We start from the raw sequence: 144,179 nt of genomic DNA on the forward strand, positions 1-144,179 counted from the left end.
TTCAGCATTTACCGTTGGAGGCACGCATAAGTCTCATTTTAATTTGAACACAGGAACCACTTTCAATTTGTAAGCCATGCTCACAGGATCGTGTTCTCCCACAGCATAAGGTACAACCACTATTAGTCATTTTTGTGGGAGGGCAGAGTTTCTCAAGGAAATTAGTTCAACTTGAGGAACACATGAGTAGTGGCTTGTCCTCCCTCCAGCAATTCATTTCAAAATACTGTGGACAGAAATACCGGTAAATGGAGTGACAATCCAGGGAAGCATTTGCAACGAGATGAAAATGAAAATCAGAATCTCATAACATCGGGGAGGAGGATCCGGTTATTCAGAATGCTGCAGCCACAAAAAAAACAAATACTCTCAGTCTTCTTCATTTAATATCCGGTGGGCTGCTGTTGTTGTATGTATACATATATATATATATATATATATACATACATACATATATATATATATATACATATTGGCATATATATATATATATATATATATATATATATATATATATATATATACATTGGCATATATGTATATGTACATATATGTGTCTATATATATATACATACATATATATATATATATATATATATATATATATATATATATATATATATATATATACATATACATATATATATATATATAGATGTATATGTATATATATATATATATATGTATACATACATATGTATATGTATATATATGTATGTATATATATATATATATATATATACATATGTATATATATATATATATATATACACACATCAAGCGTTACTAATAATTTGGATTCACACCATCCATGTATGCAGGTAAGAGTTTGAACACTCGCACGCTTGCAGCAGCCCAGTGAGATGTTTTCTTCTCACAAAGCTCTGTTGTCAGTCACATTACCAGGAAAACATGTTTTTTTGTTCACAAATACACTTTTAGCATTCCTTCCTCCTGGAAGATGAGTGGGACGAAAATAAGACTGGAGTGAATAGGGCAGTGATCACAAGACTGGAGAAATCACAAGATAAAAAGGCAGATCTGGCAGGATGTGTTCTAACCAGACATTTAAAGATAAGAGCGATGAAGGAGCAGGAGATTGGATTCAACACAGGCATCGTTGCAGAAGTTTAAGAGCAGAGGCATCTGCAAGTCTAAACAAGCTGGGATGGGCCAGAACTCACTTTGTGCCGCGACGAGCACAATAAATAAAACTGATGAGAGAAGCACGTTGGACTTACTGGCTTTAGGTGGGATCATGGGATTTTCACATGAGCAATAATATTATGGTAAGTGGGCAACAACGTCATTTAAACGGAAATAAAGGCTTCTTTCTGAGCTAATATTACCTTAATACCCCCCCAACACTGATGTAATGGCACAGATGGTGCGGATGATAAGACTTTAAAACTGAAAAAGGAGTAAACCTTGAGCTCCTGACGTAAATGAACACCTGCCCTACCGGTTACAGCGGGCAGAGAAAAGACATGAATTGAATTGGCGAGGACTGAAGCAGTGAAGGGAACTGCAGGCGGAGAAAAGATGAATTGACAAAAATACATTGGGACTTGTCTCAGGAAGTGCAGTGGGACATTTTTTCGCCCCAGCTTATGATCACACTGTCCTTTTGCACACTTTACTGTTCCAAAGAAGGCCATTGTCTTGATTTAATTGAAAGAAATGAAATTGGAAGTAAAGCATAGTAAAGCAAAATACACTTGGTATTTATATGGAAACGCACTTGGATACACTGCATACACTTCAGGCTTGAGTTAAGTTGTACACAGCTTTGTTTCTGTTGATTGGATTGGCAACAAAAACTGAAAGAGACTCTGCAAGTCTGCTGTTCGTGTCCCCTATCAAATCCACTGTCTGCTCTCAGACTACCCAGATTTGCATTTTTGAAACTGTTTGTCTTATCGCAACACAAATACCAGCCATAACTGGTTGTTTTTTGTTTTTCTTAAGGAAATCTACATTTCCAGTCAATGCTTTGATGAGGTCCCGTCCTTTCACTTCCAGTGCGGGTGCATTCTTTGCCGACCCGCACGACTCCGCCAATCTATCGTCGCCCTGCTGTACAGTGGCTTGAAAACAAGGGATGGCAGAGGAGAGGGGGCCGGAAGGAAGGATGACAGAAGAGCGAGAGCTCAGAGTTTTCTTCCAGGGTGATGAAGGCTGTCCGCACCTCTCCGGTACAACAGTCATCAAAAACCAGTCGGACTCGCTGTTCAGCCTTGCGGTTCAGAAACCTTTCTGGTTCACACTTTGAAAAGGCCTGATTTCTCACAGTAGCTTGTTTTTCTTAGGTCGCCTCCACCTGGCGATCCTGTTCATCCATCATCCATAAAGATCAGGCGCAACTGAATGGGCCGCACCCCGCTTGTCCTCACTCAAACTCACTGTCCGACTTGTTTAAAACAAATGGAGCTTTGCAGCTTTGCCTCGGGATGAATGCGGAAATCAATAAGAAATACTTGGTCATTTAATAAGCGTGTTACACAATTTATCAACTCGGTGTCAACTCAAGCTCATGAATATATAAAAAAACTCATAACTTGTGTATAAACTTCAGAGAACGACACAAGAGGCACATTTGTAAGTGTAATTTGTATTTGATATCAAAGAAGAAAAAAATGCACTTTGCAGCTTTTTTGCATTTTCATCCTTTTTTTTCATTCATTTTCCATACCCGCTTAGTCCCGAGCTCAGGGTCACGGGGGTCTGCTGGAGCCTCTCCCAGCTGTCTTAGGGCCACATAGAGACAAACAACCATTCACACTCACATGCACACCTACAGACAATTTAGATTGTTGAATTGACCTCACATGCATGTTTTGTGGACTTTGGGAAGAACCCGGAGAGAACCCACGCAGACACAGGGAGAGCATGCAAACTCCACACAGAAAGGTCCCAGGCCCGGAATCGAACCCACAACCTTCTTGCTGTGAGGTAGCAGCGCTAACCACTGTGCCACCGTGTTGCCCTTTTTTTTTTTTTTGCATTTTATTTGGAATAAAATTGTTCAGCAAGCACTTATAAAGTAGCCAAGATTATAGTTTATTTATTTGATTATTTATTTATGCATTTAATAAATGCACCATCTTTATCTAGTGAATCACTTGAATGCATAAAATATCAGCCAATGATATAGATATCCCATAACATCATGAAGCTGCTCCAGCTTGGTTGAACCAAGGTAGCCAAAGGCTCTAGAACCAGTATGAGCAGGCGACGTTGAACTTGATTATTATGAACTGGTTGGGCTCACCAGTCAGGGGACACTGACCGCTCTGTGTAAATACTGTTCCACACTTGTGCTTTTGTTTGCCTTGCCTACCGATGTTTGTTTGTAGGTGCCAAAGAAAGGAAGTTGAGGCTTGTTACAACAGGTGCACCAGGTTACCTTGGAATTCCCTTACCTGTTTACATCTTCACCAAAACCAACTGTCTGTGGCGTAATCAAACCTTTACAGGACAGGGTGACCAAATGTACCGTCTTCACCGCCTGCACTGGTTGTCCTGGTTTTTTATTCATGAAGTGATATAAATGTCATTGTCATTGTCATTGAAACAAGTAATATCTTTAATTAAAAAAATTACATTAAAAACTTTGTGAGAGCCATTTTGTTAATGTTGTATTAATGGATATATCATAGGTATTATTTAAAATATTATTTCATACTATTTGTGTATATTGTATTAAAGCCTAAACTTTTTGTCACTGCAAGGACCTGTGCGCTTACAGCAAATCAGATGGCTTCAGTTCTCATTTGAAGCGCCGCCAGGCATCGCAGTCGAGTGCAGTTTTATCATGCTGATAGCTTGGACTCTAAAAATAAAGTTGCATTTACTTCAAGTTACACTTCAAGGTGCATCCGCGCGCTATCAGCTCTTCTGGTCAAGTGAGGAAGTGACAGCCAAAGTAGGAAAAACACATTGGGAGGCCCGAGCGAAGAAAAGATAAAGAGTTTAATACATTGTACTGCCTACAGCAATACATCTCCCGGGAGAGGATAGCACTGACAACAAGACATAAAGACAGAGAGAGGGGGGGGGGGGGAGAGAGAGAGAGAGAGAGAGAGAGATAGATAGAGAGATGATGCTGGAGACAAAGTGAGAGGAAGGAGTGGGGAAAGCAAGCACCTGCATGAGAGGAAAGAAGATGAGAGCTTAGATTCAGTCACTTCACATTAGTGCATAATCACTATGCTCTGCACTGCATGCAAAGCAACCTCACGCAACCCTTTTTTTTTTTTTTTTTTTTTTCTTTAGACGAAGCAACCGCGGGAAATATGGGTGTGGCTTTCATGTTTTGCTCCAGTAAAGTTCACTTTACATCAGAAGTGTCAATTTTATCGCCTACATCCAGAAAGGCCAACCCTAAATTTCAGCCGCCGTAATTTTTAGACTGACCTACTATGAACACGTCCATAAGGATTTCGGGATTGCGTCGGGAGCTTGTAGGTCATAAGAGAATATGCGTTGGCCCCATTAACATTTTTTTCTCTTTTTACATCTGCTTGCGTCTCGTTTAAGGCGAACGGACCCAAAACAGACAGTCCAATCGGCTCCATTTGTCATTCCATGTCTGAGATGAGTTCCATCAAACTGAAATGTGTCCCAGCGGTGCCTCTGCAACTCGCAAAAAAGAAAAACGCAGGCGGCCTCCGACTTTAGTTCCCCTCTCAGAATGTTGACAGGTGCTCGCAGATTGACGCTGACTGACTGACGACGCCTCTGGGAGTCTGGCGTAGGGCGTGCACCGCTAAACGTCGGCACGGATGACTGTAAGCGTCTGAGCGCGCTACTTTGCGGTGACAAAAGAACGGACGGCTATCAGATTAATGGAGCATTCCTGTCCGTCAAGGTCGGGCTCTGGCTTTTTAATCTGTGAAAGCAGGTCACGGCAGCTGATCCCACAGTGTCGCGTTCAAATGCGTGGGCGCCCGCAAACGTGACCGGCAATAATGCCGATGTGTTCAGGCGAAGCTTCTTCTGCATGTCTTGCAGTGGCATTCCTAAGGGCCAGCTGTGTAGCTCATTGACTCCACGGCGTTGTGCAATACTGTACATTGACGACTGAATGTGACGTAAATAGTCTTGGCTGTTGGGGGAACGAATTATCTTGTTATCCTGTCGCTACACAGCACAAGCAGGTGGGTGGCTGATGGTTTGGAGTGGTTGAAAAGTTTGACTTCTGTGATTTGATTGTTTGTTTTCCATTCAGAAAATATTCAACATTAGCTACGGGGATGGATACAAAGACATTGTTTTAACCGCATCAAATATGCGTCATACAATTTGACATTTCAGAAATGTAGTGCAGCGAAGCTCACACTGTGTTTCTTGGTTGAGGGCATTGTTGGAATCCAGTTGAAATGTTTGACTTCTCCAGTAGTAAGAGGAGGAAGTGGCAGTGTTCATGTTTGTGTAGGATTTCCTGCAGACAGCGCACCAAGGTTGTGCGTATGGAGAATACACAAGGAGACGAGCATCCCACTGGGAATGCCAATGCACGACACGCACACAAACACCTGGCGCTAGTGCACCTGCACTGCTCTGAGGAGCGCCATCTCACGGCGCAAGATCAGCAAGATTCCACCTGATGTCCAATTACGGCATACCCGTGATTTTATTTGCCTTTGTGGCAAGCGAAGATCCACCCTGATCGCGAGAAGTAAGGACAGGTCTTGGTGATACAAAAAAAAAAAGCCAGCAGATATGAATCAAAAAGAATAACAAAGGCTGGGAGGGGTTGTAAATGACCTCAAGGTTTTATGATCCCAGCGGGCCAAATTTACCAAATGGAAGTTCTTGCAGAAGGACACGTCGTCTGTGAAATTGCTTCCCCTGGGATGTGACGCCTGTAAAGTCGCCGCCTTCGCATCTCCGAGCAGCGGGTGGGGGGGTGGGGGTGTGTGCCTCTGGTGAGGGGGTGGAAGGGGGGTCAAATCCAGGAGGAGATGACCTCTTCCTGCGCCGCGTCTGCTTGTTGATCCCATCCCTCCTCCCCCTCCGCAGCTTCATCCCAGCTTGTTTCCCTCCCGCGCTGGCCGACATCTCGGCCACCTCCACTGCCACCTCCACTGCCACCTCCCTCTCCCCGCTGCTGCCGCTGCTTTTAAAGCTACTCATTCCCACTCTGCCCTCTTTGTCCCTGTTACCATGGCTACTGTCTCTTTTTTTTGGAATAAGATTTGGGAGGCAGGAGAAGTGATGGGAGATACACTGGCCTGCGATGCTCTCACCATTCATCACTGTCCTTGTTCCCTCTTAAATCTTTATCTCTTTGCAGTCTGCAATTAACCGCTGCCAGGGGAAAGTCACGCTGAACAAGTGGTGGAGGCGCACGGTCTCTCGCTCTTGTTTTCTCCAGAAACCTCGGCTCGGAGCCGTGGAGAGAGCTGCCGAGTTTAGTTGAATGGGGAAAGAGAAAGAGATTCTACGTCGACTCGTGTCGGTGGCAGGAATCATTATAAATTCACCCCCACCACCTCCACCCCCCATTTTAATAATGTATCGAGCAAACAACCGAGAGTTGCGGCTACACCTGCGTGACGCTATTTAGCACCAGGGAGGAGGAGGCGAGCGTTAGGAAACCGGCAGGAACCGAGACTTGAAAAGCGGCGTGAAGGGAGAGCACCGGGGATCAGCGATGGAGGAGGAAGAAAAGGGGACAGAGATGTTCGCGTCTGTGATGCAGATCAAAGTCTAGCCGATGCCCAGGGAGGGAAGTGAAGGAAGAAAGGAAGGGAAAACACACCGACAGTATGTGTGCGTGTGTGTGTGTGTGTGTGTGTGTGTGTGTGCGTGTGAAGCCAAAGAAGGAGTGAGGTGTGTAAAAAGAAAGGGCAGTGATCAAAGAGGAGATGAGACGCTGGAGGAAGCTGGGGGGAGACGAGGAAGAGTGGGAGGTACAGTCAAAGACCACAAAGCCCCTGTGCATGTTGCAACTTTATTGTTTTTGTGGGCATTTTTTTTTCCTTGTGTTTTTTTTCTTTTTTTTCACTTTCATGATGCTACCCTTCCACTCCCCCACTACCATAACCCTCCGCCTCTTTCTACGCCCCCACCCACCCCCCACCCCAACCCATTTGGCAGTTGCACACATCCACCCACACGTTAACAGTCAACTCCGCATCTGCCAGGCAAAAGGAAGCACGGCCATAAAAAAGGTGGTCACACAGTGTCACGCTACTTTTTGATTCGGCGCTGTACATATCACGCAGCCTACATGTTTTGCTGTATCTGCTCAGCTTGGTTACCCTAATTAACAGGCACCACGTCGCAGAAGAAGCGAAGGGAAAGCTGGAGAAAAAAAAAAATAAAACACACGTGTCTGCTGCCTGACAGCAAAGGAAGTTATTTACGTAATACCGCTCTGATTGTCCATCTGCTAACGCTTTTATTGGTTGGTCTGGGTGAGGTGGGAGAGGCAGAAACAACACGAGCCAGTTTCTGATTTCCTGTGCAGTGGCGTGATGGCTAATGAGATACTACTCTGACTACTCTTAAACTCTGACTTTCATGGCCTTGGGGTGCACAGATCAAAGGGAGATTTGTTTTCTTAAAGTGGAGTGCGTGAAATTTATCTTATTTCCCGCAATTTGGGAGCTTGGGGGTTTATTAATTATTTACTTTGAACAAATTTACATTCAGACGGGGGCAGCACGGGAAGCCTTTGACACCCCCCCCCCGCCCCATCCCCCTTTTCAAACTGATGCCAGCACAGGCATATTGCAGGTCAGTAGGCACGAGTCCTAGTTTTAAATAGGTTCTAATCGTGATTCACTGGTGAATAAGCAGCATACAACACAGAAAAAGAACACTTATCATATTTCTGGATGTCAAACAAGGCTTTGTTTTTGTTTTTTTTCAAAGTCATCATTGTATAACAAGTCACAATTGAAGAATGCTTGCATTTCTAAAAGTACTTCCCTGTATATTCACTGTTGGTGTGCAAGATAAGCACTGAGTCACGACTGACCTTAACGTAGGATTACTGATAAAAAGGTGTCAGGCGTGTCGGCGCTTGTGTGGCTAAGTTTAAAGTAACACAATGTGGTTTCTTACCTTAAAATGTTTGTGAGCAAAGTTGCTTTGAGAGTCATTTCTATGATTCATTGGCTTTGTATTGGGAGAATGGCAGTCCTGACCTGGAATAAGACCCTAAGAATCATGTTGGTTGCCTGCAACAAAGTCAATTGCTTGAATATAAGAAGTAAACCAGCCTCTGTGTGTTCATAATAGTTCATAAAGAGACAAAAGGAAGCAAGAGAAGAAGAGTGTTGGGGTTCTGTTCTGCCCATTACAGAAGTGATTTATTCATTCACTTTCTGTTGCTGGGGTCACAGAAGAGTTAACGTGAGAAGCCCAGCAGCAGTATATCTGAGGCTCACTCCAAAATCTGACCGGTGGGTACTTTCTCATTTATTGGTGTTTTCTGTTAGCTGATGTTGCAGTCAAAAGGGGAGCCGTGACCTGAGTGTTTACCACTGTGCCGGATGTACAATGCATCGCCACTTAAATGTAGTATCCACTGTAACTTCAATTACCTCCGCAGCACTTGTGTTTTCAGCGAACCTGCATTCACAGCTCTAAGTGCTATTTGTGGCGTTCTTGGATTTTCTTCCTGGCTGATGATGAAAAACAAGAGATTTCCAAAACGCAGGGGACCACAGACACCGAGACCAGCCAATTTGTAACATGACAAACACAGAGGAACACCAACAACAGAGTGATCAGTCAAAAAAAAAAAAAAAAACAAACAAATACACCTTCGGGATCGTGTTCGGCAGTGAGAAATGAGCTTCATGAGTTTCAGGCCGGCACCTGAGAAAGAAGGTAGCATGTGGTCGGTGACACCTGCCAGTCTGCTCACTCGTTTTGGCTGTTGCAAGTATTTTGTCAAAAGGAGGGCCTGGACTTCCTCTTCCTTTCCTTCTTGCTGTTCCCTTCAGAGCTCACTACAGAAAATAAGATTGAGTGGCAGATTTGTTTGGCCGAGGTTTGTGTCAGGTTGCCCTTCCTGACACAAACCTTTGCACAAGGAGGAAATTTGTTTGTGCCTCCCTGAGGTTGCATTGTTGGCGTGACGTGGATCAAACTCTGGGTCTCCCATGGTCTCACCTGCCAACGGTTTCTACAATTCTAACTTAGATAGATGCCTGTTGACACCCCAAGTTTAGCAGTTCTTTTGGACAGTGCCACATTACTTTATAGTGTGATTTCTAGTGTTCGGAACATAGACCCAGCCACGGTATTAGCAAGGAAGATTTCACACAACTAGGAAAAAAAAACCTACGAGCTCATTATTTACAGCTTGTCATAAGAGTCATTACCACAACAAAGCAGTCAACACTTCTACCCAGCAACTTTTGCAGACAGGCAGGCGAGAACGGAACTCGCACAGGGCACCGAGGGGCCAGCCTTGGCCTGGAGGTGAGACCGTCCCGCAGTTGCCAAGCTTCTCTTTACACCCCTTATGAATGATGCATGGCTGGCTGCAGCTCGCTGCACTGCGAGGAGGAATAGGGAGTATGTGGGTGGGTGAGCGACAGCAGCCATAGAAGCAAATGAGCATTGATCAAGGCCACTACAATTACACTGACCTCAGCTAGTTCCTTCTGACGGCCCCAGGAGTCGGTCGGGGAAATAGCCTGTGTGTGTGTGTGTCAACTATGGGAAAGCCCTTTGCTTATATTAAGGAATTTTCCTTTTTGGCTCAATTTAATCTTTTTGGTCTGCAGAACAGAAGTGAGGCATTAAACAATAGCAGATGAAAGGGAGACTTAGGGAAGTGGGAAGTGCCACTCTTGCAAAGGAACACGCCGGCGGTATATGTGCGTGACATCTCTGTTCAGTGGCAAAAACATGTTATGATAATGGCTACGATGGCACTCTGAGTAGGTGACAGGGATGAAGCCGGATAAGGAGGGGGCGTCTGGCGGCACTGAGTGAGGTGTGAGATAAAAGGGAAGGATGGGAGGAATGTGAGCGGGGAGAGGAAAGGTGATACGGCGGGCTGTGGAGTCGACAGATTGATGGATAGCTTGGCCGCAGACGGATACTGAGCAGAAACAGAGGAACACGCTTAAGCCGACACACACGCACCAAAAAAATGACACTCACACACGCAACTTTGAAAAGCAATCACGTCACATGGTCACGTACGCCAATCGGCTGCGAAAATCAAAACCACTTAACATGACGTCAGACACTCTCATGCATTTCTGCAGTGAAAGCTTTTGCAGTCTCATCTTATCTTCTTTTTATTGATAAAATTAATAACTAAAACCACACGACAACAAAGTGTGGACATTTTTGGTGAAAACTTGCGCTGTTTCCATCCTCCCTAACAGTTTCTGTACCATTAACACTTGATTGCACAGTTTCCCAATTTGGGATAAATAAAGTATATCCATCTATCTATCTATCTATCTATCTATCTATCTATTTAAAAACAGCCCAGTGCTCCCAGTAGAATATTACACGGTTAGCGAGAGACTCTTTTTTTTTTGTTATTTAGGATGGCTGCAAATGGTTTTAATGTCTTGGCTGATTGGTGTAAACAGACACTCAAATTTATCTGCAGCACTCAAGTGCACACGTTCTGCTTTAAAACACTCCATCTCGCCCCTTGCCTGACATCGAGACATACTGTATTAATTTGGATTATGCAGCACGGGGCGGCGCGCTGACTATAAGCTGTAAACAAATATCACCATGGGGGCCCATCACGCACCACATTAATGGTTATTGCCATAATCACTCTGACTGAAATGATTTTGAGCCCGTTGCTTGGGTTCGCTTTGCAGCACTCGCAAAAGGAAATCGGAATCGCACCGGATCCTCTCGGCTTCACTCATTTCCATCCGAAGCACATCTGCTCCGGAGGTGGCGGCACCGGGTGTCTTAGGGCGCCCCGCCCGTCAGAAAAATAAATAATTCTTCACTTGAAATATATGTTACAGGCAACGACTAACGACCAGGCATCTGCTGATGTTCGGCAGGGTGCAGCGATCGCGACGGTGCAAGCTGGGGTGCACGCAGGGGGGCACGCAGGGGTGCGAGAGTTTGCGGAGGCGGATCTCTCGTCGGGAATGGGAAGAACCGTCCAAAGAAAAATAAGCAGTTGTGAAGCTGCACTCGTACCTCAATGATTTTATGATCAGTCAGAATATTTTAGACGCAAAAATTAATGTGGCAGAGTCCAAGATTGCTGGGCACTTGTGGGGATTTGTGCTGGGATTAGCTCTCCCTTTGAAAGCTTTGTCTCTTTGTCCACCAGTAAGAAAATGAAAAAAAAAAGTTGCATTTTTTCAAAGGTCAAATGGAGTCAGTAGCTTTTCACTTTGCAGTCCCACAAATACTGAGGCTGTGGGTCAAAGAGAGGAGGAAAACATGATTTGTGTTTTCTAAGTTTTTCTTCCATTTTTCTTTTTTTTTTTTAAAAAAAATAAAAAAAATATCCTCATTGGTTCTGCCAATGCTTCTTTTCAGTTTTATTTTTGTCCTTGGACTAAAAGGGCAGACTTCATTTCTTTTATCACTCTGCGCAGCGCTGCTCCTGCACAACCCGGCCACATCAATACCTGATGCTTTTGGATGATGTGCTGAGCTGCAAGGGGTTTGAGTGCCATAGGCATGTCCGTGATCCTGGAAGCTTTTGACCGTCACCAATGTCAAACGTGACCAGAAACGTTCCAAAAAACCATTTTCAACAGACTAAAATCATCAGCAAGTGAGGGGAGGTGCGGTGCGGGCGAGGGCCGATGAGACGATAAAAGACATACAGTATGTTTGCTTGGCAAAGATTTGGATATTTTATTTACTGTGGAGGAGATAATGGGCACGGCTTCAATCACGCAACATGACCTCAACAACCACTACTGAAGCTGCGGCTAAACTGGGATTTTATTTGAACCCCTGTTTTTAATCTTCTCAAACAAAGACAGGCATGATTCATTAATTCTTGTTTACATTCTGATTGGGTCCTATCAGCGCAAAACGTCCTTCCCAGCTGACACTCTCATTATGTGTGTGGGAGGAGGTGGGTGAGCGGAGGGGGTTTGAAACAAACAGCAAACATACATGTGAATCAAATCACTGGCCTCCTGATGGTTGCTTTTAATGGGATTACGCATGTTAGCATTGATAACTAATGGTTCCAATCTAGCAGCCGGGACCAATGTTGAGTTCCAAAGCTCCAAAGTTTCTCAGCTCACAGACCAAATTAACCAGGGGGTGTAAATCACCTTGTGCAACAGTACCAATCTGTGACTTACCTCAGAGAAACCAGGAAGGCACAAAGGAACTCAGGTGCACGGACTACTACACGGCACTATTATGACTGGAAACACACTTTGACAATCTCTGCATATACTGGCAGAGCCAACCTAGCTTATATAGACTGGGGAGACAACGAGAACCAGGTGTAACACATTGGGCAGCTAACTGATAAAAGGAAGAAAAGACAAAGACAATGCAAAGGACAACAATATCTTCAAAATGAAACAGCAAGTCATTGTAACAGCTAGCTGACCCTGACTAGTAAAAGTAAAGTGAACCAATATGTTTTTGACTTGGACGGAAGGTGAGGACTCAACTTTTTATACATGTGGCTCGATCCGTTTTCCAGGGAATTACATGTATGTCTTGAGTGAATGGGCTTCTGTCTGTCACTGAGCTCAGGTTATTGTGCTCCTAAGTAAAAACCCAGGGCTGAATTTCATTGTTTTTCCAAAGGCAGGTATTCTTTTCCTGGCTTCTGCAAACAAATTGCAACGGGAATCCATTACTGGCGCCAACATGCTGCAAAGTTAATGGGGTTCAGGAAGGCACTAAAGGAGGGTAACACGTTGCCGCAGTTGCCCTGGGGATTAAATAAAAGCACAGTCAGGCCTTTTTCAAGATGAAATTAGAATATATATATAAAAAAGTGTAATGCAAAAGACAGACGAAAGCACCATGATATGCTGAATATTTAATGAAATAGCGTCACATTATCTTCAATGTTTCTGGTTTGAAATAAAGAGGAAATAAGGGAAGTTTTACTTGCGCTTTAGCGCAGCAGACTTGTTATTAATACCATTTTGTCATTTTTGGCCCTTCAGTACAAACAATAACAGAAGGGCCAAATCCTAAAGGAAGACTGGCAGATTTTTTGTATGACTTGCAACACAGAGTCTGTGTTCATGGCTAACAAACCTGCAGATACTGATACATCCCTGAGAGAACACTAATGAGTAAAAAAGAAAGACAAAAAAGAGCAGTTTAACCTGCTACTAAAAGTAAACCTCACGTCCTGCCTGGAGGGCACAACACTCACAGTGACACCAAATTCAGATGATATCAATTACAGACACAACAAGTTCTGCAAACACTGTCACCAACAAGTAATCCATGAAAAGTCAAACAGAAAGTTGACACTTTTTTTTCCCCATAGTTTCCATAGTTGCGTAATTTCTACTTAAATGCATACCAAGATTGTAGAGCAGCAAAATTTGTTATCAAGGTGTCAACGTTTGCAGTTTTCTTATAATCGGCTCTATTAATAAACTCAATTTGTGTGCAATGTTTTTAGTTGAGATACATGGTGCAAGAAGTTTGCTAACCTTCTGTCCACCTATATAAACTAGCCAAAGGATAATTGACTAAAAAGTTCTAATTTCGATAAAACTTTTTTTCTTGAACAACTTATTGACGCTTTAGAGACAAAACTTGCAGTTTTCTCCCCAAGAACACACCACAAGTGGCTCGAGGCACTCCTCATGGATTGTCAGCCCACGACATTAATAAAGTGTTCTTCTCAGTGTTTACTAATACGCATACTTTGGTGCTGCTTGACGGATCATGGAGGCTCAGATGGAAAACTCATTCTCAAAAAGTAATTAAGGAATACAACGGCGGACGATTAACAGGAATTATGGGAATTGTTGCATGGAGACGCGTCTCACGCTAATTCTGCATATAGATGCCATCCAATTAGACGGGCGAGGCACAAACAGGGCAGGACCTTCACAGGGCTGTTATGCATTTATTATCTTCCCGTTTTCGTTCGCCCAGTTTTGCTTTCCTGGAGCGAAAACGTCGCAGTGTGCCACGAGGCTGTTAATGTGCAGACAGAACGCGGCACTTTTACGCTCCCGCTGGACTCACTGCATGGGCCGAGCCATAAACTAGTTTGGCTTTGTGTATCTTGTGGTTCTGTTATTCCCCGTGTTCCCCGTTCCAAGGAAACAAAGGAAATGAAAGATTTCCCATGGACGCAAGCGGCACACATGACCATAGAAACCCGATATAATAATAGTGCGAAACAATACAATGAAGTCGCTGGACGACGTTCATCCGCATAAATCCTGCAAGTCATTTGTTTGACTTGAGGCGCACGGGATGCTTGTGTGCAGAAGGGAAAGCCCATTCATGAAAACAATCAGGAGGACAAAATGCCACACTGAGCGCTGACCAATCAGATTTTTTTTTAACTGACTGCCAACAGCCAGAAAGTAGAAATATCTGATGGAACCTGCTTCTTATATTGCATTTCACTGGCGTTGCAGCTCCCCTTCGCTTTGCTCTCATTCTCTCCTCCTCATTTAGTGTTAATTTAAAACAGTAATAACACCAGAGGCTGTGCCCATCTTGGGTAATAAATGTTTTTTTTTTCTCTCTCTCTTATTGACACAGAGCAAAATTAATCCCTCTCTTAACAAGAGAAATACTATTCAAATAGTTTTGATTGTGAATAAAAGTGCCACTGTGATTTATTCGAGTGCTTTTCAAAGAGGTTTTTAAAAGTGACTCATTTCAATGATTCAGATACTCAAAGTAAAGTAATGCATGTTATTTGTTAATAATTATCAGATTCCTTAATTTCAGAAGTATGAGAGGGAAGGATCATTATGCAAGCGTACATCATTTTTAAGGCCTTTGATGTCAGCATCTCATATTATGCCACTGTAGCACTGAGCTGCATCCTTTAGAAATATGTATAAAACATTTAATATATATATATATATATATTTTAGGGAAACTATTACGAAATCTGAAATTTAAGAATAACTGCATTAATAACCAGAACACAAAGGCAAGCGTTGGCGGTCCAATCCACAAGACAGGAACATAATAACTGCAATTCTGTTCCCAGTTTTCTAACCATCTTCCAATTTGCTTCAAACACCGATGACATCACAGCATGAAAAAGGCCAGAACGTGGGGAAAAAAGGAAATGTACTCAGCTGGGGAAACAAGAACCAAAACAAGCCAAAAAAAAAAACAAGAACCAAAACAGAACCGTATCCTTTGTTGCACCAAGAATAAATTGCCAAGAAAACTTGTGATTATGGAACACTCTCTCTGCTGGGAACCAATTACAACAATGCCCTGCAAACTTTCAAAGCACATAGAGGAATGGACTGCAAGAGGGTTAATAGCAAAGATGTATTTTATTTTATTTTTTTCATTCCTGGTTTTGGATGTGGAGTCTTTGTGTGTGTGTGTCCGTGCACAAGTGGCAAGATGTGCTCCCTATGTCATGACACGAGTCTATGTACAATCCATCTGCATCTTCTACCTCCATCCAACCCTCCGCACCTTCTTCTCTCACATCAGCTAACTTCATGTCTTCTTTCACGGCATCCATGAACCTCCTCCAGGTCTCCCGCCTGCCAGTTCCAACCTCAGCATCCTTCTCCCAGTAGATTCACCATCTGCATCTCTCTGGCTTTATCTCCAAAAACATCGGACTTGCTCCAGATGGCCCTCTGATGTTCTTCCTGATCTTGTCCATCCTGGTCACTCCCAAAGAGAAACTCATCATTTTGCTCTCTGCTGCCTCCATCTCTGCCTGCTAGATTACTCCTCACACTTTTCTTCATCCGTTCCAGCGCTGCTTGAAGCTTCTCGTATGGTCCATTCAAGCTGTGCAGGGTCGCTGCCTGTTTTTTTTTTGTTGTTTTTTTTCATGAAAGCTCATACATGCATGTGTTTCATGCTCCACTGTAAGAGACGCACACAACTGTGTGCGCACTTCTTCACCCGTTTGTTTGAGTGATCACCCAGCAGCCTCTCGGCACCCACACCCCGACACAACAAACACACACACACACACACATAGCCGGGCCATATGAAGGGGAGAAAGAGGCCCGGCTAAAGGCGTATTAGCCACCTGTGGGCGAGCCAAGTGTTGTGTAAATAGCCGGGGGAGAAAGGGGATGAGCCGTGGCGCCCTGTCAGCCCTAATCTCGGAAGACACCCAATCTCTACAGTCCCCCTGCTCCTCCCCTGCACACACACACACACACACACACACACACCCAGCCTTCTGGAGCATTCCCTTATGAATAAGAAAAGGAGGTGAAGGAACACCATGGAAGAATCACTGCAAGGGGATCCAGCAAACAAAGGAGACCACAGGCATCAAAAAATAAAGATACGTGGATCAATTAGACGCTGCTGCCATTGTGCTCTTACATCTTTTTGCACTGATGCGGAGGGTCTGATTTCATTTTCATCCTTTAATCATATCTACCATGAGAAAACTTTCACAACAAAAAAATGTTTCGCTTTTTTGCTTCTGCTGGCATTCAGCTACATTGTTCAGTGTTTTACACTGAATATATACATATATATATATATATATATGTATATATATATATATATATATATTTTTTTTTTGTCTGCCTTTGTTCTTCCAAAACTTAATTTAGATAATGAAGCAGCTTCTGATTTCCTTTTACATCACTGATATCAGTATAAATGGGGAGAGGTGTAACTTTACAACCACAAGGGGTATTGCATTTCTTGCCAAGAAAATAATGAGGTTCTACATTTTAAAGTAAAATTAAAAGTAAAACAGTTTCTTAAAGCTCAACCTAAACTTGTAAGGTGTTATGTATAAACAGTTCCTTTTCTGGACGAGACCCTCATTCTTAAACCTCTTAACAGACAAAATCAAAATTCTCGCTTGACTTCTATTCAGTCTATAACATAGGCAAGGAGTGGGATGGAGCTTTTGAGACACTTTCAGATTTTGATCTTTATAAAAACCGTAGCTCCAACTGTACAAGTTATTGGCTGCAAACATAGATATTTCATAATTTAATTGGCCGCCACTGAAGGACATCCAGTGCGTGTTCTTGTTGTCTGAGTGTTCTGCGAGACCGACTGGCCAGGATAAAGCGGCGAGGAGCTTTGGTCCTGTATTGAAACGAGCACTTATCTGTGGAAGGGCATTAAGCAGAATCTCTTTATCCTGTTACTCGAGCCACAATGTTGCTATTAGCGCGGCCGCTCTTCAAAAGGCACTTCAAACGGCGATAGGAAGGGGGGTAGAAATGACAACAAGCTTGATTTGCATTTTTTTTTCGGCCGTTGTTTTGACAGGTGGATTGGTAATTAACAATTCATACGATCCATTAAGGGGCGTCTCGTCGGTTGCGCGGCCATCAGCGCAAAGAGCCACTTGAGTTCCCGTGTTTGCACGGCTGGATCACGAGGGTCAACATGGCGGACAATGGCGTTGCTCGACCCGCAGGAAGCCGCTCCGCTCTGAAAGTCGGCTACACGGTTTGTGCCAAACTCGCGTTGCAATCAAACCTTTTGACACTCATTGCCACGGTGTAAATCATCCCCATTCACTTTCTCGTCAGTGTTAGCTTTTGAAATGGAGTCGTGCTCTGTTTGTGTGAAAACAGGGAGATAAACTCGCTGATTCAGAGCAGAAGCGTGGCGGAAAAACAAACAGCTGCAGCACGTTGAAGAGCTTTAACCGGCTGATAGTGCGGCGGCCTGCTGTGGTGGCAATGTTGTCCTGATCACCGCAAGATATGAATTCATCATCCACACACTCGTTCATCACACCATTAACCACTGCAGGTTCATCTTTTGCGGGTTACAATTTTGTCATTTTGTTGGCAAGAATGAAAAAAGATCTCATGTTCCAAACGTGCAGTGACAGGGCTTCACTCACGAAAGGATTTGGGTTCGGTCACAATTTTGTGGAGTGTATTTGAGGGAATTTGTTTTCAAATGGGATTCATTCAGGCTGAAAAACAAGTTGTTTTCTTTGGGAAATGTGGCATTTTTTTTATTTTTTTATTTTTTAGAAATACTGTATTTGAGGTGTAAATAGTAGGTTCATAACATTGAGTAATTCATTTATTATGAGCATACAATTGGTTGAAATGTGAATTCGTAGTGAGACAAGATCACAATATCATTGGTTTCACAATCTGATATTACACCTCTATCTACATCCTTAAGAGGGCAAACGCCTCACAACCAAGGGCGTCGACCTTCTGCGCACGTCCCGTGGCTCAATTAATGCCGTTACCTCCCTCGTATCTTACATAATTCCCAGACAAAGTTCCCCCCTCCCCCTGAGGCTCTCCTTGCAGGATGGCTCGTTGACAATTAGCGCAAACACTATCTATTCTCCGCTCGCAATGTAGGCCATCTTTTAACAAGTCGTGAGGATTGAGATATCAGGGATGATTACAATGGGAGCTAACAATAGCACAAACGCGGCGGGGAGCGCGCACCTTGGTGTCTCATTGCCGAGCAGGAAGGGCGGGCGAACAGGCGACGCTGTGCTGGCGCTGTCTGGGTTTGACCTTTTTGCAAAGAGGGGGAAAAGAAGGTGAGCAGAAAACAGATATGTGAGAAAGAAAAGGGAAAATGCATTTACAAATGGCAGGGAGTGACAGGAATATTGGAGCATCAATCTTCTGAAAATCAGAATGGCTCATAAAAAAAAAAAAAAAATGAAAACGGAAGACGCACCGGGAGCTAAATTCGATTAACTTTGCGCACATGAGGTGTTCACCCTGGTAACACGTCAGCACGCCAAGATTCGCTGCACCCCTTCTGTTGAATTAGCCTTCGTCATGAAACCCAACATGCGGAATAAACAGCAGGAAACAGCAGGAATATATACATATGTATATATATATATATATATATATATATATATATATATATATATATATAAAAAGAAGTTTAAAAACCAATTGTGTGAACAGCGTCTGTCTAAGGACAATTAAAAACTGCGAGGCGTTGATTGCAACACAGGCTGCCGTTGGGCGAGACAAACGAGGTTGACTCGCCAGTTTATGGCTGCAACGGCGACGCAGTTATTGTGCGCCGCATGGGTTTCCGCCTCACACCGCGAAACGTTAAATTTATGTCACAGCCGTTATACAAACACTTGACAGGGGGTGAGGCCTTAATGAGTCCAACATGGAGAGTCGTTGGATGCGCAGCCCTGAATGATTTATGGGACTGGCGGTTAGATAACAGCCTGCCGAGTTAAAGTACAAGCGCGGGACCTGAAACAGAGCATCTCATTTCACTGTTTGCCATTAGCCCATCACATGATCACTTTGGGACTTTTTATTTTCCTTTCAGTTCTCATATGTAGATTATCAAACACCGGTAATTTTGACAAAACACACCGTTGGTGGCAAACGAATAACAAAATGCTTTGCGGATTAGCGTCGGGGCGGCATGCGAAATGTTGTTGACACTGATGAGAAAACGGCTGATACGGGAAGATAAAGGGTGGAAGGGGAGGGTGTGGAGGGTAGGGGTGTGGGTGGGTGGGTGGAGGGTGTCGGGGGGTGCATCAACTTCTCCAAGGCTGGGAAATTCAAACAGTATCAATGTCCGCCCTGGACGGGGAGATTTTCCGCTCCGCTATCCCTCCTCCCGGCTCCACCGTGAATACTTGAACAGGCTCCCAGCGTTACTCATGCCCACCTCCCAAACCCCCCCATTCCGCCCACCCTCACCCCCCCGTAAGTGATGCGCAGTGATATGCAAAAGCGGTGGCGGAGCTACTTGGGAGACAAAGGCGGAGACAAAGCAAATGTCAAACTGTGTTCCTCTGAGCTGGAACCAGCGAGGAGGGTGGTGGTGGTGGGGGCGGGGGGGCGGGGGGGTTTGGGAGCGAGTGAGGGAGCGGCGCTCCCGTTGGTTTTCTGTTTGCGTGAGGTTAAGCGAAATTTATTTGGTGCGCTACGTGTGCGCACGCATGAGCCCGGGCGCTTATTTTCACCGCGCGCCATCCGCAACGTTGAATACATCACCCGTACTCGGGTCAGACGGCACCTTGTCACTCGCCACCCACCCACCCACCCAGTCAGCCAGTCGCCATCCATGCAAGCGCACCCACATGCGCCCGCATGTCTCACAAGGCCTGGGACTTATCGCATGGGTGGGGGGGCGGGGGGGAGGGTGAGGGGGGATGGGGAGGGGAGGAGGAGGCTGTCTGGTGCTACTGTGGGGACCTAAGCCGGTTAATGACGCCGGGCACCAGAAGCCTCACAGATGGCTAATCTAACCATTGTCTTCCAGCACCCAGCCACAGCGAGAGCAAACTCCCATCCCATCCCGTCGCCAAACCCCTCCCCCGACCCCCCGCCCCCGTGCGGCATGGCACTGTTTACCCCCTCCCATTCTAGCCAATGCTAATCCTGTTTAGCAACAGTCTCAGAACTCTGAATGGCCTTTTCCCTCCTGCCATCGCCCCCTTGTCTGTGTCTTCCCCCTCGCCTTTTGTTTTTTCAAATGATAGGGGGAAAAAAAAAAAGCGAGAGGATGGCTGGGTGAAGAGGGGCCGCGGGTTGATCCGTGCAAAAAAAGCAGAGATAGGGGCGGGCGGGCGGGTGGGGGGCAGAGGTGGCGCGGAATAAAAAAAAGCCTCGGGGAGTGTGGGAAGACCTCGGAATGTTCGGGCTTCCTTTCAAGGCAAGTTCACGCCCCGGCTAATTAACAATTATGCTTCATAGTTCTTGCGTTCACTAATACGCCTGTGTGATGGATATGGCGCTGACATCTTCGCCCTCCTAATGCCGCTCCTGGAACCTCTCTCTTTTCTTCCTTTCCCCCCGACCCGAAGACCCGTCCCAGTGTCAATTGGGGGCCCCTGTCTGTCCGAACCTCCAAAAACACCCGGAATTCCTTTTTCACGACCGGGACGGAGATCTCTCTCTCTCTCTCTCTCTCTCTCTCTCTCTCTCTCTCCCTCTGTCTCTCTCTCTCTCTCTCTCTCTCTCTCTCTCCCTCTCTCTCTCTCTCCCTCTGTCTCTCTCTCTCTCTCTCTCTCTCTCTCTCTCTCTGTGTGCGAGGGTGGCATTGTTTTTCGCAAATAAAAAAAAAAGAGGTCCCACTTGGATGGAAACCCACTGCTCCTCAGCATTAGGTATGTGCACGCGCACGCACGCAAGCAGTCCGTAACCTCGACCAAAGCAGGAATGTGACAAAGCGGCCCTGAGAGGATCAGCGGATCGTGCCTGTGCGTTCACGTTGCCCCCTTTGCCGCTCTTTTCACTTTTGTTTCCACACATATCAAAGAGATTTTTCGCATGCTAATATGACACGTTGCCGTTTACACTGATTTGAATAAGTGGATAAGGGGCCACAAAGAGCAGCGCAGAATAGCGCGCGACTCCGTACTCTTTCATCGCCAGGCATTGTTACTGTCCGACCCCTTTCACAGGCGGCGCGGCGGCGCACGGAGATTACGGGTGACGAAGGAATCCACTTAGGGCGTTTTTGTTTTGTATTTTCATCGTTTCTTCCCCTCCTGTTTGCTCAGCGGCCGAGCGTATGAAAGGGTGAAACGGCACGCACATGGGACTGCCGTCTGTCTGGTAGCTCAGGTATTGGCAAGCCGTGACTTCAAAGGCCACCAGGAGTGTTTGAAGTGGAGCTCCGAGAGAGACATCTGCGGCTCTTTTTTTTTTGATTTCGGTCTCCTCCTTCTGTTAAATATTGTTCTGCACTCTGACACTTAACACCGCGCCAAATGACAGGGTGGATTTTCGTGAACGCGACAAGGTCCAGTTGCTCGCAGAACCCTCGAACCCATCGTCAGCCGACCCTTCCATTACTGGCTGAAGGTGGCTGCGACTTGCTTGTCAATTACCGTCTGTGCTCAGCCTGCGGCTGGGAGATGATATCTGATTTGCCGACGCCCCGTTGATGAATAAAACGTAGCGCCACCTGCCCGCGACGTCTGGTTTTCTCTTCAGAAAAAAGCTTTGTGACAAGCGGTTCAGGTAATCAACACAGCTGACTGTCAAACCCACAAGGCCGCTGCCTCTGCATGCACTTGATCTTTTTCTCCAATTATTTAACCATGCAGCATGTCCCGGGGCGGTGCCCACAGTACGGGAGGATCAGAAGGGCAAGACGTCACACAGCAACGTTTCCATTTGTTGCCTCAGCTTCTTGTTTTCAACACATATTCATCTTTTTATCATGTATTTATGCATTTATTGATGTGTGTTTATTTTTATCCACCTACTTATTTTTACATGACAGTACTTGAAAGTGGATGCATTTTTGAGCGTGACTCGTCTTCAATTCAGAAGCTTTTTGCTTTCAGGGCCTCCGACAGTCTCACAACTAGCGCCACCAGCGCTATAATTTGGGTGGGGTGGTCAACCAATCTTGGCTTTTACACACATCAAAGTTCAGAGTTTCTCATCCTTTGCTCTAAAGACCAAGCGGCTAATCCTATCCACCAAGAAGCTCCGCAGCAACTCTGGATTTGCTCATTGTCTTGGTTGCTTCTGTCACAAAGGCATTGTGACACAGTCTTTAAGCTGAAACACATCTGGCACAAGGCACTGTGCTACATGAGAGTGGAAAATGCACTAACGTCGGACGCAGTTTCGATGTGAAGCATCACGTCTGTTATAGAAGTAGATATCACTTCATCCACTCATCAGGGAACATTTTTTCGGGAGCACGGAAAAGGAAGGGTTATTTTACCCATTCTTTTTTAAACTAGAGTGGAAAGTATGGAAGAAGGACAATTTCTGGTGGAGAGTAATTAGAATATAACCAACAAATTTGTTGGTTTATTGACCTGGATATGTGTTTCTGCCTTAAACCATCCAAACTAAATCCAATTTATTGCTACATTTTCCCTAAACTGCAGAAAATGCCATATACTGTAAAGTAAAAACTCGCTAATTTGAATGAATTTTCCACAGATTGTCTGAATGTATTGCATCCCAGTCGGAGATGACCACATATTTTCTTAAACTAACTGGTCATTATGAAATCGCCCCATCCCCGATGGCCCTGCCACAGAGCGCCGCAGGCCGGCAGCAGCATGATCAGCAGGAATCTTTCCTATGGCTTCCAAGCGGAGAAGCTGAGCAATAGGAGGGGTCCGACACAAAGAGAAGCACTGTTCCTGTTCCACCCCCCCACTGATGAGCCAGCAAAAACCACCAGTCCCTTTACTGAATCATTCACCTAGTAAATGTCCTTCATCATCGACTTTTATGCAGCCCAGCTCCCCGGCCTAGACTTCAGGCACTGTAAACGGCAAGCAGGGTCAGGGTAATTGAAATCATTAATCGTGTTTTATTCCACTTTGGGGCAAAGTAAGCCAGAATCGGAAAGGGAAAGGTAATGGCTTTGTATAATGCACCCGACTTCCAGGGAAGTGAATGAAACAATATTGAGTTATAAAGACTATTGAGTCTCAAAAGGTGGGCTAGCGTGCTAGATCACGCACTATATATGCTGTCAAAATAAAATCACAGATTTCTCTTTTTTAAAATAAATTCATACTGTGTGTTTTTTTTTTTCCTTTTGTGAAATTAAATTACAGTCACAGCGACACAAGAAGCGGAGAGATAAGCTGCTCTCATGCACAGTTTGTCTTCAATGTCTTTTGTTGTCGCTGCAAAAAAATTGGTTGAGAGTCAAAGGGGAGACCAACACCACTCAAGCAAGGACATAATATGAGAGGAAGACGGTCAACGAGACCCACAATTCTGGGAAAATAAACCAACAAACAAACAAAAAAAAGCTTAGAACAGCCCCCTGTATCAACATCAAAGCCATCAGTGTGTGATTAAAAAAAATAGTTCTGCTTGTTGGCTCAGATGCCGCGTCAGCTATTAGGTTGCATTAGCCTTAGCAAAAGCAACAAATCAATCATTTCTTGGATCCCTCACGTCACGTCACAGAGGCCACAGCCGTTAACCGCTATCACATGTGCCCGGACCAGACATGGCTGAAAGTTCAAAGGTGACTCTCCAGTTGATTGCATGTCTGAGCACCCCGGGGTGCCAAGACACAACATGTCCGGTACCCCTGAGAGAGATGAACGGTGCGTTAACCTCTGGCCCCGCGCTCCCAGTTTGGCGCTGACCTCGTGAGGCCCGCCCCCACCAACCACCACCACCACTGACTGGGACAGGCCACCAGTGTCAGCTCCGAGCCGCCGCCGTATCACACACACACACACACACACACACTGAATGAGGATGCTAAATAAAGATGCCCTACTTGCTTGGCAACTAAAAGAAAGACGTACACATTTTTATTTGCTTATTTACTTTGCATTACCATGCACTATTATGCATATCATGTTAATTAGACTAATTAAACTCTTTTGGTTTCTTGGAATCTGTATTAAAGTTTTTTTTTGTCTTGGTCATTTCTAGCAATAAGATGGCGTATTAGAAAACAACTCTACTATTAATTCTTGTTTCCCATGTGCCACTTGATCTCACATCATTTTTTTGTTTTTTGTTTTTTCTAATCTGATGTCAGTTGTGATATCTGGATAAAAACAGCAAACATGAGCAGATTCATGTTCTGACCTTTGGCACAGTCTGGTTGCCTCCTTACAAGTGGCGCTTCTCTTTATTGAACTACTAATTCTCGAATGAAATCAGTTTTCCCTTCCACGCCAGTAAATCTTCTTAAACGTTACATTTTGGACCTTTGATCCTGATTGGAGAGACGGCTTGTTCTAAGACGTGTTTATCCGCTATCCAGTATCTCGTTGACGCTGGAGGTCATCGGCCGAGCTGATTAATACTGCTGCCACTGGGGGGTTAGCAGGAACAGAAGAAGTGGCATAACAACACCTGTTGGCCCAAAGGAGATTAGACCTGAAACAAACAAACTGCTTCTCCTGGGTGGCATTTTGGATTTCACCTTAAAAAACAATTAATAACCCTTGGCTTTTGTTCTGGTGGTGCCTTAGCTGAATTAAACTGCCTGTTGCGCACGCTAAGCCCTTTCACTGCCGAGAAAATAAAGGTAATCAAGTTGCAAACAGTTTGGACTGGGGTTTTGACGTTTCTACTGGTTGTTTGATTCTTTTGATTTGAGGCCTGCATGACAGCAGTCATAATCATCATAATGAGAAAAAAAAAATTATAAACTACTGGTGCTTTGAGGTCTTTAGTTGCCTCGGATCTGAAATTGTAAAAAGATTATGACATGATAAATGAGGAAAAAATCTTTTTGGCTTTGCGGCATGGAAGTATTTTGATTACTGGCTGGCAGCCCGGGGAGGATGTTGTTCTAGCGGCGGCTCGATCGCCTCGGGGCAGAGCGAAGCATGTCTGCAACCTGGCAGCCTGGCATGACACAGCAAGCTCCGAGTGCTACTCACCTGAGACGGGTCCCGAGTTGCTTTCTCTCCCGTCATGCCAGTTGGCAGGCTCATCTTCATCAGGTTACCTGGCTCAGGACAGGCTGAATGTGTCACTGGTGGCGCACAGGGGGAAGAGGGGCGACGTCGGTCAGCTGACAGAGGTGAAGTCATCAATTATCCGAGCTTTCTGTCGGGGTCCTTCATCAGGAGTGAGTCACAAATGAGTCTCGGTACTCGGTAAGGGTCGAATCATTTGGGGAAATGCGTGACAGCTGTGCAGGGCAATCAATGCAGCTGTTGGAGCATCATGGGAAATGGAGTCCCAGGATGAAATGATTTGCCTTTTGCGGAGCGCCGAGACTCATTTGTGCATCGTTCCCGACGACGGTCAACGTCTGAAAGCTGAAATGATTATTGGTATTTTGCGCGCTGATTGGAGTGAGCGCATTCTTCATGTTGTGTTCTGCAAGAGCTCGTGTCATTAAAACAAATGTAATCACATCAATCATCGGCTGGCAATAGCAGCAATAATAATCCCCTCAAAACATTCCTGTTTGTTTAGTTCAACTGATGACAAGGTGTGACAGTGGCAGCTGATACTTTCAAAAATACAAGTCTATTATATATATTATTATATCAATATATTAAGAATGTTTGTCTTTATTCACTAAACAATCGTGTAATCAATATTTCTAAAAGATATTTTGGGGGGATTTTTTTTTTTAATATAAAAGAAACCTTAAAACTGTTGTGCCACAGCTGATTTTCTTTTTCCAGCACTCGATCTGTCCACACACTTTATTGGCATGTGTTTGCAATAAGTGATGAAACAATTTGACACAATGGAGTGATACAAATAGATGAAGCCGTAATCTAATTTTCATTTAGCTTGATTAAATTCTGCAAATAACAGAGTGCCTCCTTATTTCAGCCAATGTTCAAACTTGGAGGCACAAAGAGATTGTTCACTGATCGCGGCACTAAAAACATCCCTTCCTAGGAAGTCTCCAAGGATACAAGAACTTTTACAACTTTGCAAGTTCAAATGATTTTATGCTAACCGCAAATGAAGGTGCACCCATGTCCCCATGAATGTTCTGCGGGGTAATCTGAGTAGCTGATATCCAAAGTAGTAATTATGTCGATGACTAAGCTCCCTCCGAAGGCGTGTGAACTATTTCCCTCGTCCTCTCTCTCATGCGTGTTCGTGTGCCACCTATGAGCCTTCAGCACCAACCTCACATTTACAGAATGTGATGGTCTGAGATTTAGTAATATAAAACAAGTTTAGCAGGTGTTGCTCAAGCTTTTCATTGTGGTGAAAACTTTATCAGGTTAAGGATTTGTCAAGCATTACGTTGTTGTTGTTGTAACTTGTAAACCTTGATGGACAACACCTACGTCTGCTGCGGTTATTTCACCCTTTCACCTGGTAAGGAACCTATTAAAAACATTAGCAAAGCTTAAGAACCTTCACACTCAAAAGGTAAATGAAAATATTTCAAAACTGACGCATCAGACAGTCACTCAACACTGAGCCCAGGTGAAAACATACCGGAACTTTGTAAAAATGGACAGGCAAGATTTCAAGAGCGAGTTTTTGTAGCCGCCTGAACAGAAGGCTGAGCACAGTATAGGACAGTAAAGATAGCGCATGTACACACTGGACGTAGCGCTCGCATCAAAGACAAATTTAACGCTCAGGTAAGCATCCGTTTCCTTAAAGTACAGGAGTTTTAGCCATAATCACAGTGTTTTCATGTTGTGGTATGGAGCACAGGCTTTATGTCAAGAGTCATCAACGTGCCTGCAGGAAGGAGGGTTCAGGAGGACGGCGAACGCGGTGGAGGGGAGGACCACTGCGGCGTTCTCATCAACTGGCGGCAACAGCATAATTTCTCACTTGAGCTGAATTCCCATTTTGACAAACATGACCGCTCTTTGACCCCGCGAGCAGGGGGCAGATGGTGATGAGGGTTAAACCAAATGCAACAGATGAGACGTGTGTGTGTGTGTGCGCGCACGAGCGTGTGTGAATGTGTGTTTGTGCGTGTGTTTGTGCAGGGATCAAAGAGGGAAGCACAAAAAAAAAAAAAAAGAGTAGCGGAAATAATTTACGTCCCTTTTAGAGGTTAGTTGATTCTTTTCCCCCGATGTTTTTAATGCCACAACAAAGATGTATTATCACAATCATCTCTTCCCCCGCCATCGTCAAATCGATTCCATTCCCCTCCTCCGTTCTCACAGTCCTCACAGAGACAATAAAGCATTAGTGTCTCTGTGCTCAAGGTTAAGCGTGCGCAGGAACGTGTGTTTGACACACGCAGCTAAAGTGAGAGTGTGCATCGGCAGAGGCAATAAACGCTGGAACTCCCTCCTCCTGTGAGACGCACAACCCAAAGAGCAGTTGTTCTTCCTTCAACCTGCCATCACATCGTATCCATAACTTTTTGGCAAAAGCAAAAAAAGAAGAAAGTACGATCACAAAAACAGAAGTGGAGAAACAGCCAGTGGATGTCATATGCGTTTTATCGTGTATGTGACAAATATATTCAATGTTTCAGGCTAGATTTACAGCTCATGTTGTATTAAATAAATAGTAATGCTTTTGATTGGGACGTTCAGGAAGCCAGCGCTGACAAAAGTAATCCACACTGACAAATTTAGCCAAAACAACCGTTGCAATGATTTATTGCCGTGAAAAAATGACTGCAAAAATTTTCCAACCAGAAAAAAAACACAGATTTATTTGTTCCTGTAGAGGGTTGGAACGCGGTGGAAATGCGGTTTCATCATGCTTCACATTAAATTGTGCCATTGAAACCGTTGCATAAGCTGCAAAATGCCAGTTATTTCTTTTATTTATCTCTTCCCCCCCCCTTCCGAGGCGATCAGTGTGCCAAGGGAGGTAGCTGCTAAGGATAGCGCCGAGTTCGTGCGTGCCTTCCAACTGTCTGCCGTGCCTTTTTGGCTCGTGTGATGGTTTTTATCACATCACACACGGGGGTGCACTGGAGCATGTGTGGTAGGAGGTGTTTGAGCATTGTTGTTTGTCAAGCGTGCCTTCATTTTTTTTTTTTTTTCCCTCCCCAAACTGAATGCTAATCCTTTTTTCTGCTCCCGCCGAGGGGGGCAGAGAGGGAGGGGGGAGCTTGTGATGCTAATATGTCAACACAGCAAAAAAAAACAAAAAAAACAACGGCTCCTGTGAAGACACGCACACTTTTGCAGCCGAGTATGAAAACGCAAAAGTAAACACGAGCTGCCCGAGGTATGACCACACACACGGGCGCACACTGACACACAACGCAGGAATGCTACAGGTGCAAACTCGGGGGGGGGGGAGGGGGTTTCTGGGGAGGGAGCGAAAGGAAAACGTACACGAGCCGTCTTCAAAGATTTCTCGTGTGGAGAGCTGACGATGTCAAAATACAATATCCTCTTTTCACCGTCAAACGCCGCGAGGAGAGGTCGGATCGGGTGGAAACTTCCAATTGTCTGGAAAATGCCGAGAATTGGCGAAAGATTAAGAGAAGAAAGGGGGAGATTTGAACATTTACCAGGTCTAACATTTCCTCCCCGCCTCTTTCAGAGCTCACGACGCCCCCACCGCTTCGCAAATTAGCACACGGCGCGGCGGCGCGGGCTGGCGCGCGGCCTTTGATGTGAGCGACTTCGCTCGTGTTTCACATCTTCGGCGTGTTTATGACGATACCTCCGACGATCCAGACTGTAATGAGAGGTAATTGCCGCGGCTAACGGCGCCTCGATCGAAAGCCTTTATTGTTCTTCATTGGACACCGTTTAGGCCCCAGATAGCGCGCGCGTGCGCGCGCTCGCTCCGCTAAATTGGGCTTGATGCAAATCTTTGTTAATGAGCAATATGTGCGCGCTGTGTATTTAGGCGTGTCTCACTGCAGCCATTAAAGGCGACGCTGGCTGCTGCGCCGGGGAGTCGACCAACGGCGGCCCCCGTGCCGCTCGAATGTCTGATTAGTTTATTTAAATCGTCGTCTCGTTGGGCGGAATCGCGGCTTCCCCTGTTTACCAGATGTCCTACATTTCTACGCTTTCACCACTGCCCTCCTCCTCCTCCTACTTCGGAGAGAGGGGGGAAAAAAAAAGGAGGGCGCAGATTACCCAAGATGCACCACGACGTGGCCTTTGTTTGACCTCTTCCGCCGTGATGTCGGAGTCTGGCCGCGGGCGGGGTTATGCGTCGGTCAATCTCGTCCAATGGGGAGACTCTCCCGCAGCCGATTGGCTGCGGCCGCAGCGGAGACGCAGCGCGTCGATGCCATTGGCGTCGAGCGAACTCGTCCCGCATTAACGAAAATGGAGAGAGAAAAAAAGAATTACGAAACAAGGACAATCTTTTAATCTTTCAAACGCGCTGCCCCACTTCTCATTGTTGGTTGATTTTTTTTTTTTTTTTGTCGGTCAGAAAGCGATTTAACTCTCCCGCTGCGATCGCGCTACATTTTTTTTGTTTCCAGACCGCCCGCCTTTTGTTTCCTGACAAGTGCGGGTGACTCAAACTGTTTACAGGTCATTGGCAGCGCAGGGAGGTGAAGCGGAGTCCGTAATGAGTTGACACTGGGTTATTCAGAAGAACACCTCCGTGGCCTCCGAACCCTCGCAGCTGCGCCGTCCACAAGAATGTTCGCACATTAGCCGCCGCCCCCCATCGGCCCACCTTTGTCAGCCTGCCGCCTGACATTAGGCGGCTTCACTTTGGCCTTGTGAGGGGGGCTCGGCGAGGTCAAAGGGGTAAGTCTGAACACCTGACGCTCTGTGTAAACCATTATGGTTTTGAAAAATTACTTTGCTGATGTATTTTGTTTTTTTTGTGTGTGTGGTTGTGTAACTCCTGTGTTAAAATAAAGATTTCAACCAAGAGAAAAATTTGCTTCAATAAAGACTTGATAAAAAACGGTAAAAATGAGAACAGAGGCTCCGGAATTGTTTCCACCTTGTCGACCACTTGCACTGCTTGTGGTCGACAATAATAATAATATTATTATTATTATTATTATTATCATTATTATTATTATTGTTATTAATAATAATAATAATAATAATAATAATAATAATAATAATTTAAAACTTTTTTTTCCAGCTTTTATTTCTTTAGCTGCTCCAACCTACACACATGGGGATCTGTTTTCCACGGGTTTAAATTTTGAACTAATTTGTCATTCTTTTTTTTTTTTTTTGAACAATGCAATAATTATGTACTGTTTAAGTGGTATCGTATCTTCATATTAAAATATAATTTTTTTTTAACAAATTAGCAATGTTGCGCTTCTTTAAAAATGATTTAAAATGTTTGAAAAAAACTAAAGACAACTGTAAAGATTAGTTAAAAATTTTTATCTAAAATAAATCATTTGTACGATTTTCAAGACAGTTTTTTAATAATCCATACCTATTTGTTCTCTTTTTCTCTTACACACACACACACACACACACACACAGATATGTATACATATATATATGTATATATATATATATATATATATATATATATACATATATATATATATATATATATATATATACATATATATATATATATATATATGTATATATATATATATATATATATATATATATATATATACATATGTATATATATACATATGTATATATATGTATGTATATATATATATATATATATATATATATATATATATATATATATATATATACATATATATATATATATATATATATATATATATATATATATATATATATATATATATATATGTATATATATATATATATATCATTTTATTTTTTTCTCTTTACACACAAACTCCCTCATTTGTGAGTTCTGAATTTCTGGAATAGAAAACTATCATTATGGACAAGCTTGAATGCTTAAACCAAGTGTGAAGGATGAAAGTCTGATAATGTGATCGTCTCGTCCCATCTTCAACCCCGCCTTCAAACTTCTTCACATGTACATGACAGTTACCCCCCCCCCACCCCCCTTCGTAAATCAAGGACAGTGGGGAGGACGAGGTGTGATTGCTTTCACACCCGGGAAGTAATCACACCAGACCTAACACAGTTCTGATTAAGACTGATAAATATCGACAAGCAGTTAATGAGATGTCAGGCGGGAACAAGGCCCTTCCCTTCATGCCCACCGATGACACCGGCGAGGAGGATAAATGACCTCCACTCGGCAATGTCACTGTCTTTCACACGTGCAAAGTGCGAGTCGTTAATTATGTTTAGCGGCAGTGCAGGATTATGAAAGGTGCAGCCGGACTATTCATGTTCTGAAGGCAAAGGTTCACCCAACTAGTATCTTTCCTAATTAGAGCCTGTAAATTGACATTTCCTTGATTTTCCATTCAGGGAGCTGGGTTTTACCACCTGTAGCCAGGTCAATGGGCCAACTCAATATCATTTAAAGTGGCTGCATTCGCTAGGGCAGAAAATCCTAACCCTCACGGCCGTGCTTCGAGTCGACGGCGGCTATCATAAACGCGCAAAGGTTGAGGTTTCCGAGCAGCGGAGTTTTCTGTTGAGTAAACGCGCCTAAAGACATTTGCAATCGCTCCACTTTACGAAACCTCCACACGGACGCTCGCCCGCTGAATGGCTGCTGACCCGTGATGAGTGCGTCAAAGCAGCCGGAGCTGGAAATGATATAAATTCACAAACTCGCCATGTGTCACGTACGCACTGCCGTATGCGAGCCTAATCCCTCCAGAGCGCCGGCCACGGCCTGATTTATGCGTTATGTTCCCGGTGTTTGGCACTGTTTACAGTAAATTAAGGCTCTGTCTTGATAAGTGCAGCCATGAGGACGCCTTATCTTCCCGCAGCCGCGTTTTGATGCGGCGGCCCGACGGCTGTGACGCACCTGAAGGCCGCCATCGCTCTGGCGCGTGATGGATTCCCGCCAACTGTCCGCCGTCTGACCGTGAACTCTGGGTCACCCTCTCGGTCTCTCGGTGCTGGACTGTCAAATATTGTTTTCCCTGGCAGACATGCTCGGCCCATCAGGCAGGAAGACCATGCAGCTGCACCCAAACACTGAACAATGGGATGCCTGTTCTGCCTGTGACAGAAAAGGTTGGCTACCCCCCGCCTTTTTTTTTTTTTTTTTTCTTTTTCTTTTTCCCCGGGTACAGGGTATGATGTAAGCGGGTGGGCAAATATTTCACGGGTTCTGCAATCCTTTGTCACGTCCGTGTGAACATGTGAGCAAAAGTTGAAGCTGTCACAAAAGGAAAAATAAACAAATGAATATATAAATAAATTCAATCATCTTGTTTGAAGGTTTACCATTTTGAATTTGGGTTGCAAAGATATATGAGCATGGTGTGCGTATGAGTGTGTGTGTGTGTGTGAGTCAAATAAATGAGTGAAGAAAAGGTAAAGATCATTAAATTTCTTCAATATCTTAATAAAATAATCAAGTATAAGAATAAGTGAAGTCATCAGACAAAAAGAAAACAGAAAAAGGCTAAATGGTGACAAATACTAGTAGGAAAGCATGACAGCACCGAATAGACAAAGTCTGGGCTGATCTAAGAAAATCAATTAGTAATTGTAATTAGTATTGTGCATGTTGACAAAAGTAATTCAACGGCAACACATCATAGGAACAAGTGAAACTGGAGCTGAAATTGTAGTCTACAGGAGAAAAACATAATATCACAGCTGTGATGATGTGAAAGTGATGATGTCGCCGGACTGCAAATCCCTTGTGGTGTGTATCATTTTCTCATGGCGCTTCTTTCTACACAAGATCTTAAATGTAGTAGTTGGGAGGAGGAAAGTACAAAACAAAAATCCACGCACACACACACACACACGCACACACACACACACACACACAAGCTTGCGTCTCTTTAGTTGGGAGCGTTTGCCAATTAGCAAGTAGTGGGGCTGGGTTGGTAATTAGGCTTTCCAGTCGACTGGTGTCTGTGTGTATAGCTTAGCCCAGACCCGGTCCGAAGCTAACCACCTCACTATTTGTCCAGCAATTATGTCAGGTCCCGATGTCACAGCACAGACGTGACCAATTAGCTTTGCCAAGCTAAAGAGACGGAGCGGGATTATGGCAGGAAAGATGAAAAACGCAGACAGAGGGAGAGAGCGAGAGAGAGAGAACTGGGTGCGGGGGTGTTGGTGGGGAACTAGCGAGGGAGGAGGGGGCGAGTGAAGGATGGTCTGAGGGGAATAGAGAAGATAAAGGGCGAGTGAACTCGCTTTGGAAAAGAGGCGTGGGTAGGGAGGGTGAGAGGAAGCCGGTTTCTCTTTTTCTTCGGCGTCTTTGCTGCGCGATGACCATGTCTTGCAACGATCCCCGACCCCGACCGACGTGTGGCTAAGATATGCTAATGACGGAGGCTCTTTCTGCTAATGCCGCCTCACTGACTGGATAAGAAACTGAGCTTCACTCGCGTCTGAATAAGGAACTCCTCCTCACTCTACGTGACATATTTTGATGAAATGGGCCTTTACGCGCTCCACATATTTCCACTTTGGGTAATGCCACACAGTAATAACGGCTGTAGAGAAGCACAAATTGCTCTGCTTCCTTTTGAAAATTGCACTTGAGCTGTCAAGTTTTACAAACCTCTCACTAAAGATATTTTATTTTTTTCAGTTTGTTTTTTTCTGCCGTCAGCATTTACTTTGGCCTGCCATCTGGACAAGTCTAGGAAATTAGCACTGCGGCATGTTATATGGTTAAAATACATATCTACTACTTTTTTTTGACTGCAGAAATGTGAAAACTGTGCCTAAAACTTTCCACAAGGCTACTTTCCAGACGAAAGGCAGTGTGCACAGCATGAGTCGCTTGATCTTGAGACACGGGCCGGCGAGTCTGCGACCCGGCAATTAATAAAGAGCAAGAGGCTGCAAAAAAGTGTTGTGCCATCTGCAACACAATAAACACCAATATATCCCTCTGAACGCTCTGAGCGCATCAAGGGAGGAGCGTCTCAAAAAAATCCGCTCTACCCAGACACCGAGACCACCCGATCCAAGACTGTGCATCTAATTGGACGGCGTGAGAGGCAGAAGACGGAGCCAGGGGACGAGACAAGGGGTGGATGAGGTGGAATCTATGATCTGAACATCTCTCCTCTTTTTCTCTTGAAGGAAAACAAAGCTGCCACCCCGGCGTGTGCAGAGATGAGAAGGGCTCATATAAATTAGCGGGCTCGAAACACAATTTGGAGGATTTTGTTTGCTTTGCTTTTTTTTCATTCCAACATGTCATTAAAACTTTTGACAGATTGAGTGGAAACAAAAAGCAGCCGCTGTGATTTTTTTTTTTTTTTTGTAGCTGGTTGTGCGTCGCTTGCGTTGGTTCACGGCCGGGAAGGCCCTCAAGCATCACGCGACGAGGCCGCCTCTTCGAACGCAACGGCGTGAGAATCAGATAGCCTTTAATGGAGAACGCGGCTCGAGTGAGGACATCGGGAAAACAAGCAGAGTCATTCCACACAGACTCGCTGTGTTGACCTGATTGCGCTTCAGATTGACTTCAAGAGGTTCGTTATCCAGTCCGAGGGTCGCATGCAGGTGATAAGGCCCTGGAACGCGACAGGACGTTGGGCTGAAGATTGCGGCGACGGGCGGCGAGATGGACAAAGCGATAGCGGTGAAACTGAACGTCTTTGTCTCGGCTCAATTACCCGCCAGGGAGGACGTGTACACACACATGAAGACTCAAGTCAGGAGGCGATCCACATTTCTTAAATAATTTAATTGCAAAAAAGGGTCTTTTTAAAAATATTTCTACAAGGATGCATCATCATCATCATCATCATCATCATCATTTTTTTTTTTTTTTTTAGTAATTTGCAATATGTCGTAATGTCTGCACCATTAAATACATCTTAATGCTTCTCACACAGGAATTAACAGTTGCATTTCTCAGCATTAAGCCCCCTCCCCAGCCAGCCCGCCCGCCTCCCCCGTCCCCCAGTTTCCCTACACATGTACAGTAATCTCTGAAACATATCACCTCCTGGTGCGGAGTGGGCTCAGGGGGGGTGGGGGGATCTTCAAAAGTACGAAAAATTTTAAAAAACAAAACAAAACAAAAGCAAAACGACGCGGGCAAGATTGTTAGAGGACCACGAGAGCACTGAGTTCGTTCATCTAGAAACAGGTAAGTAAAGGAGGAGCACAAAAAAAGAGTTAGAGGTAAGTGGCGAGTGGTGTCGGTGGGGAGGGTGTTTGTTTGTTTGTTTTTGTTTTCCTCTGGCGGAGAAGCTGAAGGAATGTCGGGGTGATTTGGATCGCCGTCGGCACGCGTGTCGTCTGCGAGACGCCGACGCTCCTGCTTTGCAAAGCCTCTGTACAAAATGGCAATCTTTCTTTCTTTTTTTTTTTATCACGAGCACGCACGCGCACATCCACGCACATACAAAACAGTCTGCCTCACATTAGCAAAGCACTGTCAGAATGGTGATCTTCCAAAAGATAGTAAAATAAAACACAAAGGTGATCTCCTTCCCTCTGCGCGACAGGCAAATATTCAACTTTCTGCTGAAAGATTCATGACATGCCGTTGATGTTCTTCCTCTTTTTCTTTTTTTTTAGGCTGTGCAACAGTGCCAGCGGAGCTCATCACTCATGGCTGGTTGTCTTTGGTGGACCCAACTACAGAACCCAGTGCACCATGTGCACCTCATCAATAGTTCATGCGAGCTCCGAAGCGACTGCCATTTCTCATGAGCGGCCACGTCTGCCATCTGATTGTGTTTAGTCCCCATATGCCACTCACCCTCCTTCTTTCTTTCCTTCCCTCTCATCAGCTGTGTGTCTCTCTTATTTTTTTTTTTTATTCCGGTGTCACATTACTGAGCATAACTGGGGTTCGGCTGACTGGATGATTGAGCCGATGCGGGCTGAGGGGTAGGTGGGGTGGGTGGGCGGCTGTTAACGCTGCAGATTCCCAGGGAGACTCCCGGGGAGCAAGATTGGGGAGTCTGATTGCATTAATTCTGCTCCTTTGTCTCCAAATGTAGATGCGACTCCTGTCCCCCCCCCCCCCCCCCCAATCAAAGTGCCGTTCCGCCTTTTTTCCCCGATAAAGACTAAATATTTCTGTGGGGACGATATCAAGAAGTGAGTTTCTGAATAATCTGGCAGGCACTTTCAACGATCGCGAGAAATCAGGAATCGGGCCGGGAAGTGCGGGAGGGTTGGGGGGGTACTTTGTGATCCAAATCTAAACTAATGCCTTGATTGAAAAAAGTGATGATACGCTTATTAAATTAACAATTGCCACACCTCTGGATGCTGGGTGCTGTTGAAAGTGTGAATGCCAGAAAAGAAAACAGTTTTTTGCATATTACTTTACAAGGTAACCGACTAAAACACCTACTCTCGTCTTACTAGCTAACCAATAACCGGGAGACCGGAGCGACAGCGCCCCCATCCCTTCATCGACCGCCTTCAAACGCCCCTCTGCGAGAAATGCAATTAGCCTCCGTGATGCAGCCGCTCTCACTCAGGACGAGGCTTCCTACAGATATCGCCTGTACGCGTGCCAGGATGTTGATCCCGCACTGTACTAATCACGCGGCAGCCTTCACCGAGACAGGATGATTGCAGGCTAGACAGGAAATGAAGAGAGATAATGACAGGTCAGGCCCGCCGTGTGTCTGCCCTGGGTGCGCACTCATATCCTTACCATGCCAGATTGGCCTCAGCGCTAATCGAGCTGACAAAAAAAAAAAGGAGAGAAGCCAATAGGTTTCTGTTGTCACAGCTCCGAGTTCGCTGATGACGACGCCCCCGGAAACCCGCTTTTATTTTCCCTGCAATTCTGGCAACGATGGCAGTTGGAGTGATTGGCAGCCAACATGTTTCTCCCTGATGGAATACACGAGGTCAGGGTGATTGCACCGCGGGAGGAGGTGTTGAATGAGTGAAATCAAGTATGCGTAAACACAGGTTCTTTTTTTTTTGTTTTGCTTTGTTTTAGTGGTTTGCAGGAGGTCTAACGTTGAAATAAATGTGCCTGGAAGACCGTTAAGTGTTCGCTTTGCCCTGTTTTTGACGAGGATGGATCATGGAAGCCTGGTAACCTGTTCGGGCGGTCAACGCAGCGCACCGATGGACACACAATCACACACACACACACAATGGACAAGGACCAAGTGGGGCAGCAGTTGAAGCGTTTGTCGATCGAACACCCCTCCTATTTTCCCAACCGGCGAGGTTTGTCGTTGCTCTCCGTGGATTTCTCCGGATCAAACATCTCACGACAGCACTCCCATTTTTGTCAAAACACAATTTTTCTTGTTATTTATCATATTTTTTTTGTTACAAAACATGTACAGGCTGTTTAGAACAACAACAAAAATACAATATCCAATTTATATGCAATTTCTTTCATTCAATGATCATCGATTCATCGTGGGTGGATCCCTACTGGAGTTCCGTCGTCTGTCTGATTGTTCCAATGTCCAAAAAGTTCCCAAAATGGTGTCCGATCCATTTTTGGGCGTTGGCGGTGGAGGGAGAGTGAGGGGGGGGCAGTGGGTAGAAATAAATACAGAGGGCAGGATGTCGCGGAAGCAGAACAGGAATTTTGCTATTCTCTAACTCCAGATAATAGTACGTAAAAAGTAAGGTGTCCGTGATGATTTCTCTTAGTTGCTGCATAATGCATATATATATAACCTTTTATATATATATATGTATGTCCTAGGTTCCTTATTTTGGATTCATTAGAAAAGGATGTTTTAACAGTTGTCCACAGAATATAGCGTAATTGTTTCAGATAATATTTGCTCCTTGCCACGGTTCAGTTCATGCGTTCATTCTCGGCCGCAACAAGTACCGGAAGCTGTATTGTACAGTATACTCGTGTCCAAATCCGACACACCCGCACATCCAAGCGCACGTTACCACACGCGCACACACGCGCTCACACATGTGTGCAGAGACGTACAAAAAAACAAAAAAAAACAAAAAAAAAAACGTAAATAAAAATAAACACACGCAAAAGGCCAAGTGGTCTTTTCATTGTGTTAGCAAAGTCTCTGTCTCCCCTTTTTGCAATCACGTCAAGTGTCCAGTGGGGTTAATTAGGTTTGACCGGCCGTTTTGTAACCACATATCTCCAAAAGTGTGGAGGAAAGCAAAAGGAAAAGGGAAAGAAACTATGTGTGAGGGTGGGAGTGCAGGGAGATGGGGGTCGGTACAAACAAAACAAAACAGAACAAAATATTTCTCAAAGTGTTACAACACAGATGGTGAGCAGGTGATCCCGAGCCGTGGGACTATTCTGAGTCTCTCCAGGTCAGGGTTTGGAAGTCATTCAGGACTTGGCAGCTCAAACAAGTGTCCAAAAAAATGCGTCTGGCCCCCTCTGTGACTGCTTGTTGTTATTTTGTTTTTTTAACCTCTGTCATCCTCTCGGCTTTTTGACCTGATCCCTCCTCTTCCGCCACCACCTCCAGCTCTCCAGCAAGTGGCCTTTTAGATAACACACCTTCAATATGAAGATGGGTAACAACAACAACAACGCTGCCTGCATCGGGGAAAAGCAACTTCCGCGGGGTCAAAGAACCGCCCGTCTGTCTGTTCAAGTCGTCCTCACGTTGCTTCCTACGTGAATTGTTTGTCCGTTTCCTTTTTTTTTTTTTCTATTTCCCCCCATTTCTGGGTTGTCCACTCCTCACCGTCTGTTACGTCCAATGAGGCGAGGAGGAGGAGGCGAGGGACGGAGGGAGGAAAGGAGGAGGAACTCCTGCGCGTGGATCGGATTGTGCCGTACGGAGCTCAGGCTGACCTCGCTGAAAAAACAAAACAAAAAAAAGAAGGAAAAAAAAAAAACTACGCAATGCATGGCTAACGTCGGCCCACAGCAGAGCTGGCGAGGCACGCACGGGGCACATCGGGGGGAGGGGGGAGTCGGGTTAGCTCCTAACACTCTTTCAAAAAACACGCTAATCTTGATTGGATGGAAAAGGAACAAAAAAAATGACACGTAACAGAAAAAAAGCAGGAAGAGGAAATGGAAGTAGTAGTGAACTCAAGAAAAGAAAAAAAAAGTCAGAGGCACTGCAAGCCAGTTTCATAGCAACTAATTGGCAGAGATGGGTCAGGCAGCTAGGGTTTGTTTTTTTTGTTGTTTTTTCTCCAATGGCTCTCTCTGGTACAGTTCCTTCCCCGTTGTTTTTTTTCTCTTTATTTGCATTTGTCCCCCCACGTCTGGCCGTCCATTCGACTGCATCTGTATGTGTCCTGTCGCTTCACACCTGGACAGGAAGTGTTTGGTTCATCTGTAGTCTCATGTCCTGAATGCTACCGAGAATCTTCTTCTGATGGCCGGCCAGCGTCACGCCTATCCGCAGCAAGTCCCTGTTAAACAAAAAAAAGGAGAAGTGAATTAAAAACACATGGCAAGTTCACAGGGAAATAAACCCATAAAGAAAATGGAGCAAACAAGATTCTCCTGGCTCACAGTTGAAAGAGAACTCTCTCTTTGGTCCGGGGGAGTAAACACACAGAGGCGGCCGAGCACCTTGGTAACCCCACCCCCAACACCACCACCACCACCACCACCACCACAACCACTTCCACCCACCCACCCACCCTGTAAAAGTGGCTGATGAAACGGAGTACGAATCAACAAAGCGGGGGCACTTATCTAGCGACAGGGGCTCTAACGTGCTTCTGTTTCCCGGCAGGTGGTGTCAAACAGCCATAATGTATATAGGTTAATGATTACAGAGTAAACCTGGCTACTGTCCCACAGCTGGTGGCTTCGCAAGGCTCCCAGCACTTGAGAAACCAGCGGGGGGAGGAAAACACTTTTTTTCAAGATACTGGATCGAAATCTCGTCGGTGAACGAGTCGATGTTTCTATTACTTCAGAGAAACGGCCAAAGCGTGTCACCGCCGTCGCTGTCACTTATCTAAACTGTGAGGCAAAGCCCCTCCGCTTCAGGTTGAGGGGACAGTGCGAAATGAAGGAAGCGCCAACTTCCAGTTAACAATTGGCGGCGCCGCTCTGAAGCCTGGGAGAGTGCACCTGCTTTGGATATATCAGCAGCCGCGCACCGTAATCTAATCGCAGCGGCCGTGTTAGTTTAACTAACACTGCGCAAGACTCTGATGAGAACTTTTCCTTATTTCCGTTCCCTCGTTTGATTTCTCAAATTGATAGCCGAGAGCGAACGCCGGCTGGGGTCCAGATTGTTCAGGCAAACACAACAGAAACAAAAGCTGGACAAATTAAAATTAAACTCGCACAGCATACACTGCGCTGCGAAGAGAGCCACCATTCACATCTGTTTGGTTTTTTGGGGTTTTTTTTTGAGCCAAATAAGAGCTCCTGACCAATATTTCACACAAATGAATGTTTTTTTTTAATTTTTCATATTCGACCATCCTCATCAGTGTTGCGATGGAGGATGAAATGATAATAAATGGGCGCCATTAGAGGAATTACTGGCCATTAAGAGCAACAGAGAGCCACAGTACGCCACACCTGTCAGCCCGGCCAAATTGAAACAAATTACCTCCACCTCCATTGCCTATTATGAGGCTAATGAGGAAAATTTATTTATCATTATAATCCTAATTCATTTATTTGATCCTCTTCTGGCTTCCACTTTTTCCGTGGCTCCGGTTGCATCATTTTTTTGTCCGCTAACACGGCACATGGTGGGTGTGTTGTGAAGGTCACCTCGGATATGGAATATTCATGCGTACAAAACTGACCTTGACTCTTTTTTCTGGTGGGTTCATTTCATTTTACAACCAAAATCTCCCTCTTTGCTACAACTTCACTGATGTTATTTTTTCGACTAAATGGGAAGGCCTCTGAGTTTTATCCTGTTTTGATCAAAAATGAAATTTTAATGTAAATCTGAAATTTCAACTGTGGAAGACCTACTTTATACCACCAATCTGAGATCTTAGCACAACAAATGACTTCCTCAGGCGTCTGCTGAACATTTTAAGTCCTATTTCTTAGCCTGATACCCAAGGTCCCTTTTCCACCACTTATCACAGTTAAATTGGGGACAAACCCATTTCCTTAAGGTAAAAACCAGCACCGCTCTATACTTCCACTCAGTCGTCCTAACTCCTAATTGGCTCTCCACTCACTCTGCTGTCATCTGGGCCACCAGGTCAAAGGAGGCAAATCCGGCGTTGACAAAGTTGTCACGGTAGCGGCTCATCTTGATGGCGTCCAGCCAGTCCCCCACAGTGGTGAAAGTGGTATAATCTGGCACGCAGCGGTCAAGCAATGGCTGGGACACCCTACATAGTGGGGGAGGCAGGGAGGGAGGATGGAGAAACAGAAAAAGAGAGAGAGGGAGAGGGTTAAGGTCGTCACTCGACTGCCTCTGCAGGCCAACCTCACCCCGAAACGCCCCCCAGCTGAGCGCCACCTCTCTGTCTCTCCTCCTCTCCTCCTTCTCCTCTCCCCTCATCTCCACACACAGGGAGTCGCATGCAGAGGGAGTGAAGGGTGGAGGTGGGGGGTTGGACATTGCATGCAGTTGTAATGGCGGTGGTGGTTGGCTGGGCTGGGGTGGGGTGAAGTGAAGTGGGTGGTGGGGTGGGGTGGGGGATTTATGATTGTGGAGAGACTGGCTGGAGGCTTCGGGCGGTGGATGTTGGCGCTGCAGCTGGCTCGGCGAGATGGAGCTTCTTGTGCGTGCGTGTGTGTGTGTGTGTGTGTGTGTGTGTGAACACGCAGAGCAGGCAGTTGTCGGCTTCGGTCACACACAGTAACCAGAGGGGGAAAAAAAAAAAACCCTGGAAAAGAAATCTCATCCTGTTTTTCCTTGTTGCAGGAGGATGTCAATGAGTTGTATGTGTGTGTGCGTGGGGGGGAGAATTGGGGGACTGGGGGACTGGCTAAACAAACAGAAAAACCCCACATGAAATTTAATACCATCGCGCTTGAGTTGCCTTTTTCTGAACAAAAAAAAATATATATATATATATATCTATATTTATTTATTTTTTTTTACAAACCACCTACAAATGTGGTTTGGATCAGACCTGGAGGGGTTGGATTCCACGCGGTTTTCTTGCTGGACAGCCTGAATCAGATTTGGACTGGCCCGCGTTGGGTTCCCTGTGTCAACATCAGCTCAACTGGTGGGAAACAGGCCAAACGTTGCATCTGTTTGCGCGTGTTAAAAAGCGCGTTGCCTCTCGTGTCGGCATTTGCGTACTCCCCAGTGGCGCTGGAGTGACTTTTGCGTTGCTGCCGCGCACCTGTTGACAGCCCCTGGAGGACCTTTTCCCAAAGACGAAAGTGTGCGCCGATCAGCGGCGAAGATAGAGAGGCCACCTTGTGTGTTTTAATAAAACTCAGCGACGACTGGGAGCAAAGTGGAGCGGATGAAGGGGAGAGGAGGAGGCGGGGTAGGAGCGCGAGGCGGGCAGAGAGGACGACGCGGCAGGCCCCGCTGAAAGAGCGCCACTGTCTCCTCCTCTCTGCTCCGTTGATCCCTGTCATCCTTTTTGATGGAATTAGATTCATTAACAATTAAAGGAGGAATGGAGGGAGAACGGAGGAGAAAGGAGAAAATGCATGAGCGGAGGGGAGTTAATAACAGTGATACAGAGGCCCCATTGAGTGGTGTAGATGGAGTGATTTTTAATAAGGCCTATACTTGGGTGCCCAAGACCTCGGGCCATCGTTAACGCCAGACTCTGGCTGCTCCTAATGGAATATTGTTAGCCCGTCCGTCTCTTAAGTTGGCTTCAAAAGGTTGCAGAGTGACGCTGGGCCTCGTGTGGGCAGCAGGCAGCCACGAAGCCGCAAAGATGAAAAGAATGACACGCTCGCATCCAAGACCGCATCGGGCCGAGTTCTAACTTCAACATCACAAGTGCTGCTCAGCCTTTCGAGGAACACAGTTTCTCAAGAGGCCGGCCCACTAGACTGCTGGAGCCTCTTGTGGACATGCTTCATTTTTCAAAAATTTGCATTCAACAGCAAAAAAACCAAAGGAAAACACAAGATCACAAGAGTGAAATCTAAGTCGCTTCTGAAGCTCAACAGGCCGAGGTCGTCCGAAACGGCAACGTGAATTTGGATGATGCAAAACTACGACGACGATGCCAGACAGCGTTAGCTACTCTCCAGCCACCCTTCAATGGCGAACAGGACGTCGGTGTCGTTGCTCACTTTTCCCAAGTTAGGTTTGTCGGCACGAGGCCACCTCTCTCCTGGCCCCTTTAAAAACTCGTTAGCGGCTAATTAAAAGGCGCTCCCATCTCTTTTTTGCGTCGCCTTAATCGAGCTAATTAACCGCAAGCTTAATCTTCCAAGAACGTCACTCCAGTGGCCAACCGAGACCCCGGCTTCCCCCCTGAGCCCACACTAGGATTGTCGGCGGCCCTCCCTCAAGACCCAAAGACCCTGATGCGGGGACAGATAGGTAGGTCATCCCAGCCCCCCCTTCAGTGCCGACTCCGCCACCTTCTATCCTCTGAAATTCTTTCCAAGAAAGCCGGCTGCAGTAGGGGTTGATGCGGCTAAATGTAGATGTGACATCATTGATTGAGCTCCCTGTTTGCAGGAGGGCCGCTCACAGAACCGCGTTGAGCAACGGTAATTCGAATCTGCATAATGGCCAAGGCTCGGTTCCCGGGAACTAAAGAGCCGCACATGAGGGAATTCACATTTTATATTGGAGGTTTGGGGTGGGAGTCAGACAAAGCGGCCGCACATTGTGTTAAATTGGATACGGAATGTGTGGACGGAGAAATCATTACTGGGGCTGCTCAGGTCCAGGTGTGATGAAAATGGCTCGCCGCTCGCTCTCCACTCTCTCACTTGTATAATAAGCCGTTACCATAATCATCACTGAACTTTGCGGCTCTTGTTTAACACATCACTCAAAGAAAAAGAGGGGCGTAAAGAACACCACCAGCACCACTTTTCTCAATGTGTTGAGTTAATTCCTTAATTACACATAACTGCCCTCAATAAAAAAACGAAAACCACACTCGACATGCTCAGGAAACGGCATTTGCTCTTAAGACTTGGCTCACGGCAGTTATTTGACTCATTCTGCAGTCTGAGGAACATGCGGACTTACCCAGTAGACTGTGTGCTATTGGTGACCACCTTTAGGCTGGCGGCATTGCGGATGAGCTTGTCCAGCGTGGCCACAATCTGGGTGAATTTGGGTCGCAGGTTCCTCTCTTTTACCCAGCAGTCCAACATAAGCTGGTGTAGCGCTGTGGGGCAGTCCATGGGTGGAGGCAGCCGATAGTCCTGCTCGACAGCGTTTATCACCTGGGGGAAGGGCGACAGAGAAAATCGCAATCACTTCTGACCTCAAAGCGGGTGGTGAAAAGACGGCAGGGAGATGCGTGCAAGAAATGAATCAGGGGAAGGTGGAGCACGGAGGAAAAAAAAGGGCTTTAGGGAAAAGCCAGAGAAAGATTAGAGGTGTACAGTAGCTGTGGGTGGGTATGTGGAGAGCTTCGGTATATATTTAAAAAAATGGCAGTAGGCAAAAGTTTTACAAAAGGCGTGCAAACTTGGCAATATGCAAAAAGGAGAAAGAAAGAAAAACTTCCATGGACTCACATCTTGATTGCTCATGTCCCAGTACGGCCGCTCGCCATACGACATCACCTCCCACATGACGATGCCATAGCTCCACACATCGCTGGCAGATGTGAACTTCCTGTAGGCAATCGCCTCGGGAGCCGTCCAGCGGATGGGGATTTTCCCTCCCTGTGGATATGCGAATGAGTAGGTGAGCATGAAATACTGGGGGGAGATGGAGTAGACACGCAGATTCACACACATATGGGAGGGAGAAGAGGGTGAGAGAAACAAGTCTAAGGGGAAGGTCGGTGCACAAAACAGAGTTGCAAGACACTGCGTATGCATAGGGTTAGTAGCGGAGACAAGTGTCACACAGCATGAGGCATGTGAGTATTTGACGTGATACAGTCTGTCATTTTTTTTAAAACATCTGTAACACATATATAATGTGTTACAGTGTAGTACCTTTACACATTGAAAAGGAAAACACAAAAAAACAAATGGATACCTCTCAGACAAACACGTAGACACACACAGAGACACACAAGGACAGACACACTCACCAAGGAGCTGGTGTAGGTGGGGTCTGAAGGGTCATCCTCCAGGAAACGGGATAAGCCGAAGTCAGACACTTTGCACACCAGGTTACTGTTGACCAAGATGTTGCGGGCAGCCAAGTCTCGGTGCACATAGTTCATGTCTGACAGGTACTTCATGCCTGCTGCGATGCCTCGCAGCATGCCCACCAGCTGGATCACCGTGAACTGCCCATCGTTGAGCTGGTGCAGATGGAGAGAGGAGGTGGAGGATGAGTTTCACTGCAGATCAGGGCTGCACCTTTGAGGGAAAGTCTGTCTATTTTCAAAAACACATTTCTCTTTCCTGTCATCGTTTGGTCATATCGACTTGTGTTTGTGTCTGTTTTTCTCTCCCGTCTGTCTGCTTGTTTATGTCTTTTCTACTTTTCTGTCCTTTACGTGCTCTGATTCACAACAGCAAGCTGTGATTTCATGGCATTGTTACAGTATATTCAAGGCCATAAACAAGAATTGTGCGTTTCCATTCATGTCTTACCCTCAAAAACGAATCCAGCGCTCCATTCTCCATGAACTCAGTCACAATCATCACAGGCCGACTCTTGGTGACCACACCCTCCAGACGGATAATGTTGGGGTGGTCGAACTGGCCCATGATGGAGGCCTCTGACAGGAAGTCTCGCCTCTGCCGATCAGTGTAGCCCACCTTGAGGGTTTTGATGGCTACAATGATCTCCCGGCGCCCGGGCAGCTTGAGGCGTCCGCGACAGACCTCCCCGAACTCTCCTGTGAGAGCCCAGGTGAGACAGACAGAAACAGCGAAAAAGGGACAGAAAGAAAGTGGAAGGGGGAGAGAGGGATGATGGGAGAGTGGAGGAGAGTGGGGGCAAAGGGGGACAGAAGGAACAGTTAACTGGTTAGAACCAAGGAGCCAGGGGAGGGTGGTAGGAGGAGGTGGCACAGGGGGAACTGCAAGAAACGCCACGGCTGGAGGCCAGTTTCAAAAGATGGGGGTGGTAATGGGATGCGTTCACGGACTGTGTGCGGTTAAGTCACAAAACAAAGCAAAACGAAGAGGAGGACGACATACTGAGGGCCAGGCATGACGACAGAAATGTGAGGACGTATGTCACGAAACACTGAACATGTTGGAATAATGAATGATGTTGACATGGTGAGGGGTGCTACAGAGGGGCAAGCCAGGGGTAAGAGAGGGGGAAAGGGGGGAAGGGACGGTGGGGCGGCGCTAAGCTTCAGACGGGCTGGTGTAGCGGGCACAGGAGGAGGAGATGGGTGGCGACAGAAGCTTGAGGGCCTTGGGGGTTGCGGACGCCTTTCGTTTAGAGTCTACACCAAGCGGATGTGAGGAGAATGCAAGACAAAATGAGGCATTGGGAACGAAGCGCGTCAACGTGGTTGACAAGGTGATTAAGCAGTGGAGGTGGGGGGTGGGGTGGGGTGAGGTGGGGTCGTCGATGGGCCGAGCAGGGTTGTGGAGAAGATGTAGGGGTGGATTGAGGAAGTGGTAAGGAAAGGGGGGAGGGAGGGGAAGACAGGGATTGAGGGTTTGTCACTTTTAAGGTGAATGCTGGGAAGCGACGGGTTTTCAAGTAGTAGCCTCAGTGGTAGACGAGCTGCTGTAGCAGTAGCAGTGGTAGTAGTAGTAGCAGTAGTAATGGTAGTAGCAGAAGTAGAAGCTGGGACTTCCGTCTTTGCCATCAAAACATCCTTCACTCTGGCTCAGTTACAATGCTATGAAAATCATCCGGCACAGTCCTGCAGCAGAAATATCACTAACAGAGTTTTTCAGACACATTTAATACTTTTCTATCTATCAACAGAGTAAAGGGTGGGGGTGGGGGGCACAATCACATAGTGGAAAAGGTTTAAGTGTCAGGAAGCAGGGGCCAAATAAAGACTCATCTAATAACGGCCCTCTTTAATAAAGAGGTTCTCAAGACACTGTGAAGTGGGCAGGGTCAAAGATTGCCAATCCTGGACTAGAAATGTCTTGTGCTCTGTCCAAATATTAATATTCTCCAGGCAGCAGCAGCCAATTATTTGGAGACAGGCTCCCAACTAAATAAAACTTGCTATGCGCCATCCGACATAACCCCTGTAATATTAATGATAATACATTAAGGTAGGCATGGCCTGCTTGTTGAAAACATAACTTCAAATTCTTCACAATTAGTATCATTCACTATAGCAAAGCACATAACTGGGTTTGTGGTCCACACACAAACAGAGTCAAATAAAGTGTTAAAAAAACAATGTGATGACTCTCAAGAATACTTGAAGAAAAATGAAGAAAACACCTTGGGCAATTACTTTGCCGCTACATTTTCAAAGAAATGGCCACTGTTAGATTTTCACACATAATATTCCTTGTGGCGAATAATGCTAAGCCCAGGATTGGAGTATCTTGAAAGGATAACAGGTGAAACAGCAATCTGTGCTACAAAAGGTAAAACTATACGAAACCAATGCCACAGCATTCCGGTGCATGGGGCTCAGTCAAACTAACTCAAGGGCTAAAATAAATGACCTACAAACAACAAAGGAGATGCTGTAGGGATTTCTGATAAAGGTGACAAGTTAAGGGTAGAGGAGGGAGGGAAGAAGGGGTACGAGGAGAGGACTAGCGATGTATTGAGTGAAAGTACCGCTTGGTGTGATGTCCTCTAACGGTATGGCCTGGAGGTGACTAGCAGTCTTCCCCCTGTAGCTCAGGAGCTTTGGTGGGTTACCTGCGCCGATGACCTCCTCGATCTTCACGCAGGAGACGTCAATCTCCTTGGCAAACTCGCGCACTGCCTCATTGGGGTCCTCGTAGGTGAAGGGGTCAATGTAGACTTTCATTCCCGGTGTTACTATTGGGGATTCAGTACCAAGAACAGGGAAGTGAATCTCTCTGCCGTCAAACAGTATGCAGGCAGTACATTTCAATCAAAAAAAAAGGGAACAGGTCAAATGAATTTGGCATGCAAACACTGGGGGCATGTCAGCGAAGAGACTTACTGTATTGTTGCAGTTTCTCTGTGTATTCTGACTCTGAGCCATTCCGCTGCTTTCTGTAAGGAGAGACAACACAAACTGAGTTTTTGTGACAACTACGCAGCATGGCGCAGACACAGCGAGGAACAAAGGCGCGGAGGGGAAAACAGATCCGTAATAATGTCTGCAAAAACATTGCCAGGCGGCGGCGAGGCTCGGGCAAAAAATGTCAGCTTGCATCGGAGGCGAGCATAGATTAGGACTGGATCAATGTCGCGCCCTGAAATGATTTATACTCGGGGACTGCAATCCAAACAAACAGATATCGTACCATTGTTGTGTGGAGCATCGCGTAAGACGCCTCCACTTCTGGCGCTCTCAGAATGGCCCAGACGAAAACAGACCCAAACAGCAAGCTCAGCTGTTTGGCTGTTCGCACCCCGCAGACATGGCAGCGCTCATTCCAATTTTAAAAAGGTTCTTAGTCTCATGCACACTCTCCCTGTCATTCCGTCTTTCCATTATCATCCATTTATCTTTTCTCTTTTAGCTATTACTCGATGTGCCTGTGTCATCATCTACTTGAATGTGGCCCTCTTCCACCAAGGGGTGTGTGCAGTGAGATGATGACAGCAAGGGGGCTGGCTCTCCGAAATTACATGTTAATGTGCTTCCTTTGTTGTCTAACCAGTAACCAGGGCAATTATACCCAGTGGTGATTTGCATCTGATTTCAAATTTTAATTTGGAACCGGAATATGGGCAAAGCTCCGCTTTTCCCCCCTTTGTTGCAGCAGAAACTAAGCCAAGACCCTGAGCGGGAAAGACTGTCGCGCTGAAACGTGGTGGAGAGCATATAGAAGAAGCCGGGGCGGCAGAACTGATGGGCGACAAAGGAGATTATCTTTCAATCTTGCATGATAATAATGCCCCATTTTTTTGTCGCCAGCTGTCTGGGTGAACCATGTTGGTGCTGTGAGTCAGTGGGGAGCAGCAATATGTCTTTTTAATTTACATAAACATAGGAAGTGCATTTCACGTTTGGACAAATGAGTGTGCTTAGACACAGTCAGGCTCTTTGAAAAAGCCGGAGCTGCCTCCCTGCATCTTTCCAGTCAATTGGGCCCAGCAGACAGGGGCTCATATGCATCTTTGCGGTCAGACAACCTCACAATTGAGCTCGAGTGCCAGACCATGAGGGCAGGCCTATCAGGCCCAACAGCTGCTCCACCATGCTGTGTCCAGTGAGCAAAGTAGCATTTTGGCCAAAGCTGTTTGCTATTCAGTTTCAGAGGGCTAATCTGGCATTCAGCGGCCTCACAGGTGGCATGACCATCCACTCCGTGTCTCAGGGTGGTTTGGAGGACGAGCAAGCAAAGCTGACATTTAAAGCTGCCGCTAAATCTTTCTGTTTTAACTTGAAGGAGGGATCCACAAGTGAAACACTGAGTCTTCACACTTCTTAGATTTGGCAAATTCAATTGGCGATATTATTTTCTTTTTTATACATATAGTAGATGTTTATTGGGTAAAGACATGCGTTCTTATCTGATTTAAATGCTTTTAATTTTTGTTTTTCTTCTGACCTGAGGCAGACAATCGCGATGACCACAACTGCAATGATGAAGACCATGGCGGCGGTAATCGATCCCACAATGAGTGGGAGCTGCTCCTGAAGCGACTTAGGGGGATCAGCTGGAGGTAGGAAAGAAAATAAATAACGTTTTTAATGAGATCTTGACACAAAAACATACCAGTTGCAATCGATTTACACGACACTCCGATGTGCACTCGCATCTGACCTACATGACCAATCCATACACCGTGGCCAACAATATTAATATGTTCTTAAGGCTGTGAAGGAGGGGAAAGATTTGAAATGAGAAGGGAGTTCGGGGTTCCTTTTGCAATACTTTTTCAGCGATGAGTGAGATGTTGTAGACGAGGCGGTTCTGATGCTGACTGATTGCTAAGACATGGTAGAATTACACCAGATCACTTGATTTCTCCTGATAACTTCTGTTCTTCTTTGTCGCAGAGAAAACGAGGAAAACTTGCTTCAAGTCCTTTAAGCTTTTGAGCCTCCATTATGTCCAACAGCTTTGGCAGAGCGCTATTACAGAGGTATTGCTGCTAAGCCTGGGAGATATCGCCGCATATCCGTTAGTAATGAAGTACGAATGAGAGTAACATACTTTGCAGGTTGGTGCTGAAGTCGGCTGGGCTGCTGTAACGGCCGTAGCCGGCTACTGTCCTGGCACGGACTTGCACCACATAAGGGGTCCCGGCCTTCAGACCCTCGATCCGCGCGTTGCTTCGTTGGGCGGTCATTGTGTGGGCGATGGCTTCACCTTGATCCTGCAGGACAAAAGACGTGAAATAATGAGAAAACACAAGCCCCGAAATATACATTTAGCTACTTAGGACAGCTGTGTAACGCAGAAATTTAGCGAGAGGGTTAGCAGCCGGTATGCGTGGGTGTGCAAACTGCAAATTTGAGCCATTGTTTCCTTCCCCGAGGCATTCGAAACTCTCTGGGCTCGTGGAAAATACCGAAACTTTCAAAAGCAAAAACTCTGAGAGGATGAGGGATAAGAGGAAGGAAGGAAGGAGGACAAGAGGGAATGTTGGTATTAAGAGTACCGAATAGGGCATGGAATAATAATAAAAAATGCTAGAGGAGCAAAAAAGAATACAGAAGCAGAGTTAGAAAGTTCTGAAGAGGGGAATGAGTCATGGAGAATGATCACACAAGCAAAATAGGAAGTTGGCTCGCAGAAGCATTGTATGTGTCATTGTTTTCCGAGTTTACAGGATCCCGGATGACATTCTGACCGCGGGAGACAATAGAACCAGACAGAATTAATAACTCTGATTGCTTCTTACCTTCTCATGGTACTTAATCTCATAATCCAGGATGATTCCGTTGGGTTTCTCTGGAGGCAGCCAGGACAGGCTCATAGTGCTGGCTGACGCCGCCATCAGGTGAACTGTGGGCACCGCAGACGGAGCTACAGAAAAACAAACAAAAAAATAAATAAATAAAAAAAGGTGGCTTGATTTATAATTTATCGAATTATGTCTTTTCAAGTTAGGTGGCCTTTGTCTGTCCACAGAAATGCTAACACAAAGTCTTGGGGTGAGGGCTTTGTGGGAAGCTACGGGCTATAGTTAGTATGCGGAACCATGTCCCACTAATGCCCACCCCCCACCCCCTCCGTTGTGGAGGAGAATGTCTAATTCCTGACAAGGGAGGAATCAAACAGCAAAACTGATGCACGACTTTCTCCAACATTCACTTTCATCCATGCAAGCACCCACATGTATTTCCATCCTGCTTTAAAGTGCATGGCTGCTCCTGTACGTCTGCTTCCTACTTTCATAGGAGTCATAGTCTCCACTGTCCTGATAATCTTTTTTTTTTCTTTTTCACCTTATCTGGATGGGACTTTTAATGGCCACAGGCTGTCTGTCTGCTGCTTTTTCTGTGCCTGACTCACTCTCTCATCCCCGTCTAATTCACTGTTAGGGTTGTAGGGCGGTGTAGTTTCATAACTGTAATTCTACCTAAAGTGGAGGCTTCCCCTCTCTTCTTCTTTAACTCTCACTCATCTTCTTTTTTTTTTTAATTCTCCCTGTCTTTCCCCTGCGAGACTTTTACTTTTTGTTTCCCTTCCACAACTTAAACACCTTCATTTCAGCGGTGGGTATTCTTTTGCGCACTGTTGCCGGTGCATTTTCCTTCACGCTTTCCCCGTCTTTCTGGCCAGACATCACTCTGCTTCTTTTTTCTCTTTTTGTGCCCCAGACCTTCCTACTCCTCACTCTTTCACTCCCGATGCTTGCCCCATCCACCCAGGATCTCCACGTCTCTCTTTCTGTCCCAGAAGACAATGCATCCTGGGCAGATCCCTTGGATCCAGCCAAAGGATTAGGGGCCCTCCTCTGGGAGAAGACCTAGCGGTAACTATGGCGGTGGCCCCTGTGGCTTATCACCACACCAGTATTTATTTTGCTTCTTAAAAGGTGACCGCATATGCAGGAATGGTGTTGGGTCTACACCAGAGGATAATCTGATCACAGCTGATGTTCTATTGTGTCCTGCTCCCCTTTTACCTCCTTCTTTGGCACCCGTGTGACCTTAAACGTGTCCTGAGATGGACAGTGGTCCCTGCTAACCAACTGCCGGACCACTCATATAGCAGTAGGTGGGGTCCTGCAGGGCTTTGGTTCTTGGATCCCCACAAACAAAAAGCTTGCCTACTGATTTTGGGAGCAGGAAGCGTTGCAGTGGACAAAACCAAAATAAGAATAGGAGTAGGAGTGGAAAAGGAATAATAGGTAGTGCTGTCTAAGCCTTGCAGAAACACAGAAACTTAACATATCAACGGCTTAGGGGGTCTAGAAGACGCGGATTGTAATTTGCAAAAAGAAAACTGTGAAGCAAACTAAACAGCACTGAAATTGAGGTCACTTTAGGTACACCGACCCACATAAAAATTACACTCACGTGAATTACTACATCTGGATAAATACAGTCGCAAGCCACAAGCCCATTCTGTTAGTTTCTAATTCTATTATCCCCGACATTCAATTTACATCTCAGTGTATCAAAGAACTATACAAGTTCTGTGTGCATCAGCTGCTTTTCTTCAGAGCCCATAAAATTTCATTTCAGCGCTGATTGCTACGTGGCCTACTTACTGTTGTTGCTGCGGGCTGGAGGAGTGGTGGGTTGGAAGCAGTGGGCAGTTGGAATACTGAGGGTTCAACACTCTGAATGCGCTCTGCCTCGCTATTTGCTATTTGCAGCGGCGTGAGCGCGGAGCGCGGTGTGGGCGTGTGAAAAAGGTCTCTTTTTCTAAGCTCATTCAGAAGAACGTCTCCTTTCTCTGTCCCCGCTTCAAAGAGAAAATATGTAACACACTCCTACGAGCGCAGAAAAGATTGATCCCCACTTCTTGAGTACAAAACGCATTAGCCAACTTTCTTTTGTACATTTTCAAAAGTGGCCAAAAGTTGAAAGGGAACATCATTTTCGGACGAGGCCCGGCGCTAACACCTACCAGCCTGATTGGTGGTGATGTTGACCGTCGAGAACTGCGGCGTGTAGGGGCTCTTGTTCGAAACGCCGTTGACCGCCTGGATCTCGAAGCTGTACTGCGTGTGGGCCTGCAGGTTGCGCACGGCGACGCGGCGCTGGGTCAGCCCGAGGTGACGCGGCGAGATGTCCACGTTGTCATCGCAGCGCGAGCACAAGCCCCGCTCGGGCAGGCACTTCTTGCAGATGACGTTGTAGAAGACGTCGTCGCGGCCGCCCAAGTCGCGCGGGTCGCTCCACTCCAGGACCAGCGAGGTCTCGTTCACGCTGGAGATAACGTTGCGTGGCGCGGAGGGCACGGCTGTGTGAGGGAGGGAGGGTGGGAGGGAGACAAAGGGTGGGTGAGGTGGGCACAAATAGGTTTGGAATGAGCAAGGATTTCATCTGCATACACAATGCACGTTAAAAAAATTGCCTCGATGACAATACAGAGACGTGGCAATATTCGCAACATTCATTACTCCGTAATATGTATCAACACAATTCATGACCCAAGTTATTTCTCTCGCGCTGTGGCATCGGTGCATTTTTTTTTTCATGCATTCAGGAGAACATCGTTACAAGACTGTTCCAGCGTTCCACTGAAAAAAAAAAAAAAAAAAAAAAAGAAAAAAAAGAGGACATGAGCGCTGCAGGGATTGAGCGAGACTAACTATTGGCAGAACCATTGCAATTTTTATCCAATTACCAGAGCCTTATCTCCCACAGCACTGTGGGAGAATCAGCACCCCATCCAAGGGAAAGAAAGAGGGTAGAAAAAAGAAATCCTCCTCAATAGCGATTCAATTAACTGCAGTGTGTGCCGTTTGTTCTGTGAGAAAACAACTGCACGTAGCAAAGTCCTCCGCTACCTGTTTGGACTGTGAGAATTGGGAGCTAGGAGGCTGGAAGAGGCTTGGCGATAAGGTCTTTGGATAACATTGGCGAGGCAAAGCGGAGTTGTTTGCGCTTTTTGTGAATTGGTGGGAACATAATCGACATGGGTTTTTTATCGAGGACACAGTGCAAGTTTCATATGCATGACAACACCGGCACGGGTGCGTACCCATTTTTAACGGTAATTTTCAAAACAGACGATTTTCAGCAATTTTTTTTTACGTTTCAACACAGGAGAGCGAAAGCCGGTTGAAAGTGGCGTCTACTTACTGGTGCATGCCGAGTCTGGAGAGTCCGTGTCTGATCGGTAGTAACCGTTTCGACAGGAGCAAACGCTGGATGCCCCCGAGCTAGCACGGCTGTTAGCAGGGCAGGGCACACAAAAGCCTTCACCCTGCTTGGACTTGAAGGTGCCAGGGCTACAAGCTGTAGATGAAAAGGAAAAAAGAGAGAGAGAGAGAGAGGGAGAGAGAGAGAGAGAAAAACATTTTAAAATATTGGCAGTTAACGGGAAATTGAAGAGCAACGCATTAGAAGGCCACCCATTTTTTGTTAACGTGGACACATTTCCCACACGCATTCATAAGGTAAAGCCTGCAGCGCCATGCGTCTGTATATATTCATTAACCGTGCAGACCCGCATGATACCCTGAGTACAACTTTAACTGCCTGGCGGCTGGAGCCAAGTTAATAATCACTTGGAAACGCAGCCCCGTCTTTGTAAATGCCCGATCGCCATTTATAGCAGCTGTTTAGACGTTTATAACTGAGGTGATAAGTTGCAGACGTGCCGGGAAAACTGTGGCAGCAGCGCCGCGATCCCCGCCACTTTTGGCAGGGCCCATATCTTTGATGAACTGTCTTGTTAAAAGATGAATGAGTTTGCCGCGGCGCTTAATAAAAAAAAGATGAGAGCAGGTACGACAGGCAAAGTTTACGGGGGCTGGGTGATTAGCTGACCCAGTGGTGCGGCGGCTCGCCAGTGTCAAGGACAGACCGCCGTGTTTGTTCCTCTGTGCGATAACCATCGCCATACAGCTCCTGCGTTGGAATTAATTTGCTGCGTATTAAAAAAACAGCCAGGCCTGAAGGTTAAATACCAAACCACCGCTCCCTGTTTCTGCTGTTTCCGACGTTTTTTTTTTTTCTTTCTTTTTTCCCCCAAAGTTCAATATTAGCACAAAGTACAAGTTGACTTGTGCTGTGTACATTCGCACTAAGTGTGTTTGTTCTCGGGCCATTAATCAGAGTCGTCCTCACCTCCGGCTAACAGGAAGCCCGGCTTGATAAACAGATAGGGAATGACCCTGAGTGTTGGCAGGTGAGAGAACAGCTTCTTTGGCTCGGTGTCACGGCTGCAGACAGTTCATTAAAGGGTCGCGTGAGGCAAAGTACGGCTCGGATGCTTGTGATCCTGGCTGGAAGGAGTTTGGTTTTATAAAAGGTAGAAGGGCTAAGGGCTTGTTTTCTTTGAAGAAAGATGTTTTTATTATATTTATTTATTTTATTTTAGAAAGAAGCTGATCGATCCCTTAATAAGGTAACCTCTCCTCTTACTTTCATCCTCTGTGGAAGCAACAGAGTCAGCATGGAGACACAGCAAATTAGAGGGACAAAGAGGTGAAAGAAAAGAAAATGATAGAAAATGCTAATCCCTTACCAACCAACCAAACACGCACGCATGCATGCACACAGTCCCCATCCTTTGTCATAACCCCTCATGCGGAACATAGAGCTGAAGGAACTGATTAGAATGCATTCTGAAAGTGCGGAGCATGGCGAAAAAAGAATATTGGTGCTCCCAAAAAAAACAAAAAGGAAAACTGTGGGGCAAACAGGTGGGAATGCAAAGAGAGGCTCGTTGATTAATATTAATGCAGACTTTTCTACTGTAACACTAGTGGGGTATTAATGAGAGCGCTGGCCTCAAGGCTATGAATAAATAAGATAAGGAGAGGTAAAGACTGGTACAGAATGAGGTAGGAGGGGGCTGGATGGTGGAACAAGGACAAAAACGCAGAGAAATGAGATGATGTATGGAAATGAGTTTTAAGTTAAAAGGTGGGCAAGATGAGAAAAAGGAGTGAGGACCTGGGAAAGTCCAAACTGAAAAGAAAAGAAGGTGGGGGTTGATCCTCTGTGGATTCCAGTGGCGCCTGATTAGAAAACGTTCAGTCATGGCCCAGTCACCCGGTTTTAACCTTGAGCTGCCGCGAACAAAACACAATGGGTTTCTGACCATGCGCCGCTGAAAACGCACAGGTCTCTCTCTCAGCCACACACAGGGGCAGTCAGTGCACGTGCTTTGCTTACAGCCTGCGAGGAACCGGGCTGCGGACTAGTGAGGTGAGCGTCCGACCGCCGTCCCGATGGCCGCCAGCTACCAAGAACCAAATGGAAAAGCTCCCCCCCCCCAGCCCCACGGACCTGGTGCCAGCGTTTCGGTTGGAAGGGGAGTGATCTCCCTGCGCCCGGACAGGTGAGGACGACTGCCAATCCATACACAGCCGCCTCCAACCTGACACTCCTGATCGATAGTCCTGCCAGCGTCCCGTCTCTTTCATACAGTCTCCATTTGACCTGCCGCGTTCTAAGCCTAATTTCACGCCCGCAGACCCCTCCGCACACACAACACACAGACACACACACACACAGACACATTTTCCATTATCCTTCCCACTTCCCCCGCTGTCACCTGCGTTCTATTTTAGCCGAGACCTTGCTGTTTAAATTCACCTTCTCTCTGAAACCTCTCTGACCCTGTCATGTTTTCCATCAGAGGCGAAACCGTCACGGAGGCCTCTCAGAGACGGACAAGCCCCCCTCCCCCCACCCACACACACACACACACACACACACACACACACACACACACACACACAGCACTGCATTTCCATTTATTTAGCAACCGACTGGCAGGCAAAAACCGGGGTCAGCGAAGTGAGCAGCCGCCTCCTGATGGCGTCACCCAGAGTGCATCACTCTGGCTGTGCGCTGGGCGAGTACAGCGAGTCAAAAAAACAACAAAAAAAAAACCACGGCAAATAAACATGCCGCAATCATGAGGCAGGCGGACGAGCGGACGCCAGGGGACGCACCCGGAGCCGAGACAATACCTATTCACATTCTCCAACCATCAGTGTGTCCACATGTGTTGGAGTGAAGCGTCCTCCCGCGAGGTGCTGACCCCTCCCTCATTGAAATTCAACGAGCGCCCAAGTATCAGATACTCTGGGTCTAAAATGCAAATGTAACCTAAAATGCTAATGTAACTTTTTCGCGGCGGTGATAATGTGATACATTATTGATCGCCATGGGGAAATCCCGCCCCCCCCTCCCACGCGAACCGCACATCCTTTCATGGAAGTGTGAGACTCTGTGACAAGTTGCACAATGACACGAAGCTTCGTAAATGATTTAAAAACAAAAAGCAACACGTTTGCATTTTCAGCATTGGGCTGAAATTATGGCTGTGGCAAACGCAGTTACCTTGGCACTGCGTATCCTTCATAGCTGGTTCGAACCCGGCCGAGCAGGTGCAGGCTCCCACGGGGACCATCCACTCGCCGTCCCCATTGCAGTAGAGCTTCAGTGGCACCGAGACCTCCAGCGCGTTGGGGACGCACGTCCCCGGCGCGATGACCAGGGACGTTGCCTCGGCGCCGGTGGCCGTCTCGGGGAAAACGGCGAAGTTGGCGATGGTGGTGGAGCACTTCTTGTAGAAGACCCTGACCGAGATGAGCGACATGCACGCGCCGAGGTCCTGAAAGGCGAGGTAGAACCCCGCTTTGGACAAGGGGCCGAAGCTTCTGACTTTCGTATTCACGCTCCCAGACTCGAGGATGGAGAAGCTGGCGTCCGGGGCGATGGTGTCCACCTTCACGTAGGGGTTCTCCATCCAGAAGGGGCTGGTGGCGGTGGCCGAGTCGGAGTCGGACTCGTAGTAGAAGAGGTTGAATGTCTCTTTGCAGGAGCCAGGGATGTTTGGAATGCTGTTGCAGTCTCGCACTGTGAATTTCATTTCCACATAAACGCGCAGCACATCCTTCCTTGGGATAAAGTCACTGCGTAGCCAGTTATTCTGGTTGAGCTCACGCACATTGCACACTTGGTATGTCCTGATGGGGTTCATAGCGTCATCGTAGCCGCTCACCTCTTCCCACTGCAGGCGAAATAACAGAGAAACATCAACATGTTAATGGTGGGAAATAGATAAAGTAGCTTTTTTTAACACAGGATGTCGAAGAAATAATTGAGATGGTTTCTGAAGAATGGGTAAAACAAAGCGACCGCGGTGTAAGGCGTGGATACAAAGAAGCGATGCGGATTTTCTCTCCACTCTTTTTCAATTTTATCCCCCTGCCTTCGCCTTGCTACGCCTTCCAATTTCTGGTTAGTGTAGCAAAAAAGGCTGGGGACAAGGACTGCAAATTCATCACAATTACAGCAACCTGTCACCCCCTCACCACAAAGCCACACCAGAATGTTTACCTCATATCTGCTTGGAAGCGGCGTTGCTTCACAATCATTCACGGTTCAATTACAGAGCCATGATCGCAACGTCCTCTAATAAAGACTGGGGGAAACGGCGCCGCTTAACCTTCATGCGTTTTTGTTTTTTACTCTCCTCTACTTTGTTCAAAGCTACTACGGTACCCAGGGGGTGAATTACTCCGGATAAAACGGGATTAAATTTTCTAAACTTTGATTACCGTCCTCATTAAATGAACACAAGCAAACTAGCCCGTAAAAGATTTACTGTCAGCCGCTGTAGTCTGGATGCTCCTTTCCCCAACCTCAAATAGGGGCACCAGGGGAAACCATTTTATCTGAAATAAAGACTCCAGGACATGCATTACCTAATTGTTCATGCACATGTAAAGGATGGGATCTCAACTCAACTTTGTTTGAGAAAGCAAATCTATGTTAAGATTATATGCAAATTACTTTTTACTTTAATACAGATTCAGTTAATAGTATTTTGCATGAGGCGTGGCATTACAAAACACGACGCAGAGGGAACTTAGACTGAGCCTGACTGTGCTGGACAAAGGGGTGAAAGTCTATACTGTTTTGCATGGCGATTGTCGGAGATGCTCTGCAAATCCATGAGATGCAACTCCTGACCTTCTGCTTGCAGGATGGGCTTTCACATCACTCAAGACCACCTGCCACTTTAAATGTCAAGGCACGTCTGCAATGAAAAATTAAACCCCCGGGACCAAAGTTTTGCCCTCAACGGTCTCAAGTTGCACCTATTTGTTCCTCTAAAGGAGCTGCTTCCATTTGAGGTCTGAGCATCTTAATTAAGGATGGGATGTGGATGCAGCGGTTAGACAAGGCTATTCATCCTAGACCCTGGAGGCAGCGAGGTAGTAGGGGAAATGGGCATAGCTTGGCTGTGCCATTAAAGCCATAGCCTGGCGAGGAGGGGGGGGCACCGGCAAGGGAGAATCAATAATAACCAGCCGGGTCAATTAGATGGCTAAAAGCATGAAGTGTCAATGGGTATTTAGTTTAGTGTAATAAATCACCCACAGCAAAAAAGCAATGCAGTGGAGTCTGGAAGATGGAGGATGCTTGTGTGCGTGTCCTCCGCCTCAGTGTTTGCTCTAGTGTTTCCACTTCTGGTTTTGTTGTGACTGCCTTTTGCATGTGCATGTTTGGACGGTATAGAGGTCTTTCCCCGGAGACACTCTGAGCGACTACTTACTCGCGCTGAATGAATTAATAAGGTCGTCTGGAAAAAAAAGAGGAAGGGGGGGCGGTGGGGGGGGTCGAGTTTTCTTGGCATCGATTTCTAACGAGATGAATCGTTATCCAACATTTGCTCTCCACTCCATTTTCCTTTGCCGCTCCTCAGTCAGGGCCTTTTAAACGTTACACAGTCAACTGGCGATTAACAATACTTTGGTGACGCACCATCGAACTCTTTGAAATCCCAGCGGGAGAAACATACACTGTTCAAATTCCTGCTTTTCTTTTTGTTACATAAACTATCTAAAAGTGGGAGGGCGTAGGTAGAGTTTCCCCAAGATGACTCGGTTTAAGGGAAAAACAGACGCAGCATTAATGCCAAGTGTGGCTTAATTCTTTTGTTTGTTATTACCACTGGGAAGCTCTTGGAGCTTTAATCTTCAGGAAATGTTGGCTTGTTGCGGATGCGTTTTTTCCATGAAGGCAGTCTGCAAAACAGGCACCGACAATAGACGCTATCTCTGGCTAAATTATTTGGTTGTAAGCGTTGTAAGTGCAAGTTTCATGGAAAGCCCTCCGGGTGCCGTTCCAAGTGTGCGACGAGCCCTGTTATAAGGTGGAATTCCCCTTCCATTAAGCATCTGGTTGAAAGCATCAATGATACAGTGCTCGGAAAAGGAACGCACACAAAACTGAGCGACGCGAAGAAAAGTGCTCATCGAGGCAAAGACACGCATGGCATGAGATTAGCATCGGCGCTTGCTGCGCGTGACACGCAAGTGCTACGTGCCTCACAGGCGGATGCAGACGGTGTGACCAAATAATCCGCATACCAAAGAGCAGACAGTTCGATAAAGCATTGCGCACGGCCGAGAGAGTTCCCGTGAAAGACATCAGATTTTAATGTTTTGTTTTGTTTCTTTGTGTTTTTTGCACCCAGAGAAGTGGCACCGGGAGGTCGTTCGTGTTCACTTGAAACTAAGGCACGCAACTTCTGTTCTTTCTCTGTTGCCTTCGGTCTGTTGTGCATCATGAAACGAGACAGAGACTCTGTGACTCCTTCTTGGCCGGACAGAAATCCTCTGAGCGACAGCGTTTTTTTGAAAGATTTTTATATGTTTCTTTTCCTTTAAGATTGATTTTTCTTCCTCTCCTATATATACTTTCCCATTCCCCCTTGATGGACATCTCTCTGGGACATATATTTTCTTTTCAAAACTCACTGCTCTTCTTCATCCCACCCAAGTGCTCCCAGCCACTGTATCGCTTTCTCCTCGGCACCTGTCACCCTGAACAAAAACAGGCTGCGAGGACCTCGAGCGCGTGAACCAAAATATCTATACAAGGCATTGTGCATGGAGAACTGACAGGGACGGTTAAGGATTGTGTCTGTGTGTTAAAAAAAAAAAGGGGAAAAAAAGAGCAAAATCGAAGCGGGTTAGGAGGGGCTGAATGATGACTCATGGGCCTGAATTGTCTGGCATGTTGTGTTGGATTTAAACAAAAAGGCAGAGATGTCTGGAGAATCTTGCTTTCAGATGCTGCCCTGGTGATTTGATGGGAATCTGAAGGGAGGGATTCTCTTCACCTCGCGCACTGTACATCTCTTTTAAAGGCGGGCATCTGCTGCAGAAACAGGGAGGTGGTTTTGGTTTGTGAGCATGGTGCTGGTGGGAGCTTTTGCTATTGTGCTGCGGCTTAATGAGGGGAAGAGAGGCAAAGGAAGACTGGGCAGATGGGAGGAGGGAAGGTGCGAGGGGACGAAGGCCACCAAAGGCTGTGAAGGGTTTTGTCCTGGCGATTGTTGCGGCCAATGAAGCCAGTGCGTCCGGCTTCATTAGTGCTTAGTTACTTGGAAGTAAAGGATGGGGCGAATGCGAGGGGTCGGCAACTTCCAACAGCTGGGGCGGAGTTTTCTCCCGCTGGATCTCTGAGGGTTAAAGGCAAAATATAGGGGGAAAAAAACAAAAAACGGGGGCCCACCTTTCACAACACATGCCCCGAGTCAGAGGGCCACACAAAGGCGAGGGGCGGAGTGCTGGGGGTCTTTGAAGTACGGCTGAGGAGGGGTCAAGACTCTTTTTGCTCCTCTTTGGGCCATTGTGTGGACCACATGGGAAAGCAAGATGAGGCTGTCACTGGCACTTTGTGTGTGGTAGATTTGGATGCCTGGCTGTGCAACGGGTCAGCGCCGAGAAGTATTTTAGCCTTTTTAAAGGCTACTTTATGAGGGAAATGGCTTTTTTTTTTTTTTCTGCGTTTCAAACACGGCGGGGTGGGAGGGGAAGGAACATCTGCGACTGGGCGGGCTGCTGAAATTGGATTGCGGCGTATCTTTTTTTCTGTTCTCTAAGAGGCGCATCCTGTCGCGTCAGAGGAACATATTGTGCTGTTACAAGGAACCCTTGTAAATCACGATTAGAGCGCAAATCTCGCTGGCGCGATTTTCTGGTTTTTCTTTGAGCTAACGGGATTAGAGAGCAAATGAAACTCACCCCGGTTTCCGGGTGCGACGTCCAAGCTAACTCTGTCGTAGCCCACTTTGTGTCCATCAGCGTCTCTGTGAGAAGAAGAGATAAAAAGAAGCAGAGGGAAAACATCCAGGTCAGACCAATAGGAACAGGAAGACAGATGAGATCAATGGAGACTGAGACTTTCAGCTGTTTTACAACAATGCCATAAAACTAGTGTGCAGAGGAGATAAAACACTTTGACCCAATCTGGTTCCCAGGCGGTTTGGGGAGACAAAAAAAAAATATATATATATATATATATATCTGCCAACACAAAGCGCGGGCTTAGAGCGATATTAGATTTAATTAGACATTGAAGCGCTGCAAGACCGCCTGTGACAGGAAGACCAAGAGACAGCGGGGGGAACGAGTTTTGGGAGATATTGCGTGACGTTTTATTACAGCTCCTTGTCTGGCTAATTAGTCTCAATTAGACGTTTGCTTTTATTCGGGGGAGAGGAAACAACGGCGACTCTGGCTGAGGAACGGCTCCGCTTCCCACAGGGCACCGAAAGTCGCACACAAGCGCGCCCGCTCTTGATGAGACGCACACACTAACACACACAAGTAGGTGGTTGTAAAACTCTACAGGATATACAGCCTCACTGTTCTGAAAAGGGCTGGGTTATAAAGCTTAGTGTCACTAGAGAGGGGGGCTCTTCAGCACAACAGAGGTCAACGCACTTCAATGTGATTCACTTTCTGTCAATAAGTCAAGTTCGCCGCACTGTTTTACACCCAGGCCCTGCACATACACACCTTATAACACACTCCAGCTCTCCAAACTCCCGATTTTCACAACTTTCCCAACTCGCCTCTTACTGCGAGGCTGTGACGGTGGCTTTTGCGAGAGCCGGGAAGCCTGCGATGGGAGGACTATAAATGTTGAATCTTTTACTACCTGGCGCTCAAGGCACAGTGTGCAGCCGCCGTTATTATCTCAACCGCCGCGCTGCTCTACAAGATAGTAAAAGATGATGAAACGGCACCGCCAGCCGTTCCCAGCCGGCGCTCGCAAAGGGAAGCGTGAGATGTTTCGGCTTTCCCGTCACCCGCTTCCGGGGCAGATTCCAGACGTCCACCCCCTGCCCACTTTTCTACCGCACGTGAGATTCAGCCCCCTTCCTCCCGTTTGTGTTTCATCTGGGCGGAAAGCAGACGCGACGCTGACAGGAAAGTGGAGCCAAAGCAGAGGAATAAATTCGATTCTCCTTTTGCGAGATCTCCCGCCAGGAGCAGCGACAGCAGCAGCGGCAGACGCTTCAACCCTTGAACTCCGAGACCTCCCTTTGAATTGTGTGCCGGCCTGCGGGGGGACGCCGGCGCTCCCGAGGGGGATTTTCCCCGCCTTAGCCTCGGCCCCCCGGCCCACCCCCCCGTCAAGCCAGGACAGACAGCGCGTCTGACACTTGCATCCCTCTGGTTACATCAGGAGCATCAGACAAAAACACGATTCCCTGCCAACGTGTCTTTGTCCTATTGTCTTCCCACGCGCGCCCCTCCCCCAAAACAATGGCAGTTTTGACTCGATGGCTACGGGCGGCTTCCACCGCGACATTTACTGCACGGCGAGCCGGTTTCACACGGCGGAGACTTCCTCTGTGGGTGCGGCACTGCGAGCGGAACTGGATATCATCCGTTCTCCACTAGCCGCCGGGTCAAATCAGCTGGGAGTGTTCGACTCAAACACTCCCGCCTCCTGCCGCTCTCCGCCGCTAATAATAGAAATGCTATAAAAACGCATCGTCACGCTCATCGTGTTAATGTTTCTTTCCTTTTTTTCACCAATGACTCACAATTGCCACTCGCGGCACATGAGAAAAAGGCCCCGCGAGTGTCGTTACTCCAGAAACTGTGTCAGCGCGTCGCACCTAAAAGGCAACTTCCCCCCCTCGCGCCTCTTGCGACAGTGTGTGTGATTTGGGACCTGTTACGCAGGCACCTGCGATCAAGGCAGCGGCGGTGGAAATGATACACCTCCGGTGCACTGTTGTTTATTGTTATGACTGGACTAGCGTGCGCGCCGGCGCGCCGGCTTGTCATTAGCGCTGACCGTGCTCGAAAATGACAGCGAGTCGGAACACAATGACAGAGCGGCGGGCCTGTTCAAAGGGAGGCGAGGAGAGGGGGTGGGGGGGGGAAAGATCGAGACCCGAGGTGCGAAAAGAGAGAGGTGTAACGCGCACGCACGCCAGCACAGCTGTGCGCGGCCTGACTCAGTGGTTTGCGCCGTGGACTATTCCAGAGTGCGTGCGCAGCAGAAGCTCCTCCCATCATCTCGATGCGTCTGCATTGTTTAACCTGCGCACGTGCGTGGGCGCGCGTGAGCGCGAGTGTGCTAAAGGTAAGTCTGTGTGTTTGCCGCAAAGCCCCGCATTGTGCCCAAAGTGGAGCACCAATCCTGAGTCAATGGGCCAGAGCAAAAGCGCTGAATGACCCTGACCTACACTGGCCTCTCCCCCTCCGTCACTATTTGTGTGTGTGTGTGTGTGTGTGTGTGTGTGTGTGTGTGTGTGTGTGTGTGTGTGTGTTTGCGCCGATGCTCGGGTCATTTGTCTTTGCGTGGCGCGTTAAAACCGAATTTGAATGAAAGGCAGCCGAATGGAAGCGCCTCGACGTTGGTGACTGCGCGGCCAACGGTGCAGTCAAAGCAACTGCGTGCATAGAAAAAAAAAAGAATAAAGCAAAAAACGACTAAAATAAAAACAAACCTACGCAGGATACAACCCCTTTAATGCACCGGGCTGAAAACCACCAGTGCTTGACAGATGATAAAAGGAGCAGCGCAGCATTTTTCGAAGATTAAGAGAGAAAAGCATTTTTGCCATTGTTGTTTTTTTTTTTTTTCTTTACTTCTCCTTTTTTAAGCTACAACCTCTGAGAGCTTCTAAGACCGTACTGGCAGCCAGCCTAATGGCCTAGTTAAGCGGGGGGGGGAGAAAAATTGTTAGTGAAGAGAACCAGAGGAACAAGTTGAGGGAGAGGGGGAAGGGGAGGGGAAGAAAAGAGCAAACAGGGAAAATCAGGCAAATGAGCATGCAAACGCAGCACCATAGGACGCAGGGCGGCAATCGTGGAAGCATCCGGACATTCAATTGAATTCTGATTTGCATCCACTCTTTCTTCTTTTCCTTTTTCCTCATCTACCTCTCAGTCATCCTGGTGACAGGACGGATCTGATTCCAGGCTGTTCCTCCTGTTTCCACAGCTTTTGTCTTTCTCTTCTCCCTCTTTTTTTCCCCTTTTTTTTTATAATCACAGAATTCCTCCAATGTCTCCTCTGGGAAGTGATAGCGCTGACCTATTTTCTCGTGCCTTTTAGCTCTTTTTCGCCCATATCTTTTATCCCAATCTCTGTATCTATCCTTGTTTTTTCATGCCGTGATGTGGCGTGCGGAGAGCCGAGGTCTTTGATCAGCAACAACAGCAGCAAAAAAAAAAAAAAAGAGAGAGAGAGAGAGAGAGAGACACGGTACTGTTTTAATAACTCAAAGTTCGACTTGGATGCTGTGTTATACCTGGGATTAACCGAGCAAGCAAACCAAGCTTTCTCTGTCAACCCCGGTATGAGAAAACCTTACAGAAATGCAAACAGGCTTCCGAGAGATCATACGCCGGCGAATAAACACGCACATGCATGTATGGATGCACGCAGGCAAAGCCAACCCTCTGCGCTCTAATCCTGTAATGACAGGGCAGGACTAATAACAGGGGAGGGCACTGAAGCATTCGTCCCCACGGCCGCATCCAACACACCCTCGCGAGCGCGGCAGCCAGAGTTACAAGCCTCTTAAAATATTTCTCTTTTCTAACGAGCGGACTTCTTGAAAGAAAGAAAAGAAGGAAACGACAAAAAGAGGAAAAGGGTGGAAGAAAGGCCATTATTGAGAGAGAGAGAGAGAGAGAGAGAGAGAGAGGCAGAGGGAGGAATGTGCAGTCGTTTCACTGGGCCGAGGCCCCGGCAGCAGACAGGTGACGCGTTTTTTGGGGGTTTTTTTTCCAGCTTGGATCACGATGGTGTTAGGCTCTTTAGCGCAACTCGTCTTTGTTAGCGTGACCGCGTCAGATGACAAGTGAAAGATAAGCGAGACGAGCTCCCGCGGGAGGCTAAGAGATATGTCCCGACAACCTTCCGACATGGTGGGCGTGACGGAGGCGTCCGAAAGCGTTAACTCAGAAGCCTCTCGCGAAGCCGCTTCCTGTTAGCTTGATTTTCTTGCTTTCACCCACAGGAACAAAACAGCTTGTCCGCCTTCCTGTGGCGTTAGCTGCTCTTTCATTGAGATGCCGTGACGGCATTATTTTTTTTTTTCCGTCTTAAGGCCTGAAAGAGGCAATGAAAAAATACTTCAAACCCCCTTCGTCGTGACTCCGTCCCCTAAAAATGCTTCCACACCTCAGGCTTCTCCTCTAGTTAATTATCTTCTCTCCCCCTCTTCTGCTTTTGTTGTTGTCCTCCCCAACAGTCAAACAGACCAAGCACATGGCAACCTGGCATGGGGTCGCCACTCCATTAAAATACTATGCCGCCCGGTTGCCAAACACTCCAGCCTCTGTTTAGCCACAGAAACAGCGAAATGTGTCAACACGGGGAGCGAGGACCCCACGCTCGACTTATTAGCGCTATTAGCCTGATTGCTTTGTGCGCGATCTTTGTCCCCGCGGCCACCCTCTTACCCCCCCCCCCCCCCCCGCCCCCCACCACCACCTCTTTTGGGGTCGGTCGACAAATCAGATGCGGGGAGGGAGGGAAGGGGGGGAGGAAGAGGAAGAGTGGAGACGTGGAGAAGGGGAGATGCCATTCAAATTCAAATCGTCCCCGCAGCCCTTTTTTGCCTTTGTGCAGGGGCCAGAGTGCAATGATTAGGAGAAGTCCCCTCCATTTTAGGGCCAGAGCTCCCCCCTTTACCTCCCAACCTCCCCCACCACACACACACCACCCTGCTACCACTCACTGTCAGTCATCCCACAATGGCTGCCTCATAGAAGGTTTGTCCCAAGTGTGTGTGTGTGTGTGTGTGTGTGTGTGTGTGTGTGTGTGTGTGTGTGTGTGTGTGTGTTCGGAAGCCGACTTTGCCGTCAAAGCGGAGCAGGAAATAAGCCCTCTTTATTTTCCGTCTCCCTCCCTCCCTCCTCATCACCTATACCCCCCTCTCCCCCACCCCCACCCCCACCACCACCACCCACCCCCCCGCTCTCTCCCGCTTCTGTTTCATCTCTCCCCGTGGGGAAGTCTAATGAACACAAAGTCTTTGCCCTCTGCATTTGTCACCAGGCCCCTGCCCTCAATTATTCCCTCCTCGTTGAGATAGACCTCGCGGCTGAATCCTGAATTTGGGTTGCGGCGGCACCGCCGCCGCCTGTTTTCCGGGAGGGCCAGCGCCTACTTGGCCTATAGCTTGCGGAGGCTGCCTCTGACGAGAGGCTCTTACGAAGTCGCAGTAAATAAAAACAAACATCCCCGCGTGAGCTCTTTTTTTCCCCCTCTTTTTTCTTTTTTTCATGCCAATGAGTTCAAGGAGCAGTCGGAGCGGCGGTGGAATAAATGGATCATTAAAAGGAGGTCGCTGCGCGCTTGCATTTCTTTCTCTTTTTTTTTTACCCCCCCCCTTTTTAAAAACACACTCCTGTGCACATTCTTTTCTCGGCGTGAGCGCAGTTCCTGTACCTCTTCAGGAATGGACCTCTTTGTCTTTTAACCCCAGCATTCTGGGCCCCTCTCCACCCCTCCTTATCCCCTTCTCTCACTAACTCTCCTAATTACAAAGCACAGAGAACAGGTAGCCCCCAGGGCAGCTGTCTGCAGAACCAGGTGTGCCCCCGCCAGCGTGCGTGGGACGCCTGCGCCTCAGCGCGTGCGTGTCCCCCGGTGATTGCAGGTGAGTGTGTGTGTCTGCGCGCGTCTGCGGGTGCATACTCAGCCCTTCCGAAGCCAACGCCTTGCCGTGACGAGCGCCGAGTAAGCGATTACAATCATTGCCTGTTTGCGTCACCGATATCTGCGGAACGGGAGTGTCCTCTTTGTTTGTTGCTCGGTCAGCGAGGCTACGAGGCCGGCGCGACATATGAACCAACTTCCTGGTGATATTAATTAAGATTTCCCTTGAAAATTCATCCCGCTTCAATACAATTCCACCAACCTCCTGGTTAACCAACCAACCAACCAACCAACCAACCAACCAACCAACCGACCAACCAACCGTGGCCCTGCCCAGGACTCAGGCATTCAACAGCTGTCTGCATTGTCCCCCCGTGAGAATCTGTGAATGGCCCAGTGTTTGGTGGCTCGGCCCCTCCATCAACACTGCTGACAACATAATGTGTGTCGCCACACAAACAGAAACACACACACACACACACACACTGGCAGCCTGCGTCGAGCCATTAACACTTGTCGTGTCGGCTACCTGCTCTCTAAAATGGGCACGCGCGCAAGATCGGAGTGGAGAAAGGTTTTAATGGGAATTATCGACGCCCGCGGTCTGTTTCTCGTCAGCCGTGTCATATTGCCGCAATTAATGTGCGGCGCCGGTTTCCGCCATGAAGGACTCAAGGCGAACGCGAGTGAGAGCCCGGCAGCAGAGTGATTGATCTTGTGGAAAATAATAGGCGACTACAAAGTTGGTAGGGCCCCCTGTGAAAATGAATGGATCTGACACACGGTTCAAAACGAGACTGGCAGCGCTCACGTCATTTGTGGCAGCTGAAAAGTTGAGCTGGATTTGTTTTTTGTTTTTGCTGGATTCCACAGTACAGGCACAGCTGTACGGCGGGGGGGTCGGACAGTTTTCATGACTTTTGTTTTGCGAACGCAACCTTTGACGTAATCAATTTAACAGTGAAGGTCACGTCGTCGACACTCTTTCAATGCTAGGTCTTCCTATTAAAATGTAGGACCACGTTTCTATTGAAGCAACATGCTAGGATAACTGAGCAAGAAGTGGTTCCACACAGACATGGACCTGTAGCCAGGTGTCAAAGCTGGATATCCCTCCTGCACATGTGCACATCTCATCCAGTCAACCTTCTTGTCAAAATGACGCGCAACAAACTGAAAGTTTCTAAAAAACGCAGACGGAGCTCACATTGGTTGCGCCACCGTGGACCTTCAAACAAGTTGTGATATTCTGCCTAAGGAAAAAAAAAAAAAAGGAAACCAGCTTAGCTTTGGCTTAATTGTTTTAGTGTGCATTCCTCCCGGTATAACATGTTCACTGGCTTTCATATCCCATTGAAAGTTCCCTTTGAAAGAGTCATCCCAGACCACACTGATACACGACACTGTTAGTTTTGACGTCAACTGAAATCGAATTAGGCTTGCCAGTGCTTTAATTCAGGCCTAAGTGGAAGCACAACACGGCCCCATTCGTTTGATCCTGACATCATCTGAAAGGAGACACACCCTGAAATCACCTGCAAATGAAGATTTTTTTTATTTTTTATTTTTCGCTTCAATGACTTTGAAAAGGGAAGTCCTGAGACCGAATAATAATCCTGCAAGTGTTATTTCATTACATCGCCGCACTTTTCAGGTCGAGTGTCACACTTGCCAGTTTGGTTTCTTTGTGGAGAGGCATGTTCCTCATTTGCAAATGATTATGTTAAGGGCATCAGGTCTGCCTGTGTTTAAGCGCTGCCAGGAAATGGGCACGGAACCAGATTTCTGTCGGAACACGCGATGTTTACATCGCTTAACATGGAAAGTATTGCCTCAACCTTCACCACAAATTGTGTGTGTGTGTGTGTGTGTGTGTGTGTGTGTGTGTGTGTGTGCGTGTGTGTGCTTTTTTTTTCTCCCCAGCCCTCTAACTCACAACCTCTCCTGGATATTCTCCACACATCACTCGCTTTACGACAACTCATACTCCACTCCGGGTTTGGACTTTGCTTTTCCTTCGATAAAATTCAGCGTCTCACGGCGATTAGCATTACATTCTGGCCAGACATTGGACGGCTTACACCAGGCACGAGGCGGCGTCGCGTCAGCGTTGCGCCTCCTGCGTGAGACGGAGGCCCGGACGCCGCCGTCTAGGGTTCCTCGCAAATAAGTCGGTCAACTGTGACTGAAAAATGCAAAACAAGAAAGAGAAGAGCTGGTACGCTATCATCCCCGGAGACGCTGCACATGGCGATATGGCTTCGCTTTGTCAATTGCTGTGTGTATCTGTGGAAATTTGTATCAGCGTGAGTCATGCAGGAAGGAACCTAGACGGAATAATTAGGGCGTCTCTTTTACGCGTGAGTTTGTGTGTACGTTTTTTTTTTTGTGTGGTTTTTTTTCTCCCTGCGTCGGCGATGCCGCGGCCCGGCTGCTGATTTCATTCCGATCCGCCTCACGTTTCTTCACGTCTGCGGCGGCGGCGGCGGCGGCGGCAACACCTGAAATATGACTCACACTTACAACACAATTCCGGGCAAGTGCAACCTCAGCAGGCTGTGATTGATTTCGCAGCACGAGGGAGAAAAACAAACAAATACAAGGCGCCTGTAAACCCCCCCGATCAGCGCCGAGGCCGCACGCCTCCCCAAATCAGCCCCATTACCGAGCTTTTAGTCACACCTATCCTTAACACGTGCTATTAAAACTGTCTTCACTGCCTTTTTTTTTTTGCGCACCCACCCCCCCAAAAATAAAAGCACGTACCTACGGGCTCTGGCTATTTGAGAGTTCAAAGCCTTGCTTGAAGGCACTGGAGCGGCAGAGGGGAAAAGAATCGCAGACTCTGCTTTTATGGTAAAGGGTTCATTTTTTTCTGTACGAATAAAAAAAAGTCTGTCAAAAAGAGACATGTCTTTAAGAGGCGCCGGGTCATATTCTCCATGTGGTTGCGCGCCCTTAAAAGCTTGTTAGCGATACTCAGTGGTTGCCTCATTAAACGCTCATCTTAAAAAAAAAACAGAGGAGTACTAAAGGGGAAGGTCGGTTACTTCTGCGTTGGGGAGAAGCAGCGGTGTTTGATTTTCGACCCGCAGACGCCTCGGACGACTCCTCGGTGGCCGTGGCTAATGGACAAACTGTGCTGTGCAGTTATAACCCAGATAAGCAGGGCAATAAAGGTTAAATGGCAAGAGGTGGGAATATATTGCAATTAAAACGAGCGTCACTCTTTCTCGATAATCCGTCTGTCTGTCTCACTATGTGTGTATGTCTGCGTGGTATGATTCACCTGGCGCCTCAGCCTCTCTGAGGGATTTGGGGCATTAGCGTTGCAGACTAACACCGTGACAGGTCGATGTCAGGACTTGCTTGCACCATCTAGGTCACTTTTTTTGTTTTTATGTTGTAATGATTTCAGCAGATTACTCTCACGCTTCCCCTTCATCAGCAGCCCACTGGGACTTGCTTTGAGAGCACTGTTTTTTTACTGACATCGTGGCCGGTATGAAGAAAGACCTGAGAGCAAGTAGGACAGTAAAAATAGAGATTATCATTACCTGCCATCTACTTTGCAACCATGAAATGCTACTAAATCATGCCCATTGGGCCATTCAATTTCACAGTGTGCATTAACAGGGGTTTCCGTGTGTCCACCGTGGGCTGTTTAAAAAAAAAAAAAAAAAAATCCTTCCGAAAGAATAGCCAGGGGCAAAAGTGTCCCTTTGCATAGAAATGAAATTGTTGTTGTTGTCGTTGGCGGAACAAGATGAAAAATGCCCCATGCGCAAGCAATAACAGAATAAGTTCCCAACAACACCCTGTGTTTCAGATGCATTGGTTCCTAACCCGCTACGGCACAAAGGGAAATAAACGTGAGACGCGCAAGGAGAGAAAGGAATGGAATGAGAAAAAAAAACTGAAAGAGGCAGAGAAGAGGCGACGGTGCCCAGCATCGGGTGTGGCTGCCAGTGATTACCATAGCAGCCACTTAGCGTACAGTCGCTCAGTGTCGCTTGTACACATTTGCATATTTCAGTCAACAAAGACACTGAAAGGTTTTTTTTTTTTTTTTTTTTTTTTAAAGGAACGAAAGGAAGAAAGGAGGGTCGAAAATAAAAAAAAAAGATTTTCGGGGGTAACAAAGGCGGGAGCGGGGAGGAGGAGCGAACACGGAGCAGAGGGAGATCAGCGGATGGAGAACCAGTAGGGTTTGTCTGTATTCCCCACAGCCCCTCCGCTTCCTTTGTTGCTGCTGTGTTTTTTGGAATGCTGACGTGCAGCGGCCTTTAGAGACTGTGAGCAGACGTCTACATCCCGGGCATGTCTGCGTGTCTGCCTGAAGTGCCTGTGTTCAGCCTGATGGGAACCGTTTTTTTTTTTTTTTTTTTTTTTTTTTGCTCATTTGCCTTTTTTTTGCAGCTAGAAGCTATCGTCTACTTCTCCTCTCCTCTCTTCTCCTCTCCTCCCCTCTCCTCTCCTCCCCTCTCCTCTCCTCTCCCTTATTTTTTCTCTCCTCTGCCTCTGTGCCAACCCGGGCATCCGTTCACAACGGTTGCAAAATCTCTGGTTCAAGACTGTATAGGAGAGACAGCGGCTCATTTTCTCTGACCAAATAAACAAAGCGGTATGTGATAGCGGAACCTGGTCCTGTGTGAATTCCAGTGGTAACAAAGGCAGTATTTGGTGTGCGGACACACACACTTACACACACACACACACACGCCACCTGTGTGAATAAATGAGTGTTTTGTAGATCGGCGAGAGGCTTATGATTATCCCTGTGTCTCATAGGCACTTAAAGCATAAACATGCACCAACACAAACACACATTCACGCTCCTTTGTTCTGTCGCAGGCCGGCTTTTGTGCTGCCTGCGCAGTCAGATTAGCAGTTAGCTCGCGGCCCTAATGGCAGGTTTTGGGAAATTTTGTGTGTCAGCGAACGGAACGGGGCTGACTCAGAAAAAAAAGCAAAAAAAAAAAGCAAAAAAAAGCACAAGCTCAGTCACATGCACGCCCAGTCCCATACTGTACGCTTGCGTAATGCTCACGGTCCATTATTTCTACGGTACTAAAACTAACACACGTACAAAAAGAGGCTAGAATGGGGCTACTGAGGCCGGCACACATGTATCCACATTCTCTCTCTCCCCTCTCTCTCTCTCTCTCTCTCTCTCTCTCTCTCTCTCTGTCTCTCTCACACACACACACATGGTCACAAACAAATCCTGTTTGTTCACTCGGGGAGCAGCCTAGAAAGAGCCAGAGCCGGGCATTGAATAAAAGCTGTGGCTTTTTGAATGGCTGAGCACCACAAGTAAAGGGCTTAGCACCCAGTTTTTGCCACTCGGCTTCAATAGCTACTTTAGCTCCCTCGCAAACACATGGCGCCCCTCTCTCCCTCTCCCTCTCTCTCTCTCTCCCTCGCTCGCACTCTTTCTTTGCTCTCTCTTTCTGCGCCATTGTCTCTTTTGATGCCCCCCCGCACCGCTCACCCCCTCCCACTTATACAGTCATCTGCCGGGCGCATCAGATCACCTTACGACGTGCTCTCGGCCCGACGTGTCGCGATCACGCCGGATCTAATTAAAGACGGCTACTTCCTGTCCCACCCCGGAACAGCTGCCGCCGTGTCTTGCAGTGCAAGAGCACAGTGGCTGCCCGCATTTTCTGCATGCCAGTGGCTTCCAATTACTTTTAAGCAGATGTATAAAAAATAAATATATATAGATACCGCGGCCGCTGCGACCGGGAGCACTTTGAGGCTTTCGCTTGTTTCTACTCCGATTCTCTTCGGAAACTTTCACAGACGCAATAAACAACCCAGGGACCAAAATAGCAACCGGGGGGGGGGGGGGGGGGGTTCCCCTATTAGCATGAGCTAGACATGCTGGAGAACGTCCTTTGGCTCATTGAGCAACGGCTGATGATTTATGAAGATGTTTGAGTGTAATTATCAAGTCAATTATTGCGGCGAGTCGTGTTAATTTCCCAGGTATGCCTTGGTTTACCTATCAGGATGGGTGAGGAGGAGGTGGAGAAAAAATGGGGCGAGTGAAGGGAGAAAGAAAAGCCGATGGGAAGTTTCAGTAGATGAGTAATTACACTCTGTAGCTCTGCCACACATAGCCGTCATTGCACCAGTACTCCACTAGGCCTCTTTTTGGTTTTTTTTGGTTTTTTAAAGATGGACAGGGGGGAAGAGCAGGTGATCGCCCCGGTCGTTCAGCCGCGTCGCGTCCAAAAGGCGGGGAGAACAAAAAGAAGGAGGCGAGGGCAGTTGGAGTCAGGAATGCAACCCACCAGGTCAGGCCTCTGCAGGCTCGAGTGACTGCCGAGGCTCTCCCAAGCCGCACACGCCCAGTCGGTTGCCGCTGCACAAATCCGCAAAACAATGGCGGTGAAAAAAAAAAGTGCAGGTAAGCCTCCGAGGAGCCTCGCACGGCAAAAAAAAAAACAAAACGGTGAGATGGATCGAATGGCGCGTTGCGTGACACTGCAAATGCGAACAGGAAATGTAAAAGAAAACAAAAAAAAGATGCACGCACATTCAAGGAGCTGTTGATATTACACACACCAGGCCAGTTCATTTGTTGTGACCTCTAGAAAATCCCTCCTGCTACGTGTGTGCGGCTCCTCTCTGGCTCGGCCTTTATGCTACACTGACTCCTTCACACGTACACGGCCACTCCCTCCTGTTTACTGACCACAACTTGCTAACTAACCCGGGCCGCAAATATGATTTGACATTGAATTACTGAGAGCTGCATAAATATATGTTTTATTACCCGCACCTGGCTTTTAATTAATTCCAGAAACGAGTAGAAGCAGATTGATGTGTTTATTATTTGCCATCGTTAACCAAGAGAAAGTCTTGCCAAGGAAGACCATTATTTATGGCTATTTTTGTTGTTTTGGTTTTTCTTTCACCGCCATATCCTCGTAAATGGGTAAGTGGGATTAATCATGTTGATCTGTTTTTGGAGTGGAGCCGCTCTCCTACACAATCTGCGTTCCTCTCCCCTGACACCCCCCCACCACCACCAATCCCTCTCCCTTGGCTTACGGAGATTCTCGTCGGACCTGCATTTTTAATCGCCACTGAGTTAATTAATCTCACACTTGGCTGCTGTAATAACTTGACTTGTTAGACCTCCTCTGTGCAAATGGACTTTGGCTTCTTAGCGGCTAAAAGCAGCAGTAATGAGCCAGCCAGGAGGCCAGTGAGGGAGAATGAGACGGGTGGAGGAGAAACGGCGAGGGAAGAACATTAAAAACACCCGGAGTAAAGAGGTGCGAGTCGCTGCTCTCATCAGCTTGATCTTCACATCACCTCACATTTGGATTTGAATCATTTCACATCCCTGCAAAAGGCTCCTGTTATGTTTCAGAGCACAACGCCGGCTCTGTGGAATAAGCCGCAGTTTAAGGGTTGCCAACACTGAGATTGTGACAGGAAAAAAAAAAAACTGACAGCACAACAGAAGCAGACAGGAAATGCTGTCAAAGTCAATTAGTGTCCAGAGCATTCATGAAAAACTGAGAAACTGTAAAAAGAAAGACTATGTACAACATGTCTGGCATATACATGGATACACACATAAACACACTCACAAATATATACAACATACTGACAAAATAATTTGCCTCTGACATTGAACAACAGCTAAAACACTGAGAGGATTTTTTTTTTCTTTTAAGGTAACTCTAACATCTATCGTGTTCACAAAAATATTCCTTATTCCGTTTAAAAATTCCAGCACTATGATCTTAGCTGTCAAACTCCTGTTTCCGTTCTATCTTTCTGACAACTGGAGTCAAAATGGTAAGAGAATATAAACTAGGAATGACATCTACTGGGCACGGCTGGGGACTTATGAGCAACCTGTTCCGAGCCTGGCTCAGCATTATCTGGTCAATCCAGTGGTGCGGGATTGGTTGGGTCCCAAACCTTATTACATATTAATGTATTTAACCTATGGAGAATGAACCCAATAGATAAGTCACGGCCCAGAATCCCAGCACTGGGCAATTAAAGGAAATTGATGGATGGACGTACAGACATCCGAGGCTGCTGGGCTCCATATGGCAAGGGGCTTTCAGAGGCCCGTTTCAATTACATAAAGACCTCTGCGCATAGGCATGACATAGTGTGGGCCCCAGACAGCGACGGCAGAGAAAGATGGTATAAATCATGCAGCGGTTAGTGCCGCGCGCGCGCACACACAAGCACATGTATATGCTCATACATGTTGCCAACAAGGGAAAGACTGGCAAAGACGCGAGTCCCAAAATACACAGCCTTCAATCAAGTGCACACATACTCACACAAAACACAAACCACAGGCAATAGTCGGTGTTCTTTTTTTTCCCCCCTCGCGACAAAAATACTCAAACGGGATCTCATCCTGTCGCCGTTTGGTATGATGGACGTGTAAACATTGCGCCGTTGCACTGAAGGACGCTCAAAAAGCATCAAGACTTCTGCAGTGAGTCTGCCAAAAGCGAGACCACTTGGCCTGAAGTGAAAACGCTGGCTCGCCTTTAATCTGCAGGTGTCATATCCTTTGCAGGTTTGTTGAATGGAAGTTAAAAATCTAGGGGGGGAAATTGTGTGCCTTGCAGGTCTGCCATTGTCTAGGAGGAGAAATACTGAGGCATTCTTCCCCCTCTGTTGATGTGTAACTAAAGCTGGTAGATTGTTGAGGCCACGCAGTGTCACCAATTATCCCCACACACCACCACTACTAAACCACACACACACACACACACACACACACACACACACACACACACACACACACACACACACACACACACTAACACACACGCGTGTGCGTGCCTAACCCTAAGGCGCCAGACACCCATTGATTCATGTGATAACACAGTGTATTTCTGCCCGGGCACACATTTTCCTGCATCGAAAAACATAGATTTCCAATTTGAATAGATGTGCGGCCATATTGCATGTGTGTATGAGGGACACAGAAAGGTCATTAGGTTGCCCAAGTGTGTGTGTGTGTGTGTGAGAGAGAGAGAGAGAGGGAGAGAGAGAGAGAGAGAGAGAGATAGATGTCTCAAATGTTCCATGAAGTAAGGAAAATCCAAATACATTTACATGTTTCGAGGTATTTAGCACTGAACAATGATTTTCATACAATATTAGCTAAATTTGAAAGTTCAGGTTTGCTTGACAATGACACCTTTTTTTTTTTTACATAATTGTAAATTACTGTATCTGTATAAAAATTGTCATAATTCTGCTTGTTGAGGTGGTAAGTCCTCCAATGTTAAGGGGCAAAACTTCTAATGGATTCTACAATTAAAGAAATCTGGATCAGCTAAGTTGAACCAGTGCCTTCATAGAGTACATAAATGCGGAGACTCTCATTTGGTCCAGGAAGTTTGACAAAAAGCAGCCTCACATACCCCTCGGCCTTGCCACGATGTTATGACACAGCCTCTGGAAGACACAGTTAGTTAAAATATAACAATCCCACTGTTTATGCCCAAGCTCACCCATTAACTCCAATGTTCAGCTGGGATCAGTTGTGTTGTGGCCTGTGGCGATTCAGTCTGAAGGTAATAAACAACAACGAGGTGCAAGTTTGTTTTTCTCCCCAGCTGAAGAAAAGGGAAATGAAATATGCTGGAAATAACAGTGGTCTGTGTTTCCATTGCTTGGTGGTTCGCAGTGAGGGTAGGCGGGGTTTTTGCTGGCGCTCCGACTGCAAGGGTCGGAAGCACAACCGGCCTGATTAGTCGTCGGCCCTGACCGTGAACCATCAAAAGAGGTTAGAATAAAAATGAATCTCCAGGGTCGCTGGCCAGTAAATCTGACTCAGGACCAGTGTTTATGGGATTCAAACTGCACCAAACAAGGCCATAGCAGATGGGCTTACTGACCCTGAACAGTGATGTAATTTAAGGGAAGGGGCAACACTCTTTTGGGCAGGTGGTTTGCAGGACTGAGAGGTACAGTACTTCCAAAATGTGGGTTATGGTGAGGACGACGTTTGGCATACTTGATCCAGAAGGGTGTTGTGATGTCACCGGTAGACATCTGTTGTTTATCTCCGCTTGTAACAGGTTCCTGCTAAATTGAGAATGTTCATTTCAATAAATTATTGCGAGTTAATTCTGCAAAGCCCCGGCTGCTCTGGGAAAATGTTAATATTTCACCAGCCGTAAAGCCTTTCCTGCTCCGTTCCTTCGGTTTCTCTTCCATGTCTAATGACTGTCAAGGTTCAACACTTCCGGGCTGCTCCATTCTTGGGTTAATGAACAGGAGAGGAAAACAGACGGCTATGGAAATTGATTTTTTTTTTTTCTTAAGCGTTGCCTCATTATCCCAATGTGAGGCGTTTTATCCAGTGCCGCGGAAACACAACACCAGACAATGTGGATTGTTCAACACCAAGGTCACGGGGCCGTTAGGGTTCTGTGTGGCATCGACAGAAGAAGGGGTCTGCAGTCTCGATTGAGACGGTATGGATTGTCTGAAAGCAAGGCTATTACTGAGGGACCAATTAGGGGAGGCCAATTGGTCTCCAGCATTGGTCGAAGCCAGGATTCATAAATAAGTAAGTGCAGGGGCAGCTTGGTTGCTTAATTAACAAAGCGTGAAAAAAGGGCGTGAATCCCAAGAGGTACAGGCCCAATCTGGTTGCGAGTATGGCTTATCGGCACCGATCCTGTCCATCTTGGTGGCAATGATTGATCGCCGGCCAAATTGGATCTCTAATCATCGCCCCCTCCTTTCATATCTGCACCCCTGGGAGTATACAGAGGCCAAAAGTGGTGCGAGAGCTAATGCTGCTATATCCATTTCCTGACACTAGTGGCACAAACATGACAGCCGACCCCCCAAACCCCTGACCAATCATCTCTCCCTGACTGTCCCCATCTGGCCAGGGGTTATCTGATCCCTGTGTGTTCCTCCTCGCACTTTCATGTTTCTGCCAATTGTTTTCACACCCTAAACTGTTTGGCCGAGGTATTCAAATCCCAGACACCTCGCACCACTCCCACTTAGACACCCACTGTCATCTGAAGCGTATTGCGTTACGGCTCACGGAGACACTCGCGCCTTACTTTCTCGCAGCCCTTCCTGTTGCGCTAATCTTTCTCATTGTCCAAGCTGTCAGACAAAGAGGTTTTTTTTAGTTGTTTTTTTTTAAAGCTGGGGGCCAACAGCGACACGTCAAGAGAAAAGTGCACGTCAGGCCTTTCATGTGAGGAAGCAATTTTTGGGCAGTAGAATGACATGCATTTGCCAAGCTTGCCTGACTTGCAGGCTTTCCACACACAATAGGGGAAGTCAGCACGCGGGTCGGGACCTTATCAAGTCGTGTGCAAGAACAAAGGGTCTCCGTTGCGGGAAATAGCATCTGTCTCGCGGCTCCTCACCGTCACTGTTGGGTTTTTGATATCACAAGGGCGACAGATAACAGGGGAAGGAAAATAATACTGCAATTAGGACCTACTGTAACTGTGATAAGCTGTGGTCACGGGAGAAGGACTCGAGGAGGGGCGAGGGGCCGAACCATGGACAGGATGAAAGAGGATTGGGGGGGGGGGGGGGGGGGGTGACACAGAGAGGTGGTGGGGAGATCGAAAGTGTGAGAGCGAAGCTTGGAAAAGGGACAAGGTCTGAGAGAGTCACGGAGAGGTGAGGAGAGGATAGGTAAACAGCTTACAAAAGGAGGCTTTGTCTGCCGAGGATTTTGCATGGTGCTGGCATTTTTTTATGGTTGGGTGGGATGGGGGGGGGCGCTTGCAGGTCTTAATTCTTCTTCTTAATCAGGATTTAGAGGAGTGCTGCCTGGCTGGGAAAACATTCACGTGGTTTTGTTGGCTGTGTACCTGATAAAGCTGTGATAAACCACCGCAATCGTTATGCAAGCCCGTACTTCCTCTCATCAAGCTCATAAAGTGGAGTTGTCCTTATAAACCAAAATGACATAAAAGCCACAGTGCCGTTATAGGTAATCTTCTTCCAACTTGGCTTTGAATCTCTCCGACTTTCAACCGTTAGTAGGTAGCAAAGGCACAGGCGCTGCTTGCTTGTGGTCTCCTCGAGACCAACGTTGGCTTGCTCGCTCTCCCTGACTTATAAACAACTCATTATTCAATTTCACCTGCCACTAGCTCGCTTACGCAGACAGTGTGGCCGATTGCTTCTTGAGATCGCCCCTAATTGATTTCATTGACGTGCGCTTGTCAGAGAAAAAAAAAAAAAATGGGGCAGAGTGTGAATTTGTATGCGTGTGGGCGAGAAACAAGACGCTGGACGGCACAAGTCAAGGAAGTCGAAGGTGGGGAGCGACGGAAGCTGCACGGCGGGAGTTAAACCCTGCAAAGCACCGGTGGGAAACATAGCGGTCAAGAGATTACTCTGCCACGACTACTGCTGCTGCTGCTGCTCTAATCTTCACTCTACCCCCCCCCCGCCACCCCATTTTTATTTTGTCTCCCTCCTACAGCCCTGCAGCCCTTCCCCATCTCATCATAAGTGACCTTGGCTCCCAGCAACCTCTCCGCAACATCTGTCCTGCTTAGTTGTTTCTCACAACCCTGGATTTCTGAAATGAACCCCACCTCTCCCCTCCCTCCCCCCCCGAACCCTCTTCGTTCCTCCCTCTCCTACACACTCCGCATGGTCTCGCGACACGCACAGCTCCCACTTCCGGGCAGAACCTAATGACTAATAACACTTCGGACCGACCCGACGGGCGTGCGCCAGCGTGTCCTCGTGTGTGTGTGTGTGTGTGTGCGTGTGTTCGAGGTGTCGCGGCCAGATCCGGAAGCGTTAACGGGGTGGCTCGGGTAGCGGGTGATGCGGGTTGCACCTTTCGCGGCAAATGAGGGCTTCTGTGGAAGAGGATAAGCTCGCACTTGGCTGAAATCCACCACCTGCCACGACCAGCCTTCCCATGATGTCGGGATCCACGATGCTGACATGCGAGACTGGGCGAGGTAAAGGCAAGGTCAGACAGCAAGTGCGAGCTTGAGCTGAAGTCGCCTTGCCTACTTTATCAGTTTTCTTTTTAATCCCTTCTCCCTCACTCTCTCTCTCTCTCTCTCTCTCACACACACACACACACACACACATGAATGTGAATGCCGGCACACATCATCAAAACACCGTATTTCTGGGGAGTCAAAGCGGATAAGAAATGAGGACTCTTTGAACTGCTTGGATGTTTCGAGGCCCTTCTTCTCCCCTTGGTCTCCGAGCTTCCCTGCTGGTCCGCGGGGGGACGGCAGAAAAGGGACTGATCGATGGGGTCTGACAGCAACGAAATGAATGGAACCAGCTGATTAATTCATTAACCAAGGAGTGAGCGCCTGCGGATGAAGGGCCGTGACCCCGTGAAGCGGCGGAGTTGCGTGGGTGAAGATTTCACGGCGGGGGAGCGGGGGTTTGAGGGGCGCATGAGTGCGAGGTGGAGGCAATTTGCGCGTGCGCTGCGAGCGCATGAGTAATCGGCCACTGTCGCTCGTGTGTGCGGGTGAGCTGCGCACTGGCGCGTGCACGCCACAGAGGGAGAGACCAGCCGAGAGGTCAAAAGGGATTTCCATAGGGTGTAAGAGGGAAAGGGGAAGCTGTTTATGGCCTGACTTGGCACAGAGGGAGGGGGTCAGCTCATATTGTCCGGCGCTTTCATCTGGCTCATTGCAATTAGTCTTTCACAGTGGAACCTTGTCAAATCCCGGTCAGAATCACAGCTAACTGCCAGCATGTTGCACAAGGGCGCGCAAAGAACAAAAACATGTAAAAAAAAAAAAAAAAAAAGGCGAGGCTGCAGCGAGGCAACATGCAAATAATAAGCGAACAAAATTCTAAATGGGGGTCCTTTTCAAACTAAATCAAGTTAAGTGAGCACGCCGGAGCAATAACTGTATTAAGGAAAAATAAGAGACTTCTTGAGACTGAAATGCTTGTAGCCGTGGAATAAAACTTATGGCAAACCCACAGGGTGGCCGTTTATCCTTTCCTGCCACTGCCACTGAAAACACACCTCGGGGGTCTCTCTCTCTCTCTCTCTCTCTCTCTCTCTCTCTCTCTCTCAAACACACACACACACACACTCAAGTTTTATAGGTTTCTACCATCCACGGCAACAAATGGACAGGTGTTGGGGCCATTCAAGTCACAACACCTCCACATTTGCTTCATTGCCCCACTGTTTTAAAGGCCACATGTTTTTAACAGACCTATTGCTGGGTCAACATGCTTTTGATTGGTCGCCAGCCTGATTTGCCTGGAACCATTTATTGCCTCTATGTATTCTAATGTCGAAGAAATTTTTACTCAAACAGTTTATTCCGACTTGATCTAAGGTCAAATGAAATGTTTCCCACAGCTGGCGAGTGCATTTAGGGAGCTGCGCCATGGAACCATGGGGATTATGTAAATATCTTGACAAAAGGTCAGGTGTGATTGCTGCTGTTGCCACTGGAATTTATTGGATGTGTTGTGAGCGAGTGGCGGAGGGTCTTCAGGACCATCAGGGTTCATTTGGTGTGATTGCGATGAGGGCAAAAGGGGGTTTCGGTGAACTTTCGCTCCAGTTAGTAAAATATGAAAACTACAAGACAGCGGGGAGACCTCGCTGGGCTTTTTTTTTTTTTTTTTTTTTTTTTAAGTATAGATGAATCACAGGTAGAGAGTGTTTTTGACACCAAGGATGCAATGTGATGAGAATTAAGTTGCTCTAATTTTGAAGAGTTATCAACAAGAACTAAATTGTTCACACATTTTTAGTTAATTAAACTGTGCAGTCAATTCACATCAAACCTGGCTTCTGCATTTCTCCCTTCTAAGCTACTCCTACCATCACGGAGTCCCCCTTGTAGAGAATGATCGGGCGGAAAAAAGTGGGGAAAAAAATCTTTCTTGGACTTGAAGGGAAAGATGCCTGAAGCTAGACCAAGACCAAGCGCCTCTAAAGGCCACCAGCCACTCGGCAGTTAAAGAAATTTCCCCCATCTGTGTTTTCTTCCTCTAGTTAACAAGGAGAAGGTTGAAACCAGGTGAAGCTCCCCTTTTTTTCCCACAAAGAGCAAAGTGTTTTACGAGGACGTCTACTCTGGAGCCAGATGTAGCCGCTTCTAGTTTTAAAGACAAATATCAAAGATCGCCTTCTGTTCCTCCAGCAGATTTGTTCAAACGGGTTAGTGGCTTGGACACAAATGGTGGGACGAAGCCCCGGGGAGGCGTGTGTGTGCGTTTGTGAGGGTGGGGAGGGGGAGGGTTGCTGTGAGCATCCATCCCTCCTGCACCCTTCCTTCAAGCGACAGAAAAAAAAACACCACATTTCCACCCCGGCTCTTAGTCATCTCGCACAACTGCTCCGAGGCCCCGCATTGTGAATTGCACAACCGCCCTGATAAGCAGACCAGCCTATCAGGGAGACGGAGAGAAGTCGAGCGCACGCTGACCTAGTCACCAACTGGGCTTTTAACCCGGGTCTGTTTGCGAGTGCGCGCGCGTGTGTGTGTGCGCGCGCGCGAGCCTGCGCGTGTTTATGTGTGTCAACGAGCCGTGGAAAAGTTTCACAGTGGGACCCACCGCGTGCACAAATCCTCTCGCTGTGTATTTTTACATGGCGTTGGAAAAAAAAAAAAAGGATAACCCCTTGAGCTTGATTGTGTTAAAACGGCTATTGTTGCAAAGGAACAAGAGCGGCCTTGGGGAGAAGCGCTCTGCCGAAATTCTCAAATAAGACGCCCTGTGAACTCGCGTTGAACGAAATGTGGACGTTTCCGAAGGCGAGGCCTCTGAGTGCAAGCACCGATTGTCATCCATATTCGGCAGCATTTTACAGATTTTTCTAAGGCCAAAAGCAAAAAACAAAAAAAAAACAAAGGGACTTCCCCTGACTGAGTGACAAACACACTCACACACTCCAGCCTCCCAGCTCCACTACCCATCATGCACTCGGAGCAAGTGCAAAAATTCTCTCTCTCTCTCTCTACTTCCCTCCCCATTCTCCTCTGCGTCTCTCGCTCGTTCTGCTTGACCGGCTGCAGACACCAGCAGTGTGTCTGTGCAGTGGCCCGGGCTCAGGGCACATTTGCCGTCCTCCGCTTGCCCCCCGACACTGGCTGTCAAAGACCTGCCAGCTCACAAGGACCCTCTGTCGCATACCGGGATGCACTGCATATTCCAAAAGTCACATCCAAGAGGGACGCAGTGCGCGAGCCACATACACACACATGCAAGGTTTTGGAAATTTTCCAGATTATTTTTTTTTCCCCCACAACATACATAAAACCGATTTTTCACTGTCGTTATCAGGGAGAATAAATTAAATGGACAGGAGAAACACATAAAGGCAGAAGACCTTTATTATTTTAACACTGTAATTTTCCCCCCTCTGGTCACTCTGCTTAGCCCGCTTCCTGGTGTGCGAACAGCCCACGGAGGCCCAACACGGCTGTTGCCTGTCTACATGTGAAATTCCAGCTTGGTGAATCTCTCCGCGGCGCCATCTGAGCCGTGAACCTTCAGTTGGTGCACATGAGTGCTCCCACAGGCCCGTCGCATCTGCAAAGTCTGTCTACTCGGCCGCTCCCAGAGTCTCTGATCCAAATCCGCCCCATATCCCAGCCACCGCCGCGCTCCTCTCCCCATATCATCCCACCCCGAACTCCCAATACATCATCCACTCCCCCTTCCTCCTGAGCTCCTTACGCCAATCTGAACCTAAGTCACTGTGCATCTGTTCAACATGGCTGCTGCCTAGCGTATGACCTACCGAGGAGCTGGGATGGCCGTCGAGGTCAGTATAGGAGGAAATAGCTGAGGGTGAGTGAGTCAGAGGGTTGTTCATTTCTCCTCTATTGTGACTCTGTGTGTCGTTTTAAAGAAGTTCATACTGCAGAATGGTGAATGCATACTACTAGAATTTTAAAGCAAGACCATAAATTATACATGCATGTCTCGCAACAATTGTAGTAGGATTTGAAAAGCTATAAAATAAGTCAGAGAGAAAACTATCAATATTATAAATATATCAACAAACATAATTAATGTTGAAAGCCTTTTATCCATTATATTTTCTTTAGTAATTATGCATTCTACATGTTAATTATCCACATTTTCAGTCAAATTAATTATATATGTTGACACAACAATACTGATAGTCAGTTATTGAAATATCTTATAATCGTTATTGCAATATATGTGATTTTTAATTTATTATTATTATTATTATTATTATTATTATTATTATTATTATTATTACATAGCATTTTTATGATTATTTATTTTATTACAATCAATAAAATATTTATAACAGTCACGAGTCAACCATGCACGTCCTCCTCCCTTCCAAATACCTGATCAGGGCATGTTCAGAAATATGCGACTGGTAATGACTTTGCGCAAGAACAGTCAGGCAGTCTCCCTCCTCCAACATGATTCTGCGGTTTGAAAAGCTCAGCAGCCCTGATTCGCTCGATCGATAAGACCGCATTAATTGACACTTGCGCGCGTGTGCGCTCGCCCAAACGACTGTTTACGTCACCCTAAGCGTTTATTCCAACTGTGCCGGCGCAACAATAGATCGTTATTTTTTTTTTATTTTTAAAAGATGTTTAATATAAGATAGATAGATAGATAGATAGATAGATAGATCGTCTTAACCAAACTGCCAGAATGACAATGTGCCTTTATTTTGCAAATTCACTTCACGCCTGCTCAGTAGATTTCCGCTCGGTCTCTAATTGGTCCGCAACAATGGAGCCACCATTAGTCCCCTTTGTCACATCTATTGTGATCCTTAATGCATTTGTTCTGTGAAGGAGCTCTTGGAATGAAGTTTAACATGGCAACATGGCCGCGAGTCCCGGTCAGGCCACACACACACACACACACACACACACACACACACACACACACACACACACTGGTCAAGTATGAGACGGCCTTATGTGACAGCAGGAGCGCAGCGCCCAACAAACTGTCCCCCTACTCATCCAGTGGACAAATTCGCTGTAGGAAAGCACGTCGTCGAGAATGAATAAATAAATAAATAAATAAATAAATAAATAAATAAGTGTGCTCTTATTTTCATGAACGCATTGTATTCAAGTTCAAAAAACAAAAAAAACAAAACAAACAAACGTTCAATTCATTTTTTGGAACTATTTTATTTATTTTTTTCACTTATTCCAGCTAAACTACCGCGACCATTCATTTTTCTCCCCCTCCATCTGCGCAGCGTTTAAATGAGCCTATTTATTTTTCCATTTACCCTTAAACAAACCCTAACTCTCATGTTAAGGTGGATTTAATGCCTTGCGTGCTAAAAAAAAAAAAAAAAAAAAAAAAAAAAAACACCTTCCTTTGAAACAAATTACCTCGGCCCCGCTGCCTAATAGTGTGTATAATAAAATATTGACGAAAACGAGGGGGACGATCCTCTTGCGCGAGAGAGGAAAATAAACAGGGGAGAATAAATCACGGGCGGGTGCTGGGTGAGAAACGTGCCAACTGCAAACAGGCATGAGGGAAGTTCCTGTGGAGGTGAGATCTCACCCACGTAAACACATAAACATGTGCGCCTCAAAGGGGCCTCGCTTGTGCGTAATCATCATAAACAGAGGCGGAGTTGGGGAATCCGCCGTAAAAGACCATTTGTTCCGACCTTGGCAGAGTTCTAAAAATATGTGCACTCCGACTAAAATAAAGTCGATTCTGGTGATGAAAGGAAGACTTCGCGAATGGCTGCGAACGCTTGCAACTGTGCGGGGGGGGGGGGGGGGGGGGGGGGAAAGAACTGGCTCGGTTTGCGTCACTTTGCGGACGCGCCTTTGGTGGCACAGCAGTTCGTGTCCTACCCTCCTTGCTTGGCGCTCTCTCTCTCTCTCTCTCTCTCCCTCTCTCTCTCTCTCTCTCTCTCTCTCTCTCTCGTAATTTACGCCGAGGAGCGACCGCACCGCCTGCGCGCGCCGCGCAGGACTGTCATCGGCGCAATTTGTCATTTCAGCGCGCTGATCAACAGTCAAGGCCTCCCCCATTGACCACCGAGGCCACCGGGTGCTCTGACCCCAACAGCTCCGCCGCGCTCGGCCAGAACGCCTAATGAATTTCACTTTCTAATGAGGACAGGGCGCAGACGAAGTGGAATGAAGGCCCTCGTCCCACACACACACACACACACACACACACACACACACACACACACACACACACAAGCGCTACATTAAACACATGTGAACGTCAGCGGCCTCCGAAGCTGGGAAGCCATTCTGTTGAGAGAAAGATGGGCCTTGAGACAAATATTATGGCAGGAGTATCCGAGCCCGGACGCGGCTACTGCTGCCTCGGCCGCTCGGAGGAGCCACGTAAACACAATCAGCAGCAGCAGCAGCAGCAGCAGCAGCGATGAGGCGCACAGTACGAACTGGTTCGCATTAACGTCGGGCGTTCACTTTTTGCTCGGCGCGTAGGAGCAGCAGCCAGAAAACAGCCTGCGCGGTTTACAACGGAGCCATAATTAAAGCTCATAATAATTTAATTAAAAGCACGGCGGAATTACAAAGAGGGAGCGCCGAGTGCAACATTTCACCGTGAATTTGTAGAACCAGACCGGGCAGATCAGGTAAGAAATGAGAGGCGAGGGAAGAGAAGAGAAGAGAAGACGGGAATTCATTAGGAGCCCCCAGTCCGGGCTGCGTGACCCTGGCTGGGACCCTGGGAGACGCACATTGGGCTCAGAGTAACTCCCCTCCACACCGGGCCGCTTATTTCCCCCCTTAAATCGTCATAAAGCCACACATCCATCCAGAAAAGACACCTCAACAGAGCCAATAAATTATCCGCCCACATTAAAAGGGGCTTAGGTAAACCCCCCAGCCCGGCCAGTCTGCAACAATTTATGGCATCGCAAGTGTGCGTAATAGATTTTCCCTCCCCGACTAAATCAACTTCCAGCTTCATGCGCGCAAGTCAACTGGCTTAAAAAAAATAAGACTCCAAACTCTCCTTTCTGGGATCGCTGTGTCGCTCCGTCTAATTATTGTTCCTCTCCGACTGCCGCGAACTTGTGTTCGACAAGAATCAACTCATCCATTCGAGACATGTGTTTTAAGTCAGGGCGTCCCAAACCGGGGTCCGCTGACATGTACAGGGGTCAGTGCAAGGGTTCCGCAGAGGTCTCTGGCTAAACAAAGAAACACAAGCGAAGGAGGAAAAAAAATACTCGAAAGAGAGAGAGAGGGGGGGGGGGGGTCTTCATCAACTAGTGACCTGGTCATTTTGTCCAGGGAATAGCTGGTTACTATATCCCGTACATTAAAAAAAAATATATATATATATACATATATACATATGTATATATAAAAAATGGTGTTTATCTTATTTGAGGGCCGACAACAAACTTGAGAACAAACTTTTTTTTGTTGTTGTTTGTTTTTTTTTTGTTTTTTTTTTGGGGGGGGTGTCTTTATCTGGGCTTTGCGAGCGAAGTGGGTTGTGAAAAAGTGATTTAGTCAAAATGCTGATATTCACGGTGATCTTTCCTCCCGGACAGGCCTGTGGATGTGTTCCCAAATGAGGGATCACGAGTCACGAAGCAGACAAATGAGTCGAGAAGCAGAAGAAAGCGCAAGGGGGGGGGGGAAGCAATCGAACCACCCAGAGAAATAATTAAATAATAACACAAATAAATAAATAAATAAATAAATAAATAAATAAAACACATAGGCGAAAGTTTTAAAAGTTATTCGTGCTCTCTATGTGCGCGTGGGACATTATCAGGCAGCTGATAGACCGCGCGACACTTCAAAACTCAAACTAAGAAAACATTTTTTTGTTTCTCCTTTATTTACACGTGAGCCATTATTTGAAACAAAGTGTGTCGTTAAGGCGCCGCGCGGAGAGCCTGAAGTCGCCTGCCCCACTTTCCTACTTTCCCAGTGGCATCAAAACCCCACGCAGCCTCGCCTGCCCCGGCTCCGCCATTCTTAGCTTTTCAACCTGTTTTCAACTACTTCTTTTTCTCCCACCTCTGTCTGAAAGAAACGAAGTGCCGGGGAGACAGAGAACCCACAGACGAAAGTCAGACGAAGACGAAGAAGAAGAAGTAGGGAACAGAATCGGAGCTGGAATGTCCTATTGATTTTACGCACACAAACACTCGCACGGGCCATAAAATATAATTAATCAATAGACTGACACTTAAGAAAACAAAACCCCTACTTCAACCTATACAATGAATCCACTCTGCTTTGTGGCTGCCAATTGGACAACATCTACACAACATTTGATTACATTTAAACCAAAAATCTGGATGCAATTCGAACAGGAGCGCCCACGATCGCCCAGGATTTCAAATTATCCTCATGAATTTTTGAAAGTTTGAAACATTGACCTCTGGCTAATGGTCCCAAATGTCAAAAGACCACAACCTTAAAATACACGCTCGCTGCCGACCTGTAGGGAAAGTGTCTGGTGGGGTTTGGGGAGGGGGCGAGGGGGGGGGGCGCAGGGAGCCGTCACTCCCAGTTGAGATCCAGTGTGGCGCTTGTTTCCTCCGCAAGCGGCGGAGAAAAAAAGCACCGAGCTGATCCGACAGAAAAGGAATACACAACTGCCATTGAAATGGATGAGCTTTTCTTTGACGCGCTTAACAATTGCGCACTAAAAACCAACGTTTGGTCAAAGCGATCGGCTGCGTAAAGCCAATAATGCCAATTAGGGGGGTCCCACCTAAAAAGGAGCCAGATGGTCACTTTGGAAATTAAGACTTTAATTTCATTGTACTGGGTTTGACGGAGGAAAATGAACGGAGGGTTTATGCTGCGAGTCGAGTGAGCCTCACCCGCTGCGACGCCCGGCTACTGAGAGCCAGTGGGTGCTGGCTCACTTTGGGTGGCCACCAATAATAATATCAATAAAGTAACAATTAAAAAATAAATAAATAAATAAAAAATAAAAGAGTAAGACGTCTTACCTTCAACAGCGCAGACCACGGGCAGCAAGAGGCTGCATAAAAGCAGAAAGTAATCCATTGTCATAAAGCAGTCTTCTCGGACATGTAAATAGACCCACGGGGAGAGAAAAATAGGGGGGCAAGAGAAGTGGCGATACAATCCGACGCACACACACAGGCAGTTCCTCGTCCCAGTCCCTTGCTGTGTCAGACCCACAGGAGCAGAGTCACCCCCATTCACCAACACGCGTCAAGGCGATTGTCCTGATGAAGAAGAGGGGGGGGGGGGAGAACCCAGAAAAAAATATATATCTGGGTGAATGCAGCAGCGTTCCACCTCCTGTCACTGATCTCCAGAGGCAAAAAAAAAGAAGAAAGCGATCAGTAAAAAATAAAATAAAATAAATAATAGTAATTTAACAAAGCACGGGCTCGGATCTCATCCTCGCTCCTTCTCCACACATTTAGCGAACAGGAGGGGGGGAAGTGGGGGGCAGGACCGGGCGGCTCGAAATCAGGTAGTCCGCTGCGCGGTCAGCAGCATCCGGCGGGTATAGTTCCAGTCGGTGACAGTCACTCGCGCAGGGAGGAAAAACGCAGAGACGGAGGGACCGTGGAGCTTCTCAGAGGGATCCCGAGACTTTTCCCGAGACGGTCGGAGGAGCGTCGGGCACGGATAGAGCCGCCCGAGTCACAACCATGGCACGAGAGTCCCGGGGTTTGGGCATGTGCAAGAAGGGAGGGCAGCTCAATCGCACGCGTTCGGCTTGCCGGAGTGTGTGTGTCTGTGTGTGTCTGTGTGTGTGTGGGGTATTCCTGCCAAAGTCAGAGAAGCGTTGTTGTGTCGCGGTAGATCTCAGTTCTTTGCTTCTGCTTCTTCGTCTTCTTTAATTCCCTGAGCGAATGTTGTTGTCAGCCCGGGCCGCTGCGTGAAGACGTCTGCCTCGCTCGGTTTGTGCCGTGGAATGAGGAGCCACGGCCGCGTGAAGGAATAACGGGGGGTGGGAGGAGGAGGCGAGAGAGAGAGAGAGAGAGAGAGAGAGAGAGAGAGAGAGAGAGAGAGAGATCCCTGGATACCAGCGAGAGGGGTGGGGGGTGGGGGGGGGGTGAATTGGGGTAAAACACACGGCCAATCATTCACATTATTATAGTATTTTGAATATAAATCTCATACATTACTCCTCGTCTGGAACCCTTTTCTCTGGACTGAACAAACATGTTCCAAGTTTTTCTTGGAAAAAAAAAAAAAAAAAACTCAAGCGTTTTTCATCGCACCTGGAGTTTTACGGATTTTCACCCCTCATCTAATGTCTTAATCGCCGATCTCCCCCGCTCTTTTATTCTATTAGTGTTTTATATTCTTATTTATTAGTTTTGCAGCCTGCCGCTCTGCCGCTCTGCCAGTCTGCCGCTCCTCTCACAGGGACGACTGAGCGCACAGGCACGGACGCACAGCGCCTCCTTGCGGATGGCTGCGTTTCGATGCAAAACGGTGCATTGAAGTTTTTTCTGTTTCGATAAAAAAAAAAATGTTTTGTAAATACGTGTTTTAAAAGCACCGTTTTGAAGAAATACCAACACAAGGGCTCCGTCTGAGTTGCTCCGAGGCTGTTTTAATGACAATAATCAGACTGATTTTCTTTGTCAAACAGAGGTGGGAGACTGCAGACAAACTTTTACAAGTTTTTTTTTTTTTTAGAGCATAAACTTGTTTGTTATTTTACTTTTTATTTTTTATGCTCTCCTTATATCTTGTACTTTTGCTGGCTACCAGTTAAACCTTTCAAGATGAAACACTTTGAGTTTAACAATATGTCATACAGTTATCTGAGTCGCAACTCTACTTTTTGCTAAACACGAGTAGACATCATCATGGAAGGCAATTTTATCCTCCTTTGTTTGTCCTTTTGCGTTGAAAGCAAAATGTCCTCGCTGTCCTCTTTTGGACATGTTACTAATTAGTCACAACCAGTTTTATTTTTTTATTTTTTTTAAATACAACTTTTACCCTGAACCTCTGTGCCTTTCACACTGATTTTAGAGCTTTAATGAATCCTCACTGCAGCGACAGCAGAAGTTTAAAATAAAAATAAAACAAACAAGCAAGCAAACACATTGATGAAGGGAGAATAATGCAGTATAATATTTGCCAATGTCTCAGTCTGTTTTATTTATTTGCCTTCAGCTGACGCTGATGGGACCAAACCAGTAAGAGATGTCACTACTAGAGGGGCTTTAAAGGCCTATCAGGGCTCTGTCACTTATATTATGAAGAATGTTGAATATTGATGCATTCTCTGGTGTATTTTGAGATTTATAAAAAAAAAAGGAGTGATGAAAAGCGGACCGCGGCCCCTCAAACAGAGTTATTTAAAGCCATGTGCTCCAGGTCCTCTTGTTGGGGTTTTGTTACCAATGCGGAGTTCGTCCCCTGCTAGGTATGCGGTGAAATGTTTGAGGTGTGTCGCGAGGAAACCAGACCTGTGAAACGTCAAAGTGGAGCCAAATGACTGCTCCGTTAAAGGGAAGTTGAAAGGTGATTGGACGCCATTTCCTGTGAGGTGCAAGCAGACGCGGTCAACTGTTGTGCTTTGCAAGCGTGTCTGCCGGTTTTATGCGCTGCTGCTGCTAGTGCTACACTTTTGGCTCGCAGTGTTTACCTTGGAGGAATACCAGGCCAATCTGGATTTTTTTTTTTTTTTTTTTTTTAAAAAGGAAGGTTAAGTGTTTCAATATAAAATGATCTCACATGGGGGAGATGAGAAATTCCTTCTCCTGTAAATAACAAGAAAAAACAAAAAGTTCAAGGGAAATCCACAGTTTTACTCAACAACAGTGACCTGGTAAACCCCAGCAATCCTTTACTTATTGTCTGAAAAGGTAAACAATTTATTACAGTGCAGTTACAACGTTCATACACACTGAAAAAAAAAAATATATATATATATTTTTTTCAACTTCTGGAATTAAAGCTTGACTAAAATGTTCCGTCTCCAGATCCACAGCTGCAGACACTGGCTGATATGTCAGAGGAAATGCAGAGAGAACGAGTCGGCTCTCTCGGTTGTGACTAAGAAACTCTAGAAGTTCCCAGTTCTGGGTCACAGGCCAACCTGTCAACTGGACGTTTTCACTTTGTGTTCGCTCTTGTCGAAAAAGAAGAAAAAGAAAGAAATAAACGAAAGAAAGACAGAAAGAAAGAAAAAGAAAATACTTCAGTGTTTTCATGACACATTTTGTTTTAGGATGTCTGCAAAACACTATTTACTAATGTTATAAATGTTTTAGAATGATATCAGTCTGACAATTGACATAATCTATGAATAATATGTAATGAATTGTTTTGCTACTTATTATTGCCGTGGAGTTTTTCTTTATAGACTGCAACTTTTTAAAAATGATGGCAGCACATTTCAAACACTAGAATAAATTATGTTTAAAAAAAAGTAATTCACAAAAAAAAAAATAGATGCCAAAGAATAATGATTTCTTACTTGTAATTTTAGCAGCGCTTTTTTGATGTGTTTAAATGCTGAATAAAAGTCGGGGGGGGGGGGGGGGGGGGGGGGGGAGAGAGAAAAAAGGCATCTAAAGTTTCCGCAGAGTTTTGCTGGGCGAGTGGCAAAATTTGTCAGGTCCGCGTGCATTCCTGCGTGCCTCCCCTCGACAGACACAGTCTGCTTGACGGGGAAATCATTTTATAAGTGAAGCAAAGTGGGCAAAGAGGGAGTAAGGGGATCCGCGGCGGCTTCGACCGTCTCGTTTGTTGCCAAAACCGCTGAAGCCCCTCCGCTCTCTCCTGCCTGCTCGCCATTAAAGGGCAACCAGAAGCAGACGGAGTTCACGGCCGCCACCTCTGCTACTTCCATACGTTCGCGGGCTACACTGAAAAGAAACGACTGGACCATTCAGAAAAAAAAAAAAAGAAGCTGATTTGAGTGACTTTTGCCAAGTTTTCCTCTTAGTCACTGACCAAACACCAGGTTACCAGGAATAAACCATGGAACTTCCTCTTCTTTGCCAGTTTCAAAAAGTGAGAATGTCAAACTGTAAATATGGGGTCAGCACAGACCGACGATCTGGCTTTGGGATTGACTGAAACGTCCGTGTCGATAAATCAAAACCTGTGCGCTTTAATCTAATTGACGTTTGACAAAGCTTAAGAGAAGAAGATTGTTTTAAATGAGGCTTAATGTTCTTCGACTCTGTTTTTCTGTCTGTGAACTGCCCAAAGTAAAGCCATTTTTTTTTTTTTTTTTTAGCCCCACTTTTATTTATTTTTCTCCATCGAGCCTTACCGTAACCATTACTGCAAAAACCAAAACAGTCGCCATTACCTTTACCCTATAATCCAACCCCGATGAGGTCAGGAGGATGTTTCAGCTGCTGCTCCGCCGCCACTTCTGTCCTCCAGCGGAGACCCAATCTGGTTTCGGAGGCTCCACGATTAATTCCAAATGCAACTTTCGACAAACACATATAAACACGCTCTTCGCACAAAAGGCGTGTGGTGGGTTGGTTGGAGGTTGGTGTGGGGGAGGGGGTGGGGGGGGACGGCTCCACAAAAGGCACCTGGCACATATTAGGACGTCAAGAAGCAGAGCGGCAGACATTTTACTGCCATGTGGAAATTTCTCAGGCACCACTTGCCAAGCCTTCGCTGAAACCCTCATCCATACGGCCTCGTACTCATCTCGTGCCAGGACATCCGTGTCCCCGCTTCCTCCTAAAAATGCTTCAAGCAGACTCGTGTATGTGTGTGTGTGTGTGTGTGTGTGTGTGTGTGTGTGTGTGTGTGTGTGTGTTGCGCGCGCACGCGTGTGTGTGTGCACGCTCCGGACCCTAAGACTTTTCTGACACTCAGTAAACTTCTCCAACCTTTCCTCCCTCACAAATCACATGCCTCGACGCAAACACAAACACTCGCACACACAGACACACACACACACCCTCTTGTGTGCATAAAACTCTGGCAGAAGTCACGCACACATGCACACACACACACACACACACACACACACACACATACATACAAACCCTTTGGCTCTTATGTCTGGGTATGGTCTAATAGCAGCACTAATGTGATGTGAGTGTGAGGGGATCGCTTTACCCTGGCAATATTAAGGGAAGGGTGAGCTGATGGTATGTTAGAGTGTCTTTTGACATTTTTGTGTGTGTGTGTGTGTGTGTGTGTGAGAGAGAGAGAGAGAGGGAGGGAGAGAGAGAGAGCAGTCACAGTGGCCTATTGGAGGAGGAATCGGTGGTGGGTGGCTCTGGAGAATCTCACAAGGACTCAGAGCTGGAGTCCAGGGTGAGGGAGGTGTGTGTGTGTGTGTGTGTGTGAGCAGTGGAAGAGGGGATGGGGGCGAGGAGGGGCAGTTTACAAGAGTTTTGAGGGTGGGGAGGGGTGGTGGTGGTGGTGGGGCCTAATCCTGGAGGCCTTCACCACTGACCGAGCACTTAACACAGGATCACAGCGCAGCCCTGCCTGTACCACCCCCACCCCCACCTCCACCCGACCCCCACCCCGAGACCACCATCATCCACCCCTCGCCTCCACACACATGCGAGCACCAAAAACACCATATGCGCTCTCTCACCTCCGGGGTCCTGCCGCTGTAAATCAGCACCTCCCACCGCCCCGCCCCCCTCACTTTCCACCTTCCACCTCCTCCCACCTCCCCCCCACCCCCTCGAACCGCCACCAACTTCTGCCACAAGCAGCTACCGTCTGTCCCCCGGCCAGCGCCTGACGCCTTTCAGCGCCTCCCCTCACCTAAAGATATACCTCGCCGTCTCATCTGGCGGTAGATTTATGAGTCAGCCTCACGTCACCCGGGCCTCGCTGTCTCTGCGCCAACAGACAGACAGACAGGCATGCATCAAACCAGACCCGACAGTCATAGGGGGGACGTCGTCATGCGATTTGGAAGCGTTGCTGTGTCACGGCAGGGTGCTTGACGAACGGAGCAGGCATGCAAATGGCATGATAGGGAGGTGAGTAACAACTTCTGACAGGATTACGTACACGAAAAGAGGAGGAGACCCTGAACAGGTGAGAAGAGTCAGGGTGGAAGTGAGGTTTATCTCCTGACTTTAGAGGGGAGAACAGCTGAGTTGAGGAATTGCAGCAAAAACTAAAGGCTGAATATTTTAAATACATAGTACACATTGCTCAAAAATGCAGGGCACAACTCACTCAATTAAAATTTAAATACTGAGTGTGGCAGGAAGGGCAACTCACACCCCCAACAAATGGCACATTGGTGACGCAGTGGAAGTGGCACAATATTGTTTGTTTGCTAGCTACTGTCTGCTAGCTAGCAAACATACTCGTAGCTAAAGGAGCACGCATCACATGCTGCGGTGTGTGTTTGGCATGTGTGCAACAGAACGTCGGCTTAGCCTTTATCGTCAAAGACAAAGTAGTAGAAGATGGGAACGACCTGCGAGTTACAAAGTGTTATCAGTTTTTGCTAAGAAGCCAGCTGAACTAGCAGATGCAGCATTTCTGACCTAGCATCTTTATCACTTTAGCTTAACTTTGATTGAACTTGCACTTTACTTCACCGTGGAACGTGTCGGTGATGTCATTGTCAAAGTGAAGGTTACAGTGTCTGTGAACTTCAAGTAGTCCTTTCATCCTGATAAATAAATGATAAAGGAAAAAGTGCAGGCGAGTGTTAAAAAACAGCGTACTAAACTTTTTCTTATTTTTACTTCATCCTAAAGTATGACCCAAACTTTTCAAAATGATTTATGGGCAGGGTTTCACACTCTAACACCATTTTGTGTGAATTTGTGGGGGAGGAGTTCAGGTTTCTTCCAAAGCAGTCAAGGTCTAATTTGAATTGCGAGCTTAAAGGTTTAAAGTAAACATACAAGGGTTGATACAGCTTCTTCTCATGCTGTAATTTTTTTTTTTAAAGCAGAGCTTTGTCTGCCCACTTTCCCTGCCTCCAGGCCTCTGCTCTGTGTATCACGGTATTTTGTCTGGCATTGGTCGCAGAGCATGTTGAGAGAGGGGTTAAGGCAGGTGGAGTGGCCAGTGGAAACACAACCTAAAAAAAAAATAAAAAAGTCAGCGTGCGTTGCTGCTATCGTTAATGTCGTCTATGCATGGCCTCCGCGGTGAGTGTTGTGCTTCCCCTTCACCAGATTTTCCAGATTTACACGCTGTCACATTCATGGCTGAGCTGGATATATCTTGAGTAACCTGTTTCAGAAAAATAGTTTCTGATTCGTAAATATTCTAAATATTTTCATCGGGGCGGTGGATTGCTTTCTCACTGAGGTAATAAAAACACGCTCAGTTTAGGTTTTAGACCTACATTTTTTTCAGGGTAAGAAAAATGTAGCCATGGCAAAGTTCCTGGAAGAACGTCCTAAAGTGATGGAGAGAGGGGAAACAGAAAAAAAAAGAAGCAGGAACCATTTGACATCGGCCAATATCAGAGGTTTGGGATGAATAATCACCGGCACTGGTCCAATAACAGAGTGATTGATTGGGCCAAAGACCCTCACTGTCTGAGATAACAGTGTTCAAAGTGTCCAAAGACAATGTCAACACACTGCCCTCCCTCACGGGCGCCGCTCTTCCTCTTCCACGCAGAAACCCACCGCTGCCCCTTGACCCCCGAGCACATCCAGCTGCAAAACAGCAATCGTCCATCCAGCCTTGCGAGCCGGCGGGGGTTACCAATGGTGGCAGACGCTCTCTGCTGCAGGTTACAGGAGGTGACTGTAATCACAGCCCTCCTAAGACGAGCCAGGAGATTAGCTCATTAGAAATTCCCAAAGGAATTTCAAACCCGTTGAAAGAGCATCTAGGTCTGTGATAGTGCACTCAGTGCTGCCGCTGCTGCTGCTGCTTTCGTATATCATGCGGAGGACTTGCTTGAGGCCGCAGACAGAAGCCAGGGGTTAATGGCTGGGGTGTCAACTTTTTATGGGACTCAATCATAACAAATCATCCCTGTCTAGTTGCTGTCTGTCAGGGAAAACTGGACCGTCTTCCCCCTCGGCGTACGTCTCTCCAGCAGGTAGTTTGTCATGACAAAGACTCAAACCGCAAACAAAAGCACATGGTTTCGTTTTGGTTGCCGCTGCCGGGCAACGTGGCTCACAAGCGGTCGACCCCCCCCACCCCCCTCGCAACACAAGACGCCATGAAGTAGAAGCGACGTGATGTGAAGCAGAGAACTTGATGGTCAACACCATCTTGATGAAAATAGCCGTGAAAATCCTCCATACATTGATAATACTCCGTGTACGAACAACTTAATAATGGAGCTTTTAGTAGCACGTGGCCCTGACGTTGGTCAACTGCTTAGCTGGTCGGCCCTGCATGCCGTGAGAGTGCAGAGGCTTGGCAAGATGCTGCGTGACTGCAGTCACTCAATCTGCATGTCTGCGTGTGTTTATGTGTAAGCCAAGCCCATATTACCTCAGAGTGAGTGAGAGTGTGAGGTGGTCTGCGTCCAAGTGTGTGTGTGTGTGCGTGGCTTATTACCTTAGCATATGGGTAATGTAACCAAGTAATTATAACACTTGCGCAGCATTGCTTGAGCGCCTGTGTTTGCTTGTTGGAGATCCTTCAGCTTGGTATATAAACAACTTGGCATATAAACAACAACAACAACAAAAAGGCTTTCAGCAAAGCTATTAGGAAAAAAAATAATTTTCTAAATGACGGGAATGTAACTCATATCCACACACACACAACAAGAGATTAGCTTTTCCATGAGCTCATGCATTCTTGAGTGAAATCAGTCACCACATCAGTCGACACATTTCTTTTTTCCTTTTTCTTTTTCCTCCTCTATCAAATCCAGTTGTAAATGGCGGCTTCCATAAATGCAGTGCCACAAAGAAACACATCATTATGGGGGGAACTGGGTCGAGCTCAGCAAATAGTTGCAAATGAACGAAACCCAGACGCAGATCAAACAAAGCGCTGTTGTCAACCCTCGTGTGAGGAGCACCCGCAGTGAGATGGCGGGTCGACAGTTAGCAAGCAAGAGGGAAGGCGAGGTTAACGGCAGCTAGCAGGACAGTTTAGAAATAAGCGATGAACTCCAGCAACACCCTCATTTATTATTATTATTATCCGATATCATCCGATTGCTATTGTAACGGAAGCAGTCTCCCCCAGCAAACCCCCGTGCCTCTGCAAACTTGATCAAACGCCACCGCACGCGAGGCGACAAACCCACAGCTTCACAGTTGTCTCTCGGCCTTCGCCTGACGAGGCACGGCAGCGTTATTGTTTTTGCCTCGGGCGTCAGGCTTGTCCAGGCACTTACGCACCGTTACATCACGCTCCATAATTTGCTAGCGACGGGCGAAACAAGCAACGCCGTACGTGTCGTTGCAGCACGTGGAGGGTGCGTCACAACACGTCCCGGTGCTAAAGATACAGGTGGAAGCGCGCAGCACGCAGTCACCGTCGCCGGGCCATTTGTCTGGTATCGGGAGGAAGCGCCAATTACTGTGTGACGACGGCGAGGACGTTCTGGAAGCTCTGTCGGGTTTTATTTTCCTCCGTGCATTCACCTTAAATGACCTCACGTCTCAAGGCTGTGTTTAAAGCTCAAAGGCAAACCTTCAGTAAACAGTGCGTGCGACCGCGTGGGTTTTCCAATGTGCGGTTCGCTATAATGGCCGACATGCTTTCTCCACTCATGCATGCCATGACAGCTGACTGGCATGCTGAGAGAACGTCTGCGTCTGCGGAAAGGCGGATGGGATAAGGGGGGGGGGTGAATTAGTAGCTGATATGAAATTCAAGACCATGTGGCCGTTTGACGGGAAAAGCCTTCAGTATGCGCGGGGCGGCATTGGAAGGGGGGGGGGGCGAGAGGGGATGGGGGATGGGGGGGGGGGGGGGGGGGGAGGGTCGTGCAGGCGCACAAACAGAGGACTGCGCCGCGCGACAAACGGCGCATTTGACGAACAGGCGCAGCACGCGAGGAGCTCGGCCGAGTTCAACCGCTTTCCCAATCCCCCCCCCCCCCCGATGACATTTACGCGACGCGCTGATTGACTCCGTGAAAACATAAATGCGGCTCCGAAATGCGTTCGGCGCCGTCATGCGATACGGGATTCGCTTTTCCAGCGGGTTTACGAGGCAAAGCGCCCGACGCAGGGCTCCAGCACATGCGGCGCTGTAAAAACTTCGCCACGGTTTTTATATAGGTGAAGTCCCAGTGTGTCCATATTTTTTCTCGCATGTGTGTGTGTGTGTGTGTTTGTGTTACAATGTTCCCTCAGCACGCATGGCTGCATACTTGTCGCAGAGACAAGCTGTGAATGTACAGACTTCCACTCCCTCTTAGGGACGCCGCACCCGTATTTATGGCACAGATACGTGAAGACAAAACGACCGACGCGCAAAAAAACAAACGCTTAAAGGTGTATCGACCCGTTTACTGACCGAATTGTGTCGCCCTCGCTCACTCTATGGCCACTTTGGAGTTACCAATTAACCTGCTGGGCTTGCCTTTGGAATGTGGGAGGAAATCAGGTAGGACACAGGGAAGCATAAAAAGGCGATGCAAAGAGGCCCAGGAAGCAAACCCACAACCTTCTTGCTGTGATTGCTGCGATTGCCACTACTGCACCATGACGTAGTAGGGATAGTTTGCCTGAATGTGAAATTCCACCCAACAGGAGGCTCTAGTGACACTTCTGTGGAGGGAGATATTTCAGCCTATAGCTGAAACAACACTGGAAAGGTGTCAGTCAAGTCTCCCAAAGAATGAAAAGGCATCAGAAGGCTTCTTGTCACCTCACCCTAACTTTGAGCAAACTATCTCTTGAACAGCCCAGTCATCTGCCATACACACACACACACACACACACACACACACACACACACACACACACACACACACACACACACACACACACCGCTGATACAGAAACCTGCGAAGATGTGATCAGCCATAAAAAAAAAAAAACTTCACAGTGATCAGCGATAAACAGGGACTGTGACGAAAAATGAGCGATGATGAAGATAAAGTGAGTTTACTGCAGGCGATTCGATAGTAGACGAGATAAAAAACCATGTAAAAAAAAAAAAAGAACCGGCTGAGAAAAGCCTCTGTTGTTGTGTGTGTGTGTGTGTGTGTGTGTGTGTGTGTGTGTGTGTGTGTGTTTGCCCATTTGTCGGAGACATCGTTTGTCTCAAAATTCTTCTTGTTCAAGCCTCAAAAAGATAAGAAAGCACTTGAACTTGAGGTAAACAGGAGTGCAGGACAATAGAGCCATTCAAAAACCTGAAATGGGGAGAACAAAAAGTTAATAGAAAAAAGTTTGTTCTGTTTATGTGTGTGTGTACGCGTGAGAGAGAGAGAGAGAGAGAGAGAGAGAGAGAGAGAGAGAGAGAGAGAGAGAGAGACTTGTTGGGTACTGTTCAAACAAAATCTACAAAAAATGCCTGATTTGAAGCGTTACATCCCGTCGACCTATACTGCAAGTCATCACGGGGTGTGCAGTGACTTTGCCCAGCGCTTTCTATGTGCGTCTACCCCCTCCCGACACACACGCACACACACACAATGAAGACACACCAGTCTGTCACCCATGGCGATGTGAGTGATCTCTGTATGGACGCCGCTCAAGGGGGCATCTGGTCTTTTTCCCCTCTCAGTCGCTGAAATGTAAACACCCCAGTTGCCTGGTTTTGCCAAATGAGCACCTGGTATTTCAAAGTGGTCTCCTGGCTGTGAATTTTTCCCTTTTCTATTTTTTTTTTTTTTTTTACGTTGGGGTGGGAAGCAAAGCTGTTCTGCATTACGTACACATACACACGAGTGCGCTTGCACGCACCCTTCCTGCTTTGTGCGGCGCCGTGAACGTATAGCAGAGAGCAGCCAGTGAGCAGCCAGTGAGCAGCCAGTGAGCCCACACAGGCACATAAACACACAGCGACACAACCGCTTTGAGAAACAGAAGGAGAAAAAAAAAAAGAAGAAAAATCATGCTTTGCTATATGTGCACGGTGCGCACGCACGTACAGGGAAGCACACTCCGTCATCCCCTCACCTGGCCCTTGTGTTTAGTCTATAGGAGGTGTAACGGTAGACGGTGGGATTAGCGCGACCCCTCTGAGGTGCTGCAGTGCAGCCCTGTGGTGTGTGTCAAGACTGCCTGTCCTCGTCCCTGCAGGCGGCTGCCACTTGTCAGCGCAGCGGTTTGGCCACGCAGAGCCAAGCCAGATCACCAGGCATGATACCGTTAATCTGACACAAAGAGCTGCCGTCATTCTGCACCCAATATATAGTTCAAAATATACACTAATCTGGGAAAATGCATGGTTTTCTTTGCCTGTTTTATGTGGTGAAATAATGCATTGTCTATCATTTTCATTGGATTTTATTACACCAAAATAATTCATAAATTCACAAAAATAAGAGATTAAATTCAATCTAATTTTTCATTATTAGTATTATTATTATTAGTAGTAGTATTATTATCATGATTTTCATAGAAGGTGTGGACAGGATCCAAATGCAGACCGCTCTGAGTTTCAGACCTGGAGATACACACAACTGGCACAAAATAGACGAGGCAACTCAGGGAAAAAAAACAAAACAAAACAAAAAAAACATGATGAAGCAACACCTGAACACAGTAAAAGGGAGACAATGACTATCCATTCATGAGGGCAGGGGGAACACAGGTGGGATCAATCAAGGGCAGGACTGGCAACGAGATACAAGTGAGGCAACAAAAGAAGGTGGGAAATCAGGAACATGAAGTAAAAGTGCAGAAACTACACGGGCACGTGAGAATTTCAAAATAAAAGATTAAACACTAAAACAGACCATGACAATTTCACAGATAATGTATCACCTCAAGCCCAGAGTCCCCTACTGCATTCATTTTAAAATGTTTTATTAATAATTAAACAGCCATCATGCAGATAAAAAAACAAAATCAGTGAGTATCACATTTTTTTTTTACTTCTAAAATGATTCATAAAATCAACTTGTTGGCTGCAATAATACGTTCACAGTGGACGACTGGATTTGGCCTTGGGGGTCTTTGACTCATCTCTCAATGCTTCCCTAATATGGAAGCGTGGAAACTTTTTTTTTTTTCTCGTGCTCATGTGATTTGTGATCTGTTGCTGACTCACACCCTCGTGTGAACAGATTATGACCTGGCGCTGCATTCCTTTACCTTGACGCCAAGTTGCTTACATTGTCTGCCTATCATCAGCGAACACTAACTCATCCTGGTTCACGCTCAGTCAGACCCTAAATGAGGCATCTCCGGTGTCTCTGCTCCGATTCCCAAAGACAACAAATGATTCCCAACTCGCAGAAATGATCATCGGGGGAAATGGTCAGGGGGTCTGCATGGACTTTTTCTTCCAGCATGGTGCGTGTGTATGTTACAGTTGGATGCAATCATAAATCAAGGTGTGTCTTTCCTCCCTCCGCACATGTTTGGAGCACTGTGACATATTTCGATATGCAAATCAGACGCGCTGCTTCTGTCACGCTCTCCGCAAACTTTTCACAAGGGACTGTGACGAGCTCCTCGACTCACTCGAGCACAAAAGCGGTGTTCTGCCTTTGTGGCGAACTCCTGTTCTCCTAACCGGCAGCATCCGCTGGGGAAACGGAACACATTTTAAAGACAAGCATGAGAAGTACCCTGACAAAACAGACAACAAACGACGTGTCTGGGTACAGAAAGTCTGATACTGTCTCTTCTTTTTTTTTTTTGTTGTTCTCGTCTCCTTCTCCCATCTGGGGAGAACTACAGTACCTGTCATGGTTTGTCATTTTCCCTTTTCATTCTCCTGTTCTGTACGACTGTTGAAAACTTTCCCATGGGTGCTGATGTTTTTTATTTTCTAAATCATGGAAGCTGTTCCAGTGTTGCCAGCTCCTGACAAATGACCCACCTTTACCTTCTGCTCCCTTTCCCTCTCCTTTTTAACCTTCCCTCAACGTTTCCTCATCAAAATTCAACAAAATGAGAGAGCCCGTGGTCTCCTCCTATGTGCTGGGGGCAAAGGTGCTCTAGATTAAAAAGAATCTCGCAAATTGAATTCACACTTGATGAAACAAACAGATTTGCATGTGTTTAACCGCCTGAGACGGTGTGGCCAGCTCCAGGCGACGAACTGTCCCACCTCCGAACTGTGCAATGCACCAAACTAATTAATGGGCTGTTATTGGAGAAATGTGTCAAAGAGTTGGAGGTGAAGCAATGTGGAGCAGCGCAACTCCAGGCCAAGAAAAGGTCCTAATAGGATGGAATCGGGTCATTTTATAACCTGATACAAGCTTCCTATCCAAGGTTGTCGAATTCAGGGGGTGGGGGTGTTTCTCTCAGCCTTCCTCTCAAACTAAACAGCCACCTTACGTACAGTATCCACTGGTTTCGCTTGTCAAATGGCTTACGTTGTTTGGGTGGTTTTTTTTGTGTTGTGGTGGCACCATGTAAAGTATTCAGGCTGCTTTGAAGCCACGTTGCGGCGACAGCCGCGCATTCAGGTTGACAGCTGAGTCTATTATGCTCTTTCTTTTGTCATCAAAGGATGCGTTTTGTTACATTACATTAACTTGGAAATTACGAGAGAGTCGCTGCAGTGCCTTTCTTTAAGGCATCTTTCACTGAGGACCTGCCTGCGGGGGTGGCAGGAGAGGGGAGAGCGGGTCTGCGCTGCTATCGATTAGTCCGAGCCCTGTGAGGTCCCTAGGAAATAATCGGCCATCCAAAATCCACTGTGCCATGACTACTGCATGATACTTTATCCCTGTGACGTGGCTCAGATGAGATATCTGGCATCTTGTGGTGAAAATTGAAGGCTCAGAGTCCACGAGGACAAGGCTGAAGTGCCAGATACAAACAGAAATGACAGGCTGTGTGGGTGTGTGTGTGTGTGTGTGTGTCGCTAACAAGTAAAGCATTCAAATGGTGGCCCAGCTCATGGTCCAGGCCGAAAAAAAAACAAAAACAAAAAAAAACACACACACACAAAGACTTCAGATGTTGCTACGCAAAATCTGACAGTCAAACAGACCCTGAAGGCAACACTCACGTTGCCTGGCAGCTTTCGATCCACAGTGCAGCGTGTAGTTGCGCTAGCTGCGCTGATGACAGCGAGTTTTCTTTTTCTCCCCGCCTCAACTGTGAAAGTGATCAATGAAAACTGGAGGCTTGACCCTTCCAGCGCTAATCCTGGAGAGACGACGGTGTGTTGAAACGTGCGCTCATCATTCTCAGTGTTGCAACTCAAGCTACAGTCATGTTTGAAACTCACTTGGTTTAACTGAGATATGAACGTACCTTCAACACTCTTCACTGCAGCCTTCCATCCGCCGTGTTGTGACGTGTCCTTCATATGGCTGATCGTCCTCTGTCACATGGAAGAGTATGTTAGCATTTATTCAAAGAAACCAGGCCAGAAGTGAGACAAAGATAACTTGTTTGCAGTTTGTGTCAAAATGTCTCTCCACTGAAATGCTTTTCTCACTGTGCTCACTGTATTGATGTTGTCCTTGTTTTCTTAACAGAAACAATGGATAGAAAAAGCATTCTGACTGAAAACCTGTCATATGGTTCTACCCCCAAGGACGATGGTTGGGACATATTTATGGTCCCGACAGGTGGTGACGTTTCATGAGGCTCCCGAAACAACACGGCGATGCCTCGGGCCACACACACCAGCACAGCAATGCCTCTTCCGGCTGTCTTTGCTCTGCCTTTGTGGCAGTTCACCTGGTGACTGCCAACGGAGGTCAGCGGGGAGATTGTTTGGCATCCGTAACCGCCGCTAAATCCTCCGCTCTCATCGGGGCGCAGTCACTGGGACAGAGCGGGCAGACCGGCTGCCTGCTCCACCCTCCAGGGCCCTTCAACTATTTACCAGATGGAGGTCTCATTCAAGTAGGAATTTCACACCCTATTGACAATGGGGCTTCTGTCAGCTGCCGCTTCAGCACCCATTACCAAGTGCTCATCCTTTCTTCCGTCTCCTGTTGCCCGATCTATCCGTCTCCCGCTGCCTCATTTTAATCCTTGGGAGGGGGCTCTGCCCAGTAGGATGTTGAAAGAAAAGGCAGGATCTGGACGTTCAAAGGGTCAGCGGTTGGTGAGGGAAGTGTTCACGAGGCGTGGCTTTGTTTTTGTAGGTGCTCTGTTGGTTTAGTTGAAGAAGGAAGTTGTTCAGTGTCGGAGTGTTGAAAACAGACCAAAGGATAAAGCTGAGTGACCTTATGGAACAGAAATAACCCGGTAGAGTTCTCAAGAGGGCCATGACCGAAGGCTGAAAGGCTGAATCCACAAAGGCAGAGTCAGAGTCATGAGGAAGGTACAATTGGTAAGTATAGAAACAAGTCAAAACCCAGAGCTCACTCACACAGAAAGAAGTATCCAGGTGGCTGGACAAAATTATGGTCTTTTGACCACTAACTTGGGACCAAAAACTGAGAAAATTGCTGGAAGACTTCCAGGAACAGAGGACATGATCTGGCACAGAAGTGAAGGGAAACACAGCTGAAAAACAAGAGGAGAGGGATACAATGAGGCACAGCTGAAGTTAATCAGGTCAGGGAGGTAATCACACGGGAAACTTGACAGGACATTGAGAAGGCAAACTTTCAAAATAAAACAGGAAGTGCACAGACAACATTTGGGTTTTGGGAGGGTTTGTTTATGTTTGGTCAACGAAAACATTTGCACAGATTTACCAACTGTGGAAGAGATTTCTGTTTATGTTAAACTTACACAACTTCATTTACATGAGGGTGTTAGATTCCAAGGGACTGATTAAGTAAAGGGTTGTGCAGTTTTTTGCAGAGACTAAATGTGACAAAGCATCTGATTCACCGAGCACTAACACATGCGTTTCAAATCTGATTGCACATTTATTTTGTTCCATATTTGTAAAGGTAACACTGATGGCTTGGGACTTCTTAATGTACAAACAAATAGATAGGTGGGTCATTTTGCTGTTTCAGAGGTAGCAACGCCCTCTGTGACATTAAAAATATCTGGTTTCCAGAACTGCTTCTTTTTTTTCTATAATTTCACTAAAAAAGTGGAGCGAGCAAAAGAAGTACAAGATGGACTTTTCTCATTTCTGCGGAGTTGACTGACAGGCCTTTTTGTTCACATTAGTGTTAAAAAAAAACCCAAAACAAATCTCAAGTGAATTTTGCATGATAAGAATAAGAAAATGAGAGATTTGATCAAGTTTTCTCGAACTGAATCAGTTTTTTGAACTGCATATTTAAAGACTGCAATCATCGGGCAAGAAGGCGCAGTCAGTGCAGGAGGAATCTACAGAGAATATGGCACAGAAGGACTCCCTCAGTGGCACAGCGATAAGAGACGCATAGAAATAATCAAGGCTGCAGAAATGAACAATGTCACAATAATACCAAAATAGTCTGATGATAAACTCCACAGTCTGTATGATAAACCTTTTAACTCTAAGTCCTACATAATGAGCCCAATCTCAGCGCTTCATGAAAATTCAATCAAGTACAAGAGTCTGGTTTGGTGGGGCAGAGCAATGAAGTCCTGTGAAACCCAAGTCCCTGAAATTCCTGTGCAATGAAAAAATAAAGCGAGTGCTTTATGGTTAGGGTATTTCAGCGAAAAAACTTCACTCTCCAAACTTTTTATCATCTGACTCTGATTTACCCGTAAGGCATTTCTAAAAAATGTAGTTATGTGAGCAGATGAGCAAATCAAGATATTTGTAATTTGCGCTGTTTCTAGTTCACACTGTGTTTTTGGCATATTTCTAGGAGAGTTTTGCAAACCTCATGAACCATGGCTGCCGCAACGCCCATGCAACACACTATTTACTGACACAGGCAACAATTTAGAGCTTGACTTTTAATGCATTTTTTTTCTCCCCTCGCCAGATAAAACCTCATCGGAATAACACGCTCCTGAATCAGACTCGGCAGGTCTGCAGCTTGAATGTGACCTCACCCCATTCCAAAGACCTGGCCTCATGTTTGCAAACTCAAGGTATAGCACGCCGTGCCCTCATAATCCCACCCATGTGATTGTTTTTCTAAGGTGCCTGTATTGCCATGACTAAGACTGTCATAAAATGTCTCTCATCGTATGTAAGTGTTCCTTCCTGAGAGGAAAAGGTCACATCCTCCCCTGCAGTGAGTCGTGTGCTGTTGAAAAGGGGGGTGTTGCTTTCTCTCTTCCTGCTTTTGGGTGTGTGCATGTGTGTGTGTGTGGTGCTGAAAATCCCGAGACAGCTGGGATTAAAGGTTGACTTAACGCACTTATTTTTAAAATGAAGCCTAAAAATATATAGTGCACGGCGTGATGGACATCTGAAGGTAGTTCAAGGTGTCCTATAGCGCCTTGTATTGCTCAGCGACGTGTGAATTTTTAGAAAGTGCACTCCTTTTTATTGTCACCCCACTGTTTCTGTTGTGAGCGCTTTGATTGGAAGCTCAGACGGTGCAGACAATAAGATCTGGGCGGAGTCCCGGGTGGCCTTTTCTCACACTCGTTTTTGTAAAGCAGACCCAGTTTAGGTCCTAAAACCCCAAAACTGCTTTCATTCCAGAGAGGTTGAATAGGAGGAGGAGAAATTCATTCTAGAAATCGGCACCACACAAGCGAGGAGGTGTTGCCGCCACAGTTTAAAAAGTTCAGAACTCATACAATCTAAATTATTGATACAGAAATGAAAAATGTGCATCCAAATGTTAAATATCAAGAGTCTCAAACTGCTTCACAAACAATACACTTTGAATCTTGAGTTGTCAGTTTAAAATTCTAAGTTGCTGTCAGCCAAAGTCCAATTTCAGATGAACATATGGATGCAAACTCGACTACCGTTTGCAATGACGTGTGAAGAAAAAAAAAAATTGTATCAGCATGTGTTCAGCCAGAAACTTGCCCGGTGGTTCCTCATTTAAAATGAGTAGAATCTCAAACACTCTGCTATGCTACTTGAAGCTTGACTAAACCCATATTGCCATGGAAACTGAATATTTTTGGTCTCATGGATGTATTGCACTCTCACTGCTCTCTGGGTGCAGGTTTCGAGTTAACCTTAAACGTGATTAAAGGAGGGTTTGGGGATGGCGGCGACGGCAGAAATGAAATGAGAATGGAGGAGGGGGAAGTCTTAATCAGCTTAATAAGATTGGGGAGACGGGGAGCGGTCGAAGCAACAAAGGTGAGGATTGCGGGTTACACCAGTGTTTTGGACGGAGCTTCTGCGCTGCGTTCACTGTCTCTGGGACATGCCAGAAGTGCAACAGAGGTGCTAATCTGCCAAATTAAATGGGGTTCAAAAGAATGGGACTGGGGAGGCGAGTGGCACTTGGGCTCCCATCCTTGGAATGAAAAAAAAGAAAAAAAAATACATTATGCAGCCTCAGACCTTCCAATATAGTCTTGTTTCTATAATTGAATTTGTTGTGCCTGTCTGTATTTTTTCTGATTTAATGAGGAAGAAGAGGTCCAAAGTTTTGAATATTTTGTAATTTTTTCAGAAACTCAAGAGCCCCTCTAGGATGGAGATATACTGTGGGCCAGTTATTGTCTCCAATGACCTATGGCCAGTAGGCTTCTTAAAATTCAGCTTGCTGTATTTTCCGCATTGCCTTAACATACAGACGCTGCAATATCAACTAACAATCTAAAAATTAATTCACGGCTTTTTTTTTTGTGGTTGCCTCTGCCGCTGTAAAATCTGTTGAGTGCTCTTAGCGCCATAAAAGCAAATGCTCTTTGAACGTCCCAACTCTCAGCCTTTTAACATTAATCAATACTTATCGTGCTTCCCAAACTGGCGTCTATTAAAACGGCTTATCTTTTTTTTTTTTTTTTAAGGCTCTATCAGCCTCTTTGTAAGACACCTGTTTGATAAATTTACCGCTCGCAGAGAGACGTTTCTTAACAGCTCTGGTCTTATCTTTGCCCGTGGCCGCCAATTAAATTAGACACAATTATCTGCTTGTTATCAGAATTAGTCAGATTTCTTTTCCCCGCCCATGTCGCACTGGCAATAAAATGAAAGGGAATGAACAAGGGATTGAATCCATAGGCTCAGTTGTTGCGACCCCTATGGATGAGTGTCCATTCCAACAGATAATCAATTAGGGAGGATACTGGGGGAGCTTCGACTGAAGAGCGAGATGTGGAAGACAAGGTTTTGATTTAAACATGATTTGTGAAGGCCCTGGTTTCACTGATGTAATGTCTGAACAAGTGATATTGAATTCTCAAAGAAATTACCCACAGCGGAGGCCATAAAGATGCCAAAGAGTTTTACGAGATGGTTCACTACCATCAATTTGCTGCTTTGAATTTTACTTAATGAATCATTCTTTTTTTTTTTTTTTTTATCGTTTTTCATTTTTTATTTATGGGTTTCTTCCAACCTACCGCACCCACAGTTGCAAAAGAAATAATTCTTTCCATTTTTTTTTTTTTTTTTTTTTTAGATTCCAGACCTACTGCAGTATTTGGATCCCTGTTGACTGCCGCTCCGTGTCATCATCTATAAATCAACCTATGTATGTGGTGTTATTGCTTACATTGCAGGTTTTTTTGTTTACACGTGTCATGGATATGAGGCAATTGGAGTATTGCTATTGCTATCGATATGAGCAGTATGCTTTGTAAACAGACAAAAAAGACAGCAAAAACAAGTCTTTTTAAAGCAACATAACAACACATTTTATTTCAAACATATTTTTGCCATGTTTTATCTTTGTTGCAGCTTTTGACATTAAAGTGTGCACAAATTTCTGAAAAGTTCAAAGCAGTCTTGATAACTGACTTCTGCGACTCGATCATCCACTCAGATATTCACCATCACATACTGTATATATATAGTCTTTCACTCACGCCAACAGGTGTCGCTTTATTTTTAAAATATTTATTCAGGTCTGAGGGAAGTCTGATGAGTTTTGCATTTTGTCATCATCTACCTTGACAAAAAAACAACACTATGTGGAGTTGCCAGTGGAACTGCGGATCCGGTGCCAAAACCTTACGGCAGTCATCAGCCCCTCCTCCGACTCCTCCATCATCCCGTCCCTCTGAACCCATTAATATTTGCCAGACGCCATCCCTGCTTTTCATTCTCTCTCGCCCCGTCCCTCCGCTGTCTCTACAATATGCTGCCCGAGAGACGTACACATAAATAATGTAATGCATAATTAAATTACAATTTCCATTCTAAACGCACTGATTTCTATGCAAACAGCACTTTTTTGGCAAAGAGCTAAAAAGCCGGTTTGTGTCATTATGTAAAGTGGCACTCTCTGGAGTTGGCACTGGTTTGTTATTAGAAACGTGGACCTGACTCGGTGCTCAGCGTGCGTTAGTGGGTCCCAAATGCACAACATGTTGAGTCAGTTCGAGAAAAGCCGAAGGGTTCCCCTTCATGTTCCCTTGAAACACGGCTGCGACATTACAACAGCCATGTTATCACTGAGTTTGATCTCTCTGAAATATGTTTTTACTGTAACCGTCTTCGGGGCTCAAGACACTGTTTAGCGTCTACCCTGTCATCAGACGCAGCATCTCCGTCCTTTCATGTGGTCTGCTCTGAAACCCGTCAAAACATGTGATTTCATTGGGTTTCCACTGACATCAAAAACGCTCCACTGCCATACCATGGTAAATGTAAACGCCATTTATTCCCATTATGCTTGTGAAAAGCGCTCCGAGAAAACACCAATCTGTCAGCAGAGTACACTGTGGAAAATACACATGGAAATGTCTCAATTTCAAGGAGCACATCATTAGCTGTTTTTTAAATAGGGCCTGTTTTCTTAACTTGACCCTGCACTGTGATTGCTATTTTACATTTGGGAAATATAGGGGGGGAAAAAAGTCCAGAGTGTAGAGGGGGAAAAAACAAGAACCAAATGTAGAACTGACAAGAGGCATGGGCACCTTCGTCAATTCGCCATTTTGTTTTTCAGAGACTTTAACAAAAAATGTTTGTCAGTGAAATTAACATTTGTTTTGCCTCATTGTGCTCCTTAACAGCAATCAAACTGTTTACTTCCTTTGTGAAATCTGTGTAAGTGTTGAAATAAACTGAAGTGGCTTTCACACTGTTGTGTCTTGAGTGCAGGTGAGACACTTCTGGAACTCTGGGTTGCACTCAGGCTTGCTGGAAAAGCTTGTCGAGAGCAGTCGCCAGACACAGTCTGGGTATATTTTTCTAGTGAGAAATGGAAATTCCGTTGAACAGACAACAGGGTCTTGTACAGGCAGCAAGTGGCAGCATTAAATAAATAGCTTAGTAAAGCACTGCACACAGCCAACGAATCAGATAAAACAAATGTGCTGATATCAGGATTTAATTCAGATTATGGTGATTTTACACTCACACAGATTGGACAGATAATATCTGAGTGCTGACTAACATATTTATGTTTATTTAACATGATGATGTATTTAAAACCTGATTTCTCTCATACAAGAGTTAATCATGCAAAAAATAAAATGCCTCCTTTGAAAAAACAAACAAAGAAGTTAGTAATTAATCAGAGTAAGTAAGTACGTAGTGGCCACACCCTTGCAGTCGTACCATAAAATGAACCACCGACAAAAAGGCTGTGTGTAAATCTGATGCACAGTAAAATGCCAGTAGGGTTGGTTTCCAATTGAAATTCCAACTTTGGATTTTAATGTCTGAGTGGAGGCTCAGGAGGGATTTGTCATTGAAATGCAAACCGTTTTGCTAGCACGGCTGTATAGGACGGGATGAAAATTAACATAAATTTTGATTTTCAACACACAAAATGGGGGGCTGTTTCAGCCCACATCCAAGTCTGGAAATGCATTTATTCAGCATGCAGTCATTCATTATTCATGTTTATGTGCGTTTGCACCTCATAATTGCTTTATTCAGAGTCATGTCTTGTTTCGGCAAGGGGGCCTTTTTGATGGCTTACAGAATAACTACTTGAAATTTGGCCACTTTGGGTGTAATGACTGTCTAATGGACACCTGCACCCGGTCCTGTGGGAGCATCAGCCATCACAAAAAGACAAGAAAAAAAGAAAACAGCCTGGCGCCTTTGAAAATGAGTCACGCAGGATGTCCTGGTGGCCAAGTGGCTCGCACTTCCTGCCTTATCTGTCACCTTTAGGTTTTTTCGGGGCCACTCGCTATCACAGCAGTCTGGCTCAGAGTTATGTGGCATTGTAAAACCTCCTGACTCCTGACCATCTGTGCCTGTTTGTGGCCATAAGGACATACATACCAGGCACACTTTGTACACAGTTAAGGGCAAAAGGTAACGCAAACCCTCTTTTTTTTTCTTTTTTTCTTTTTTTTTTTTTCTGAGCCCATTGGCTAAATTGTCTTTGGTCATGTGTAATTAAAGAGAAGAATAGGTCCAAGCTGGAGAACAGAGGAGTGGGGGATTATTCCACTCGATCACCTTGCGTTCCTCTATTCATATTTTTCTGGATGACTACATCCCTTTTACTATGATGAATGGAAACCCAACAGCGTAGTATTTTCACTTTCCAGCTACGGCCATTTTATAATTTCTTGGGGCTTAAAGAAGTGCTGCGAAAAAACCGAGCCACTTCAAAGTCACGCCAGACCTCGGGGCGAGCGAGCCACAGAACAAACACTCTCCCCAAAATTGAGTTGATACATAACAAGCGTTGAATTTTAATCCTCGACGAAAGGCAGGTCAGCAGTGACACGGAGGAGTGAGAGGAACACATCGCACTTATTGCCTCCCATTTATGTCCACTTTGCATTTCAAAGGCGCGGCCTCTCATACTTGTCACACCCCAGTTAACAGTTTAATCCTGACGCGGATGGAGCACACGGGCCTTCCTTTGTGAGCGGACTCCTAAATGCCCAGTGGCTGGTCGATAGCCGTAGAAGTGATGAAATCAGCAGGAAGAGATGGAGGAAAAAGAGGGTCGGGGGTAGGGGGCTGATCTGAGGGCTACTTTATTTGCCAGAAGTCACACTATTGAGTGATTGCCATCAATGAGGCAAGGAGATTAGTATGTGAGTGTTTGGGTGAGTGGGCGGCCGTAACAGGGTAAAACATTTGCTGAAAGTGCGTGAGAGAGAGAGAGAGAGTTTAAACCAATGTGTGTGATCCCACTATACTTAACCTCCATGCATTTTTCATAAACCATCCCCATTATGATCAATCCATCACTTTCAGACTCCCAATTCTAAAAGTGAGAACTTTCCTTTCATCTATAGCAAGATAAATGTCAGGTTCCACTAAAGCATGCAACCCTCCAGAAATGAGTCATTTCTCAGACGGTGCCTGGTCACCACCTCGGATAATAAAACACACTGGTGTATATCATCATTATCTCCCGCTGCAATTTCACCGCTGAATCTCAGACCCCCTGGGTGTTGGAGATGGAACCAGCTTGGTCAATTGTTTGCTGTTTGCGGGGTCATAACATGAACAGCGTGCACTGAAGTTAGTTTCGGCCCTCATATTGAGTGATACTTTTAAATGACTTGTAAATCCACCACTGTAATTTTTTTTTTTTTTTTTTTTTGCAGTATTTAGCAAGTGAAACAACATCCTTTTATTCATGGACTCATCTAACAGGCTCATTTATCTTAGAGCTGTGCTCACACCAGGGCCAGTTGTTCTGTACTGTGTTGAAGAACAGATGGCCCCAGTCTCTACCTCTCCGCTGGCCTGCACTCACGTATGTCACCACATTTGATGGTTCGATTCAAATAAAAAAAAAAAATATCAGTTGTTTATCAATGAAGCAATCAACTGTTCTTCATTGATGGCTAAATCATATCCGTCGGCGTTCCAAAGTGGTTTCACAATTATAGTGAAACCAAAATCCACATACTTTCCTGAATTTATTTTATTTATTTTTTTTGTGATTTGTCAAAATTGTCGTGTTGCACTCGCTTCGGGCTTTGCAAATGTGGAAGTGCGGTACGGAGCACTCACACTGGCCAAGTGTCCCATGCTTAAGGGCTCAAACGTGGTTGGGCATGGTACAGATTGCTTTCCCTTCGACGGAAACTGTCAAACCCCAAGTATAAGCAGTTAGAAGGAAGCAGATGTAGAGGCACAGCAGTCACACCAGACCAGTTGTTCCATTGCCAGGCCAAAAAAATGACCCCCACTGTCCTGCACTCATTGCCTCAGCCCAACTGTCTCAGACCATGGCTGCTCCCTTTACACAAAGTTCTTATACAACACACACACACACACACACACACACACACACACAAACACACACAAGTTTATGTCATCATAAAGTGCAGTGTACATTTGGATGGGTGTTAAACAAAGCAGAGAAACAACTTTACTACCACTAGACAAACAAATAAACACAAATTAAGCTAGAAATGCCAGTCCCATATCTCATATTGTCCCATTATACAGACTAAATACAGACACTGTATAAGGTATGGGATCCAAGTCTAAGAGCAATTTTTTTTTTTCCGAGTATAATACTGAAAAAAAATATTGAAACAGAATTGGCTCCCAACATACACTACTTGGCAGCAAGAGTCAGTCCATAATGTTCGGATCTTATCAAAATTCATCAGACCTGCAAACTGCAGTTTCATCAGCTCATTCCATATGCTTTTAAATGTCTGCAAAGTGTCTGCGAAGCCTGGATAAATGAGCAGGAAAGATATTATTATTTTAATAGGAAACATCAGGAATTCAAACCATGTGGCAGGTTGTGAGAGTGTGTGTGTGTGTGTGTGTGTGTGTGTGTGTGTGTGTGTGTGTGTGTGTGTGTGTGTGTGTGTGTGTGAGCAAGGGAGAGAGTTGGAGAGACAATGTGAAAGTGCACGACTGTCAAACTGATTGTGATGTATTTTTGTGTGTGTGTGTGTGTGTGTGTACGTGCACCTGCGCCTGCAAACATGTGCGTGCGAAAGCATGCATCCGCTCAGCTCCCATGATATGGAATGAATAATCACGGAAACTCAGGCGGATGAGGAGCTGATCAAAAGGGTTACGGGGTGGGGGGGGGATTTATGTAGGCTATGCATATTGACGTACTTACGAGGGTCCTGCTGTGATTGTGAGCGCATGCGTGTCAGTGATCCCCTTTGAAGCCAGGAGAAAAGACACTCGCATTTCCGCACCTATGCTTTATTCAGTGGAACCCACTTTTAAATGAACTATAACTCTCTTTTGAGCAATGTCTATTACTATATATATGTATACTACTATTGCATATACTGTAAATATGGATTTAAAAGACCATTATTGTTGTAACCTTGTGACTGGATTCAGCACTGGTGCCCCTAAAAAGACCCTCTGACCTTTGTGGAAGTGGACTTGATCTCCTAACCTGTCCCCTGTGAGTCCCACTCTGCACCAACACACACACACACACACACACGCGCACACACTCATACAGTCACGTGGTTAGCTAAGCTGTGACCTTCCCTGACCCCGCTGGTTGAAATGGGGGTGGGGGTGCTGCGTCTCAAAGGTCACCAAGACCTACTGCTAAAAACACTTTACACACCTCTGGCAGTTGGAGCCGCTCGTTGAAGCAGAGCGCACTTAATCACTCCCAATGCGGATAAACCCGACGTAAATAAGTTTAAGACCATGTCAGATATATGCTTGCCTGTAAAAGCAGCCACGGGGGCAATTATTTAAAACTTTATTGATGTTTCTTTTTAAAGCAGCGTTTTATTGAAGGTGGGGAAGAGCACTTTGTCTTGATTAAAAACAATCATTTCCTTCCTTCCCCCGACCCGGTTGCTTTTTTTTTTTTTTAATGTTGTATTAGCAGGTTGTGTTTTTGTTGTTTTCGCTATTTGTCGTGTTTTCAAATTAAAGGCCCAGGTCTCGATCTGAGCGCACTTGACCTCAAAGTCCAGTTTATTTGACGAGTGCCCTACTATACAACAGTTGTTCCCTGGGCACTACTCTGGAGCCTCCTTCAAAAGGTGGTCTTGGGCACGGGTCATGTGTGCCCGGGCACGGTTCACAGGAGGTGTGGAAGCAAACCTGGCCGGGCATGCATGAGCAGTGCCTGGGCCCATTCTGCCCAAACATGGAGGGGAGCTGCTGTGCAGGTTTTGACCCTTGTGTTTAAACCAAAATAAATATTTCTGTTCTTGGTAGATGTTGAAGTAGAAAATTAGGCGAAACGGCCATTGTGGGCGTCTCTAAAGTAATCCATTGTCAGTGGATTTGTTATAAACACAGAGACACGCTGGCCCAATGACAGGGAACGTACAGAGTCCTCAGTGAACTTCTGAAACGTTTGGTTTGGTTGTGTCTGTATTGGTGATTTTCTGGACAACTCACCACATTCTGTAACGGACTGCGTAAAATACGCACGCAAGCAAAAGTGTTAGTGATGTGGAATGTGGTCAACCAGTGATTGTTTCTGGCCGAAGTATGAAATAATCACCTCTGATTTGAAAGAAAAACAACACAGTTTGACTTTTTAAACAAACAAACAGAGAAATAACTGATTATCTTGCAGTGTTAACAATCTGATGTTCCGAAAAAAATGAAAAAATGAAAACATTCTGACCTAACGTTTGACCATATGACCAAGAATGCAGCGTGAACTCACGCGGTTCTGTTTTCAAGTTTGTTTTGTTTAGGATTTCCCCCCAAACATATAGACACACTCAAACTATAGCACCTACGCTTCAGTGAATTTTCTCTCTCTCTCTCTCTCTCTCTCTCTCATTCTCTTTCTTAAATTGGCACCGCGGAAAGAACCTAAATAATTCCAGTGCCAAGACTGTTTCAGGACATAAGACAGGGGTCTGACATTTATTGAATCAAATTGAAATAAAAATAGTGAAATAGGAGCCAAACCTCGGTAACCTTCAGTTGGCCCCAGCTCTAAGCTGTTAGAAGGGTATTCAGTTTTCCATAGACATCTCCCGCTGCACACACATGCGCCCGCACACGCTCTCTCTCGCTCTCTCTCTCTCTGTCTCTCTCTCTCTCTCTCTAAACTTGTGTGCTCCTTCTACAATGTGCCTCTCTGTACAAATTGTTACATATTGCGGTGGTTACCGGCTGCAATGAAAAGGATTTCACAGAGCACTTATAGGGAATCCTGCTTATTCCATGTAATCCACGATAGACTTGATGTTAAAGGGTCTTTGTAGTATTTCTGCTTTAGGGCAAGTTCGGTGCACCCAGATTAGGTTCAGACCAGGACTTTACACTATATATTATTTTTTCTCTCTCAATGGCCCAACTGGCTTAGTTTCACCTGTGTGCAATAACGACTGTCTTTTCTTTAAAGAGTTATTTCAGCTTATTAGTTTGACTTGGAGGAATGTAAAAAATAAAAAAAAATAAAAAAAAAAGTCCCACAATGCAGACGAGACCTAGTGGCATGAAATCAGCACCCCGGCTGGTTCCTTTCAGGAAAGTAACACGGTGTGATATTGGGGTCAGTGCCACCGGCAGTCTGCCTCAACTCTGTGTTCAGAAAACACCGCTGTTTTCGTTTCTCTGTGTACATTTTCTGACGTGTGCAATTACTCCTGTCATCTCTATCGACAGCACCAACACAAATGTACAACTATGACCTGAACAACAGTAAATATATATATAGAAATTCAAAAAGATGTATATTTATATATATACATATACATATATATATATGTATATATATATATATATATATATATATATATATATATATATGTCTGTGTGTGTGTGTATAATTTATGTCTTGCTGGGGAGGAGCTCCATTCGTCTTTCTTTGTTCAAAGCGTGTGCTGGGGAAAAATAAGAAAAGCGGGGACTACCCCAAGGGTTTAATTTTCTGTCTCTGCTGTCGGTAGGAGGCATGGGTGGGTGGTCCCTGGAATGCCGCAAAAAAAATAACATGCTTGTTTATGCTGCTCGGATGCAAATGATAGGCTGAGGTCGCGAGCTTATCGCGTTCGCGAGACACCAGGCGTCTCGCGCACAGCCGCGCTCCTCGGATGAGACTGTGGGTCGTCGTCCCGAGATTTATCGTGCGCGCTCAGAGGGGTTGTTTGATCTGGCCCCCCTCTCGACTGGGTCTGATGTACACCACTCTGTTTTTGGCAGCGTCTCCTTTTGCTCTGCTCCATATCATTACAAATTCTGATTCGGGGAGTTCAAACACGCCCTCCCTGAGGATGGTGGCGGGGTGGGGGGATTGCACAGCAGAGTAGGGAGGGAGGAAGCAGGAGGGGTGGGTCGGGGGGGCGGCACCACGCTGAAAGTTTCCCTGCTTTTCTGGCAAAACTGAGGAAGACCAGGGTGGGTTTGGCGCAGTGTAGAGGGAGAGGGAGACATGCATGACCAACAGCTGCTTTGCAGGATGGCGGTCTGGATTCAAATGGTGTTGTCTGACAGTGAGAATGTTGGAGATGCAGAGCAGACAATTGAAAGCACAGTTTAAGTCCATTTCTTTTCAATTACGTAGACAGTTGCTCACATACTAACACATAGGGGGCACAACTTCAGTCAATGCATGCAAGATGGACCCCATAAAAAATATCTAGATAATTCAAAGCAATGCAGGGTAATATATGAGGGGCAAAGACAATAGTTTGGAAAAAAAAAAAAAAAAAACAGGCCAGGCCAGTCCAGTCCATTATCGGCAGTGGCCTTTAATGGGCCATATTGCAACCAGTGAATCAATTTCAAAAAAAAAAAAAGGGGGAGGGAGAGGGGGGGTGATGGAAGACAGCAGGAAAGCTTGATCCTAGAGACAGCGCAGACCCCTGTGTCAACCGCATCAATTTTAGGATGTTTAGGAATGATGAGAGACGTCATGACAGACTGAGCAATGGACGGAGAACGATGGATTGGCAAGGTGGGGAGATAAAACACGAGGATATGAGGTTGGAGGAACGTCGGTGAGGGAGAACAGTCCTCGGGGTCAGGACTGTCAGCAGGCTGGCTGGGAAGTGAGGACGACGGAACACACCGGTGCCGCATTATTATGGACGAAAGTGGGAATATCAATAGGTGCCACACGACGGCAGCTCAGTGCACATCACAGCGCTTCAGTTCCAAAACTTGAAGGGGCAAGTTATTTTTTGTTTTTTATTATTTGTTGTCTTTAAGATCAAGGCAGATGCTTCCAGATGCTTGTAAAATCGAGACCAGACTGTGATTCCAATATCGAACTGACAGCCAGCCATTCCTGGCGTGTCAGGTCAGCTGGGAAACACAAAGGGAGGGATGGTAAGACCTCAAAGAAAACTGATGTCTTTCAGCTGAATGACACAATACCAATGAGGTATCGCGGAGAACAAAGTAGACGGCCACGTAACGTGGCACTGAGATTGATTCCCATTACTGCGTCTTTTGTTTGCACGGGACGTGCCATTGTTGACTGTGTTAGGAATGATGAGACGAAATGGGTGAGAGAATGAGACTGGTGGCGGCGGTGGCGGTGGGGTGTTGGGTCCCAGTCCCCTGGAGAACCTAGCCAGGCATTAATCTTCTTCCTCTGACAGCTCTCTGAAAGTTTCTCAAGAAGGGCCATTTCCTTTAGCCATTATAATGCTTCACTCAGGCACAACCCTTGTGTCTAGTGTTTGGGAGAATAAGGAAGGACCGGATTGAGAGTGGAGGGGGAGTTGGAAAAGAAATAAATGAATGGGAAGGGTTGCGAGACAGCAGGCATATAATACAAGATGTTGTTTTGCACTTCTTCGTTAATAGTTCATTATAACAGGTTAACTACCAAAGGTTAGTTAAATAGGGAAAGGAACTAAGTTTTGGGAGTAAAAGCACCACATACATAATTTTTTTTAATGAAACTAGACGCATCAGAATTTTAGTTTCTTAGCTCTTAAACCAAAACACACCATCAACTTCGGCGCCTTCCAAAACATTTGAACCATAAAAAAGTCAATATCCTGCTCCCAGTTCGAAATGAATGGATGAACTAATGGGTGCTCACCAAAAAAGAATACATGTCAGATTTTATGTACTAATTCTAATGCGTGGAATGTCATGCCACTTTCTTGAATTTTCTGGGGTGGTAAAAAAGTTTTAAAACTTTGAAAAGTTTAATAAATGTAAAAGATTCCAACAACACGTTTAGTTTAGGATGGTAGTTGTGAACTCTGTGTTAAAACGTTGACAGTGAAGCAAGGGGATATTGTGTTTTGTAGTCCCTAAACGTTTCCTGTTTGGGAATTTGTTGTGCTTTCGCAAAATCAGAAACCATAAACAAATACAATTTGACCCAAGTTCCCACTTGTTATCTCTAATTTGTCCTGTAGCCTCCCCACTAAAGACTGAAGGTCGAGTAAGAGTCTGTTCTAACCAACTTTGAAAAACACTGGAAACAGTTTAAAAGAACTAGCAGCTTCAACTTTTTTTTTTTTTTTTTTTTTTGCCTTGTTTGGACGGCAGATAGATCAGTTTTGTTTCTCTAATCATAACTTTGAAACAATCCCTCAAAACTGTTTCCAAGGAATGTTTGTCCGGACTTTGCTTTAGAAACAACACAGACCTTAGAAACTTCATACACTAGTAATGGTTTCCCCACACAAAAATGTTGGAATTGGAGATTCATCTTTTTTTTCCTGCAAACAATGAAGCCTTGATGTAGGGATCCACCACCGTCTTTAGCGGTCTTGTGCACCTATGTCGCTTTGAGCATAACACTGTGAATGTTGGGATTTACCTGTGACATATACCTTTTTTTTTGTTTACGATTGTTCTATTGTTTTTTGTTAATCTGCTGCCGGTGCACCCTGTCTTGGTCTGGCCCGACCTGCACAAGAAAAGAGATTTTCAGTGTGGCTTTGAATGGTAAATAAAGAGTGTTTTGACGTGTTTGAGGAGAGGAACATCAACAAATGTCTCTATTAATACTTTTTCACCCCATGAATGTCACATTCTGTAGAAGCTACAGTGCAATAAGCTTCAACAAAGCAACAGATCAAACCAACTTCACTGTCACAGAGTCAACCAAAACGACATGCTTGCAGTGTTCCATGATTTATTTATTTATTTATGGTGCATGAATGATTTTTGGACATAATTTGTATTTATATACTCTTTTCATTTGTATTGATACATAAAGCAGACATGATGAAATGGTCACTCCACACATGGACATCATCTGACTCCTCCTGACCACAAAATAAAGTAGGACGAGGTTTTCTGTTTTCCCCCAGCATTGTTCTGTCTCTGTTTTTCCTCCTTTGTGTGCAACAATCTTGGGCAATTGATAAAACCTCTTACCAGATCGATTAAAAACCATGTAAAATTCACAATGCATACTGAGAGCTTGTCAAGCTGCTTCTGCCGCACAAAATACTTCCTGCCCTCCAGTGCAGGAAGTGACACCGAGTGCAAACAAGCTATTGATTTGTCTGGACAAAGCCAAGGAGATGGACAGAGGCATTTTTCTTTTCCTGTCACTCAAAGGCAAAAAAAACCAACAAAAAACTGTCTTGCTGCAAAAAGTTGGACTTTTCTTCTTCCTAAATCTGCATTGTCCATACACATTTAAATATTTATGATTGCTGAGGGGAAAGAGAAAGATTGCCTTGCTACCCTTCATGTCCCTATTCATTTAAAATAGCAATGTACTTCTGAACACAATAGGACTGTTTAACTGTGGATCTAATTCTCTGTCCATCTTTTATTTCATATTTAGTGTATAGTCAGTGTATTTAGTGCACAGATCCACAGCGGCATGTGGTATGGTATGTCATTTTACTGTCCATAAAAATAAACACACACACACACACATATGCAGTGGCAGCGCTGGCAGTGACTTCTGCCACAGATTGTCCTTCAGGTATAGACAACCCCAGCACAATTATCCCACTCCAACCTCAGCCGTGATTAAAATTCACCACGACTCTCACAGGGTCGGGGGCACCGACTGGGCCAGCTAGCTTTAAAATCAGACAACAAATTAGTTTCTTGACCCCCCCCCCCATCCAGTTCAAGGACAGCAGTCCAGTCTCCTCTGGAAAAACCAGGAATGATGGCCGTGATGGCTCGGCCGAGTAGAGCGGACAGAACGTGGGGCAGCAAGAAGATTCGTGTACAGGAGAGTTGAGGGGCGAAAGTTTTCAGGAGAGAGAACTTGGTGCTAAAGTGAATTGTTGGGCAAGGGGGAAATTAAAGGAAATGTATCAAAATAAGTGAGAGGCTGCAAAGGAGCATCCCTGTGCTTGCATCCCTTCTGACCTTAACAACAAACTTTTTTCTTTTTCTTTTTTTTTTTCGTCTTAACGAAATAGTCAGACACACACACACACACACACACGCGCGCTATTTAAACATGCATTTTGATTGCAGTAAAATGGTTATTGGAAAGAGCTTTTTTTGTGTGAGTTCATTCTCATGCATATGGTAATCTTATCGGTATCGACTCCATAGGCGCTCGCTTGTCGCTGTGTGTTCACCAGGGTGTTCATTGTGCCGTCCAGCAGTCGGTATTCAAACCCAGCAGTGTAAACAACCATTCAGCCCTTTATGCAAATCCTTTGTCACAGATGTATGCCAGAATGTGTCCAGGGTGAGTGGGTGCTTTTCAACAGCAAATAAAAAGGCATTTCCACTCTCATTGGCTTCCATTACTTCCAAATTGGTACGCGGGCAAAACAGACATATTGCTACTCTCTATTTGGGCCCCCCGTTACCTGCTTAAGAGCTGTAATTGTTCACTGGAGAGGCGCAACACATTTTATGGACATGCCTTCACATGCTTAATGCAGTATGATTATTTTGCATATGTATATCGGTGAAATTCATGGATGAAAGAAAGTAAAAATGCAGACAATTTGTGAAGCAAGCTGTTAAGCAGTAGGTTCACTTAGAGTGATGAGACAATGTTTAAATGAGTTTTTCTGCTGAGAGCTGACTATTAAGATCATTCGGGGACATTAAAGGTTTGGTTTGGAGTGCCGTTTCCTAGCTTTGAAAGCTTGTTTGATAAGATTAGTGACAGGGTCACAAAAGTATGTAAGAAAATAATCAAGCCACTAAAAGTATGGTGTTGTTTTTGAAAAGCAGGGACAGAAATTCTAAGGCCGAAGACGATCACAGAGCTGGTATTCCCACAAAAACGCCGGGCAGCGAGACATATTTGCCTATCGTAAATCAAACCTCAGAAGAATAACAAAGGAGACCGATAACCCATAGATGATGCGTGACCATCCGGGAAATTGATATTTAAGTATCAGGCCTCGCTTTTCATTTTCCATACCATCTTTCATCAAAGGGAGGGGGAAAAAAAAGATACAGACAGATACCATCCTGATGATGGTAGACAGGTTCTCACCGTCATGGTGGCAGGGCATGGGGGTATCTGCTCTGACCCTGGGCTGCTCTCTTCATCAATCTTCAGCAGGTCATCAAATAGGCAGGGACAGAAAAGGCCACGATGATTGGATTCGCAAATGGCGATGGATCCACTGGTGACTAATGGTTTGATCCCCCCTCATCCCCCGCTTACCTGAAAAGCACTGGGAACAATGGGACAGAAATCTATGATTTGAACTCCATAATCTCCATAGTTTTTGTCTTATAAAAAAAAGAAAGAAAGTTGAGATTCACGTCGACGTCACATAACCGACACCGTCATGCGCTGTGACACACACACTCACGCACTGAGGCGCCTTGGCCTTTAAACAAGGTCAACCCTCTTGCCTGGTAGCGATCGCACCTGATTACCATCTGTGGAGATCCACTGCCCTGGGTATTGATGTGGACAATCCCTCTGAAGAAGGTTGCCTTTGGATGTTTCAGGCCTGTCGGTTTCAGAGGTGTACCACTAATGAAACCGAGACACATCTGCAGGCCAGGGAGATCACACTGCCCTTTATCTCTTTTCCCATTTACGTCTCTAACAGGCATAATTGTTAAGCCAGAAACATTCATCTTGTCATTGCACTGCTCTTTGTGATCTGTTTTGCTGAGCAGCTGAGTTCTTCACCTGCTAAATGCTCTCTTCTTGTTTCTTGGTTGTGTATCGAGAAACTGCTTTGTAGGATGAAAAGGAGCTAATTGGTCTCTGGATTCCACTGGTGTCAGTGGGCAAACACGGTATTGGAAACAGGTGGAATTACTACTAATTATATCCAAATGATTCACATGTGATTCACAAGCTTGTGTGTGCATCAGCACAGGCATCTTAATGAAGCATTGTGTGGTTACCATGGCTGCCTAACAAACACTCTGCTATCATCTGATCACTAATTTCAATGAAGTAAAATATTGCAAAATCTTACTGACATAATGCATGTAACAACGCATCATATATTAACATTTCTTCATGTTTGCATTGCAGAGGGTCACTTTTGATGATTTCCAACTTTATCTTTACCTCTTACCTTTATCCAACTACCAGAGACTTGAATTTTCCGGGTGTCAGCTGTTTTTTGCAGTTACTATCAGTTTATTCTACAGCATTTACTTTGTGGATTCTCTCAGACCTCGATCCTTCTCTAGGGTTTGAGTCAAATAAAACTTTTCATTTTTGGGTGCCACACTATAAGATATGTGCATTACATTTTGTCCCTCAGTTGGTTTGGGGGAAAAAGAAAAGAAAAGTGAGATATAAATATAAAAGCATATACCCAATAAAGTATGATATAACAAACTTACACACAAATAAATGTATTTATTTCATATTGATGTAAGAGATTTGATTTAATTTTATGTAGATATCAACTTTTTTTTAAAAAAAATCCAGTTGGAACAGTGAGGAACACTTCAGTCCAGAACACAAGACTACCTGGCACTAAAAGAAAATCCACAAAGTTGGGGACTTGGTGGCAAAGTGCCTTAGGACCATTTTTATTGTGGAAATGTGCGACACCCCATCTTTGTCCAATTTGCATTACTGGATCCACTGCCCATGTTTTACAGTCACACAATTGCTTCCAGAACAGTCCCAGAGGTCAGCTGCTGTACTGTTCAGTTCTCAGCACAGACCATCTCCCGCACTCTCAAAGAGAAGAGAACTGTTTTTTTCTAGAACAAAATGAAATTAGCCCATTTAATCAATCATAACCATCCTTGACCTTGAAAACTTTTTTTTCATTTTCGTTTGACTTTATTTTGTACTTCTAAACACATGTGTTTGGTGATGTTATTCTCTATGGCAATTTATACCAGTGTAATGCTCTGTCTTTTCCCATTAACTCCAACTTATTTTTTTTTTTGTCTTTTAATCATCTAAAGGCCCAGTGGCCTTGGGCCTTTGGGCATGACCACCACATTCATTCCAGTGCATGTGCAACAAGGCAATGATGATCTTATGGGTTTGGTGGATACATGACGCCTAAATCTGTTCCAGCAGGGATTATTGTCTCATGCAGATGAGGGAATTGAAACGCTAAGTCGTGGCGAAACAAAAGGTTAAAGGCCTCATAAGATACGTATTTAGTCAGATGCCGTAGACTCGACACTGCCATGTTTGCGATGCCAGAGATATGTAAGTTTGTTGAGTGTGCGTGTGTGCGTAGTGGGGGCGGCGGCGGTGCAGTGGGGGTGGCTGCTGTGAGTAATGGCTCCTGTCTGACAGGGCCTTGGGAAATAGAGTTGAAGCGATCGATACGTTATAATGTTAACAACGATCCCTCCTCCCATTGTGCTGCCCAAGACAAATCTATTAAAGATCCATCCCGTCCCGTCATCGCCATCCCCTGCCAGCGGCTCGCGGAGAGAGCGGTGGCGCACAGACGAGGCAGAGGGGGGAGGAATGAATGCTGAAACACAAAACAATTTTCAAAAGCGCTCAGCAGAACAGCGCCAGCATTGTCATAAAATGTCCCCTCACATTCAGTGGTGGGCCATTTCTTTTTCTGTTTTTTTTTTTCTTTTATCCCTCTTACTCTGGCATGCAGTTGTCGCTTATTTGCTATGGTCGATTTGCAGCTCAATGGAATCCGTCTGGAATTGGAGTGATCCCCTTGCCGCCTCATTGATTATCCATTAACGAAGCAATATTGACAAACACATTTTGATGTCTCTGAAATCATTTCTGAAAAGGTGTTTTCAATGACACTTCTTGCAAAAAACACACATGCGGCTGCCTTTTAAAAGTGCCTCTTTTGAGAATAACACAGGGGTTTTGTTCACGGGAAGCCTTTCTTTTTTTATTCGAGGGGCAATTGCTCGGAAAAATATTTGCACAAGTTTTCCGGTGGCTTTGAGCAGTTGAGGCGAAAAGAGGTGCCAAAAAGTTGTCTCGCAGAGGTTTGAAAACGTCGGGTTACACAGTTCAGCCCGTCACTGTATCTCCCCAGAGACAGACGAGCAGTGAAACATTTGCCTTTTTCATTTCTCCAGGGGGCTTTTCTGTAACTGTACATGCACTTGCGAGAGTGCAATCTGAGACGACCCTCCCGGACCAGGATGAGCAGCAGGCGGCGAGGACAGCTAGCGTCAACCGTGTCTGATGTGCTACATGTGGAATTTTCATTACGGGGGGGAAAGTCAGACACTTAAACACATGCATGCAATGTCATCTGCATGACAAGGATGAACGGAGGGAAGCTATGGTCAGCTGAGGTGGGCCAACCCCTCAGTGCCCCCCAGGACCTCCTGTTTTCCAACACCACCCACGTACATTTGTGCTCACCAAAAAAAAAAAAAAAAAAGAACGGAAATCTGACAGCAGCTGAAGAGCAATGCTTCCCTTCAAAGTGAAATAAATAGTAGCAGAGGAAAGGTATTCCGTGATTGCCTCTTTTCTCGCCCTGCTCTTCTACCATTAGACAAAATGCGGCAGTCGGAGTGCGAGCATGGCCATAAACACCGCACCTTTCCACAGGCTTGTCAATACAAATAGCCCCCCCTCGCCACCCTCACCACCCCATGTATTAAGTAGATCCCCTGCAACTCCAGCAACTGTACGTTCTCAAGCTTTACGATCTTGACCTCATCTGTAAGTGCCAGAGGGTTGCGTTGGACGGATCAGCTTAAGTGAAAAGGGCCCCACTCGTCCTTCCCGCGACGACCCCCCAAGACGCGGATGCAGATCGGGTTGCGCCCCCACCCTCCAGATGTGAACGGCTCCGGTGATGTGTGTGCGTGTGGAGGGCACACTCTCTGCGTCGGCAATGTCACACAGCCACCGCCGGCACTTGACGCCGCGGAGCTGTCAATGAGATGGATAGGCCCGCGATGCCGATGTAATGTTAGGACGGGTACTGAAGTACATTTGTGAGGATCCTCTTGCTTGTGTCACCTTTGCTTTCCTGTAACAAGCTGGTGGTGGGCTGCCTGGAAACCCAACAGTGTCCCTGAGGATTGTGCAGGCAATCAACACCTTTCCGCTAACTCAACCTTATGTTTTTTTTGGTCAATGGTTTTGTGTGTTGCCATTAGCTCAGACCAGGCCGCGTGTATCGGCATCGCAATCTCCGCTCTGAGAAATTCCCACAGGCGGCGACTTAAATCGCCCAACAATCAGAGATTCCACCGAGGGGGATCGAGAGTTCTGACTGTTGCTGTGATGTGACTGTTGGGTATTGGAACAGACATGTAACTTAAGCTGTAGAGCTGTTGCCTTCATTGACTGGTCGGCTTGAATTTAAAAAAAGAAAGAAAAAAAAGGAAGTGTGAAAACATAAATATAAACAGGATATCAAATTTCCCATCCCGAGAGGCCAGCTTAATGGATCGGCCTCTGCCAATGACACTGCCGAACCACGAGTGCACGTTAAAGCGCTAAGCAGCCAATAAGTCAATATGAAGACCGTAAAGGTAACACTTAGAAACCTTTCATCACTTGAATATTTAATAAGTTGGTGTCTAGGGCGATGAGGCTCGAGACGAAGCAGCAGAGAACCAGCCAACATTTAGCGTGACGCAAACTCAGACTCAGCCTGAAGCCCCAACCTGCACATTGGCGGGAGTCAATTTATGCTCAAAGTGTGTAGAGGCGGTCAAAGTATAATAGCTAAGGTATCGACACAAGATATCTCAGGTTTAAAATAATAAAGTTTTCTATAATGTCCTTCCATTCCTGCTATGTCCCAACATAAACCATGCAATTCGTCCCCCCTGACAATTACCACCAGCAACAAATCAATGCTAGCACTTTGAGGCCTCATCCACCCTCGAGGCAACCAATCCAGGAAGATGTTGCTTTTTTAGCGACATGCACGCACATGTTCGCACATATGTTAGGAGATGTCCAGACAGGAAGACGGACACTGTCAGAAAGATTTGTGCGCACAACATTCGCAACCAAAAACCCAACTCGCCTCCCGCCAGACATGCACAGAGCTCCAGTTCTTAAACCAACCCGTTACCCTGCGCTGTGCACAATCTAATGATTCAGAACTCCAAGGATTTTTGTTTTTAAGCATGCAAATCTTGAAGTGTACCAATGCATTCAACCAAGAGCGTTTTAACAAGTGCATGCATTCAACCACTTGGACAAATGTGCTTGTGGACAGACGTGTAGCCACGTAGCACACATTCCAAAATATATACACACACACACACACACACACACACATTCCCGAGGGATATGTTTTCTCCTGCATCGAATCTGCTGAGCGAGTCACACATGCATCAACATAAGCTCTCTCGGTGTCACAGACAGGAGTCACAGGACAATTTTGACATACTTCTAAGAACATGGGGGAGCCCATGTGTTCATGTTGAGGCCAAGGTGTGGCTCCAAACCCGTGTACTTCTCAGTTTGCCAAACACACAGATGTTTTCTTTTCCATGCGGAAAGCATTCAAAGACTTGTACAGTTTATAATCATCCCATAATTATCTGTGTTTGGTTCGTGTTTGTTTTCCGAGGAGTTGCTGGCAAGACAGGTTGAAACTCTGCTAAGAATAGAACATGAAACATCAATGTGTCTCTGAAACACACATGCGGGTGAATTGCATGTGTGTTCACACATGCAAGGCCCGGTTTTTCAAAATGCATTTTGATACTTCAGTAAACAAGGCCACATGCACTCAGGCAGATACTGTTACATGCGTATCAAAATTAAATTAGCCACCGCTATCTAATTTCTCCCGAGAGCAGCAGGGCCCATCTGCAAACATCAGACAGCCAGGCTGCAAAAAAAATAAATAAAAAATGTTTGGCTCATATTGTTTAAAGCCCGCTCCAGCCGCCTCGCACGCCTCAACTCAATAAGGACCCCTGCGTTTGAACAAAATGCATTTTCATTAGCTGTGGCAAATCACATTTTAATCCATGATTCATTGAAGAAATTGTTTGACTGCTCTGGAATTAGCATCGAGTTACTGCCATGAAGATGGCAAAAGGAGCAAGTGAGAAATGATGAAAGCTTTTGTTTGTTGTTCCCTTTCCTCTTTACTGTCATGCTGATGAAAATTTGCAGAGATACAGGCATGCCAGCGACGGCTTTGAGCTTTTGAAAGCCTCTGCCGACTTGGTTCAATGCCGCCCTTTTGTTTGCCTTTTTTTTTTTTTCTCAAATCTCTCATTGTTGACAAGCTGAAAGATTGAAATATCCCCCCTTCAGACTTGACAACATACATTGGACGCGGACAAAAACATTTTGGAAATGCCTGTCTCGTGGAGCAGCAACAAAGTTAGATCAGGCAGGATAAGTGGTAAAACAGCATCCAACCCGTTGGAAAACAATCCTCCCTTTGTTTGCATTAGGAGGGAACAATGTCATGTACTTTCCATCGCTCAAATTCCTCTTGAGTCAAACTATTCCAGCTCCATGCGCTTAACTCTCCAGAGTGGCTTCTCCTCCAGTCGTCCACTTTGATCTCTCGGCTGTTTCAGCGCCTTAATTGCCCCTTAATTTGTGTGACCAGCAGACCCTGATGGTAGGAGACGATAAAAAGGCAAAGCTCAGTTGGGTAAAAACAGTGACCCACTATGTGACACAGTCACTATGCTTCATTGCCCCGTGCAGTTCTTAAGTTCTTTCCCCTGATGCCCACTGTGCCTCGGGGCCCCGCAGTGGAGAGAGGAAGCACGAGCGCTGGGGGTGGAACCGAACCTACTTCATTAGCAGTGTTGGTTGGGCAACTAAATGTTGGGGGCAGATCTGTCGAGCAGAAATCCTCTTCCTGAGGATTCTGAGCGTTCTGCTCGGGGAACTTCAAATGTGTTCTGGAGCCGGCAAAATTAACAGCCAATTGATTTTCATTGCACAGACCAAAGAGAAATGTGCATCTCCGCAGAGAGATGTTGCCCCAGCACAGCATTCAAAGGACATGCATGGCTTTGTGTTACTGGAAAAGATGCGACTGAGAATCCAAACAAATTAATACAGTCTGCATGAAATTGGGATCAGTGACGAAAGCGCACTTTTCATACTGAGACAACGTCAGGATTTATGAGATTTTTGCGGCTGCTCGACAGATATTTCTTGGGATGATGCAAAGATGTCATACATTTCTAATCATGAGGGTTTTTTTTTTTTTTAATTCTAATGATGGGCTGCAGGAGAACGCTCTCTTCCCTGGAGCGGAACTGTCACAATATTTCAGCATTACTGTCAACCAATAGTTGAATTTAATCCAATAGTAGAATGAGAAACATGAGCATTGGCCTAAAAAATATGAACGCTCTGGAAACATTAAAAATATATATATGTATAGTTTTACCTTTTAGAATGGATTGTCTTTTTATTTATTTGTAATTTGAGGGTTAAACAATGTTTAACAGTTTATAACTCGCGTGGAAACTGTAGCTTAATTCCTTACGTCAATGGATTTATATTGTCTAAAAAAAATTGTTGACGAGGGAATAATAAAAGCACATGGCATTTCATGTTCCTGGCGAGTGTCATTTCTTATGAAAATAAATAACATGTCCTGGCATGTTGCAGATTTTCTTTTCCGCTATCTTTTTTTTTTTTGTATTATTCTACAGCTGTTAACCATCTCCTACACTTATTTTGTCAGCAATTCAGCTCGGTAGGGCCTGTTATGATTCTGTCCATTGAAGTAGGACAAATCTGTAAAAAGCGAAAATCACGTTCCGAGCTGCTGACAGTCACTGTTGAGAGATCATGCTATTAAAGTGGAAAATAATATGCCTTCTCGCCCAAAAAGCAAAACAGACACTGACAGGTATCGGGATATGGCAGGAAGGTATAGTATGTCAGAACTGAGGAGAAAAAAAATCAACCTGATGTCTGAGGAAGAAAAAATAAAAATAATAATAAAAAAGAAAAATCAAGACTATCGCTGCAGCAGACTTCACACTTTCCTTTTTCCCTCCTGCTTTGAGGTTGAGGAGTTGGAGGGAAAGATGTGAACTGTTGACATTAAACCGTTGGATTGTTCCCTTGTCTGGCATTTTTGTGGTTCACCTCAGAGTGGACCCTGAGGCACAATCTTGAAAACTGGCAAAGAAGTAAAGACGCCAGACTGAAAAGAGCACAGGTTTGTGCGAATAAGTCATATTACTTTTGACACTGTTATTTAGGACCATCCTGCAGGGGGGCATTCACCAGTGATGTCATGGGTTGGAAGTTGTTTTCTTGCAACATCATCCTTTGGTCCCCCAGTGTGCTGAGCTTCCTGGCCAAATCAGATCTGAAGACAATCCCCGACTGATGGCTGCTTGTGGGTGTTTGAGTTCCCCTCATAAATTCTTACCTCTTGCCAATGGCAATTGGCAGCCCAGCAAGTGAGAAACTCTCCAGGCCTACCTATTTGCTTTGGACCATGTGGGCCCAGATCGTGGGCTAGGACTTCACCTTCTGCGCGCTGGGCTAGGTGCAGCTAAAAATCTGACACGTCCAATCCCACCCCGGCCAAAATCAGCTCGACTACTCACCGGGCTTCCGCTCATCCTCATTATATCCTGGACAAAGAGACGTGGCCACCCCAGTTGCTGCAGTGACATGTGGCCATAACAGTGTAATTAGGGGAGCAGGGATCAGAACACACAAGTGGTGTGCGTTCACAGAGCAGTGGCGCCACGAGCTGTTTAGTCATAGTGAAAAATGTAATAACATAAACATGGCCTCTCTGGTTTGGATTGTCTTTTGGAATAGGGTCTGCGGAGTCTAATGCACTCGATTGCGTTAGCATCGGAGGTCGCAGGCACAAGCCCAAGTTTTTCGTGACAGATTCCTCCGAATGTGAGCAAGGTCCTTGACATCTGACACTGGGCAGGGAAGAGATACACCCTCACCTACTGTCTTGGTTTTTCACACCAAAAAACTTGCCCAGCATTATTATAGAATTATTAACATTTAGAAATCTCTCCTCTGCATCTCATATTGTCTTGCTGACCTTTCAGCACAACGCCCCCCTCTCAGACTCGCCCACTCTGAAGCCAATGAATGCCAGCCAGCGCTACATCTTGTTTACCATCTCTTGGCTGAATGCAAGATGCCACAGCTGTTGTCTCGCCTCCTCTCAATAAATGCTGTTTAATAGGACATCATTAACTTTGATTGGGGTGATGCACATTATTCCCCTAACACTTGTGCTGAGGATTGTTTATTTTTATCTGGGCTGTAATTTAGCCCGCCAACTTGGCAGGGACCCATCCCATGATCCATCAGGCGTCTCTGTACCAACCTAGCCACTTGGATCAGACGCAGCTCATACATTTAAATTCCCGGGTCCATTATCCTGACACAAAAATATGGGTACTTAAATGTGACAACGCTATAGGATAGTATATTATCTACTCAGAGAGCGGGCGAGAGGCATTACTGGTGCAGAGGAGGGGAGAGAGGAAGTGGAACCTCTCATATCGTTCCTGGTGTGTCTATCCAGGCAATTACATTCAATCTAGCACAGACTGTTTCCCCTATGCGGGTGCTTGTGAACAGACAGGAGTTCTCCAGCAACCCATCTGCCTTAATTAATGGGGGGACATTTGTAGCCCTTGGATCAATTTGTTAGCTGGGAGGGCAGAAAAGGAAATGAAAATATAGATGTGCCGCAAGAGCAGATTTTTGGTATATAAGGTAATCCGCAGGGAGCATTAGTGTCCTTTTCCACAACTTAGACGTTATTAGATCACTTTATGACCAAACTGTCATCACATGTTGGCCAGTCAAGCCAATCCTCTGTCACAAGTATCATCGTATACCTCTGCTAATTGTGTGTGGAGCTGACGTAAGTAAAAAAAAAAAAAAAAAAAAGAATAAAAAGTAAAAGAAAAAAATGGCACAGCTGCATGAACACATCCTTGTCAGCTGCGAATGCTAGCGGCAGGGTGGAATTGGAAGCAGAGAATCTCAATAGCATGCCTCATATGAGTCATGATCAATGCCATGGAGAAATCTAATCAAGTGTAGGATTTTGCTCAATGTCAGGCGAGGTCACAGACAATACAGTCAATACCACTGGCCTTTACTTTTATTAGAGGTATGGATATTGAATTCATCCGCAAAAGGCAAGATTCAGATTTCCTTTTCATTTCTTCTTCTTCAGTCGCTATAGCGATAGCCTCTAAAGGACATCATGAAAAGGAATGGCCATCTGCCTTGCTGATACTAATTATGAGCTCTAATGACTTTACACTGGAAACAATTGCCCTCAGAGTCTCTGGTTGCAGTTCTCAGTGTATAAAGCACCCAGAGGAGTGTTTTTAATAATACATTAAATGTAGAACTTGTTTATTTCCTTTCCCTTTTGCCTGCCTCCGTGACTGTTTCCAATAAAGATGTCTTCCAATCCTCAGGACTCAAGACAGTTTTTTTCTTAGTCTGTTTTTAAATTCATATATATATGAAATGGTTTCTGGTATCAACTATGCTAATGTCATAGCTAAAAAATGTTTGTTGTTTGTTGATTGGTTTTACTCGCTAACTCTGAAGATAGCAAGGGACAACTTTGTGGAATACAACCAATCATAGTATGTGAATTAAATGAAATAACTTGAAAATGACAGACCCCTCAGGCATTAGAAGGACTCAATCAACAGATACATGGATGAGTGTTAAAAGTGAGTCTTATGTAAATTTGAAGTTTAATGGTTGAGTATGTTGCAGGGGCACTATTTTTTTAGTCACTAATATATAAATAATAAAGCAAGCAGTTTGAAAATTGTCTCATGTGTTCAAGCAGAAACTAAAAATGGCCTAAAAGTGTTTGACAGTGAAATGTCCCTTTGACGGCAAATTGAAACATTTATGTCACATCAACAAGGTTGTTTCGCTGGCTCCTACTAAAGCCTACCAGGCTTCACTATTTATATACGTGTCTACATATTTGTTTTCCAAATCTTGTTGTACTCTTTGATTTATATGAGATACGAAAATGACTCTACATGATGCAATAGGTCAGACCACACAAAAATAAATCCCCCTGCTAGCCCAGCCAGGGCCCTGCTCCAACTGCTTCAAACATCCAGTGTAAACAAATAAGGCTGATAGTAATTGAAATGAGTTGAACCAACACAGACCACTATGGGGTGTGTATACACCGAGAGGAGCTCAGGCTGATGTTCCGTCACCGCCTCCACCCCTGCATATGCTGCAGGTCACTGTGAAAGAAAGCCTGCTTTCTTTAAGTTGTGTGTTGTGCAAATGGGGAGAGCACAAGAGTAATAGCACACAGATATCCAATGATAAATGCAACATGACATAACACTGCTGTCATCTGCCCGGACACTGAATATTGTCGAGATGTGGGAGGGGAAAAATAAAGCAGACGAATCAGGAAGTTATGAAGGGACCGGGGGGGTAGGGGTGGAGGGTGGGTGCGAGAGGGAGGTGTAGAGGGTGAGAGGAGAGACACAGATGTGGGAAAAGGAAGCCTGTTGGAGAAAAAAAGGAAGAGCGAGGCCAAAAGAGCATTTTATGATCATCAAAAGCCAAATGTGGTTCACTTCTGTCACTCAGATGGGATTTTCTTTGGGCTCGAGCATCTGGACATTTTTTTGTCAAACACAACCTGACACACCAGTGCTGCGGGGTTACTGTGTGAAACCTGTCGGCATGGCTGCAGCAAATACAAGTTACATCACTGACTTCAATTGGCTTTACAGTGAGCTTGACTGAGACTACCTTTTGCATAAACATGTTGCCAGAAAACAGTCTGTGCTAACATGGGATTCCTCTCACCCTCACTGTAAACACCGGAATCCCATGAATCCTAGTCTCTAAGATAAAAGAAACGAAAAAAAATGAGGTTGATTATGATAAGGATGATTATAGTTGAGTTGTGATTAAAGACCCACGACGCACTCAGGTGCTCACACGGCATGCCCACGGCTCCAGAATGAGGACAGACGGAGATAAAGTGGGCAGTTTGGGGTGTCGTGGCGAGACGGCGATACGAGGAGCGAATCATCAAGATAGATGAGATAAAGGGAGAAGCCGATTTAGCAGGAGGCTGATAGGTAAAGGGAGGGGAGGAGATGCTGCAGAGGGAAGGGTGGGCAGAGAGGAGGAGAGGCGGGGGTGCTCGGAGAGGCGGGGGTGCTCGGAGAGGCGGGGCGGCAGGGAGTGAGTTGGTAAATTGAGAGGCTGCGTCGCACTTTAACTCGGCAAGCTGACAAGGCTTGACGTTCGACTAACAGGGCTGTTTTGACAGGTGTCAGATGGTCCATATTACTATTTCGCTGCCAGGCCCTCGGGACCCTGCATCACAGGCCACAACAGGACTGGCCAAGCTGGGGGAAAAAAAAAAAATAAAGAAAAGTGGCATGGCAGGAAAGTTGAAAAAAAACAACAAAAAAAACCCAAAACACCACACTTGACTTCCTTTCCCCTCGTTGACTCGCCGTCTCTGCACTCTGCCACAGCCTGGGCATCTGCTGCACGTTAGCTACAGCTCGGCTGAGTGTGTGCATGTGTGTGCGCGTGCGCGTGTGTGTGTGTGTTTTCAGAGCCAGGGGGTAAGGAGGGGCGAGGGATGAAAAAGTGCATTCCAAGTAAATGTCTCTGGGAACACGTGCCTGACGTCTGAGGGGCGGGATGCATACCTATAAGGATTTTTCTTTTTTTGATGACCTGAAGGCGAGTCAGTCGCATAGAGAAAATCAAATCCGTATTCACCAAAAAGCAGTTCATCCGCGTTGCCTTATTTTAACAGCGTTTGCACGGAAAGCAGATGGAGATGGCGGCGGCAGCGGCCAGGTCGGGGGACGTGTGCGCTGGGGGGGGGGGGGGGAACAAAATCACATCACGGCTGCATGTGGTTATGTTGTGACACTGGTGGGGCCTCCTTTAATGTGGTTAGAAACACCTCACCAGGCAATAATAAATATCGATCCCGTTCCCTTTTCACACCGGAATCCATTATCCGTGCATGAGGAGCAGGTCAAAAGCTGCTATAAGTGAGAGAAAAAGGTCGCCTGATTTGATTATCTCCTGTGACTCGGTGCACTCGGTGCGCTCGGTGGCTCGCGTCACACTTTTCAAGCCGGCTGCGGCGAGTTTAATATTTTATATGCAAAGTAGAGCTTCGGATATTACACGCTTTGACAGTGATCTTGGCGAGCGATGATTCCTCCGACGCGGGCCGCATAGATAAATTGCAATATTGCGAGAACCCTTTCCGGCTTTGAAAGTGTTTAAAACCACTTCAGTCAGCCGGACGACTCCCAAATGCAGGCGGCCGTAATTTGCACTAAGTTTGTAATTGTCCCCCGCTAAGTGTTTCAGTGGGAATATGTGGCTGCGGCTTAGAGGAGGATTTTTGCGAGCGCTCGGGGCTTGTTTTATAGTCACCGCATGAAACGAGAGAGTCCGTGTTGGCCTCATGCGACGAGACTCAGAGGGAGGATCTGACGCTGCTTCTCAGGATTCAACAAAGGCCAGACGAAACCAAAGGAATGGCACTGCATTTGAACTGAAAAACAAATGCATGTGAATGGCTGCCGTCACGGGATCAAACTGGGCAGCTCGGCGATGACTCTTTTTGTCAAAGGTGCTATGACTGAGCAGCTGAAACCAATTGTGTCAGGCAATTTATGCTGTTCTTTACTTAAGCAGCGATTGCTGATATACCTCCAATAACATGACCAGGTGCCTGATTCTGTAGAGTCACGCAATGTATATATATATATATATATATATATATACATACATATATATATTATTTCTTTTCAATTTAAAATTGCCTTCCATCCATCCGCACTGCTTGTCTGCCATTTATGATTGGGGCAGTGCAAGAGCCTATCCTGGCCAACTTAGGGGCGAAGGTGGGTAACACTATGGGTACATGGTCATGCACTCGCCATTCAAAAGTGCCTGAGTGCTCTGTCTCTTCAATATAGAATGTCTCTGGTTGTAGGACGCGTAGCGACACAGAGAAACAAACGTACATTCGCCCTCACGTTTAAATACTTAGAAAGTTCCAAGGTCGGCTAATGTGTGTGCCTTTGGATGTTAGAGGAAGTTGTAACTCATGTAGACACAGGAAGCACATAGAAACCTTACACAGTAAGGCCCAGGCTTGGAATCCACAACATTCGCGCTTGCTTCTCACAGCGACAACTGCGCTATAACTGATTCAACTGCATCACTGTGGCACTCAATTTGTGGTCAGTTCCCTTCGTCTGAATATCCATAAGTAGACAGATGTAAAGATCTGCTGGAAATGAGCTCAAATTGTCATTGAAATGGCTCTCTTGAACTATTTGGTTCACTGAGAGAATTTATTGCATGTTTGATTAGGCTGCCCTGCTTTTGTCAGGTTTTAAAGCAAACATTGACAAATAACCTGCAACCCGTACTGTCTGAACGCACTACACCCACTTGTCAAATCTCATAAATATGCAATGATCGAGTAATCCGGTCAGTCCGCGAGGCACTTTATAAGATTGACTCGACGTCGAAATGTCCTTCAACCCGCATGATGTCATTCCGACCCTTCCTGCTCTCCTTTTATATTCTCCGTCTCTTTCCCCTCCTTCATCACAGTGATCGCCGGCAACAAGATAAAAAGGCCACAGGTTGGACAGTCTGTCAGTCAACAAAATTGAAGGTTGAGTCAAAGATCTTTTAAGCTTCCATAACCCCTTGGCCCTCGATTCCCATGTCCCTGCAGAGTTTAAACCTCAAAAGTAAAAGAGTGGGAGCGGGGGAGGGGAGGAAGCGCAGAAAATTCATGCCCTTGCTGAAACAACAATGTCTTGCCTGCGAGTGTGTGTGTCTGTGTGTCTGTGTGTTTTCCCCCGGCACGTAATTTATTGTGTGTCACTCCTATGAGCAAATTGTTGGGATTAGTTGGAAAGAGGCTGAAAAGGAAAATAGCATGCCGCCGAACTTTGCTTGTCTCGTTTTATTGTCCTTTACTCCGACACAAGCGCTCTGTTCACGAGGAGACTGATTCAGTTCCCCCGGAGTACGTTAAAAACACGAGGCCTTCTGCCTCTCCCGTTTTATAGCGTGTCCTGTTTTTCCGTCGTACCTCCAGCGACTTAAGTAATATGCCCAAAAATAGAGAGTTCCGAGCGTTGGGAGGAAATTCAAACTTTCACTGTGGCCTATGGCAGACTTGGAAATGTTCCTCCGCCGCTGATTTGCGATCCAGAAGGCGCAGCGCAACGCCGCGCTTCGACATCGTGCTTGCTTGCGTGCCTATCCATGTGTGCCACGTTTTCTGTTCCGTAAATCCCGTCCCCTGTCAGATGTGGGGTTTGGAGACTGCGCGGCGTAGTTAGTGAGTGAAGAGAGTGAGAATTCCCTGAATTTATGGCCGTCTGGAGGAGGCGGACCGGTTCTTGGAGAACTCTGGCAGTCGAGCGGCGCTCCTGCCTTCCAAGTTAAATACGCTGCTCAATTACCCCCAAGCACTCCGATCTGTACAGCGTCCAATCACATCAGCGCAATGGCACTGTTTATTTTTGCTGTATGAAAAGGTATTTTCATAACGCTGTCAGTCACCGACCCTCCGTTGGACCGCGTCATAAGTATTCAAGCGCATTGTTACAAATGCAAATGTTTTCTTTTGCCAGATTTCTGGGGGAGACTCCTTATTGGTCCCAATCCTCAACTTCTGCATGAGGTTTCAGAATTGGTCACTACTAACCAGTCTGTGGTGTGGTGTTTTGTTTCTTTTTCTCTCTTCTTTTTCACTGGGATAATATTGTACCTGTGCAAAGGAAGAGGCGGCCATGGGAGGAGGAGATTTTGATAGATGATGGTGTTTTGTTGCTGTTTCCACTCCAGTAGGAAAGTGTTTTATGTGCTACTTTGGGGAAAGTTTTCATTTTATCACCATTCACTCTTGCCACCATTCTTTTTTTTTTGTTGTTTTTCTTCATTTTTACTGCTCTGGATTACATTTACCTTTTCTTCAAGTGCAAAAAAAGTTTTAGTCGCATTTCAAAAAATCTTCACATTTTTTTGTGGGCATCTTTCATTTCTAATATCTCGGTGGCAAAATTGTCATTCTGAAAATATTGCAGGGGCATTTTCTTAAACTTGTGCTTATTGTTGCTTCTTATCCTCATCACTAACACATTTGAAAGGCAGCCGCTGATTCATTCAAGAGATGTTTTTTCTGAAAGCAAAGAACAACAAAGTCACTGAAAATACACAGACAGAGACAAGGTGAGTATCTCTTCTTTTATTCATGTTTGGGTGAAAGCTGTTTGGCGTGGCTCGACACAAGGTTTAATTTCCATCTTAACATTTGATGTTAATCAGCTTGACTGTAAACTTTGTGTCTTTGTTCGCGATGCTTGTTTGTCTTCTAGATGTTCTTGTTATTTTCACTTTATTATCCATTTATATTTATTCTTTTACTTTGTAGCTGTTCTCTACAGTTAATCTTCATACTCGCTCAATAAAAGGAGTGATTAAAATGACTGGTCTGGAATCAGGTGTCAAGGGCTCGGCTATGTCGGCGTGGCGCGAGTCTCTTTCTCCAGCGGACACTTTTACACTCTGTATACGTTTTATGTTACAGTCTTTTACAAATTAGGCCATTGGTGATTTGAGGCGGGAGCTCACACTGGCAGCTATTTAAATTAAATAGGTTCCCTGGCACTCTACCAGCCGTTTACTGGGCTCTTTTGTTATTCCAAGTGTACAGTTTACTTTGTTTAATGATGCTCTCTGTTTTTACTGAATCCTCATTTCCGCTGCTGCCTAATGAGAAGGATGGTGACAAAACGCCGAAGCCATCAGTGGTGGTGGTGATGAAGAGAGTTTGTGACTGTGTTAAGACACGCTGTAAAAAGAGGAGGGGAGAAAGAAGAAAAAGAGTGCAGCAAAAGTGTGTGTGTGTGTGTGTGTGTGTGTGTTTAGTGTGATTAAACTAATACCCCAGACCAGCGTTAGCCTTTTAATCAATGGTGGAAAATTGCAAGCCAGTGATTATTGACCACCACTGATAAAGTTTGACCAGCAGCCCCAGAGGTCAAAGTAATGCCTATAATATGACCTGCAAGCTCATCCCATAAAGAAGCTAAACTCTGCTATGTTGCTATAGGGGGTTGTTTGCCAAACTGTGTTGCTGTACATAGTGTTTCAGTTGACAGATTAAAAAAAAAAAATACTTTCAAATAAGTTTTGGTATTTCGTAAGTCACACTCCTGAGAAATTGACTTTTTTCTAATTATAGGGAGAAAAAAACCTGTATGATGTCTTGCACCTGCCAGCTGTGTTAATGCCGTCTCATACTGAAATTCACACAAACCATGCAGACTGCCGATTGACAAATTGATCGGCAATATTGAATTAATTAAGACAGTTTTTAAGTCAAATTCAAACTTTTCAAACCTTTCAAGAGAAAGAGAAGACCAAACCAAAGACAAATGTGTGTCTTATCAATGTTCAGTCATCATTGAATCGGCGTCTCCATGAACTTCAAACGAGTCCTATTAGGAGGCAGGTCTAGGCCACATTTGAACCTTTCACTTTGTGTTCAGCAGCTCACAACTTAGGGCTGCTTTTGCTGGCTGCCCGCAGCTTTGCGTCCGCACTGAGACTTGTCGTGAGAATATTGACTGAAAAATAGCATGGTGGGGTTTTTTTCTTTTGTTTTTTTGGACAGAGTGAAGAAAATCTGAAAGCACAACTAAAGTGATAATGAGGGCTGGCTCCTTGTTTAGTGTGACTTCATCTGGCACTGTCATCATGTGGTTGCAGAATGCAGAATGGCTTGCAGAATTAATACACACACACACACACACACACACACACACACACACGCGCATACACAGGCACACACAGATTAAAATAAAAAAAATCCACCCTTGCAACACTTACTTATGCAGCGTTCCAAGTCACTACCTTCGATGAAAGTCAGAGGCCAGCATGAAAAATGAGCTGTTTTCCACACACACAAAAATAACCAATGGCCTTTGGCTGCTGGATCTTTGTTTTAATTTCCTGAATGCGTAATATCCCATGCATGGAGTTAAACAACCATGTGGAGAGATTCTTTCACCCTCTCTACATATTAAGTAGACGCCAGTAAATGACCCCAAACACTTCAATAAATAACATCACCATTGCCTCATAATATCTCACGCCTCCCGCATTTACGATCCATTCAATTTTAATAATTGAGTTTACCGCTATTAAACAGCTGTGCCAGGATCCCTCACTGTACTTCCTGTCACGTTATTTGCCACACGCGTCAACCGCTGATAGCAAAACAAGAGGGCTACAATTGTCCAAGGTGACTGGATGAGGAGGGCATGATGGTCGACCGAGCGTCGCATATGTAGGACGCCGACAACCCTGTGGGTTGCTTGTCGATCTTTGCTCAGCTAACTCCTGCTTATGGGCAGCAACGCAACAGTTATCAGTCTGTTAACAGTCTGAATGTTGACCTTCATGAACAATTCTCATTGCTGTTGTGGTTGGTGGAAATCTCAGTTCCAAGGGTACACCTAGCACAACTGAATCACCTCGGAAGAACGTGTTTGTCCATCACTGTTCGAGTGGAGACTGAATTCTGCCTTTTGGAAAACTTAATTTTAAAACATCAAGAAATTCAGACAAAAGCACAATTTCGTTTGAGGCTAATGAACAGCATTGCATTCCTTTATACTTTAAAGGTTCAGGACAAAATCTGATGCATAAGTGAAAATACGAGTATCTTCTGTTGATAATAAAAAATAAATCCAATCACCAACATTGTTTTTGTTTTTTTGTAGTCTCTCACTTTGTAGTTTCCTTTACAGCTGTGGACTGTACACATTCTGAAGAACCCTGTTGCAAGTGAACAAAAAGACAAATAAAACATTTTCTTTCTGTGTGAGGTCCTTCTGAAAGCATGAATGCAATTGGCTGTCACATGATTCAGTGTTGTTAGGAGTCATTATAATATTTTATGTCCCGACTTCGGCCTGAGATTTAATTCCATATCCATACAAGCACACACAGGCTGGTCTGGTACCATCATCAGACACAGTTAAATCTATTAATTGACCCATTACTCAGTCCAGCCACCTATTCGCCTAGTGACTACCATCCACAGGCTGTGCTATGGTTGGACACCAATCAAAAGGGGCTCATGGAGGAGAAGGAAGAAAAAAAAGCAAAACAAAACGTGATATATCACAAGCTCTCACTGCACATTTTCCCCTGCTTCCTAAGGAGGAATATGATTCCTGCTCATTATATTCCCCTCATGGTTGCAGCAGTGAGAGACAGTAGATGGCCTGAAGTTGCTCTCAGCCATTAGCCTGGGCTGAACGAGGATTCTCCAAGAATATATATTTTTTTATCCATGTCTAGAAGGTCTCTGATTGCGATGAATGTAGTTTTAGATCCAGTGTGATTCCCCTGATTCTTCTGTGTAACACACACCGTTCTTGTATTCAACAGCAGTAAAAGAGAATGACGTTGTCTCTGC

General features: G+C 45.9%; 1 protein-coding gene across 6 annotated transcripts; it reads right to left on the bottom strand.

The window, feature by feature from the left end:
• Window positions 1-36,463: 36,463 nt before the first annotated feature.
• ephb3b (eph receptor B3b) lies at window positions 36,464-91,483 on the bottom strand. 6 transcript variants are annotated; one of them, XM_076022614.1, is made up of 16 exons: window positions 90,528-91,482; window positions 62,665-62,729; window positions 57,962-58,634; window positions 54,743-54,898; window positions 53,562-53,897; window positions 51,382-51,506; window positions 50,691-50,853; window positions 50,082-50,190; window positions 48,521-48,573; window positions 48,250-48,372; window positions 46,038-46,285; window positions 45,527-45,742; window positions 45,000-45,149; window positions 44,503-44,702; window positions 41,543-41,698; window positions 36,464-39,787 (listed from the first exon to the last, which is right to left on the bottom strand). In XM_076022614.1, the coding sequence occupies exons 1-16, from the start codon at window positions 90,589-90,591 to the stop codon at window positions 39,679-39,681; spliced, it is 2,946 nt and encodes a 981-aa protein (XP_075878729.1). In that variant the 5' UTR covers window positions 90,592-91,482; the 3' UTR covers window positions 36,464-39,678. The 6 variants fall into 6 exon arrangements, with proteins under 6 accessions (XP_075878729.1, XP_075878727.1, XP_075878726.1 ...); XM_076022612.1 differs by having other exon boundaries at window positions 48,166-48,372; XM_076022611.1 differs by having other exon boundaries at window positions 48,166-48,384.
• Window positions 91,484-144,179: the final 52,696 nt, after the last annotated feature.

Source organism: Nelusetta ayraudi, unplaced genomic scaffold (genome assembly GCF_046127955.1).
Source record: "Nelusetta ayraudi isolate G7.1 ecotype Tasmania unplaced genomic scaffold, CSIRO-AGI_Nayr_v1 ptg000013l, whole genome shotgun sequence".
Taxonomy (NCBI): domain Eukaryota; kingdom Metazoa; phylum Chordata; class Actinopteri; order Tetraodontiformes; family Monacanthidae; genus Nelusetta; species Nelusetta ayraudi.

Bases quoted from the DNA above. Each gene is read 5' to 3' on its own strand.
- ephb3b (XM_076022611.1), bottom strand. From the start codon at position 90,591: ATGACAATGGATTACTTTCTGCTTTTATGCAGCCTCTTGCTGCCCGTG. The intron at 62,730-90,527 runs GTAAGACGTCTT...TTCTTCTCACAG, and splicing joins CGTGGTCTGCGCTGTTGAAG to AGACGCTGATGGACACAAAG. The intron at 44,703-44,999 runs GTGAGTCCATGG...CCCTTCCCCCAG, and splicing joins GGGACATGAGCAATCAAGAT to GTGATAAACGCTGTCGAGCA.